Source organism: Mytilus californianus, unplaced genomic scaffold (assembly GCF_021869535.1).
Source record: "Mytilus californianus isolate M0D057914Y unplaced genomic scaffold, xbMytCali1.0.p SCAF_8, whole genome shotgun sequence".
NCBI lineage: Eukaryota > Metazoa > Mollusca > Bivalvia > Mytilida > Mytilidae > Mytilus > Mytilus californianus.
In genome coordinates this window covers 22,311,747-22,455,925 of record NW_026262734.1, presented here as the reverse complement: position 1 = coordinate 22,455,925, position 144,179 = coordinate 22,311,747, and the positions used below count along the sequence as shown (strand labels likewise).

The following is a 144,179-nucleotide window of genomic DNA, read 5'->3' as shown; positions in this document are numbered from 1 at the left end:
TGTATTATCATGTTGAAGAGGCTCTTTCTCTTTATGTACTGTGTATAATCATGTTGAGGGAGCTCTGTGTATTTATAATTTGTGTAGTATCATGTTGAGGAGGCTCTTTCTCTTTATATTCTGGGTATTATCATGTTGAAGAAGCTCTTTCTCTTTACGTTCTGTGTAATATCATGTTGAGGAGGCTCTTTCTCTTACTATTATGTGTATTATCATGTTGAAGAGGCTCTTTCTCTTTGTATACTCTGTATTATCATGTTGAGGGAGCTCTGTGTATTTATATTTTGTGTATTATCATGTTGAGGACGCTTCTTCTAACTATATTCTGTGTTTTATCATGTTGAGGAAGTATTATCATGTTGAAGAGGCTCTTTCTCTTTATATTCTGTGTATTATCATATTAAAGAGGTTCTTTCTATTTATATTCGATATATTATCATATTGAGGAGCCTCTTTCTATTCATATTCCATATATTATCATGTTCAGGAGGCTCTTTCTCTTACTATTCTGTGTATTATCATGTTGAAGAGGCTCTTTCTCTTTATATACTGTGTATTATCATGTTGAGGGAGCTCTGTGTATTTACATTTTGTGTATTATCATGTTGAAGAGGCTCTTTCTCTTTATATATTGTGTATTATCATGTTGAGGGAGCTCTGTGTATTTACATGATGTGTATTATCATGTTCAAGAGGCTCTTTCTCTTTATATTCTGTGTATCATAATGTTGAGAAAGCCCTTTCTATTGATGTTCTTTGTATTATCATGTTGCAGAGGCTCTTTTTCTTTATATTCCATGTATTATCATGTTCAGGAAGCTCTTTCTCGTTATGTTCCGTGTATTATCATGATGAGGAAGCTCTTTCTCTTTATATTCCGTGTATAATCATGTTGAGGAAGCTCTTTCTCTTCATATTCCGTGTATTATCATGTTAAGGTATCTCTTTCTTTTTTTTCTGTGTATTATCATGTTGAAGAGGCTCTTTCTCTTTATATTCTGTGTACTATCATGTTGAGGAGGCTCCTTCTCTTTATATTCTGTGTATTATCATGTTGAGGAGGCTCTCTCTCTTTATGTACTTTGCATTATCATGTTGCAGAAGCCCTTTTTCTTTATATTCCGTGTGTTATCATGTTGAAGAGGCTCTTTCTCTCTATGTTCTGTGTATTATCATGTTGAGGAGGCTCTTTCTCTTTATATTCTGTGTATTATCATGTTGAAGAGGCTCTTACTATTTATATTCCATGTATTTTCATTTTGAGGAAGCTCTTTCTCTTTATATTCCGTGTATTATGTTGAGGAATCTTTTTATCTTTATATTCTGTGTAATTTCATGTTGAAGAGGCTCTTTCTATTGATATTCTGTGTATTATCATGTTGAGGAAGCTTTTTCTATTTATATTCCGTGTGTTGTCATGTTAAAGAGGCTCTTTCTCTTTATGTTCTGTGTATTATCACGTTGAGGAAACTCTTTCTCTTTATATTCAATGTATTATCATGTCGAGGAGGCTTTTTTTCTATATTTTGTGTATTAGCATTTTAAGGAGGCTCTTTTGCTTTATGTTCTGTGTATTAGCATTTTGAGGAGGCTCTATCTCTTTATATACTGTTTATAATCATGTTGAGGAGTATCTTTCTGCTTATATACTGTGTATTATTATGTTGAGGAGGCTCTTTCTCTTTATAATCTGTGTACTATCATGTTGAGGAGGCTCTTTCTCTTTATATACTACGTATTATCATGTTTAGGAAGCTCTTTCTCTTTATATTCCGTGTATTATCATGTTGTGGAGGCTCATTCTCTTCTTATACTGTGTATTATCATGTTGAAGAGGCTCTCTCCCTTATATTCTGTGTATTATCATGTTGAAGAGGATGTTTCTCTTTATATTGTGTGTATTAGCATTTTGAGGAGGCTATTTCGCTTTATATTCCCTGTATTATTATGTTGGAAAAGGTAAAATCACAAAAATACTGAATTCCGAAAGGCTCTTTATCTTCATATTCCGTGTATTATCATGTTGGGGATGGTCTTTTTATTTGTAAATGAATAATTAATTTGATGCAAAAAACTGAGAACCAACTTATAAGTGATCATAATATATATATATAGAAATTTGTTTTGCATGCACACGTATAAAAATTGCGGTTGTTATCCAACGCATTCATAGGTTTGAACGTTGTTTTCAATTTAGACTTTCTTATATTTTTTCGTTTGGGCTTGTATTATATTTGCCTTCGGGTTTATATGATACGTTCATCCTATTTCGACTCTTTCAAAATTCAAGAGTCTATCCTAAATTGAGGTAAATTATATGGCCTTCAAAATACCGTTTCGATTCCTAACATCACTGAAGAGACATTAATTGTCGAAATCCGGATATGGTGTACAAATTTTTTTTGCACCTCATGTTTGCGGTATACCATCTTTTCCGCAGGTTTATTGTTTTCTGTTTAGTAATAAATTATTTATAAGATCCATTTTGTTACATCTTGTGATTTGTTTATTTGGCAATCGCCAATGGCAGTCAGCAGGGTTTAAGAACATCAGTTGTTCGACCTGCTAGTCAAATGCGTTTTGTTAAAATATACTTGTTCACCTTTTTGGTCTTTTGGAAAATGTTGTTTGTGCTGTATTTAGATCCCTCTACCAAGAAATTTGTTTTGCATGCACACGTATAAAAATTGCGGTTGTTATCCAACGCATTCATAGGTTTGAACGTTGTTTTCAATTTAGACTTTCTTATATTTTTTCGTTTGGGCTTGTATTATATTTGCCTTCGGGTTTATATGATCCGTTCATCCTATTTCGACTCTTTCAAAATTCAAGAGTCTATCCTAAATTGAGGTAAATTATATGGCCTTCAAAATACCGTTTCGATTCCTAACATCACTGAAGAGACATTAATTGTCGAAATCCGGATATGGTGTACAAATTTTTTTGCACCTCATGTTTGCGGTATACCATCTTTTCCGCAGGTTTATTGTTTTCTGTTTAGTAATAAATTATTTATAAGATCCATTTTGTTACATCTTGTGATTTGTTTATTTGGCAATCGCCAATGGCAGTCAGCAGGGTTTAAGAACATCAGTTGTTCGACCTGCTAGTCAAATGCGTTTTGTTAAAATATACTTTTTCACTTTTTTGGTCTTTTGGAAAATGTTGTTTGTGCTGTATTTAGATCCCTCTACCAAGAAATTTGTTTTGCATGCACACGTATAAAAATTTCGGTTGTTATCCAACGCATTCATAGGTTTGAACGTTGTTTTCAATTTAGACTTTCTTATATTTTTTCGTTTGGGCTTGTATTATATTTGCCTTCGGGTTTATATGATCCGTTCATCCTATTTCGACTCTTTCAAAATTCAAGAGTCTATCCTAAATTGAGGTAAATTATATGGCCTTCAAAATACCGTTTCGATTCCTAACATCACTGAAGAGACATTAATTGTCGAAATCCGGATATGGTGTACAAATTTTTTTTGCACCTCATGTTTGCGGTATACCATCTTTTCCGCAGGTTTATTGTTTTCTGTTTAGTAATAAATTATTTATAAGATCCATTTTGTTACATCTTGTGATTTGTTTATTTGGCAATCGCCAATGGCAGTCAGCAGGGTTTAAGAACATCAGTTGTTCGACCTGCTAGTCAAATGCGTTTTGTTAAAATATACTTTTTCACTTTTTTGGTCTTTTGGAAAATGTTGTTTGTGCTGTATTTAGATCCCTCTACCAAGAAATTTGTTTTGCATGCACACGTATAAAAATTGCGGTTGTTATCCAACGCATTCATAGGTTTGAACGTTGTTTTCAATTTAGACTTTCTTATATTTTTTCGTTTGGGCTTGTATTATATTTGCCTTCGGGTTTATATGATCCGTTCATCCTATTTCGACTCTTTCAAAATTCAAGAGTCTATCCTAAATTGAGGTAAATTATATGGCCTTCAAAATACCGTTTCGATTCCTAACATCACTGAAGAGACATTAATTGTCGAAATCCGGATATGGTGTACAAATTGTTTTTGCACCTCATGTTTGCGGTATACCATCTTTTCCGCAGGTTTATTGTTTTCTGTTTAGTAATAAATTATTTATAAGATCCATTTTGTTACATCTTGTGATTTGTTTATTTGGCAATCGCCAATGGCAGTCAGCAGGGTTTAAGAACATCAGTTGTTCGACCTGCTAGTCAAATGCGTTTTGTTAAAATATACTTTTTCACTTTTTTGGTCTTTTGGAAAATGTTGTTTGTGCTGTATTTAGATCCCTCTACCAAGAAATGTGTTTTGCATGCACACGTATAAAAATTGCGGTTGTTATCCAACGCGTCCATAGGTTTGAACGTTGTTTTCAATTTAGACTTTCTTATATTTTTTCGTTTGGGCTTGTATTATATTTGCCTTCGGGTTTATATGATCCGTTCATCCTATTTCGACTCTTTCAAAATTCAAGAGTCTATCCTAAATTGAGGTAAATTATATGGCCTTCAAAATACCGTTTCGATTCCTAACATCACTGAAGAGACATTAATTGTCGAAATCCGGATATGGTGTACAAATTGTTTTTGCACCTCATGTTTGCGGTATACCATCTTTTCCGCAGGTTTATTGTTTTCTGTTTAGTAATAAATTATTTATAAGATCCATTTTGTTACATCTTGTGATTTGTTTATTTGGCAATCGCCAATGGCAGTCAGCAGGGTTTAAGAACATCAGTTGTTCGACCTGCTAGTCAAATGCGTTTTGTTAAAATATACTTTTTCACTTTTTTGGTCTTTTGGAAAATGTTGTTTGTGCTGTATTTAGATCCCTCTACCAAGAAATTTGTTTTGCATGCACACGTATAAAAAATTGCGGTTGTTATCCAACGCATTCATAGGTTTGAACGTTGTTTTCAATTTAGACTTTCTTATATTTTTTCGTTTGGGCTTGTATTATATTTGCCTTCGGGTTTATATGATCCGTTCATCCTATTTCGACTCTTTCAAAATTCAAGAGTCTATCCTAAATTGAGGTAAATTATATGGCCTTCAAGTTACCGTTTCGATTCCTAACATCACTGAAGAGACATTAATTGTCGAAATCCGGATATGGTGTACAAATTTTTTTTGCACCTCATGTTTGCGGTATACCATCTTTTCCGCAGGTTTATTGTTTTCTGTTTAGTAATAAATTATTTATAAGATCCATTTTGTTACATCTTGTGATTTGTTTATTTGGCAATCGCCAATGGCAGTCAGCAGGGTTTAAGAACATCAGTTGTTCGACCTGCTAGTCAAATGCGTTTTGTTAAAATATACTTTTTCACTTTTTTGGTCTTTTGGAAAATGTTGTTTGTGCTGTATTTAGATCCCTCTACCAAGAAATTTGTTTTGCATGCACACGTATAAAAATTGCGGTTGTTATCCAACGCATTCATAGGTTTGAACGTTGTTTTCAATTTAGACTTTCTTATATTTTTTCGTTTGGGCTTGTATTATATTTGCCTTCGGGTTTATATGATCCGTTCATCCTATTTCGACTCTTTCAAAATTCAAGAGTCTATCCTAAATTGAGGTAAATTATATGGCCTTCAAAATACCGTTTCGATTCCTAACATCACTGAAGAGACATTAATTGTCGAAATCCGGATATGGTGTACAAATTGTTTTTGCACCTCATGTTTGCGGTATACCATCTTTTCCGCAGGTTTATTGTTTTCTGTTTAGTAATAAATTATTTATAAGATCCATTTTGTTACATCTTGTGATTTGTTTATTTGGCAATCGCCAATGGCAGTCAGCAGGGTTTAAGAACATCAGTTGTTCGACCTGCTAGTCAAATGCGTTTTGTTAAAATATACTTTTTCACTTTTTTGGTCTTTTGGAAAATGTTGTTTGTGCTGTATTTAGAACCCTCTACCAAGAAATTTGTTTTGCATGCACACGTATAAAAATTGCGGTTGTTATCCAACGCATTCATAGGTTTGAACGTTGTTTTCAATTTAGACTTTCTTATATTTTTTCGTTTGGGCTTGTATTATATTTGCCTTCGGGTTTATATGATCCGTTCATCCTATTTCGACTCTTTCAAAATTCAAGAGTCTATCCTAAATTGAGGTAAATTATATGGCCTTCAAAATACCGTTTCGATTCCTAACATCACTGAAGAGACATTAATTGTCGAAATCCGGATATGGTGTACAAATTGTTTTTGCACCTCATGTTTGCGGTATACCATCTTTTCCGCAGGTTTATTGTTTTCTGTTTAGTAATAAATTATTTATAAGATCCATTTTGTTACATCTTGTGATTTGTTTATTTGGCAATCGCCAATGGCAGTCAGCAGGGTTTAAGAACATCAGTTGTTCGACCTGCTAGTCAAATGCGTTTTGTTAAAATATACTTTTTCACTTTTTTGGTCTTTTGGAAAATGTTGTTTGTGCTGTATTTAGATCCCTCTACCAAGAAATTTGTTTTGCATGCACACGTATAAAAATTGCGGTTGTTATCCAACGCATTCATAGGTTTGAACGTTGTTTTCAATTTAGACTTTCTTATATTTTTTCGTTTGGGCTTGTATTATATTTGCCTTCGGGTTTATATGATCCGTTCATCCTATTTCGACTCTTTCAAAATTCAAGAGTCTATCCTAAATTGAGGTAAATTATATGGCCTTCAAAATACCGTTTCGATTCCTAACATCACTGAAGAGACATTAATTGTCGAAATCCGGATATGGTGTACAAATTTTTTTTGCACCTCATGTTTGCGGTATACCATCTTTTCCGCAGGTTTATTGTTTTCTGTTTAGTAATAAATTATTTATAAGATCCATTTTGTTACATCTTGTGATTTGTTTATTTGGCAATCGCCAATGGCAGTCAGCAGGGTTTAAGAACATCAGTTGTTCGACCTGCTAGTCAAATGCGTTTTGTTAAAATATACTTTTTCACTTTTTTGGTCTTTTGGAAAATGTTGTTTGTGCTGTATTTAGATCCCTCTACCAAGAAATTTGTTTTGCATGCACACGTATAAAAATTGCGGTTGTTATCCAACGCATTCATAGGTTTGAACGTTGTTTTCAATTTAGACTTTCTTATATTTTTTCGTTTGGGCTTGTATTATATTTGCCTTCGGGTTTATATGATCCGTTCATCCTATTTCGACTCTTTCAAAATTCAAGAGTCTATCCTAAATTGAGGTAAATTATATGGCCTTCAAAATACCGTTTCGATTCCTAACATCACTGAAGAGACATTAATTGTCGAAATCCGGATATGGTGTACAAATTGTTTTTGCACCTCATGTTTGCGGTATACCATCTTTTCCGCAGGTTTATTGTTTTCTGTTTAGTAATAAATTATTTATAAGATCCATTTTGTTACATCTTGTGATTTGTTTATTTGGCAATCGCCAATGGCAGTCAGCAGGGTTTAAGAACATCAGTTGTTCGACCTGCTAGTCAAATGCGTTTTGTTAAAATATACTTTTTCATTTTTTTGGTCTTTTGGAAAATGTTGTTTGTGCTGTATTTAGATCCCTCTACCAAGAAATTTGTTTTGCATGCACACGTATAAAAATTGCGGTTGTTATCCAACGCATTCATAGGTTTGAACGTTGTTTTCAATTTAGACTTTCTTATATTTTTTCGTTTGGGCTTGTATTATATTTGCCTTCGGGTTTATATGATCCGTTCATCCTATTTCGACTCTTTCAAAATTCAAGAGTCTATCCTAAATTGAGGTAAATTATATGGCCTTCAAAATACCGTTTCGATTCCTAACATCACTGAAGAGACATTAATTGTCGAAATCCGGATATGGTGTACAAATTTTTTTTGCACCTCATGTTTGCGGTATACCATCTTTTCCGCAGGTTTATTGTTTTCTGTTTAGTAATAAATTATTTATAAGATCCATTTTGTTACATCTTGTGATTTGTTTATTTGGCAATCGCCAATGGCAGTCAGCAGGGTTTAAGAACATCAGTTGTTCGACCTGCTAGTCAAATGCGTTTTGTTAAAATATACTTTTTCACTTTTTTGGTCTTTTGGGAAATGTTGTTTGTGCTGTATTTAGAACCCTCTACCAAGAAATTTGTTTTGCATGCACACGTATAAAAATTGCGGTTGTTATCCAACGCATTCATAGGTTTGAACGTTGTTTTCAATTTAGACTTTCTTATATTTTTTCGTTTGGGCTTGTATTATATTTGCCTTCGGATTTATATGATCCGTTCATCCTATTTCGACTCTTTCAAAATTCAAGAGTCTATCCTAAATTGAGGTAAATTATATGGCCTTCAAAATACCGTTTCGATTCCTAACATCACTGAAGAGACATTAATTGTCGAAATCCGGATATGGTGTACAAATTGTTTTTGCACCTCATGTTTGCGGTATACCATCTTTTCCGCAGGTTTATTGTTTTCTGTTTAGTAATAAATTATTTATAAGATCCATTTTGTTACATCTTGTGATTTGTTTATTTGGCAATCGCCAATGGCAGTCAGCAGGGTTTAAGAACATCAGTTGTTCGACCTGCTAGTCAAATGCGTTTTGTTAAAATATACTTTTTCACTTTTTTGGTCTTTTGGAAAATGTTGTTTGTGCTGTATTTAGATCCCTCTACCAAGAAATTTGTTTTGCATGCACACGTATAAAAATTGCGGTTGTTATCCAACGCATTCATAGGTTTGAACGTTGTTTTCAATTTAGACTTTCTTATATTTTTTCGTTTGGGCTTGTATTATATTTGCCTTCGGGTTTATATGATCCGTTCATCCTATTTCGACTCTTTCAAAATTCAAGAGTCTATCCTAAATTGAGGTAAATTATATGGCCTTCAAAATACCGTTTCGATTCCTAACATCACTGAAGAGACATTAATTGTCGAAATCCGGATATGGTGTACAAATTGTTTTTGCACCTCATGTTTGCGGTATACCATCTTTTCCGCAGGTTTATTGTTTTCTGTTTAGTAATAAATTATTTATAAGATCCATTTTGTTACATCTTGTGATTTGTTTATTTGGCAATCGCCAATGGCAGTCAGCAGGGTTTAAGAACATCAGTTGTTCGACCTGCTAGTCAAATGCGTTTTGTTAAAATATACTTTTTCACTTTTTTGGTCTTTTGGAAAATGTTGTTTGTGCTGTATTTAGATCCCTCTACCAAGAAATTTGTTTTGCATGCACACGTATAAAAATTGCGGTTGTTATCCAACGCATTCATAGGTTTGAACGTTGTTTTCAATTTAGACTTTCTTATATTTTTTCGTTTGGGCTTGTATTATATTTGCCTTCGGGTTTATATGATCCGTTCATCCTATTTCGACTCTTTCAAAATTCAAGAGTCTATCCTAAATTGAGGTAAATTATATGGCCTTCAAAATACCGTTTCGATTCCTAACATCACTGAAGAGACATTAATTGTCGAAATCCGGATATGGTGTACAAATTGTTTTTGCACCTCATGTTTGCGGTATACCATCTTTTCCGCAGGTTTATTGTTTTCTGTTTAGTAATAAATTATTTATAAGATCCATTTTGTTACATCTTGTGATTTGTTTATTTGGCAATCGCCAATGGCAGTCAGCAGGGTTTAAGAACATCAGTTGTTCGACCTGCTAGTCAAATGCGTTTTGTTAAAATATACTTTTTCATTTTTTTGGTCTTTTGGAAAATGTTGTTTGTGCTGTATTTAGATCCCTCTACCAAGAAATTTGTTTTGCATGCACACGTATAAAAATTGCGGTTGTTATCCAACGCATTCATAGGTTTGAACGTTGTTTTCAATTTAGACTTTCTTATATTTTTTCGTTTGGGCTTGTATTATATTTGCCTTCGGGTTTATATGATCCGTTCATCCTATTTCGACTCTTTCAAAATTCAAGAGTCTATCCTAAATTGAGGTAAATTATATGGCCTTCAAAATACCGTTTCGATTCCTAACATCACTGAAGAGACATTAATTGTCGAAATCCGGATATGGTGTACAAATTGTTTTTGCACCTCATGTTTGCGGTATACCATCTTTTCCGCAGGTTTATTGTTTTCTGTTTAGTAATAAATTATTTATAAGATCCATTTTGTTACATCTTGTGATTTGTTTATTTGGCAATCGCCAATGGCAGTCAGCAGGGTTTAAGAACATCAGTTGTTCGACCTGCTAGTCAAATGCGTTTTGTTAAAATATACTTTTTCATTTTTTTGGTCTTTTGGAAAATGTTGTTTGTGCTGTATTTAGATCCCTCTACCAAGAAATTTGTTTTGCATGCACACGTATAAAAATTGCGGTTGTTATCCAACGCATTCATAGGTTTGAACGTTGTTTTCAATTTAGACTTTCTTATATTTTTTCGTTTGGGCTTGTATTATATTTGCCTTCGGGTTTATATGATCCGTTCATCCTATTTCGACTCTTTCAAAATTCAAGAGTCTATCCTAAATTGAGGTAAATTATATGGCCTTCAAAATACCGTTTCGATTCCTAACATCACTGAAGAGACATTAATTGTCGAAATCCGGATATGGTGTACAAATTTTTTTTGCACCTCATGTTTGCGGTATACCATCTTTTCCGCAGGTTTATTGTTTTCTGTTTAGTAATAAATTATTTATAAGATCCATTTTGTTACATCTTGTGATTTGTTTATTTGGCAATCGCCAATGGCAGTCAGCAGGGTTTAAGAACATCAGTTGTTCGACCTGCTAGTCAAATGCGTTTTGTTAAAATATACTTTTTCACTTTTTTGGTCTTTTGGAAAATGTTGTTTGTGCTGTATTTAGAACCCTCTACCAAGAAATTTGTTTTGCATGCACACGTATAAAAATTGCGGTTGTTATCCAACGCATTCATAGGTTTGAACGTTGTTTTCAATTTAGACTTTCTTATATTTTTTCGTTTGGGCTTGTATTATATTTGCCTTCGGGTTTATATGATCCGTTCATCCTATTTCGACTCTTTCAAAATTCAAGAGTCTATCCTAAATTGAGGTAAATTATATGGCCTTCAAAATACCGTTTCGATTCCTAACATCACTGAAGAGACATTAATTGTCGAAATCCGGATATGGTGTACAATTTGTTTTTGCACCTCATGTTTGCGGTATACCATCTTTTCCGCAGGTTTATTGTTTTCTGTTTAGTAATAAATTATTTATAAGATCCATTTTGTTACATCTTGTGATTTGTTTATTTGGCAATCGCCAATGGCAGTCAGCAGGGTTTAAGAACATCAGTTGTTCGACCTGCTAGTCAAATGCGTTTTGTTAAAATATACTTTTTCACTTTTTTGGTCTTTTGGAAAATGTTGTTTGTGCTGTATTTAGATCCCTCTACCAAGAAATTTGTTTTGCATGCACACGTATAAAAATTGCGGTTGTTATCCAACGCATTCATAGGTTTGAACGTTGTTTTCAATTTAGACTTTCTTATATTTTTTCGTTTGGGCTTGTATTATATTTGCCTTCGGGTTTATATGATCCGTTCATCCTATTTCGACTCTTTCAAAATTCAAGAGTCTATCCTAAATTGAGGTAAATTATATGGCCTTCAAAATACCGTTTCGATTCCTAACATCACTGAAGAGACATTAATTGTCGAAATCCGGATATGGTGTACAAATTGTTTTTGCACCTCATGTTTGCGGTATACCATCTTTTCCGCAGGTTTATTGTTTTCTGTTTAGTAATAAATTATTTATAAGATCCATTTTGTTACATCTTGTGATTTGTTTATTTGGCAATCGCCAATGGCAGTCAGCAGGGTTTAAGAACATCAGTTGTTCGACCTGCTAGTCAAATGCGTTTTGTTAAAATATACTTTTTCACTTTTTTGGTCTTTTGGAAAATGTTGTTTGTGCTGTATTTAGATCCCTCTACCAAGAAATTTGTTTTGCATGCACACGTATAAAAATTGCGGTTGTTATCCAACGCATTCATAGGTTTGAACGTTGTTTTCAATTTAGACTTTCTTATATTTTTTCGTTTGGGCTTGTATTATATTTGCCTTCGGGTTTATATGATCCGTTCATCCTATTTCGACTCTTTCAAAATTCAAGAGTCTATCCTAAATTGAGGTAAATTATATGGCCTTCAAAATACCGTTTCGATTCCTAACATCACTGAAGAGACATTAATTGTCGAAATCCGGATATGGTGTACAAATTGTTTTTGCACCTCATGTTTGCGGTATACCATCTTTTCCGCAGGTTTATTGTTTTCTGTTTAGTAATAAATTATTTATAAGATCCATTTTGTTACATCTTGTGATTTGTTTATTTGGCAATCGCCAATGGCAGTCAGCAGGGTTTAAGAACATCAGTTGTTCGACCTGCTAGTCAAATGCGTTTTGTTAAAATATACTTTTTCATTTTTTTGGTCTTTTGGAAAATGTTGTTTGTGCTGTATTTAGATCCCTCTACCAAGAAATTTGTTTTGCATGCACACGTATAAAAATTGCGGTTGTTATCCAACGCATTCATAGGTTTGAACGTTGTTTTCAATTTAGACTTTCTTATATTTTTTCGTTTGGGCTTGTATTATATTTGCCTTCGGGTTTATATGATCCGTTCATCCTATTTCGACGCTTTCAAAATTCAAGAGTCTATCCTAAATTGAGGTAAATTATATGGCCTTCAAAATACCGTTTCGATTCCTAACATCACTGAAGAGACATTAATTGTCGAAATCCGGATATGGTGTACAAATTTTTTTTGCACCTCATGTTTGCGGTATACCATCTTTTCCGCAGGTTTATTGTTTTCTGTTTAGTAATAAATTATTTATAAGATCCATTTTGTTACATCTTGTGATTTGTTTATTTGGCAATCGCCAATGGCAGTCAGCAGGGTTTAAGAACATCAGTTGTTCGACCTGCTAGTCAAATGCGTTTTGTTAAAATATACTTTTTCACTTTTTTGGTCTTTTGGAAAATGTTGTTTGTGCTGTATTTAGAACCCTCTACCAAGAAATTTGTTTTGCATGCACACGTATAAAAATTGCGGTTGTTATCCAACGCATTCATAGGTTTGAACGTTGTTTTCAATTTAGACTTTCTTATATTTTTTCGTTTGGGCTTGTATTATATTTGCCTTCGGGTTTATATGATCCGTTCATCCTATTTCGACTCTTTCAAAATTCAAGAGTCTATCCTAAATTGAGGTAAATTATATGGCCTTCAAAATACCGTTTCGATTCCTAACATCACTGAAGAGACATTAATTGTCGAAATCCGGATATGGTGTACAAATTGTTTTTGCACCTCATGTTTGCGGTATACCATCTTTTCCGCAGGTTTATTGTTTTCTGTTTAGTAATAAATTATTTATAAGATCCATTTTGTTACATCTTGTGATTTGTTTATTTGGCAATCGCCAATGGCAGTCAGCAGGGTTTAAGAACATCAGTTGTTCGACTTGCTAGTCAAATGCGTTTTGTTAAAATATACTTTTTCACTTTTTTGGTCTTTTGGAAAATGTTGTTTGTGCTGTATTTAGATCCCTCTACCAAGAAATTTGTTTTGCATGCACACGTATAAAAATTGCGGTTGTTATCCAACGCATTCATAGGTTTGAACGTTGTTTTCAATTTAGACTTTCTTATATTTTTTCGTTTGGGCTTGTATTATATTTGCCTTCGGGTTTATATGATCCGTTCATCCTATTTCGACTCTTTCAAAATTCAAGAGTCTATCCTAAATTGAGGTAAATTATATGGCCTTCAAAATACCGTTTCGATTCCTAACATCACTGAAGAGACATTAATTGTCGAAATCCGGATATGGTGTACAAATTGTTTTTGCACCTCATGTTTGCGGTATACCATCTTTTCCGCAGGTTTATTGTTTTCTGTTTAGTAATAAATTATTTATAAGATCCATTTTGTTACATCTTGTGATTTGTTTATTTGGCAATCGCCAATGGCAGTCAGCAGGGTTTAAGAACATCAGTTGTTCGACCTGCTAGTCAAATGCGTTTTGTTAAAATATACTTTTTCACTTTTTTGGTCTTTTGGAAAATGTTGTTTGTGCTGTATTTAGATCCCTCTACCAAGAAATTTGTTTTGCATGCACACGTATAAAAATTGCGGTTGTTATCCAACGCATTCATAGGTTTGAACGTTGTTTTCAATTTAGACTTTCTTATATTTTTTCGTTTGGGCTTGTATTATATTTGCCTTCGGGTTTATATGATCCGTTCATCCTATTTCGACTCTTTCAAAATTCAAGAGTCTATCCTAAATTGAGGTAAATTATATGGCCTTCAAAATACCGTTTCGATTCCTAACATCACTGAAGAGACATTAATTGTCGAAATCCGGATATGGTGTACAAATTGTTTTTGCACCTCATGTTTGCGGTATACCATCTTTTCCGCAGGTTTATTGTTTTCTGTTTAGTAATAAATTATTTATAAGATCCATTTTGTTACATCTTGTGATTTGTTTATTTGGCAATCGCCAATGGCAGTCAGCAGGGTTTAAGAACATCAGTTGTTCGACCTGCTAGTCAAATGCGTTTTGTTAAAATATACTTTTTCACTTTTTTGGTCTTTTGGAAAATGTTGTTTGTGCTGTATTTAGATCCCTCTACCAAGAAATTTGTTTTGCATGCACACGTATAAAAATTGCGGTTGTTATCCAACGCATTCATAGGTTTGAACGTTGTTTTCAATTTAGACTTTCTTATATTTTTTCGTTTGGGCTTGTATTATATTTGCCTTCATGTTTATATGATCCGTTCATCCTATTTCGACTCTTTCAAAATTCAAGAGTCTATCCTAAATTGAGGTAAATTATATGGCCTTCAAAATACCGTTTCGATTCCTAACATCACTGAAGAGACATTAATTGTCGAAATCCGGATATGGTGTACAAATTTTTTTTGCACCTCATGTTTGCGGTATACCATCTTTTCCGCAGGTTTATTGTTTTCTGTTTAGTAATAAATTATTTATAAGATCCATTTTGTTACATCTTGTGATTTGTTTATTTGGCAATCGCCAATGGCAGTCAGCAGGGTTTAAGAACATCAGTTGTTCGACCTGCTAGTCAAATGCGTTTTGTTAAAATATACTTTTTCACTTTTTTGGTCTTTTGGAAAATGTTGTTTGTGCTGTATTTAGATCCCTCTACCACGAAATTTGTTTCGCATGCACACGTATAAAAATTGCGGTTGTTATCCAACGCATTCATAGGTTTGAACGTTGTTTTCAATTTAGACTTTCTTATATTGTTTCGTTTGGGCTTGTATTATATTTGCCTTCGGGTTTATATGATCCGTTCATCCTATTTCGACTCTTTCAAAATTCAAGAGTCTATCCTAAATTGAGGTAAATTATATGGCCTTCAAAATACCGTTTCGATTCCTAACATCACTGACGAGACATTAATTGTCGAAATCCGGATATGGTGTACAAATTTTTTTTGCACCTCATGTTTGCAGTATACCATCTTTTCCGCAGGTTTATTGTTTTCTGTTTAGTAATAAATTATTTATAAGATCCATTTTGTTACATCTTGTGATTTGTTTATTTGGCAATCGCCAATGGCAGTCAGCAGGGTTTAAGAACATCAGTTGTTCGACCTGCTAGTCAAATGCGTTTTGTTAAAATATACTTTTTCACTTTTTTGGTCTTTTGGAAAATGTTGTTTGTGCTGTATTTAGATCCCTCTACCAAGAAATTTGTTTTGCATGCACACGTATAAAAATTGCGGTTGTTATCCAACGCATTCATAGGTTTGAACGTTGTTTTCAATTTAGACTTTCTTATATTTTTTCGTTTGGGCTTGTATTATATTTGCCTTCGGGTTTATATGATCCGTTCATCCTATTTCGACTCTTTCAAAATTCAAGAGTCTATCCTAGATTGAGGTAAATTATATGGCCTTCAAAATACCGTTTCGATTCCTAACATCACTGAAGAGACATTAATTGTCGAAATCCGGATATGGTGTACAAATTGTTTTTGCACCTCATGTTTGCGGTATACCATCTTTTCCGCAGGTTTATTGTTTTCTGTTTAGTAATAAATTATTTATAAGATCCATTTTGTTACATCTTGTGATTTGTTTATTTGGCAATCGCCAATGGCAGTCAGCAGGGTTTAAGAACATCAGTTGTTCGACCTGCTAGTCAAATGCGTTTTGTTAAAATATACTTTTTCACTTTTTTGGTCTTTTGGAAAATGTTGTTTGTGCTGTATTTAGATCCCTCTACCAAGAAATTTGTTTTGCATGCACACGTATACAAATTGCGGTTGTTATCCAACGCATTCATAGGTTTGAACGTTGTTTTCAATTTAGACTTTCTTATATTTTTTCGTTTGGGCTTGTATTATATTTGCCTTCGGGTTTATATGATCCGTTCATCCTATTTCGACTCTTTCAAAATTCAAGAGTCTATCCTAAATTGAGGTAAATTATATGGCCTTCAAAATACCGTTTCGATTCCTAACATCACTGAAGAGACATTAATTGTCGAAATCCGGATATGGTGTACAAATTTTTTTTGCACCTCATGTTTGCGGTATACCATCTTTTCCGCAGGTTTATTGTTTTCTGTTTAGTAACAAATTATTTATAAGATCCATTTTGTTACATCTTGTGATTTGTTTATTTGGCAATCGCCAATGGCAGTCAGCAGGGTTTAAGAACATCAGTTGTTCGACCTGCTAGTCAAATGCGTTTTGTTAAAATATACTTTTTCACTTTTTTTGTCTTTTGGAAAATGTTGTTTGTGCTGTATTTAGATCCCTCTACCAAGAAATTTGTTTCGCATGCACACGTATAAACATTGCGGTTGTTATCCAACGCATTCATAGGTTTGAACGTTGTTTTCAATTTAGACTTTCTTATATTTTTTCGTTTGGGCTTGTATTATATTTGCCTTCGGGTTTATATGATCCGTTCATCCTATTTCGACTCTTTCAAAATTCAAGAGTCTATCCTAAATTGAGGTAAATTATATGGCCTTCAAAATACCGTTTCGATTCCTAACATCACTGACGAGATATTAATTGTCGAAATCCGGATATGGTGTACAAATTTTTTTTGCACCTCATGTTTGCAGTATACCATCTTTTCCGCAGGTTTATTGTTTTCTGTTTAGTAATAAATTATTTATAAGATCCATTTTGTTACATCTTGTGATTTGTTTATTTGGCAATCGCCAATGGCAGTCAGCAGGGTTTAAGAACATCAGTTGTTCGACCTGCTAGTCAAATGCGTTTTGTTAAAATATACTTTTTCACTTTTTTGGTCTTTTGGAAAATGTTGTTTGTGCTGTATTTAGATCCCTCTACCAAGAAATTTGTTTTGCATGCACACGTATAAAAATTGCGGTTGTTATCCAACGCATTCATAGGTTTGAACGTTGTTTTCAATTTAGACTTTCTTATATTTTTTCGTTTGGGCTTGTATTATATTTGCCTTCGGGTTTATATGATCCGTTCATCCTATTTCGACTCTTTCAAAATTCAAGAGTCTATCCTAAATTGAGGTAAATTATATGGCCTTCAAAATACCGTTTCGATTCCTAACATCACTGAAGAGACATTAATTGTCGAAATCCGGATATGGTGTACAATTTTTTTTTGCACCTCATGTTTGCGGTATACCATCTTTTCCGCAGGTTTATTGTTTTCTGTTTAGTAATAAATTATTTATAAGATCCATTTTGTTACATCTTGTGATTTGTTTATTTGGCAATCGCCAATGGCAGTCAGCAGGGTTTAAGAACATCAGTTGTTCGACCTGCTAGTCAAATGCGTTTTGTTAAAATATACTTTTTCACTTTTTTGGTCTTTTGGAAAATGTTGTTTGTGCTGTATTTAGATCCCTCTACCAAGAAATTTGTTTTGCATGCACACGTATAAAAATTGCGGTTGTTATCCAACGCATTCATAGGTTTGAACGTTGTTTTCAATTTAGACTTTCTTATATTTTTTCGTTTGGGCTTGTATTATATTTGCCTTCGGGTTTATATGATCCGTTCATCCTATTTCGACTCTTTCAAAATTCAAGAGTCTATCCTAAATTGAGGTAAATTATATGGCCTTCAAAATACCGTTTCGATTCCTAACATCACTGAAGAGACATTAATTGTCGAAATCCGGATATGGTGTACAAATTTTTTGTGCACCTCATGTTTGCGGTATACCATCTTTTCCGCAGGTTTATTGTTTTCTGTTTAGTAATAAATTATTTATAAGATCCATTTTGTTACATCTTGTGATTTGTTTATTTGGCAATCGCCAATGGCAGTCAGCAGGGTTTAAGAACATCAGTTGTTCGACCTGCTAGTCAAATGCGTTTTGTTAAAATATACTTTTTCACTTTTTTGGTCTTTTGGAAAATGTTGTTTGTGCTGTATTTAGATCCCTCTACCAAGAAATTTGTTTTGCATGCACACGTATAAAAATTGCGGTTGTTATCCAACGCATTCATAGGTTTGAACGTTGTTTTCAATTTAGACTTTCTTATATTTTTTCGTTTGGGCTTGTATTATATTTGCCTTCGGGTTTATATGATCCGTTCATCCTATTTCGACTCTTTCAAAATTCAAGAGTCTATCCTAAATTGAGGTAAATTATATGGCCTTCAAAATACCGTTTCGATTCCTAACATCACTGAAGAGACATTAATTGTCGAAATCCGGATATGGTGTACAAATTTTTTTTGCACCTCATGTTTGCGGTATACCATCTTTTCCGCAGGTTTATTGTTTTCTGTTTAGTAATAAATTATTTATAAGATCCATTTTGTTACATCTTGTGATTTGTTTATTTGGCAATCGCCAATGGCAGTCAGCAGGGTTTAAGAACATCAGTTGTTCGACCTGCTAGTCAAATGCGTTTTGTTAAAATATACTTTTTCACTTTTTTGGTCTTTTGGAAAATGTTGTTTGTGCTGTATTTAGATCCCTCTACCAAGAAATTTGTTTTGCATGCACACGTATAAAAATTGCGGTTGTTATCCAACGCATTCATAGGTTTGAACGTTGTTTTCAATTTAGACTTTCTTATATTTTTTCGTTTGGGCTTGTATTATATTTGCCTTCGGGTTTATATGATCCGTTCATCCTATTTCGACTCTTTCAAAATTCAAGAGTCTATCCTAAATTGAGGTAAATGATATGGCCTTTAAAATACCGTTTCGGTTCCTAACATCACTGACGAGACATTAATTGTCGAAATCCGGATATGGGGTACAAATTTTTTTTGCACCTCATGTTTGCAGTATACCATCTTTTCCGCAGGTTTATTGTTTTCTGTTTAGTAATAAATTATTTATAAGATCCATTTTGTTACATCTTGTGATTTGTTTATTTGGCAATCGCCAATGGCAGTCAGCAGGGTTTAAGAACATCAGTTGTTCGACCTGCTAGTCAAATGCGTTTTGTTAAAATATACTTTTTCACTTTTTTGGTCTTTTGGAAAATGTTGTTTGTGCTGTATTTAGATCCCTCTACCAAGAAATTTGTTTTGCATGCACACGTATAAAAATTGCGGTTGTTATCCAACGCATTCATAGGTTTGAACGTTGTTTTCAATTTAGACTTTCTTATATTTTTTCGTTTGGGCTTGTATTATATTTGCCTTCGGGTTTATATGATCCGTTCATCCTATTTCGACTCTTTCAAAATTCAAGAGTCTATCCTAAATTGAGGTAAATTATATGGCCTTCAAAATACCGTTTCGATTCCTAACATCACTGAAGAGACATTAATTGTCGAAATCCGGATATGGTGTACAAATTTTGTTTGCACCTCATGTTTGCGGTATACCATCTTTTCCGCAGGTTTATTGTTTTCTGTTTAGTAATAAATTATTGATAAGATCCATTTTGTTACATCTTGTGATTTGTTTATTTGGCAATCGCCAATGGCAGTCAGCAGGGTTTAAGAACATCAGTTGTTCGACCTGCTAGTCAAATGCGTTTTGTTAAAATATACTTTTTCACTTTTTTGGTCTTTTGGAAAATGTTGTTTGTGCTGTATTTAGATCCCTCTACCAAGAAATTTGTTTTGCATGCACACGTATAAAAATTGCGGTTGTTATCCAACGCATTCATAGGTTTGAACGTTGTTTTCAATTTAGACTTTCTTATATATTTTCGTTTGGGCTTGTATTATATTTGCCTTCGGGTTTATATGATCCGTTCATCCTATTTCGACTCTTTCAACATTCAAGAGTCTATCCTAAATTGAGGTAAATTATATGGCCTTCAAAATACCGTTTACATTCCTAACATCACTGAAGAGACATTAATTGTCGAAATCCGGATATGGTGTACAAATTTTTTTTTGCACCTCATGTTTGCGGTATACCATCTTTTCCGCAGGTTTATTGTTTTCTGTTTAGTAATAAATTATTTATAAGATCCATTTTGTTACATCTTGTGATTTGTTTATTTGGCAATCGCCAATGGCAGTCAGCAGGGTTTAAGAACATCAGTTGTTCGACCTGCTAGTCAAATGCGTTTTGTTAAAATATACTTTTTCACTTTTTTGGTCTTTTGGAAGATGTTGTTTGTGCTGTATTTAGATCCCTCTACCAAGAAATTTGTTTTGCATGCACACGTATAAAAATTGCGGTTGTTATCCAACGCATTCATAGGTTTGAACGTTGTTTTCAATTTAGACTTTCTTATATTTTTTCGTTTGGGCTTGTATTATATTTGCCTTCATGTTTATATGATCCGTTCATCCTATTTCGACTCTTTCAAAATTCAAGAGTCTATCCTAAATTGAGGTAAATTATATGGCCTTCAAAATACCGTTTCGATTCCTAACATTACTGAAGAGACATTAATTGTCGAAATCCGGATATGGTGTACAAATTTTTTTTGCACCTCATGTTTGCGGTATACCATCTTTTCCGCAGGTTTATTGTTTTCTGTTTAGTAATAAATTATTTATAAGATCCATTTTGTTACATCTTGTGATTTGTTTATTTGGCAATCGCCAATGGCAGTCAGCAGGGTTTAAGAACATCAGTTGTTCGACCTGCTAGTCAAATGCGTTTTGTTAAAATATACTTTTTCACTTTTTTGGTCTTTTGGAAAATGTTGTTTGTGCTGTATTTAGATCCCTCTACCAAGAAATTTGTTTTGCATGCACACGTATAAAAGTTGCGGTTGTTATCCAACGCATTCATAGGTTTGAACGTTGTTTTCAATTTAGACTTTCTTATATTTTTTCGTTTGGGCTTGTATTATATTTGCCTTCGGGTTTATATGATCCGTTCATCCTATTTCGACTCTTTCAAAATTCAAGAGTCTATCCTAAATTGAGGTAAATTATATGGCCTTCAAAATACCGTTTCGATTCCTAACATCACTGAAGAGACATTAATTGTCGAAATCCGGATATGGTGTACAAATTTTTTTTGCACCTCATGTTTGCGGTATACCATCTTTTCCGCAGGTTTATTGTTTTCTGTTTAGTAATAAATTATTTATAAGATCCATTTTGTTACATCTTGTGATTTGTTTATTTGGCAATCGCCAATGGCAGTCAGCAGGGTTTAAGAACATCAGTTGTTCGACCTGCTAGTCAAATGCGTTTTGTTAAAATATACTTTTTCACTTTTTTGGTCTTTTGGAAAATGTTGTTTGTGCTGTATTTAGATCCCTCTACCAAGAAATTTGTTTTGCATGCACACGTATAAAAATAGCGGTTGTTATCCAACGCATTCATAGGTTTGAACGTTGTTTTCAATTTAGACTTTCTTATATTTTTTCGTTTGGGCTTGTATTATATTTGCCTTCGGGTTTATATGATCCGTTCATCCTATTTCGACTCTTTCAAAATTCAAGAGTCTATCCTAAATTGAGGTAAATTATATGGCCTTCAAAATACCGTTTCGATTCCTAACATCACTGAAGAGACATTAATTGTCGAAATCCGGATATGGTGTACAAATTTTTTTTGCACCTCATGTTTGCGGTATACCATCTTTTCCGCAGGTTTATTGTTTTCTGTTTAGTAATAAATTATTTATAAGATCCATTTTGTTACATCTTGTGATTTGTTTATTTGGCAATCGCCAATGGCAGTCAGCAGGGTTTAAGAACATCAGTTGTTCGACCTGCTAGTCAAATGCGTTTTGTTAAAATATACTTTTTCACTTTTTTGGTCTTTTGGAAAATGTTGTTTGTGCTGTATTTAGATCCCTCTACCAAGAAATTTGTTTTGCATGCACAAGTATAAAAATTGCGGTTGTTATCCAACGCATTCATAGGTTTGAACGTTGTTTTCAATTTAGACTTTCTTATATTTTTTCGTTTGGGCTTGTATTATATTTGCCTTCATGTTTATATGATCCGTTCATCCTATTTCGACTCTTTCAAAATTCAAGAGTCTATCCTAAATTGAGGTAAATTATATGGCCTTCAAAATACCGTTTCGATTCCTAACATCACTGAAGAGACATTAATTGTCGAAATCCGGATATGGTGTACAAATTTTTTTTGCACCTCATGTTTGCGGTATACCATCTTTTCCGCAGGTTTATTGTTTTCTGTTTAGTAATAAATTATTTATAAGATCCATTTTGTTACATCTTGTGATTTGTTTATTTGGCAATCGCCAATGGCAGTCAGCAGGGTTTAAGAACATCAGTTGTTCGACCTGCTAGTCAAATGCGTTTTGTTAAAATATACTTTTTCACTTTTTTGGTCTTTTGGAAAATGTTGTTTGTGCTGTATTTAGATCCCTCTACCAAGAAATTTGTTTTGCATGCACACGTATAAAAATTGCGGTTGTTATCCAACGCATTCATAGGTTTGAACGTTGTTTTCAATTTAGACTTTCTTATATTTTTTCGTTTGGGCTTGTATTATATTTGCCTTCATGTTTATATGATCCGTTCATCCTATTTCGACTCTTTCAAAATTCAAGAGTCTATCCTAAATTGAGGTAAATTATATGGCCTTCAAAATACCGTTTCGATTCCTAACATCACTGAAGAGACATTAATTGTCGAAATCCGGATATGGTGTACAAATTTTTTTTGCACCTCATGTTTGCGGTATACCATCTTTTCCGCAGGTTTATTGTTTTCTGTTTAGTAATAAATTATTTATAAGATCCATTTTGTTACATCTTGTGATTTGTTTATTTGGCAATCGCCAATGGCAGTCAGCAGGGTTTAAGAACATCAGTTGTTCGACCTGCTAGTCAAATGCGTTTTGTTAAAATATACTTTTTCACTTTTTTGGTCTTTTGGAAAATGTTGTTTGTGCTGTATTTAGATCCCTCTACCAAGAAATTTGTTTTGCATGCACACGTATAAAAATTGCGGTTGTTATCCAACGCATTCATAGGTTTGAACGTTGTTTTCAATTTAGACTTTCTTATATTTTTTCGTTTGGGCTTGTATTATATTTGCTTTCGGGTTTATATGATCCGTTCATCCTATTTCGACTCTTTCAAAATTCAAGAGTCTATCCTAAATTGAGGTAAATTATATGGCCTTCAAAATACCGTTTCGATTCCTAACATCACTGAAGAGACATTAATTGTCGAAATCCGGATATGGTGTACAAATTTTTTTTGCACCTCATGTTTGCGGTATACCATCTTTTCCGCAGGTTTATTGTTTTCTGTTTAGTAATAAATTATTTATAAGATCCATTTTGTTACATCTTGTGATTTGTTTATTTGGCAATCGCCAATGGCAGTCAGCAGGGTTTAAGAACATCAGTTGTTCGACCTGCTAGTCAAATGCGTTTTGTTAAAATATACTTTTTCACTTTTTTGGTCTTTTGGAAAATGTTGTTTGTGCTGTATTTAGATCCCTCTACCAAGAAATTTGTTTTGCATGCACACGTATAAAAATTGCGGTTGTTATCCAACGCATTCATAGGTTTGAACGTTGTTTTCAATTTAGACTTTCTTATATTTTTTCGTTTGGGCTTGTATTATATTTGCCTTCATGTTTATATGATCCGTTCATCCTATTTCGACTCTTTCAAAATTCAAGAGTCTATCCTAAATTGAGGTAAATTATATGGCCTTCAAAATACCGTTTCGATTCCTAACATCACTGAAGAGACATTAATTGTCGAAATCCGGATATGGTGTACAAATTATTTTTGCACCTCATGTTTGCGGTATACCATCTTTTCCGCAGGTTTATTGTTTTCTGTTTAGTAATAAATTATTTATAAGATCCATTTTGTTACATCTTGTGATTTGTTTATTTGGCAATCGCCAATGGCAGTCAGCAGGGTTTAAGAACATCAGTTGTTCGACCTGCTAGTCAAATGCGTTTTGTTAAAATATACTTTTTCACTTTTTTGGTCTTTTGGAAAATGTTGTTTGTGCTGTATTTAGATCCCTCTACCAAGAAATTTGTTTTGCATGCACACGTATAAAAGTTGCGGTTGTTATCCAACGCATTCATAGGTTTGAACGTTGTTTTCAATTTAGACTTTCTTATATTTTTTCGTTTGGGCTTGTATTATATTTGCCTTCGGGTTTATATGATCCGTTCATCCTATTTCGACTCTTTCAAAATTCAAGAGTCTATCCTAAATTGAGGTAAATTATATGGCCTTCAAAATACCGTTTCGATTCCTAACATCACTGAAGAGACATTAATTGTCGAAATCCGGATATGGTGTACAAATTTTTTTTGCACCTCATGTTTGCGGTATACCATCTTTTTCGCAGGTTTATTATTTTCTGTTTAGTAATAAATTATTTATAAGATCCATTTTGTTACATCTTGTGATTTGTTTATTTGGCAATCGCCAATGGCAGTCAGCAGGGTTTAAGAACATCAGTTGTTCGACCTGCTAGTCAAATGCGTTTTGTTAAAATATACTTTTTCACTTTTTTGGTCTTTTGGAAAATGTTGTTTGTGCTGTATTTAGATCCCTCTACCAAGAAATTTGTTTTGCATGCACACGTATAAAAATTGCGGTTGCTATCCAACGCATTCATAGGTTTGAACGTTGTTTTCAATTTAGACTTTCTTATATTTTTTCGTTTGGGCTTGTATTATATTTGCCTTCGGGTTTATATGATCCGTTCATCCTATTTCGACTCTTTCAAAATTCAAGAGTCTATCCTAAATTGAGGTAAATTATATGGCCTTCAAAATACCGTTTCGATTCCTAACATCACTGAAGAGACATTAATTGTCGAAATCCGGATATGGTGTACAAATTTTTTTTGCACCTCATGTTTGCGGTATACCATCTTTTCCGCAGGTTTATTGTTTTCTGTTTAGTAATAAATTATTTATAAGATCCATTTTGTTACATCTTGTGATTTGTTTATTTGGCAATCGCCAATGGCAGTCAGCAGGGTTTAAGAACATCAGTTGTTCGACCTGCTAGTCAAATGCGTTTTGTTAAAATATACTTTTTCACTTTTTTGGTCTTTTGGAAAATGTTGTTTGTGCTGTATTTAGATCCCTCTACCAAGAAATTTGTTTTGCATGCACACGTATAAAAATTGCGGTTGTTATCCAACGCATTCATAGGTTTGAACGTTGTTTTCAATTTAGACTTTCTTATATTTTTTCGTTTGGGCTTGTATTATATTTGCCTTCATGTTTATATGATCCGTTCATCCTATTTCGACTCTTTCAAAATTCATGAGTCTATCCTAAATTGAGGTAAATTATATGGCCTTCAAAATACCGTTTCGATTCCTAACATCACTGAAGAGACATTAATTGTCGAAATCCGGATATGGTGTACAAATTTTTTTTGCACCTCATGTTTGCGGTATACCATCTTTTCCGCAGGTTTATTGTTTTCTGTTTAGTAATAAATTATTTATAAGATCCATTTTGTTACATCTTGTGATTTGTTTATTTGGCAATCGCCAATGGCAGTCAGCAGGGTTTAAGAACATCAGTTGTTCGACCTGCTAGTCAAATGCGTTTTGTTAAAATATACTTTTTCACTTTTTTGGTCTTTTGGAAAATGTTGTTTGTGCTGTATTTAGATCCCTCTACCAAGAAATTTGTTTTGCATGCACACGTATAAAAATTGCGGTTGTTATCCAACGCATTCATAGGTTTGAACGTTGTTTTCAATTTAGACTTTCTTATATTTTTTCGTTTGGGCTTGTATTATATTTGCTTTCGGGTTTATATGATCCGTTCATCCTATTTCGACTCTTTCAAAATTCAAGAGTCTATCCTAAATTGAGGTAAATTATATGGCCTTCAAAATACCGTTTCGATTCCTAACATCACTGAAGAGACATTAATTGTCGAAATCCGGATATGGTGTACAAATTTTTTTTGCACCTCATGTTTGCGGTATACCATCTTTTCCGCAGGTTTATTGTTTTCTGTTTAGTAATAAATTATTTATAAGATCCATTTTGTTACATCTTGTGATTTGTTTATTTGGCAATCGCCAATGGCAGTCAGCAGGGTTTAAGAACATCAGTTGTTCGACCTGCTAGTCAAATGCGTTTTGTTAAAATATACTTTTTCACTTTTTTGGTCTTTTGGAAAATGTTGTTTGTGCTGTATTTAGATCCCTCTACCAAGAAATTTGTTTTGCATGCACACGTATAAAAATTGCGGTTGTTATCCAACGCATTCATAGGTTTGAACGTTGTTTTCAATTTAGACTTTCTTATATTTTTTCGTTTGGGCTTGTATTATATTTGCCTTCGGGTTTATATGATCCGTTCATCCTATTTCGACTCTTTCAAAATTCAAGAGTCTATCCTAAATTGAGGTAAATTATATGGCCTTCAAAATACCGTTTCGATTCCTAACATCACTGAAGAGACATTAATTGTCGAAATCCGGATATGGTGTACAAATTTTTTTTGCACCTCATGTTTGCGGTATACCATCTTTTCCGCAGGTTTATTGTTTTCTGTTTAGTAATAAATTATTTATAAGATCCATTTTGTTACATCTTGTGATTTGTTTATTTGGCAATCGCCAATGGCAGTCAGCAGGGTTTAAGAACATCAGTTGTTCGACCTGCTAGTCAAATGCGTTTTGTTAAAATATACTTTTTCACTTTTTTGGTCTTTTGGAATATGTTGTTTGTGCTGTATTTAGATCCCTCTACCAAGAAATTTGTTTTGCATGCACACGTATAAAAATTGCGGTTGTTATCCAACGCATTCATAGGTTTGAACGTTGTTTTCAATTTAGACTTTCTTATATTTTTTCGTTTGGGCTTGTATTATATTTGCCTTCGGGTTTATATGATCCGTTCATCCTATTTCGACTCTTTCAAAATTCAAGAGTCTATCCTAAATTGAGGTAAATGATATGGCCTTCAAAATACCGTTTCGGTTCCTAACATCACTGAAGAGACATTAATTGTCGAAATCCGGATATGGTGTACAAATTTTTTTTGCACCTCATGTTTGCAGTATACCATCTTTTCCGCAGGTTTATTGTTTTCTGTTTAGTAATAAATTATTTATAAGATCCATTTTGTTACATCTTGTGATTTGTTTATTTGGCAATCGCCAATGGCAGTCAGCAGGGTTTAAGAACATCAGTTGTTCGACCTGCTAGTCAAATGCGTTTTGTTAAAATATACTTTTTCACTTTTTTGGTCTTTTGGAAAATGTTGTTTGTGCTGTATTTAGATCCCTCTACCAAGAAATTTGTTTTGCATGCACACGTATAAAAATTGCGGTTGTTATCCAACGCATTCATAGGTTTGAACGTTGTTTTCAATTTAGACTTTCTTATATTTTTTCGTTTGGGCTTGTATTATATTTGCCTTCGGGTTTATATGATCCGTTCATCCTATTTCGACTCTTTCAAAATTCAAGAGTCTATCCTAAATTGAGGTAAATTATATGGCCTTCAAAATACCGTTTCGATTCCTAACATCACTGAAGAGACATTAATTGTCGAAATCCGGATATGGTGTACAAATTTTTTTTGCACCTCATGTTTGCGGTATACCATCTTTTTCGCAGGTTTATTGTTTTCTGTTTAGTAATAAATTATTTATAAGATCCATTTTGTTACATCTTGTGATTTGTTTATTTGGCAATCGCCAATGGCAATCAGCAGTGTTTAAGAACATCAGTTGATCGACCTGCTAGTCAAATGCGTTTTGTAAAATATACTTTTTCACTTTTTTGGTCTTTTGGAAAATGTTGTTTGTGCTGTATTTAGATCCCTCTACCAAGAAATTTGTTTTGCATGCACACGTATAAAAATTGCGGTTGTTATCCAACGCATTCATAGGTTTGAACGTTGTTTTCAATTTAGACTTTCTTATATTTTTTCGTTTGGGCTTGTATTATATTTGCCTTCGGGTTTATATGATCCGTTCATCCTATTTCGACTCTTTCAAAATTCAAGAGTCTATCCTAAATTGAGGTAAATTATATGGCCTTCAAAATACCGTTTCGATTCCTAACATCACTGAAGAGACATTAATTGTCGAAATCCGGATATGGTGTACAAATTTTTTTTGCACCTCATGTTTGCGGTATACCATCTTTTCCGCAGGTTTATTGTTTTCTGTTTAGTAATAAATTATTTATAAGATCCATTTTGTTACATCTTGTGATTTGTTTATTTGGCAATCGCCAATGGCAATCAGCAGGGTTTAAGAACATCAGTTGTTCGACCTGCTAGTCAAATGCGTTTTGTAAAATATACTTTTTCACTTTTTTAGTCTTTTGGAAAATGTTGTTTGTGCTGTATTTAGATCCCTCTACAAAGAAATTTGTTTTGCATGCACACGTATAAAAATTGCGGTTGTTATCCAACGCATTCATAGGTTTGAACGTTGTTTTCAATTTAGACTTTCTTATATTTTTTCGTTTGGGCTTGTATTATATTTGCCTTCGGGTTTATATGATCCGTTCATCCTATTTCGACTCTTTCAAAATTCAAGAGTCTATCCTAAATTGAGGTAAATGATATGGCCTTCAAAATACCGTTTCGGTTCCTAACATCACTGACGAGACATTAATTGTCGAAATCCGGATATGGTGTACAAATTTTTTTTGCACCTCATGTTTGCAGTATACCATCTTTTCCGCAGGTTTATTGTTTTCTGTTTAGTAATAAATTATTTATAAGATCCATTTTGTTACATCTTGTGATTTGTTTATTTGGCAATCGCCAATGGCAGTCAGCAGGGTTTAAGAACATCAGTTGTTCGACCTGCTAGTCAAATGCGTTTTGTTAAAATATACTTTTTCACTTTTTTGGTCTTTTGGAAAATGTTGTTTGTGCTGTATTTAGATCCCTCTACCAAGAAATTTGTGTTGCATGCACACGTATAAAAATTGCGGTTGTTATCCAACGCATTCATAGGTTTGAACGTTGTTTTCAATTTAGACTTTCTTATATTTTTTCGTTTGGGCTTGTATTATATTTGCCTTCGGGTTTATATGATCCGTTCATCCTATTTCGACTCTTTCAAAATTCAAGAGTCTATCCTAAATTGAGGTAAATTATATGGCCTTCAAAATACCGTTTACATTCCTAACATCACTGAAGAGACATTAATTGTCGAAATCCGGATATGGTGTACAAATTTTTTTTGCACCTCATGTTTGCGGTATACCATCTTTTCCGCAGGTTTATTGTTTTCTGTTTAGTAATAAATTATTTATAAGATCCATTTTGTTACATCTTGTGATTTGTTTATTTGGCAATCGCCAATGGCAGTCAGCAGGGTTTAAGAACATCAGTTGTTCGACCTGCTAGTCAAATGCGTTTTGTTAAAATATACTTTTTCACTTTTTTGGTCTTTTGGAAAATGTTGTTTGTGCTGTATTTAGATCCCTCTACCAAGAAATTTGTTTTGCATGCACACGTATAAAAATTGCGGTTGTTATCCAACGCATTCATAGGTTTGAACGTTGTTTTCAATTTAGACTTTCTTATATTTTTTCGTTTGGGCTTGTATTATATTTGCCTTCATGTTTATATGATCCGTTCATCCTATTTCGACTCTTTCAAAATTCAAGAGTCTATCCTAAATTGAGGTAAATTATATGGCCTTCAAAATACCGTTTCGATTCCTAACATCACTGAAGAGACATTAATTGTCGAAATCCGGATATGGTGTACCAATTTTTTTTTGCACCTCATGTTTGCGGTATACCATCTTTTCCGCAGGTTTATTGTTTTCTGTTTAGTAATAAATTATTTATAAGATCCATTTTGTTACATCTTGTGATTTGTTTATTTGGCAATCGCCAATGGCAGTCAGCAGGGTTTAAGAACATCAGTTGTTCGACCTGCTAGTCAAATGCGTTTTGTTAAAATATACTTTTTCACTTTTTTGGTCTTTTGGAAAATGTTGTTTGTGCTGTATTTAGATCCCTCTACCAAGAAATTTGTTTTGCATGCACACGTATAACAATTGCTGTTGTTATCCAACGCATTCATAGGTTTGAACGTTGTTTTCAATTTAGACTTTCTTATATTTTTTCGTTTGGGCTTGTATTATATATGCCTTCGGGTTTATATGATCCGTTCATCCTATTTCGACTCTTTCAAAATTCAAGAGTCTCTCCTGAATTGAGGTAAATGATATGGCCTTCAAAATACCGTTTCGATTCCTAACATCACTGAAGAGACATTAATTGTCGAAATCCGGATATGGTGTACAAATTTTTTTTGCACCTCATGTTTGCGGTATACCATCTTTTCCGCAGGTTTATTGTTTTCTGTTTAGTAATAAATTATTTATAAGATCCATTTTGTTACATCTTGTGATTTGTTTATTTGGCAATCGCCAATGGCAGTCAGCAGGGTTTAAGAACATCAGTTGTTCGACCTGCTAGTCAAATGCGTTTTGTTAAAATATACTTTTTCACTTTTTTGGTCTTTTGGAAAATGTTGTTTGTGCTGTATTTAGATCCCTCTACCAAGAAATTTGTTTTGCATGCACACGTATAAAAATTGCGGTTGTTATCCAACGCATTCATAGGTTTGAACGTTGTTTTCAATTTAGACTTTCTTATATATATATATATATATATATATATAAATATATATATATATATATATATATATATGTAGGACTCTAAAGTGCGATGGTACTCTAAAGTGCGATGGTCACGCTGAAGTGCGATGGTCTACGCTAAAGTACGATGGTGTCTCACGCTAAAGTGCGATGGTTGTTTGTTTGCTAAAATACGATGGTATGTCACGCTAACGTGCAATGGACCAATAGGGTAAGGTTCGAGGGATTAAAACGATAAAATACATGGATTTTAAAAAAAAGTATTTTTGCAAAAGCTAGTATGCTAAGATATAACATATGTGATAGGCTTTATAATTCACCGGTAGGCTTAAGTGATTGTTTCTAAATCTAGAAGACCGACCACGTAATAATTGCTAAAAGGGTAATTTATTTAGGTGTCACAAAATACTCTATTTCCTGTTAAATGAATTTTTAACAATTCGGGCGTATTAAATATTTGGATAATTGGTGTAGCTTGCTGCTCACACAGTCTACCAATAATTTGAACACCCCCCTCCCCCCCCCCCCCCCCCCCCCCGTCCCCTCCCCCCTTTCCCTTTTACAGTCGTCATTGTAAATTACAAATACAAAAAGCGTTCATTGTCGGAATAAGTAACATTTATTTGTACAAGGAATGAAGCTTTAATTTAAATGCGAAACAAATGCGATATTCCCCTAGCTTTCTCCTATTTCGTAACGAGTACAAATACATGTTATAATTTCCCACACTGTACAAACTATGTTTTAGCCGACAATTTATAATTTACGCTTAAAAACATGTACCTTTATTTTACCGACGTTACTTTTCAATAGAATCGACAACATAAACAGGAACCGCAAAGTAAACTGCAACGTAAACAGTGATTTAAATGTATCCGTTCGCTTCCAATAGAAGCAGGATACAGGATACCTATGCGTATACTATTTTGTATCTATATAGTAAAATGGTCGACTACAGGACACAAGTCCTTCTTCCAGCACCCGAAAACAAAACACATTTGCTTCAGCCGACAAAGCACGGTTAGGTCTAAATTAAGTCAGGGACATTTGGTTTAAAAGTTGTCAATCAAATATTCTTAATTTATCTTCCGGCATATTCATTTGATTTGTAAAAACGAACCAAAGTCTAAATTAAAAAGAACGTTCAAACCTATGATTGCGTAGGATAAAAACCGCAATTTTTATACGTGTGCATGAAAACCAAATTTTATGTATATAACAAGTCTAAAATGGTACAACATTACCAAAAAAAAAATAAATAAATGAGCAAATATTAAATATTTCGGATAACAGATATCCTTCATCAGTATGATAATGATGTAAAATGAATAATATCAATCTATTCTGATTATAAAACTATAACAATCTTGAAATTTATACAATAACACAGTTTTACCCGAACATCATAGAGACGTTAGTACAATTCTAAAATTGTTTAACCATGACGTAGGTTATATAGCTTTTTACAATAGAGACTACAAAGATATGCTTCAAATAAAAATAGTAATGTGCGATATGAACTGGTACAACTCTAAAATGTCAAAGGTGACGACAGTTAAGGTGTTACAACAACGATTGCGTGAAAATACATTCCCAATAAACTGCACTGCACCGACCGATCTAAGCTGGTATAATATTTCAAATTTGACAACGGTAGAGTAATTAAAACAGAGACTGCGTATTTATACATCCCAAATATATAGCAGTTTGATAAGATTAAAAAAATAATAATACACTTTGACTAAAGTTAAATAATTGAACATGACTGCGTACTTGTACATCCCTCCCAAATGAATAGAACACTGTTATTTAAACTGGTATAATTAAAAAATTCCTTATAACTGTTAGAGTCCAGTTCGGAAGTCTGAGATACTGGAAACAAGTGATGGTAGAAAAATTAGTGCTGGTAGGGAAAAGGAGTGACTCATTCTATGTTTTTTCATTTATGCCCTCTGGGGAAACTGTCCTTAGTTTTCTTATCCAAAATCTTTCCCGAGCAAGTCTGTCGGCCCTGGACCAACCCTCGTTGTGGTCTTTGATTATGATGGTAAGGTTTTTTAGATCAGCTTGGGCGTGTCCAGGTGATCTCAAATGACGACTTACGGGGAGGTCGGGCTTGCAGGTCTAGTCACTTCGATGACCATTCATGCGTTTGTTGAATGGATGTTCTGTCTCGTCAACATACTGCATGCCTCGTCGACACTGAAGAAGGTATACAACATTCTGGGTTTTGCAAGTTTCTTGCAAAATATTGTGTACACAGACCTAGTGGAGTGGCATGTAAATGTTTGAGCATTCAGTATTTGTTGGCAAGTCAGACATCGTCTGTTACCACACGACTTGCACCATCCTGCAGTTGAACAGCTTTTATTAGAGGAGACGTCAGCTCTCACAAATAAGTCTTTCAGACTTGCTGGTCTCCGAAAAGCTAAGACAGGAGGTTTGGGAAAGATCTTGAATAATTTTGGGTGCTTGGCAATAATTTTCCAATTGGCACGGATCAAACGTGAAAGGTTAGTAAAGGCGGGATTGTATGTTAAAACAAACGGAACTATTTTGCTGTGCCTCTTCTCTTTGTACTGTAATAGGTCATTGCGGCTGTTATTGTTAGCACGCGCAAACCCCTTATCTATGTCCCATTTCTTATAACCTCGTTTGGTCAAAAATTCCGCGAAGTTCCTGTAACCGGTGACTCGCGCAATATTTTAGAACCACCTACCGAATGTTTAACTGTCGTCACCTTTGAAATTTTAGAGTTGTACCAGTTCATATCGCACATTACTATTTTTATTTGTAGCATATCTTTGAAGTTTCTGTTGTAAATAGCTATATAACTTCGTCATGGTTAAAAAAAAATTAGAATTGTACTAGCGTCTCTATGATGTTCGGGTAAAACTGTGTTATTGTATAAATTTCAAGATTGTTATAGTTTTATAATCAGAATAGATTGATATGATTCATTCTACATTATTATCATACTGATGAAGGATATCTGTTATCCAAAATGTTTAATATTTGTTCATTTTATTATTATTTTTTTGGTGATGTTGTAGCCTTTTAGACTTGATATATATTATATTTTGTAGTGTACTGTATCATAATTATATGAGCCATTGTCCCGTAAGATTTATCGTTGGCTATTATTCAGTCATTTAATGTTTACTTATTTTACTATTTTTTTTATGAATATATATATATATATAACGGAGAACTCAATTTATATATTAACATGTGACACATGTGGCATTCAGTATGTGGGAGAAACAATGGACAAATTTAATATTCGGCTCAATAACCATCGTTCATGGTACAAAACCAACAAAAACTGTCCTCTCACAAGATATCTTCGTTCAACGAAACATTCTTTTGATAATGTTACCTTCCAAATCATAGAAGTCAACACCGAGTGGGACACCACGGCGAGAAGGAGAAGAGAAAATTTTTGGATCCACCAACTCCACACTTTAGAACCTGATGGTCTTAACGAAAAAGATGAGAAAAGATACAGGAAGGATAAAGAATAATTTAGTACACAGCATCGTCCTTTTTATCCTGTAATATTGGCCAATGGACGTTGCTAACTTCAACTACCAATTTTGTAAAAATCTTGAACTTCATCCAAATTATGTATTATTTTCAAGGCAGCTAAATTCAAGTGCAACATATACATTGAGCTGCAAAAGTTTCTTATCATCTACATCCGATTTCACCTGGATAGATGCACGCTTGATGAAGCTAGTTAGTACTGCGAAATATTGCGTTTATTTTCATCATTTTGTAAATATTTTAAACATTCTTATATTTACATACTAAATAGTGTGTTAAAATTACATTGTTAGGCAATCTTTAATTTTATTTGTGTAATTAAATTAATCTCTGTACTGATTAATCCACACTCCCATAGATTTGTATGTCATGTGCTGCTATTTATAGGCACTTATATATATATATTATATATAAAGAAAAGTTAAGTAGAATCCGTATGCTGGTAACATATAAGAAAATTAATAAAAGATACTAACGGTTTCAATTCATCACTTTTACTAGCTCTTTCACTGCTTTTACAGATCTTCAGGTAATGTGACTTGTATACATAAGTGTTATACAAAATAATTGATTGGCGTTAACAATAGTATGACGTTAACAAATACAAGGGAGACTGCTAATGTCTTTTAAAAAATTAAGTAAAGTCTTTAAAGTGTTATTTAAGTAAAAATAAAATATTATTTATCATTTAATCCCGGGTTGAAAATGTTAATTAATAATTCTTCTTTCATCTTCCGGAGAAAATCATTTTGACGATTCACCATATACATTGGAAATATCTTAAATTGTTTATTAGAACAACGATGAAAATGGTCGTAAGACCGGATGATTGTTAAATCTTCATTGTTGGTTTGCTGCCTATGAACAGTCATTCTAGTACGCAGTTCATTTTTTGTCTCTCCAATATAGAATTCCTCACAATTTGAAGATATGAGAGAATAAATGACGTTTGAACTTTTACAAGACATGTTTTGTTTAACTGTGAAATGCTTTCCTATTTAAAATAAATTGAACTTTCTTCTATTAAATTAGGTTATGTCATACATCGTTTATCGGTACATTTTCTAACTATAGGCAAAGTTTCATTAAAGTCGAATTTTGAAGATGTTAAATATCGCTTTAGACTTTTTGACTGTCTTTTACTGTTGATAATCTTCTTTTTTTGTAAAACTTTGTCCATTTTTTCACTTTTGTGTAAATCGTTTTCAATTTGTCGCATAAAACTAAATATATCATAATCTCGTGGATTATATGTTGTTACAAACGGGATAATTTTATCTAAATTGTTTGATGATTCTTCGGTTGGTTCGGATCGCCGTGATTCTGTAATGATTGGTCCTTTTATCAGTGCCTTTTGAATTAACACTGAAAAAAGGACGCCGTCACGAGTTGATTGATCGTTATGGAATATCCGTTTCACAGATGATATCGGATATGTTCCCTATGCCGTAACTACAAATCTGTTCCCTTTTCACGAATGTGCCCTACCGAATTAGACTATTTACGGGGTTTGTAATAACATGAGCAACATGAAGGGTGCCACATGTGGAGCAGGATATGTCTACCCTTCCAGAGCACCTGGAATCACCCCCAGTTTTTAGTGGGGTTCGTGTTGCTTATTCTTGAGTTTTCTATGTTGTGTCTTGTGTACTATATTTTGTCTGTTTTTTTCTTTTTTAGCCATGGCGTTGTCGGTTTATTTTCAATCTATGAGTTTGAATGTACCTCTGGTATCTTTAGCCCCCTTTGCATTTGTATTTTTATTCGATGATTGGAAAAAACTCAGGACAAATTCTTAACAGCATAAAAGACCTTTTTGATTTGAAATCCTAATATTTTATTTAAAAAAAACTCATCATAGATACCTGAATTAATATTGTGTAAGCATGATGAACGAATAAAAAAAAATTAAAAAAGGCAAAATTAAATAAGAAGTTGCAGAGCATTGAAAACCAAATATTCTGAAAGGCTTCGCGCATCTGGCGCAAATACATATAATCCTGGTAGCTATGAAGAGTTAATTTAATTGTCAAATAAACCTAAGGTTATCTTTTCCTAAGGTAAACAATCTTTAGTATTCCTTTATGATGTAGACTCTTGATGTACATGTATAATGCATGATTTGGAGAAAAAGGCATTACCATCTATAAGTTAAGGTTTACTGAAATGCATGTCTTTAATTAGAATAAATCAATCTCTACACTCGCTAATTGTTTGATGCTTGAAAGCTTTATTTTCAAAATGATGAACGAATGCCACAGAATAGATTTTGATTAGATTGTATAGTAAGCAACATAAATATTCTTTTTAATGTCATTCTTATGTTACAGACACAAAAAATGGAAATAAAATAGCAGTAATCAAACAACGTGAGATTGATTCAGACATGTTGTCGTTTCAAATTAATTGTGAGTATTAAATTAAAACTGTATATCTTCTAAATTTCAGGCACCCAAAGCGCTCTTCTGGATTAACCTTTTCCAAAAAAGCTCAAACAAAACCATAGATAGATACGTTTTAACTTGAGGATCATTTCTTCACATCCGTATGAAATGCATAGAAATGTTACACTGGGGTTAAGAAAAAATAACAAAATAAGACTAAGATAAAACCTGGTCCAAACCACCATATTTTTCAATAACTGTCCTGTACCAAGTTAGGAATATGGCAGTTGTTATCAAATAGTTCGTTTTTATATAATGTTGACGTTTGTTTTTTTTTTGTTGCACTGCAAGGTTTCTTTTGTTCCGTTGTTTCCTTCTTATAGTTGATGTGTTTTAGTTTTAGTTTGGTACCCGGGTTTGTTTTTCTTAATCAATTTATGAGGTTTGAACAGCGGTATATTACGGTTATTTTTATTAAACTCATTTGTTCTGTTAGTAAAAGAGGAACGAAAGATAACAGAGGGACAGTCAAACTCATAGATCGAAATTAAAACGACAACGCCATGGCTAAAAAACGGGACAAACAATAGTACACAAGACACAACATAGAAAACTAAAGACTAAGCAACACAAACCTCACCATAAAATGGGGTTGATCGCAGGTGCTCCGGAAGGGTAAGCAGATCCTGCTCCACATGTGCCACCCGTCGTATAGCTGATTTAGTTACAAACCCGGTAAATAGACTCATTCGGTAGGTCACATTCGTGAAAAGGGAAGGGGATTGTAGTTACGACATATGGAACATATCCGAAATCATCTGTGAAACGGATATTCCATAACGTAGCATTTCGGGGTAATATTTTACCTGACTATATTGTATAGGTTTTTCTCATTGTTGAGGACCGTATTGTTTCTTGAAAATGCTTACACCCACTTCATTTGAACGTTGATTGGTAGTTGTCATAGAGGCCATGATACCACATCATGTTATTTTCACATTATTATTTTGCACTATAGATGGCACGCGTCGTGTTAAAATGAAAACTTATTTACACAAGAAAAAGCAATTTGAATAGTAAAATAATGGCTTAAATCAACAAGTCATGACGATCAGTCAAGGTGATTACAAAAAGAGGTAAACTCGCTAATTTATGTTGTCCCTTTTTTACACACTAACACCAACGATAGAGAAGAAAGTAGTTTACAAAACACCAAGAAGTATAAATTCCATTGTGACTTAACTAGATTCGTCAACAAAGTTACTATATCTTACCGTATATGCATCAGTGTTCATGCGATATCAAACTAATCGTGAGATATAACGTGTGTGTTGAAATCAAAAAATATATATATATATATCGCCCAGTTTAAACTATATTCCAATGCTTGCGTTTCTTGTCATGATTTCCATGATAGAGGTTTGCTGCTCACAAGGAAGCTTTTTAACTAAAAGTTACTAGTGGTGAAGTTGAAATCATTCATTCGAAACCTTACGAACATCATCACGAGCGTTATGCAATATCTGTTTCACAGATGACGAGGAAAATATTCCAATCGTCATAACCACAGTCCCTTGCTCCTTTGCTTATTATGTCTGCAAACTAGTTAAAATTGCTCAAAATAAAAGAGGTAAAATAACAAACATATTGAACTCCGAGGAAAATTCTAACGGAAAATCCCTGTTCAAATGACAAAATCAAAAGCTCAAACACATCAAACGAATGAATATAATCTGTCATATTCCTCACTTGGTACAGGCATTTTCCTTGTAGAAAATGGGGATCTGACAAGATTTTATAGCAAGATAAACCTCTCACTTATATGACAGTCGCATAAAAATTTCATAATAGTAAATTGATTTTTTTACTGCTATATACTAAACCCCTAAGAACGTTAAAGATTTATGAATTTCTTATATTAGACTAGTCTAACTGAAAGATCCTCATAGTTTAAAAACTTTTCAAGGCAAAACAATGTATGAAAAATCATAACTTAATGATTTATTAACGTTATTCTATCGACCTGAATAGAACATTTTCAAAAAACTGATACGACAATATTTGCAATTAAATACTGACGTACTGTAAATAATGAATTGCAACTATTGTTTGATTCGACCATTCATCCTACATTTAACAAACACAAAAAAAAACATATGTAAATAGTTATCAAAGGTACCAGGATTATAATTTAATACGTCAGACGCGCGTTTCGTCTACATAAGACTCATCAGTGACGCTCAGATCAAAATATTTATAAAGCCAAACAAGTACATATTTGAAGAGCATTGAGGACCCAAAATTCCAAAATGTTGTGCCAAATACGGCTAAGGTTATCTATGCCTGGGATAAGAAAATCCTTAGTTTTTCGAACAAATTCAAAGTTTTGTAAACAGGAAATTTATAAAAATGACCACATAGTTGATATTCATGTCAACACCGAAGTGCTGACTACTGGGCTGGTGACACCCTCGGGGACGACACGTCCACCAACAGTGGTAAAGAAGACGCGGTTAATAACTACAAAGTATTTGACACTTGACTAATATACTGTATAAGACAATACGAATGCGGATCAAACTGGAGGTAACTACTATAAAATAAAAACACATTTTTTGTTTTAATTGCATCTTAAATTGATTGCTTTCAGATACATCAGCAACAACCACGTTACAAAAAGTTTTAATTATGGTTGCAGGAATAAATGTAAGTCTACAGCAACAGGAAAATGAACAATGTTCCTTGGCAAGATATTTGTTAATACCCAAATTGTCTATTGTAGCCGTTATGTATATCACCATGGGGGTATTCAGTATTGTTGTATATATCGGGTTACTGATTGATGTTGTGTTTTCATATCAATCTTCATTCTAGTAAATCTATTTGCGAAAGGTAAGGACGAAAGTGTAAATAAATGCATGGACCAATGGGGAAAATGTATTGGATTCTCTATTTTTATTCCTTTTGAAATGTACACAAGCTTCAATAATTTATTTAATGTATGCCAGTAAATGTAATATAGATTGAAACAGCTCGTTTATTTCTGATAATTTGTAAAGATGTTTAAATGAATAAACTGTCCTTTTAGACTTTTTTTCATATACAAGAATGTAAAGTGTGGGCCAAAAAAAACCCCAAGTTTTATGATATAAATACTCATCTTTATTCTTTAATCATCAATTAAACAAGAAATAAGTATATATATTTGTAAAACTTTTCTCCTAGTAGATCTATAGAAAAAGAATACAATAACGGTTGTTACACGGACACTTTTTATGAATAAATTCAATCGTTTTTATGTACACACATCTCGTCGGTTTGCTTAGTGTTTTAGCTGACATCTTTTTAAATAGTCTAAATCGAACTTAATGGAGGATTTTTCATTTTCTCTTTAATTCTAAGGAATTTGCATAAGTCGAAGTGTGATAGCACAAAACCAGTCTCAACGTAAATTAACATCCACCCGTATGGTTATAGGGATGGAAAATGAACAAAATACTGTGTCATGGTTATCAATACCTGGATCTACTCGAATTTCACATAATTGTACTGAGCATGAAATTAAAAAATACACAAATTTGATTTTTAAAAATAAGTGAACAAAATATTTTAAACACTAAAAGAAAAAAAATTTCATTTAGTGTTATACACAATGAAACATAGAAACACCTTTTTTATATTTATATATTGTGTTCTTTATTTTATTGATTTTGATATATTTATAAATGTTGTAGTAACGCTTGTCTGATTGTCTTTCTTATTTCAGATGTATACGTCATTGAATTTTTAAATGACTTAAATCTGCTGTTCAGATTTCTGTTTGTTATTAAGTATTTTCTTTTTTTTTTCTTTTTTTTTTCGGGTTTGTTTTTGAGTGTTTATATTTCTTTTTTATGAGGAGAGGGGTGTAAGCCGGGGAAAAGCGCAATTCCCACGATAGTATACATGTCAATTTGTTATTCAAACAGCTGATATGCTAGGAGACCTCTTCCTTCTGCTACAAGTTTACAGAAACTCATATAGCCTGCTGTACTCTTCGTTTGCTATTTTAGGAGGAAAATAATAAGAGGGTGTGAGCCGGGCAAGGGAGTAATTCCCAATTTCAAAAAGCAATAATTCTATTTGGATACAGATAACTGAATTGAGAAGCGTTAGTGTTAACTCAAAATTCCTAATTCATAAAAACCTAAACATCTCCAAACATCATGGTACATAAACCGGTATGCAAATTTTTGTGTTCAATATCTTTAATTATGTTGCGGCTTAAGGAAGTTCGCTCCTCTTGTTTTTGATTTTTTGCCAAATATTCGGATTCCTCTGGTTTTATCGATGTAGTGCCCTTCAAAAAATTGCCATATTTGAAAATCCTATAAAATGTTTGAAAGAAAAAGACGCCAACGTTAAATATATGAAATTATATAAGAAATTATATGAGAGAATTATTCCCCGTCAAATTTCCAATGGCTTCTATCTCGAAAACAAGCACACAAACCCTTCATTTTTTTCTGCTTTTTTAATTTCTTTATTTACATACTACCAACGTATAACAGTCTTTTAAAAGGTTTGTTATTTTGAGATAGAGTAGCAAACATTATTAAATGTAAAATATTTTACTTTCTAATTATTAACGTCGTACAAGTCAGATACAAAACAAAAGTAACACTTAACGGGATGGTCACAACTAGCAGTATATTTTGTCTTCACTTGTAGTCAGATAAAATCCTCAGCTTTCTCCTCGGACTTGACCTGACTACTCGTGCAGAAAAACTGTACGGCAACGATTGTTACAGCCTGTTTTTGTTAACTTTGTTTTGTATCTGATAAATATCAACACAATTAGATTAGTATATTTTAAAAATATCGATCTTCCATCTATCATATTAGAAAACATATATATTTCTTCATATTTCGATAGTGCACATGTATAAATATAAAATCTACGACAGATCTCCTTTAAATCGTATGCCTCTAATAAAAATAATGTTTATATAGCAATGCATTGAAAAAACTATTACTTTGTCATTAGTTTGACAATTGGATAAAAGCTTGTTAACTCCCATTCTATGAAAAGGTACAATTGATGAATTATCAATCGATAGTCTTTAGTATGTGCATAGCAATAACCTATTAACATCTTAAAAGTCACACGTGAAGCTTACGTTTTTGATTCTCGAAACATCAAAACTACTTTGAGGAGACAATTACTGTAAATCATTCAAACATTAAGTACAGGTAGAAAGACAATGGTAATTTTCCCCATACTTAGGAACCTTCCTTATAGAATATGGTGAGTCAATAAATAACAAAAAAGCATATATTTCTGTACATTTTATATATTATTTTAGTACAGTGTAAAGTTTACCAAAAGCAACCTGATGCAATATACAAAAAAAATGTATATGTAACCATAGTTTATGTCATTCATCGTATAAAACTTGAAGTTTATGTACGTTTTACTTTATTATATTAAACACGTGAAAGATTAAAAAGAAATATGAGACAGAATAATTCGCATCCAAGGCGTGAAACACTTCGAGTTCTTTACTAATAAATTACTCTAACCTGTCTGTAATGCTCTGTTTGCCTTCTTGATTCCCACATTCAATACATGAACAGCACTACAAATATGTCCATTACAGTCAGAAAGAACGCCCTTAGAAGCGATCTTTGTTGCCACTTACTAAAGACAATATTGTGACTGATATTAAAATCCGTCAATCTGAAGATGCGTTATTTTCGCGGAAAAATGTAATTGGCGACATTTTCAGTTTTCTGGGTTTTTTTCCCGTTGGAGTCAGAAATTGACGTCAAAAGCAAACAAGTTTCCTTTAATCTCAAATTATGAAATATTACATTGAGATAGCTTCGAATATTATTTCTTTTAAATATACAGATATATAGAACATATTGCAATGGAATAATATTTATTTTATCCAGAGTAACTGCAAACCGAAATAGTGAACTTTTTTAGATATTATAAATAAAGACAACAGTACTTAAACCGAGGGAAAAACATTAAGTATAAATGGAAAACAAAGGAACGGCAGAAACACCGAAATGCTACAAAAACAAACGCCAACATACATAGAAACGGACTATTTGACAGCAACTGCCATATTCCTAATTTTTAACATGACATTTTTAGAAAAAAAATATTGGTTGAAGCCGGTTTAAAATAAAATATATTCACTAATTAAAATGTTTAACATATATCTACAGTATAAATATATAATCAATACTATTTAGTAAAAAAGGTTATTAATAATTGTAGTTATTTTTACTTGTATATAACAGCATATAGTGATGAAAAAATAAATGTTGTAATTTGTTTGACCTGTCAACAATGGGATTTATTTGTTAATTAATATCACAACCGCTTCTATATTAATATTGACAGATTGAAGTGTTGCAGCGTATTAAGTGGCACAGGCAAGTTCACAAGCAGTCTAATCACATAAAATAAATTCATCATTGGTTGCCCAGATTTTTTTTCGGAATGAAAATACCAATCACATCATTTTAAATATTCTGACATGAATATTCAATATCCTGGAGGGGGATCAGTTTCGGGATTACAATGGGATCGGAATAACGATGTACCTATTAATGTTCTATCTCCCGTTTTACCAACAGTTTTTTCACACACACCATCCCATTCATAGTAATATCCACGATAGTATTCATGTCAATTTGTTATTCAAACAGCTGATATGATAGGAGACCTCTTCCTTCTGCATCAATTTTACAGAAACTCATATAGCCTGCTGTACTTATCGTTTTGCTATTTTAGGAGGAAAATAATAACAATAAATGTACAATATGGTTTATTTCAATTAAATGTTATTGTTACCTTTTTATCAGGACGTTTGTTTGTCCTTGCTAAAAAAAAAAAGACAAACATTGAAAAGATTAGATTTCTGTATTTACAGGGTTGGTAATATCTAAATTTCTCCAAATGATTCATCTACTTGAATTGGTGTAAAAAGTTGTTATGCGAATAAATGCTTGGATTAGTAACTTCAATGCATTTTGACTGGCAGTTTGCCTCTCTGGTACATATCAATTATCTGTTTATGTATGCAGATAGATCAGCGAAGTTCAGTGAAAAGTCCAATGGATTCCATTAATATGCAGCAAAGATAAACACGTTTGGAATAAAGTTACTAAGCAAATTTAAAAGGCCCTTATCCCGAATAAACATTACATGTTAACAGATTGAGACGACTTCTTCTTGAATTTCATTCTTTTACCTGCACATACATGACTTTTACATTGTTATAATCACGAAAAGACAATATCTCTGTATTAAAAATTCGCATAGCAAGACCATGATTGTTTTTTCATCTTTTATCAATATGCAGCAAAGATTAACATTTCTTAAATTTCAGTTACACAAGCTTATAACGCAATTATTATTTTGACAAGTATTTTTTTTTAAAACGTACTATTATTGTTTATAATTACTATTGATAAGTATTGTCAAAGGCATTGTTTTACTATTGATTTTCCCAACTATTTCATAAAAGAGTGAATTTTCTATTGTTCACGATCTCAGAATAGACACTGAAGTTGATTCGGAGTTCTTCATACCATCATAAAAAAGTAAAAACTACAAAAATACAGAACTTCGAGGAAAATTCAAAAAGGAAAGTCCCTAATCAAATGGCAAAATCAAAAGCACAAACACATTAAACGAATGGATAACAACTGTCATATTCCTGACTTGAAAATGTTGGCATAAAATTGGTTTTAAAGCTAGCTTAACATCTCACTTGTAAGACAGTCGCATCAAATTCAATTATTTGACAACGATGTGTGAACAAAACTAACACGATCGGACAAAAGAATAAAACATACTAGTAATAGTAAGAGATTGTGACAGAAACACAAAGTGATCTTTAATAATATCCTGTAATTGAATTTGAACAAGAATAAAAGATGTATGAACAAGATTTAAAGTCGGGCGCACAATTATTGTATATTTTCTCTGTGGCGCTACAGGGACCTCAACCCGTACGAAATAAATTTCAGCTTTATTCATGAACATTTATATTGAAATTATATTGCGAATCTTACTTTCTTACATGTACGTCTTTCATTATACACGAGATGTACATATGTACAAACAAACCAAAGCTAACCTAACATGTTTAACCCCGCCACATTCAGTATGTATGTGCCTGTCCCAAGTCAAGAGCCTGTAATTCAGTGATTGTCGTTTGTTTATGTGTTACATATTTGTTATCCGTTCATTTTTTGTACATAAATTAGGCCGTTAGATTTCTGGTTTGAATTGTTTTACATTGTCATTTCGGGGCCTTTTATAGCTGACTGTGTGGTATGGGCTTTGTTCATTGTTGAAGGCCGTACGGTGACCTATAGTTGGTAATTTCTGTGTCATTTGGTCTCTTGTGGAGAATTGTCTCATTGGCAATCATACCACATCTTCTTTTTTTATAATAACCATGTAGCTTCGAACGAGACATACATATGCCTTTACCCTGTGTTCGACCTATCTGACAATTGCAGCCAATTACGGGAATTTGGTCGATTAGACAAATCCATCAGTTATATGTGTTCGGCGAAATAAGATAAATCTACTTCGACCATGCACTAAGTATTTGATCAGTTAGACAAATCAATAGAAACGAGGTTATCATATAAAATTTACACATCTTCAATAACGCAACCATACATCTTAAATGCAGCAGGTTAACAATCATATTGAATATACTATTATATTACTTCTTAATCATTTATCAATCAATTCTTTTGAAGAAAACTTATATCAATTATAAAAACACACTTTCAGTAATGATGCATATAAAATTGGCAATTCTGTTAAACAAACCAGTTCTTATGTTATTTAAATGTAGAATAACCTTAATCTAGATTTAAAACCAACCTGTATTACTAAGAATTCATTTAAAACTACGTGATTTATGCTAAGATACAGATCAATGTGGTGTAATAGTACTTTATCTCATCGATGTGTCTCTTTATGTCTCAGTAAATTAACAGAATAAGTGTATTTCATGATTACTAAGTACTGCATACGAGCTATTTTACTGCCACCTGTTGAGTGAACATTCATGATCAAGAAAACATTTTGTGTGTATAGTAAATTTAGAACAATTTGCAAGTCACTCAAATCCGGTAAGTACATGTGTTTACTTTAGGTTTTGCAAATTGAATAAAAGAACAATCATAAAAACCAAGACCGTTAGCAATTATGAATACAATACGTTTAAAACTATATGATTCACAAAGAAATTATATCATGTGATAGAAATGTAAATGTACGATACATTTACTGTAAACCAACTAATTTTCTCGAGCGATTTATTTTCGCGTCTTTCGCGAGAGAAAAAATAACGCGAATATAAATCGTTGCAAATTTTTAAAACTTGGATCATTCCTTGTCTTATTGCTTCAGGTGAATTTGAAAATCGCTATATTAAATTGCCGCGAATTCGGCAAGAAAGAGCTAAACGCGAATTAAAGTATCCGCGAAAATAAGTTGGTTTACAGTAAATGATTGGACCAAAAATGTAACAACATACTTACACGCTCTTGAATCAACCAAATCAAAACAAGTCTCGTTCCTTTTAAAGTGTATACGTTTCCACCATTTTATTTTCTTTATTTGTATTTTCTTACTGTATTCATTAGAATTGAACATTGCTGAATACTGTTGACTCTTTGTCTAAACATGCTAAATATACCATTTAACAAATATAAAAAATAATGGTTGAACAAACTTTTGTATGTTCATCTGTGATGTTCTCTAATATATCTGTGCAGATTCTGCATTTGTAAAAGTTTTTTCAATATATCGAAGCACCAAATTAAAGTAGTATTTCAGTACTGTAATAAAACGTTATTGATACATGAATAAACTGATATGAGAAAGAAAAAAACACAGTATAACAAGTTATTTTAAATGACAGGAAAAAATCATAGAATATAATAATATAGTTTCTAATTAATTTCGTTTTAGTCCCCTACCCTTTGTACTAACAAATATTTTGAAAAGGAACATTAATTTTGTTTCTACTTTTTTACATTATTAAATGCTTTTATTATCATTTATATCATTATTTTATCTTGATTGCGTTTAAAATAAAAGTGGGTTTACCGATTGTATCCCTGCTGTACAAACGGATATGTTTACTTTCTTTCAAAAGTAAACCAAAGAAACAAGCAAACATAATAGACAAAAAATGATAAAATATGGAAAAGACTTAAAGACAAAAAAAAAAAGAATACATAACACAAAATGAAACTGAAAACTAAACTACAAGAAAACCGCAAAATCCGGCGATCACAGGAGCTTCGGGGTATAGGCAGATCCTACTCCACATATTGCACCTGTCGTCTTGCTCATTTAAGTACAAACCTTTTGATAAGTCTAATTCGGTAGTTTACATCTCTACTTTATGCAACTGTCATACAAGTGAAATGTTTAGCAAGCTATAAAAAAGATAAATCCACCATTGCATTGTTTACATGAGAAAATGCCTGTACCAAGTCAGGAATATGACAGTTGTTATCCATTCGTTTGATGTGTTTTAACTTTTGATTTTGCCTTTTTGAATTATCCTCAGAGTTCGGTATTTTCGTGATTTTACTTTTTTTCGAGATAATGGGGGGGGGGGATTGTTGTTATGAAGACGGAAAAATATCCGTCGTCATCTATAAAACAGATTTTCCATAACTGTCAACCAATTCGTGATGACGTACGTACGATTTTCGAGGTAATTATTTCAACTTCAACACTTAGAACACTTCTACTATATTGCAGGACTGACATGAATGATTTTTCGTCAGAATTGTTCAGTGTTTTCCTTTTTTAATCAATACATTATTATCACTGAAATCTATGTTTAAGGTTGGTGATATAGCGTCTATTTCCAAATAGAATAGAAATCAATTTTTTTAACCTTAATAACATATTTCTTTTTTTATCATATTGTTTCAGTGTAAAGTAACGAACTTTTAAAATAATATTTTTACATTCTAATTCTTCCTCTATCTGCATTAAGTCTTCCTGCTGACACATTAAAACTTACACGTTCAAACCACACTGACATATTGATGAGCCAACATTTTTCCTTAGTATTCTTTATTCAATAGATGATCTTTAACAATTTAAAAGTCTTGTTATATAGTAGTCCTTTCACACTCTTGACTTGATGCATTGTTTTCATTCCTTAAATATTTTCACAAGATAAAGAAGACTTTTTGTAACCGGATTAAATAAAGATAGTTAATGTCTGTATGGAACACGTTTACTCCTGAACGACCCTGTATATAGATACATAATGTAGATACGATGTTTAAGCTTTGTGACTTTGAAACATTACCATGAACCCGAAGTGTTTTAACGAGCCAATACTTAACCATTGTGTCTATTATTTAAAGGCTTTTTGACAAGTTATTTTTCAACATTACAGTTTGTTTGTTATTTAGGTCGAATTATCACTGAAGTAATACATGCTTCTAATGATCATGAATGATTCAAAAAAAGATAATCCCAATTATGATGTATACAGGTAGTGGATTAAATCATAAACAAATATTTAAAAACAAATTATGTATTCAATATATTGTAAAATTAAAATATTATCAATCTAAAAAGTATCTGTAATTTACAAAATACGGCATATTCGAACTAATTGTTTAGTATATATAATTCAACGTATGTTAATACATTTTGTTTTAAAGAACCCTTATTTTAGGCACATCCCGATTAACTTTCGACGTAATTTGCCAATTTGAGATAAGAAAATGTGTATTAATATAGATGGAATTAAACTATTCTTATATAAAGAAATTAACAAATTGAGTGTTATCATTTTTTAAAGTGATATAGCCAATACTTTAAATGAACGGGAGAATTTGTTCATTTAAAAGTTATCACCAAAATTACAAAAAAGTACAAATAATGAAAATGGACCACAAAGGGAAAAAAAATGATTCGAAGCTAAACCTTCAAATCTATATTTTTAACTTTGACTCTACAACTCATTCATTCACAAATCGCCGCTTCTTAATTAAACTATGGACATGATGGATGGTCTTTTATTTTATCTCTACATATTAGATAAGGATTGATACGATATTTTTTTGTAAGACATTTGCCTTTTGACTAGTGGTCCTTTTTGTCCAAAAGTTTACCTTTTTTTTCCGATACTTTTAGTTTTTATTCGTTGCTTTTGGTTCGTTTTACGTTTTTTACAGATGATTAAGCTTTTTGTCTGATTTCAACATGAGTGTTATAGTGATAGAACCACTGATCTTCTGCAGTAATACTGACAACCCTAGTAAATTAGGATAAAGTCAAACACATCAGCATGAACTCACAACCTCAGTATATTTAATATTAATGTTGCTGATATTTAGAGTAGAAACGATCCTTTACGATAGAAATTTATCTAATCTGCAATCAATTTCATCTTTCTGTCTAATTTATCATGTAATGTGTTACAACTGTAGATTCTACCAACGAGAAAATGTAAAACTAAGCCATATAAAGCTGAATCTTAAGTTAAATCTAGATGGCCGAGTGGTCTATAGCGCTGGACACATTGCATGCGCATTGTCTCAATATCCCAATAGAATGAGTTCGAATCCCGATTAGGGAAGAACAAAATTTGGTTCCGAAAATTTTCAGATTTTAATTGTTGTGTTGATATTTTGTGTAGTTATGAATACAATATGTGTTTTCAGCCATGTATCACCTTTACTCACTAGTAGCACGATTTCAGTCTGAAACGGTCATTTTGGTCTGATCATATCTTAATCGACTGGATTTACCGCTAGAGAAAAACGTCAAGACTTTTAAGAACTTTTCAGACGCCGTTCCGATCGATAGTCGCATCAGGTAAATCAGTCCGTTAAGGCGTGTCAAGATAAACAAGACTGAATCTTCTAGCGAGCTGTTAAGATCCGTTACGACTGATTCAGTCGAAATCAGACCATGGATACAAAATTACGTCAAGATGTTGTCAGACCGTGTTCAGTCGTGTTCAGATTTTAATAATTTGGACACAAAACGATTGAAACTTTCCCAGTGTGTATCAGGGGTTGCTCCCCTTCAAGAGTAAAATACAAATTAGAAAGAAGACGGTTTATGTTACTTTGATAGTTTACCATGTCTACTTTATTAAAAATATAAAACAATTTCAATTCTTACTTTTTCCTATGTAAGTATTAAACATGTTTTATATTAAAAAAAATATATATTGTTGTTGTTGTTTATCTTATTATTTTGCGATCGTGTTTGACTTGTGCATTCGACTTTCCTAAAGGTATCTTTTGTTTTTTTATTCTGTCTATTTAAAGTATTTTATAACTTGTTTTACATACCAGAAGCCTTCGTTTAAACATAGAGTTTATATATTATTGGAGATGATGGTTTATGAATTCATAAATTCATATTTATTTGAAATATATTTGATAAATTATCATGATGATTATGCGGAAGTGAAAATGTTCCATCGGTGTATGTGAAGTAAATTTAAAGAATATGACTAAGTTACATATATATAATACAGCATAATAAAACTGGTTTAATTTGAATTACTATCCATTAGGGACATTTTCCGATAATAATTAATCAAATCTGTCAAGTTTTATTAAAAACGGAAAATAAGTCTTCACCCGTAAACGATTTAACGTTACTGTACCCTTATTTGTTGCATTCTGTCGGCGGAAAGCAGGTCGGCAAACTATAGTTTACGCAAAAAAAGGGAAACTTACAGTACAATATAAGCTGCTCTGAATATTGCAATCGGTGAGTAGAAATGAACAATATTTTAAAGCATGTCCATCAGAATTTAAGAATAATCATGGATCCAAGATTTTGAAGGTATGAATCAACGTTCTATATCATCGCACTTGTGCATAGTGGCATGTTCCAATGCAACGTTAGGATGTAGGATTGCAAAAAGTTTATGCATCGTTGAAATTCATGTATGACACCATTCCCCTCCCCTTTATCATGTTTATGAAATTATGTCATTTAAACCCTTACGACTTATGTACTTCAAATACATCCAAAGGGTGACCAATTGAAAGGAAAAGAAAAAAGGTTACTCTTGGTCTTCATCCAGCGGCGGGGCCAGGGGTTCCTGGGATTGGACCCCCCTTTTTTGGAGGAGCAATGCATTTGAAAGGGGACATATAGTTTGAACCCCCTTTATCCTGGGTCGGGACCCTCCCCCTTTTAAAAATGGCTGGATCCACCCCTGTTCATGGTCTTACTGTTAAACCCTAACATGTGGTGCATTGGTTTGGTTGTGCAGGATGGCCTATTACAGGACCTATACATATTGTATGATAATGTTAATGTATTGTTAACTGTCTCGTCCTAAATTTGCATGAATAATTTGTCACTGGATTTTTTATTAACAACAACCAACCAACCTTTACATGTCCATATTCATATAATAACTTTGCTAACGCTGGTTTATAAGTATGTCCCTTATTTTACTTAATTCCCTTGTGCCCGTTGTGGGCGATGCCGATGTACAATAATTACAATTATAAAATTATTTCATAGAATTTGAGATAATTCAAGTTGAATTTTACTACAAATCAAATATTTATATATAAAATGTTGTGAAACTTATTAATTTTATTGACTTATTTAGCAAAAATGCATGTTCAGTATATTTTTCAAATAATTCCTGAGTCATGGACAACATACATGAATAGATTTTATAATATAATAAAGCATTGAAAGTGAATATCTATTAGATGTTTCAAAATAAAATTAATCATCAAAATAAAACAATGTTATTAAATTAATATTCCTGAAACAATGCACAGAGTCATAACAGTTGCCTTTTAAAAACAGTTGATTAAACAAAATGAGTTAATTGTTTCATCATGTACATGATGTACAGTACCCCCGGGCGTGTACCTATAAGGATTCTTGTTGAACAAGTGTTGTGGAGGTTTCATCTTTTCTCAAAATGAATAATTACAATGAACACGATGAATAAAATATCTGTAAATATTTTATCATGTTATAGTGGAGGGATGACGCTCTGCACACGGCACACAGATTTGTCTTATATTATCATTCAATCCAAAGAACTATGAATCAAATTAGTGTGGCCTAAACTATATATTTTCATGTGAACTTTGTCAGTTATTACATAAATTTTGCCCTGTTAGCATGGTTAGTCGAAATTCATTGATGCCTTTTTACTTATCTTGGTTTTGGGACAGCTGTCTCTTTGGAATATACCCAACATCTCCTTTTAATCGTGTTTTGGAATTGGCATGAATGGTCGTCCACATGAAAAACATATAAAATATACATGATGATGTTCAAGAAGATTAATACAGGGTTGAAGAGTGGTGCAAAAGGAATAACATGTTCATTAATGCAAATAAAACAAAATGTTTGGTAACTGGAACAAAGCAGAAACTATCAATTCAGACTTATCAACCAAACTTGATAATAAATTCAAAAGTATTACAAAATTCTTCATGTGAAAAATTATTAGGTGTTAAAATTGACAGCACACTTAACTGGAGAAATCAAATTGACCAAGTTTGTGCTAATATATCATCCAGAATATACCTTCTTTCTAAAATAAAGAAATTTTTAGATATAAACGCATTTATTTCTGTATTAATTATTCATTCTTTAAACTTATCTTTGTAGTAATTTTATAAAATGATCAAAAGAAATATCAGCTGTTGTGTTTTAGAGAGAAATAACTATGTCAGACTTTAAAGAATTGATCAAAACAAATGTAAAGTGCTAGCCTCAATTAGACAGTAACCCTTCAATGAAGTACACACATAAGAAAACATTAATGTAGAAAGAGAGACAATATCTTTTTAAAAATAGAACCCCAAAGAAAGATTTTATTCTTCTTGTTATATGAGACTTATATATAAGTTCAATTGTATAAGTCATGAATACAGTTGTATTAGTCATAGAACTTTGTTATCAAGCAAATTAGACTCGCCGGTTTTTCTTCTAGATAAATACAAGTAAATATATACAATATAAGATTAGTTTCAGTACTTTATTCTTAATGTATTTTTTTTTTATTCGATGGCATACTTATCAGCCTTTGGTAGTTGTTAGTGTATAATGCTGGTTATAATCTTCCAAATTTCTTCTTTATATTTTATGCATCAAATAAAAAGTAGTACATGTTTGAACATTTAGATGATGAATTTTAAGGTAAAGTAGTGATTTAGTCCAAATAAAAAGGGTAAAACACTTGTATGACTGAAGCTTTCAAACTAAACTGTAGACCCCAACCCGCAACATAGAATGGTTCACATTTTGAGTTCGAGCTGTTATATACTGCTCTATAATTTGATATAATTTGTCTGAAAAGTAGAACACTGCACTGTGAGCATTTTTTTAAGATAGAGCACGTGCTATTTTATTATTTAAAAGAAACGCAATACGAAATAACTCAGATCAGTTCATTTTGTACTCGCTACACAAAAGGAGAAAAGATTGGTGCGCCTCTCTTTTTGTCCAGTTACCGAAGTTCGTTAAATAAAAATTACATTTTCCGAAAATGTACATATAGTGTATATTTATGTTATTCCAACACTTATATTTTTCGTATTCTTTTAATTGTGTCGCTCTTAAATGACCATCTTTATATAAAGCCTGGATTTGCGTCCTTCATTCTTAAGTACGTTTGAATTTCTACATAGATCACATTAAATAAAAGTTGTGTGTTAAACGTCAATGACAAAGCAACCAATCCACAAAAAAAACATCTAGAGGACACATATAGATCTTTCGTCTGGCAGAACGTATACACTACAGTTACCGTAAATTATATAAAAGTAAAAAATAAATCGAAATATAAAAAAAAATAAACATTAAAAAAATTTAAAAACAAAACAGAGAAAAGAACTGATAGGTCCGGGGGATCCATGCGTCTAGCTCCCGTTATGTTTCGATTTACTAGTATTCAAAATTCATATTAATTACATTTAAGTTACTTATAAATATTATACTACATGAAAACTACACTGGTGGGTTCCATGTCATAGTATAATGACAATACCTTACTTTCATTAAAAAAAAACGAAATCATCCCGCAAACCCACAATACACAACTTATAGTATATATATAAATAATTATGAAATACAAAATGTATATATAGTGATACAATTTTGCTAAGAAAATAGAATACAAATACACACCACTTTACATAACTGACACAATCTAAAGGAATACTCTCAAAACTCTATAAGTAAATAAGTGAAAAGTTTCTGTTGACTACTAATTTAAAACAAACTTCCGAACTGTACATGTTTTTTTTTAAATGGTTTTCGATGCAGGGCTCAAATATTTTTTATTATCTTTTGGTATAATGTTTAGAAAGAAGCCACTATATATAATATTGTAAGAATCTTAAACTACACATACTAAGCTATAATAGATTCAGATTCATTATTTTATTGAATATACAATATAGCATATATTAAAAATGACGGTCAAACATCAACAGCTTAAATACTAATACGTATACATAAATTCATTAATTCTTTATTAACCTTTAGCCTTACGGCACCTTTGAGTGTAATATGTTATATAGATATAATGGATAAGCGTGGATTCTTGAAAAAGAAACCATGAGCCCGGAGGGCGACTGGTTTGTTTTTCATGAATCTACGCTTATCCATTGTATCTATAACTTAAACTATTGTGTTAATTTCTTTTCAAAGTTAAAGCCTTTTCTTAATTAGAAGGTATTGTAAGTGAGTTTAAATAACCATGTTATCGTGTCATACGATGCATGGATAAATCTCAGATCACAATTAATTGGTTAACAAAATACAAATATAACACTTCTACCTTTAAAGATCTTTAAATTACCAGGCATGTGAATATTATCTGTTTATACAAAATATTCGAAATTATTTCTAATAAAACTGAAAATGGAAATGGGGAACGTATGAAAGAGACAACAACCCGACCAAAAAGCATATATAAAGTATATATAATAAGTATGTTATCGAAATTTTTCTAGCACTCTAGGCACATCACGATTTTCTCGCATAGGAATTTGCGAACAAACCTTTGTAAAATTATGTAGTAAAACAGATGAAATCATACTATATTTATAAAACAAAAATTGACAAATAGAATGTAATCATTTTTGTTTCAAACATGTGAAATAGCCAATAATAATTACAAAAAAACGGTAAAACTCGCTATTATTACAAAAATATCCACTATAACATGCAAAATTAGAAAAAAAACAGGATAACTTAAGAATTGGAACAACAGAGAGAATACAGGGATTCGAACCTAAACCGACAAATCCCTATCTTTAACTCATTGATTTTAACCATGCTAACCTCGCGGCTACCAACTCATACTATACGACTGCCTATTGTGTCTATATAAAGGTACAAGCCCTGTGTGTCCGATGAACCGATGTATATCAGATGTTCATTTAAATATATAAAATAGACATCTATAGTGTAACCCATTGGTAGCCGAGAGGTTTCGTCGATGTGTTGATGTCAGTCACACATAACAGATTTCAAGGAAGGGTTCGATTCCCAGTGAAGGCATATAAAAATTAAAAAAATTAAAGGTAAGTTTTTAAATTAATTCCATTAGTGAACAGAAATCAGTAAATTAGCCAATTCAAACTTAATGAAATTAGGTACACAAAGGAAACAATTGAATATAATTTGGTCAGTCCATTTCAGTTGCAGATTTAGGAAGCGTTGATTCTAGAAAAAGAATCCACGGTAAATGAATAGGCTGACGTCACCACAATGGTTTAATGTAAAATAGTCATGTACTTTGATACGTTTTGGATCATTGAATTTGTTACCTGTTGACCCGGTTGATTACTAGCACGTGCCATTGAACTCAATCATTATAACTAAAACGGAAAATTTCAAATGTATGCCATAACTACTATATATACATATGTAGGAAAATAATTATTAGGATACATTTTTTAATCAAAAACTTTATACGGTGGTAATTTATATATAGTTTTAACACTGTTTCGACACAGACTGAATGCAGTATCAGGAGCTTCATGTACTATGGCGACCTTGGTGGTTAGGCGTTTAGACGCATCACTGTGTAAAGTAAATCATTGTTTAATAATATCAAGGAATTGTATATTTAAATGTACAATTCCTTGATAATATATTGTACTACAAAGATATGGTAATAGAAGCTTTTCAAAGTTTAATAGAGTAACTCGTACGGAAATAAAAAAAAAAAAAAACAGCAACAACGGTAATAGTAAACTAGCACATATCAACAGAAAACGAATTAAAGCATCTGACATGAAAATAATACGCAAGTGTTAATTTGCCTCCGCTTCATTTCAGTGGATTGTCTCATTGGCAATTATACCACATCTCCTTTGTTTTTTTAGGTTACGTTTAAGATTTGCCGTAACTGATTTTCAAATACGAAAAACATTTTCACACCGGGTTCACAACATTTTAAGGTTAAATGTATAGCAAACATTTATGTGAGTATACAAATAACATACGTCCTTGCAGTTAATAAGTATATAAATAAATAAACTAAACTAACATTTGTTAAAAAAATAAGCAACATATATAGACGAATAATTTATCACTTTAGTTCCTCAACAAAACAACAACAGAAATAAAGAATCAACAGAATATTTAATCTTTAATTATTTTTTTTTATTTATTCGAGAGATACATTTTAAATTCTAATACATATATATATTAATCTAAAATGCATTATCAAGCAGAAGGAGCGTAACTCGTAGTATCATACCAACATACTGAACGATCTTAACATGGTCTGACAATTTTGAACGTTAATTTTGAGATTTGGTCTGATTTCGACTGAATCATCCGTAACGGATCTTAACAGCTCGCTAGAAGATTCAGTCTTGTTTATCTTGACATGCCTTAACGGACTGATTTACCTGATGCGACAATCGATCGGAACGGCGTCTGAAAAGTTCTTAAAAGTCTTGACATTTTTCTCTAGCGGTAAATCCAGTCGATTAAGATATGATCAGACCAAAATGACCGTTTCAGACTGAAATCGTGCTACTAGTGACTGTTAATCCAATGAATGGATCTGTTGTAGAGTTATCACTTGTTTAGACGTATAACTTTCTGTGATTGCATCTTACCATCCTTTCCGGCAGAAATTTATCTAATCTGCAATCAATTTCATCCGTATGCCTTATATATCATGTACTGTGTGACAACCCTAGATTCTACCGGTTACGAGCTGTTTGAGCAGATAATTTGTTGTTATTTCTTCCTAAGGTTTGTCGTGCTATTTTCGGAAAATGAAAAATGCGGATGTGCCAGTCTTGACATAACGTAGTTTGACGTTGCCTGCCACCTCGGGGACGGTCATTTGTCGTACCAGTATCTCATAGACGAGTTTGAAGCCTTGCAATAGTCATTCTAGAGATATTGAAATAATTTGCAACATGCATTTGATTCATTCCTGCTGCCCACATCCCAATATTTTGTTCTCTCTCGTTTTGGCGTAAACTGGGCATTGACTAACGTGTAACTTTTTCAATTACTGTGACCTTTAACTAACAAAAGTGTTTGACACATGGAAAAAAGGACAAATCGATTCCATCAATAATACAGATAAATTTCTGAACAAAATGCTTATTTGTTCGAAATCAATTTCATCTCCAAATGTTTTACAAATTAGTTAATTCGATAGAAAAATCATTCAGGTCATTAGTTTTAACCGTAAAAATTTAAAAGTATTATTTGTGTTATTTTTCTAATTAAAAACTTTTGTTACGTTTCTTTTTTTTTGCCTAGGAATAAAAAAACATATAATAGTTTAATATATCAAAATATACGCAGCAAATTGGTATAAATATTTGGTCAAGACATGCAAGATATTTAAAGTTTGAATACAGACAACATATTTCGTTCGTATTTCTTAAGAGAGAACAAGATGAAAATGTTTAGATGGAAACTGCTACATAATATTTTTGCTACGAAGCAATGGATATTTAAATTGATTTTTATTTAAGTAAATAAATGTAAAACATATGAGGACTATTATTTACATCTTTTTATTCCATAATCATTTTTTAAAAGATTATTTGGTAAATGTGGAACATCTTCTTACAAAATTCAACATAAAAACAAGATGTCAGTACAACATATAGTATTTGAATACATTGATTGATTAGTTGCTTAACGTCCAGTGGCAAATATTTCATATTTGAATACAAAATATAAGGTCAGGGATATTATGGTTTAAACAATTTTGTTGACAGTTTTCAGATTTAACATTCACAAGTCATACTATGATGCAGAGCATTATAGTAATTCGAAGGTTATTGTTTATAAAGGAATTACGCAGGTTTATGAATAAAAGACAAATGTTTTCATACATATCAAGAAATTAGTTCAATAGAATATTATATTTTATATTGTCATAGTTTATGGCCGTTTAGAAATAATTTTACAGGATTTACTCACAGGAGCTTGGACAGTGAAGTATTATTGTAACAGGAAATTTGAAAAATAAGGAATTACATTTTTGTTGTTAAAAATCGAGACTCGACTTCGATATAATGTAGTAGAATATACTAGACTAGAATATACTAGAAAAAGATAGACTTCTCTTGAATATGTTAGATAAGCATTTACTGGATAAGACTGGATTAGGAATAGATTACCTAAGCTGTATTTAACATAACTTTTATGAATTTTTAGTCCTCCATGTTCTTCAACTTCGTACTTTATTTTGCCTTTTTAATCTTTTTTTCATTGGAGCGTCACTGGTGAGTCTTTTGTAGACGAATCGCGCGCCTACAATCCGTGTATCTAGACTGCTCTAATATAGAATAGACTAGAACATACTAGACTAGAATACAAAAGAATAATTCATCTTCCAATTTAAGGAACTAGAAGGCATAAACATTAAAACATCAATGATTTGCGAGTACAAGAATTTGTTTTTGATTTCTTAAGAAATACGGTAAATCTGGATAAAAACTTATGATTATTTAATATATGATACAAGCGTGGTTGATATAATATAAGATTAGACTAAAGACACATATATGATGCACTAGAACATTCCGTATCAGTAAATAAGACAGCATCTGGGTTTCCTAAAAGCTGTTGAGACCAGGAATTATATATTATGGACCACTTCTATGCCAAAAATGTGTAAATGTCTTATTCATACCTGTGTCAAAAAGAAGGCACTATTACTGGAACCTTAAATGAAGTTGATAACAGGGGATGACGCCTTCTGGATAAACGAAAATACTTTATAAATATACATGACATATTGGTAAAAATTTAACTATTTTTTTTTTCAACAGCTAATGAACAATATCGATAGCTTTGTTTGTATTTGATAATTATGACTTCGGTCCATACACAATACTAAGTTGTTTATTCTATGTTAATATGTCATTCTATTTTGCAGGCACCTTGTAGATATGACAAATATCCTACAATTGCTGATTCTATTTTACTGTCATATGATACAAGGTAAATAATCAAAGACTACATTATAATGAATATATTATCAAGTCAAATCCGATTAAAGCAAGCTTGAGAACAAAATCAATTGATGGTGAGAAATATTGTAACATTGAATTGTCAAATCTTGACTTTGGACACAAACAAATACAATGAAATCAAGGAGCAGTATAATGTATTGTCACAGCCTTCAGTGATAAACTTCATGTAAACTAAATATAATTAAAGCATGTGTTTCCTTTGCTATCTCATAGTACATTTTGTTTTCTTATCTGTGTGTTGTTATGATGATTATTATTAATCAGAATCTACTCAACATAGAAACGGTTGATGATCAAATGTTGATTAACCAAAGCCGAGACAAAACAATAACAACTTATCAATATTGTCGCATTATATCTGCTATACTCATTCTTCGTGTTGATATTTTGACATGCATTTGTTTTCATATAAAAAGGTCAAATTAAGATGAAAAGAAATCAGGTAAAAATACAATACAAAATTATAAATGAACTTATCTGTTAAGGAAATTGTACAATGTGTTGTACAAAAGCATGAAAACAGTGGTTTTTAATTATTTCTGGATAGATCTTGAGACACAACAGTGGTTGAAATACATGTAGTAATAAAACAAAACGAACTCAAAGGTAAATTCAAAAAGGGGAATTCAATGGAAGATGACAAAACCAAACCCTCAATAATAAGAGGCAGTAGAACGACAGGAAAACTACTGTCCTATTCCTGACTTGGCACAGACATTTTTCGAAGAAAATGGTGAGTTAATCTTTGATTTATATATAGCTGACTAAACCTCCAACTTGTATGAAAGTTGTAAATAGTCATATCATATGTGCATGATAGAATGGTGTTGCATTTCTCTTTTCTGTTAACTAGGATTTCTACCCATAATCAAACCACAGTATATTAGTATACATTAAAATACATTAGTGATTTTCACATTCAAGTTCCCGAATGAGATTAAACAATAATGAAAAGAAGCAATATGAAGTATCAGGTAATGTATCAAAATACAAACATGAGGTAAAGGAACAATGCCTAAAGAAATTTATCCTGTTGAACTTACTTTAAATAAAGCTAATACTAACAATGACCACTGTCCTTTCCTCGATCTTGATATCTATATCATTAACGGGAAGCTTAATACAAAAATTTATGATAAAAGAGATGATTTTTCATTTCCTATCGTTAATTATCCATTTTTAGATGGTGACGTTCCCTTGTCACCATCTTATGGTGTTTATATATCACAACTTGTACGATTCGCTCGTGTATGTAACAACGTATTAGATTTTAGCGAGAGCAATTTATATATTACTGAAAAATTATTACACCAGGGTTTTCGATATCATAAACTAATCAAAACATTTACTAAATTTTATCATCGGTATAAGGACATCATTCGTAAATATAACTCAACATGCAGACATCTTATACGTTCGGGTATTTCACATCCAATTTTTTATGGTAATATTCTTTACAAAGCACAAATATGTCAGTATTCACCTCAAAAGCTAACAAAACCTTTAAACAGACTTATTAAGAAGGGATATAGTTACGATACTAGGTCATTAAAGATTGCATATTTTGGCTTTAATATTGATTCACTTATAGGGTCTTTGCATCGGAATTAAACATATTTATTCTAAAACCAGTTGTTGGCATGACACGGGTTATGTTCTTCTCATATATTTTATGACGGTATAATACTAAACCCCCTAACAGGAGGGATTGTGCCTGATATTCATATGATGAAGACATAATCTTTCAATCAGTTTAATTGAGGTCTGGAGCTGGCATGTCAGTAACTGCTAGTAGTCTGTTGTTATTTATGTATTATTGTCATTTTGTTTATTTTCTTTTGTTTCCTATTCTGACATCGGACTCGGACTTCTCTTAAATTGAGTTTTACTGTGCGTACTGTTGTACGTTTGTTTTTTTCTACATTGGCTAGAGGTATAGGGGGAGGGTTGAGATCTCAAAAAACATGTTTAACCCCGCCGCATTTTTGCGCCTGTCCCAAGTCAGGAGCCTCTGGCCTTTCTTAGTCTTGTCTCATTTTAAATTTAGTTTCTTGTGTATAATTTGGAGTTTAGTATGACGTCCATTATCACTGAACTAGTATACATATTTGTTCAGGGGCCAGCTGAAGGACGCCTCCGGGTGCGGGAGTTTCTCGCTGCATTGAAGACCCATTGGTGGCCTTCGGCTGTTGTCTGCTCTATGGTCGTGTTGTTGTCTCTTTGACACATTCCCCATTTCCATTCTCAATTTTATGTATTACTATTTTAAATTTAAATCCAAAGTAACAGTACAGTTCTCAACATTGTGGATATGTAGATACCAATAAGGTATGTATGACATTCTCCCAAATAGCATTAAGGATGTTCGCTCCTCTTGTTTTTGAATTTTTGTCAGATATTCAGAATCCTCTGGTTTTATCCATGTGGTGCCAATAAACATGTTGTCCACCAAGTCCTACTTTTCTTTTCATCATTACATATTGTTTAAACAATCATATTTGAAAATCTTATAAAATCCTTGTTATTTTTTCATAATTTTTGAAAGAACAAAGGTACCAATGTCAGTTTATGAAAAATCTAGAGAGAATATTCACGTAAAATTTTTAATAGCTAATATCTCGAAAGCAAGCACACGGACCCTGAATTTTGTTCTGCTTTTTTTGTTCCGTTATCTATAAACTTTCAATCTGTAATGATCTTTTAAAAAGCGTGTTATTTTGAAACAGAGTAGCAAACATCCTTAAGTTTAATACGTTTTTTTTTTTTATTTGTATGCATAATGCGTAATGTAAAGTGAAACCCTTACTTAACAGTTATAGGTGTTTTGAAATGGACAGTTGTTGGAAAGGTTACAGACTATGGACAAAATGTGACATTATTTTGCCATGTTCCAAACTGCTGTCCAGAAGATTCAGGATGGGATAGGTGGACTCCAGAACAACGCACACTGTTTATAGATGTAAAGACAGGAAGACCTAACAAAAAGTATGATGGACGGATTTTCAAGAATGGATATACATTAATTATACAAAACCTAACTAAAGATGATCTTAATGTTTCATATTCATGTTTGTATGGCGTAACGTTAGGTGACAGAAAATTTCTACTAGAAGAAGATGTTTTCACATGTAAGTTTATTTACTAAATATGTATGATTAGGAAAATTATCTTTAAGTATATGATGAGAAACAAAAGTGGAAATATTTTTTATTGAGACGGCATTATGCTGACCAATACTATATTTTGTTTTTGTTGAATTTTGTTTCAAATACATGCATATGCTTAGAACAAAACGAGACAATAACAAAGAAAACTAACATTGAGCAACACGAACCCATTTAAAAGTCGGGGTTGATTTCAGGTGCTCCAGAAGGGGCAACAAATGATGATCCACATATGTCGCATTTGTATTGCTTATCTAAAGTACCTATTTGGTAAACTGTATCATTCCGTAATGTCGCAAAAAAAAAAAGTGGCGTGACTTTTCTCATAAGACCCTAAAACTAACAACATTCTGAATACAAGGAAGGTACATGAAGGAAGTTAAAGATTCATGGTTCTCGATTATCATCGAGATTGTCTACTAAAAACTTCACTTGTATAACATGAATAAGGGTGTGGCCGCAAGGCAGTTCAGGTTTGAGTCAGAATTTTCCTTCTAGATTGGCTACCCTCAAAGGTTAACAAACATCATTTGTCCGAGGCAATCTGGTTTTGAGGCGCCAGTGGCCACTTCTCCAATCTTTTTATACAGACCCACCAGGTTTACAGATGACTAACCATTTTTTTATCAGAAAATAAATAATCAAACTTTGTATTCAAATTTTCCATAACATAAGAATATTCTAACATACTTGTAAATAAAGGCAACAGTAGTATACCACTATTTAACAGTCGTTTATCTATTAAGCAAAAACACATCTGGTTCATAGCCAAAACCGAAGAAAACACATCAACTTCATATTGGTGATTTTATATAATTCAGCATGACAATAATAGTATAAGTAGCTTAGTTTTATTCTATTGAATCCCATTTAAAGTTTTGAAACGTAAAAACTGCTCCAACAAAGTTATGAGGAGGACAGATTAAAAATGACACTCTGTAAATTTTATGGACACCATCACGAATTGGTTGATTCATACGATGTGTCTTTGTCCAAACTAACAATGGACAATTTTACCACGTATTAGTTTGTGATTTGCCATTACGTCGTCTGATCTTTTAAATACCGAACGTGACTTATTCCCAATTGTTACTGTTTTGCTGAGTGTGAATTCGCATTGCTATAAGACGTGTCACGGTATTTCTCTATCCAAAATCCATGTATTTAGTTTTGATGTTATATTTGTTATTCTCATCTGATTTTGTCAAATGTCTTATCGTTTGTAGTTTTAAATCTTATTTTTTTCTGTTCTATTCGTGTGTTACGGTAAAGATAATTAATCACCCAGTTCATTTATAAGATTTTAGTTTGGGTCAACTAAATTTATACAATGTATTTGGTTTACAGTTTGATTTAGAAGAAATACCGACATAGCTTGATAATATAATTAATTATCTAATTACTACCACAATTGTATATTAATAAGTATTGCAATGTTCATTGTTATTAATACATGTTATACCAGTATTACAAACCTAATCTTGAACTCTATCCTATTTTTTGGAAATATATAGAAATTTATATGTGATGTCACATTGTGCGTCGATCTCTTCGGCTAACATATAATACGTTGTTCGGCTGTGCGTTTTTTGTGTGCTGATTAAGGAAGTTTTACGTATTCGTTTTTATTCTGTAGTTAGTCACCACTTCGATGTTAACATGTATATCTATTATATAGTCATTTTTATAAATTTACTGCTTGCAAAAGTATGAATTATTCTAAATACTAAGGATATTCTTATCCCAGGCATACAACCTTAGCCGTATTTGGCACAACTTTTGGGAACTTTTGGTCCTCAATGCTCTTCAACTTTGTACTTGTTTTGGCTTTCGAACTTTTTTTATCTGAGCGTCACTGATGGGTCTTATGTAGACGAAACGCGCGTCTGGCGTATTAAATGATAAGCCTGGTACCTTTTGATAGCTATAAGTTGTGTGTGTCTCTGTCCTGTATGTTCTCCCATTTATTTGTATTGTAGTCCTGTCATGTAATATTGTCATTTTAATGTTATATTTAACATTGCCATAAAAGCGGGAGGTTTGGCTAGCCACAAAACCAGGTTCAACCCACCATTTTTCTTAAAATGTCCTGTTACAAGTCAGGAAAATGGCCATTGTTATAGTTTAGTTCGTTTTTGTGTGTGTTGCATTTTAGTGTTGTGTTTCTGTTGTGTCGTTGTTCTCCTCTTATATTTGATGTGTTTCCCTCAGTTTTAGTTTGTAACCCGGATTTGTTTTTTTCTCAATCGATTTATGAATTATGAATAGCGGTATACTACTGTTGCCTTTATTTGACCATCTTGGTTTTTGGTCATGTTGTAGTTTACTTGTCCATTCTCTAGGTTAAATGTCAAATTGAACTTGCTCACGAAAGCCTGTTTGTTGAAAATATAGAAGCAAATTATCTTGAGTTATGAATTATTATACCTTAACTCGTAGAAGACATTGAATTGTCTTGTGTAAATTAACGTAACATATTAACAATGGAGAATCCCATACAAGGATTTTTTTGTCGATTTAAATTTTTGTTAGTATTAATCACATTCTAATTAATTGTAATTTCAGATACAGGTTTTGCAAGTAGATTTTCCGAAGGTGAAATGTAAGTAAGAAATTGTTATTCGTGTTATGCATATCATAGTTTTGTTTCTTAATGTTATATTTATTTCCTCCAAAAACAAAGATTTGGATGGATTTGAATTAGTAAGTAATAGTACAAGATCAATGATAAGTTAATATTGATATTAAAACAACTCCGAACAAAAAGGGATGTTCAGATCCCCGAGCCCGAAGGGCGAGGGGATATGAACATCCCTTTTGGTTCGGAGGTCTTTTAAGGTCAATATTAACTTAATCATTGAACTTTTACTGACTTACAAACCGTCAAAAACATAAGAAAAGTACACAAAAAGCACTCGCAGAAACCAAATTCCCCTGAATTGGACGAGTCTAAATATTTTCACCTTAAATAATAGTTAAATAGTACTCAGACTGATATATACAATTAACAGTTACCAAATTGCAACGGAAACGAACCGATTAAATGGCAGTACATCATTCAATTATTCATTTATTATATTTTGTTTAGCATTAAAATAACACCAAATGATAGTTTTACAAAATTAGGGGGTACATTTATATTTTTGAATCCAACTTTTCAAAATAACGATTTCTTATTTAATAAATGAGGCATTCAAAACCCTATACATACCTCATTTATAACTGACCAATGAATATTCTGCACAACAACTTCTTATTATATCTATATATTTGATGTTTTTAATCTGTCAGTAATCATGAAACAGACCAGACCTAAGAAAACAGTAAGTTAATTCTTCCATCAATTAGCTTTTTAAACAGCTTGTTTCAGAACTTTTAATCGAACAGACCTAGATGCATAAGGTCCTTCACAATATTCATCCGGTAAATGTTCATTCCTTTATTATTCTGTAATTTTCCTACACTACGTTACATGCGAATGCAAAATAATTAGTGTTGTCTGTTTAGTCCAATTAATTAATAGATCTTGCTTTGTTTTTTTTTAAATAAAATAAAATCGTATTAAAAAGCATAAATGTGACATCTATAGCATCAACTATGTTTCACTGACCCGATCAAAACATGTTTAGGTGACATATATTCCTAGGTTCGATGTATTATATGAAAACAAACCTCTTTTATTTTAGTCGTCCGTTATTCCCATTTTATGTCCAACTGGCGCAAAACACCTGAAAAGCCTTTCTTAGTTTTATCCTTGCCTGACAAAACATCATATTATAAATCGTATTAAAACAGTAGATAAGAACCATAGTAAAAAAATATTAAAAACTTTTTTATAAGCAGTCAGTTATGTAATAAATTCAAGGAAAAAAAAAAACACAAAAAAAAAAAATTAAATGGAAATAGTACATTATAGCAATTTACAAGATCTTGTCCTTGAGTGCTAAGTACATGGAACAATCTATGAAGTTTTACTTCCAGTGGCAAATATTTCATGCATGTTCATGCATGTTCATGACTATAACACATAAAGTCTTTAAATACAATACTCAATAGGTAGGTCGTGCAATAGGAGGTCGACAGTGAGATTGGACGTGAAACTTTAAAATACCACTGGAAAATGAGGGTATATTGAATTAGGACAGAAATTTAGACTTGCAACAGCTGGCCACATTCGGACCACTCAAATAATTTGAGCAAGAGTTTTTAATTTGCCGAGAGTATTGATCCATGAAATCTACACTAAAGTCGATCATCGATGTTTACGTGTAGTTTACAATATCATTTCATGCATTTAATTAAGGTTAGATACTTTAAGCTCGCTTTAGTAACTGTGAGACGTCTGTGAAACTGTATTGTTTATTGTACTTGAGGTTTTGGTATATTATGTACTACCGCTCTACTGGTTGGTCTCATGTGAAGGTGTTCCCGTCGAGAGCGGGAGGTAATTTGTTCGAATCCCGACCGGGCCAAACAAAGACGTTAAATTAGTATTGGCTATTTCAACGCTTAACACGTGACATCATAGACTAGGAGCACAGACTGGTCGGCTCAGGGTCGGAAATGTGTCCGGGTCGGGTGACTTTTCTTCCTGCGAACTAATATCTTGGGAACTTATGTGTAAAAACACCGACTCAGCGTGTCAGTCTAGTAAAAAGCGGGGTTAATACTCGTATTGTATTTACATGTTATCGTCCTGAATATTCTTTTTATTTGCCGCTGGTCGTCATCCATTATCATCATTTATTTTACCGTTTTTTTTTATATAGTGAAGTGTTTTTCTTCAGTTCTACTGGTTTATATTACAACTTCTTAAATTTTCACCGATCAAAATTAAATAGGGCAAGTGAAATTTTTCAACCAGAGACTAGTGATTGTTGGGATATCTTTGACGGTAAATAGTATTAAATCAGATGTGACTTTTGGGATATATAATATTTGACGGTAATTATTATTGAGTTAACTCCGTATAACTATTATTAAGTCATTAGGCGGTTTTCACTGAATTTTTTTTTCTGTATATGGATCTTCCTATAAAAAAAAGACTGAAAGTTGACTATTAATGTTTTGATATGTGTGTGTATTTGTGTTGCTCTTGCATTAATGTACAGAATATCTTTATCACCTTTTATTCAAAATCAAATAATTCACTTGGGTATAGAAATATTGACATCTCGAGACCTCTCCCGTCCCACAATATACCCTTGCTAAATGGGTGCGTTCGTTTGGCTTATCGGATATATAAATACGAAGTTTTGTCCCATCGAAATAGGAATGTATATTCGATTCCTGGTGTAGTGAGAATTTCACGCTATCTATACGTTAAAAAACATTAGGGGGAAAAACGATCTATGCACGAGTTGAATGATCGAAATGTGTAATCAACAAGAAAGGTCAGCTAAATCTTTTCAATTAAGTTGCATGGCTGATTTTAACACATTTTTTGCGACTCTTGCTAGGACAATTGTAGATGAAAAAAAAAGATAACGAAACCGATTAGCAAAACAATATCTATTTTCATAAATAAATGAAACACCCAAAATAAGTTGAATCCTTTAATAAATTGTTGTCAACATTTTTTTATCCATTTTTGCTTTTATGGCAACTATTATACCAGTCTGAGATATAAATAAACTTGAAACAGCAAATGTTGACACGTAGACGGGACAGCCGTCATTGTTCGCTTCAATATATGAGTTATTGGCACTCAATGAAGATCGTTTTTCTGTTCTTATCCCCTCTCCTATTAGTTTTGCCAAAGGATACAATGTAACCCCTGATGTGTACCACGACAACGTTTTTGTAATGTTTAAAAAAAAAACGATTAAATGCAAAGAGAAAAATGATGGAAGAAAGATTTACTCTTAAAAATTTATACTTAAATAAAAATGAAATATAAAAAGTGGAAAACTGTTTGAGACGATTATTTATTGATTTATTGATTGTTGGTTGCTTAACGTCCAGTGGCAAATATTTCATGAATGTTCAGGAAGAAAAACAAGTTAACAACAAATACAATAGGTAGGTTTTGTAATAATAGAGGCCATCTGGGATGATGGTCGGGGAAATGTGGACTGCCACTGGACAATGAGGATATATTGGAAAGGGACAGAAATTTTGCCTTGCAACAGGCCACCTATAGACCCCTCAAAGAGTTGTTGCAAGGGTTCTTTACGTGCAAAGTGCGTGGCACTTTCTGTACACGAGGCATCGGATTTAACGTCCCCAATCTGACCGGACATGGCTGCAAACTTGATACATCCCGCACAGCCAAACGGACGCTCCACTTTGGCAAGCGTTTTACTGCCGGTCGGAAAAAGACCAAGTGACCATATTTCTATTCCCTAATCACCCTTGGTGACGATTATTTACTGAAACCAAATGATTATACGTCACTAAATGAAGTTAATTAATTAATTGCACCTTTTATGTCCAGTGGCAAATATGTCATGCATATTAACGACGAGATGCAAAGTGGATCAACCTGAGGCGAATGATTACAATTTTAAAGTGGCACTTTTTACAATAAGGCAGAGCGTTCGCTAGAAGTAAAACGTATGCCGTAATAGAATACAGCTGAATCATGATCAAAGTCGTAAGCTAAGCAATTAGCCCTCCTTCCCTCTTTTTTCTCCACGGTAGATGAATGCCAAAAAACAAAACGTCATGAATTTACAAACAATAACGTCCACTATAAGTAAATGAGATATGGATTTTTTTATTTAAATAAATTCCTATTGCAGCCAACATCTCTCGGTTCGGGACAGGTTAGTATTTCCACCGATTGATTATTGACTGGAGATATTAAAGTCACAGATTAAAGCAATCAAATGCACTTTGAATTAGAAATTTTCTAAAATTGTAAATTATGGTATTTTGCTGGGTGTTATTTCCCGAACCTATTTCGGACCCCTTGATTTTAAGAGGGCGTATCTAATTAGTCATGCCCGATTAACTTTTAGTAAATTGAACCTCAACTTAAAGACCTACACCGGGTATTTAAGTTCGAGGTACAATAAGTAGACAATAGAAATCCTTTGTGAAATGAGATCGTCCCAGGTATCTTAGATAATTATTTTGCGTTGAATAGCAATGAAAAATGCACGAGCAGGTTTGTAAGTTTGCTAAATATCCGTCGGTCGGAACTAACGTGTGATGCTTTGTCCAATGATGTCCAAACCGCCTACAGTTTAGGCATGTGACATTTGTCATAAAGATTCTTAGTTAACGACTTCAAGGCACACCTAGGTACGGTTATATCATATAGCATTTGAAAAATAATTTTCTCAGCGTGTTTTTGTCCCGGACGCACAACATCCGTACGTGTAATCATATAAAATAAGGTAAAGCATTAAAAAGTAAAGGCTTAAACAAAATTGCATGTTCTGCCACTTATATAAAAAATAAAACAGCAAACAAACAAACAAATAAAAAAAAAAAAATACGCCATCGTTCGCAGTAAACAAAATTTAAAAGACTTGTGTTATTTGTTCAATAAATATCTAGTGTAAATAAATCTAGCAGGTATTACTTTGGAAATCAATAGATATATACAAGGCTCTGTGTTGAAGGCCGTACTTTGAACTATTATGGTTTACTTTTACAGATTGTGACTTGGATAGAGAGTTGTCTCATTGGCACTCATAGCACGTTTTCTTGTATCTACTTAGATGGATTTGGCTATGTTTATGTCATATACTACTGTTGCCTTTATATGGCTCTTTAACTCTTCGGTTATCATACATTATCAGCTTTAAAATTTTCGGCTTTGAGCGTTCCTGATGAATATAAATCCAGAACAGCGCTTCGGGCGCATGAAATTATTAAGCGTGTTGTTTTCATTTTTTATATCTTTCATGAGGTTTTACATGTTAGACTAACAAATCTACTGAACTGACCTACAACTTCGTGCATCATGTTTTATGTTCAGTTTTACGGAGAACTGTACGTAGTAAGACCCTGACCTCAAACAATTGCAACAAATATATATATATAGATGGACCTCTGCCTTATTTATCATTATCTTTAAAACCAACAAAATGGATTAACGGACCTTTGTTATGCAATATTTTGGAGAAAATGTGAGAGTGTGGGGGGGGGGATGGGTGGGGAGGGTGATTTTTTATTTTATATTTATTCCTGTAGCAAAGAGCCAAAGTATCAAGAAGTATTAACATATTCATTATATTTTTACAAATATAAAGGTATAACGATTTTAATTGATTTCAGTGCTGGTATTATAGTTGGAGTTCTAGTGGTAGTGACAATTGGTTGTTTTACAGGTATACTTTCGGAAACACATAAATTACAGCCATGGAGGTAATTATGCCACACAATTTGAGCGTTTAAATGGTTTTGGCAAACAATATCAGTTTGTCAAGACGATAAGAAGTATAATTGCAAAAGTGTTTTGTTTTGTAAATGCATACTTTTTGATATGTTTGAAAAATAACAATAATGGATGCTTTCAAATGATGTTTAAATTTTGGGAAGCAAAACGAGTATTTTATGACAGATTGTGCTTTACTGAAATACAAATTTATTTTAAAAGGAGGACTACACCAAAAAGACAGTAACATTCCGTCAGTTGAACAAAAACTGGCACCACCATGACAAAAACTCAACAAAAACAACGGTCTATAACACACTACATAGAAATTGAAATACCAAGCAACACGAATTTCTCAAAAAAAAAATCCTGCTCCAAATATAGCGACCGTTGTGTTCAAACTTGAATATGTCACAACGGGATTGTGCTTGTGGCAATTGTAATCTTATATTTGGTCTTCTTTGTAGTTTTGACCTTTACTTCTTCGACTGCCTTGGTTAATAAGTATAGCGTTATCCATATGGTAATGTAAAAAAAAGTTGGTTAATAACGAAAAAGCTGACGTGAAAAACATAATTATAATCTTACTAATTCAGTACCTTTAACTGTAAATTTAGAAATTAATGCGAGGCTTTTATTAATGCGAATAATGCGACTGGTTTAGTATTGCAAAAATAAGAACTCGCATTCTGATATCTGCTGCATATACTGAAATCGCACATTTTTTCTCGCATTATTCTTAATTCTAAAAAAAAACATCGCAATAATGAATGCACGCAACAATATCTAAATTAACAGTATCTCCTATTCTAGTTGCTAAAGAATATGGAGTGGTGAATTCTGACGATCCTGAGGTCGAGGCATTGTCGAGACCTGATTGTGGTAAGTGTTGAATCCTGATCCTTTAAACTTCACTTCATTGTAAATATAGTGTAGTTGATCACGTGCTATTACGGAGTAGTTTCATGAATATTTCTTATTTGTTAAGAGTGATGATCTTAGTCGCTTTTTTTTCAAAATGTTCAAAAAACTTATTTTGTGTAAATCACTTCTCTAACAGTTCACAAACCAAATCATGAGAAAAGTTAGAATCTCCTCTTATAAATATTTCCCTAATATCACATGCTATATATTCTCTATCTAAATGTTTATTATTATTTCAGAAATTAACACAAGATTTTTATTAATGCGAATATTAGACATAGGAAGATGTGGTATGAGTGCCAATGAGACAACTCTCCATCCAAGTAACAATTTATAAAAGTAAACCATTATAGGTCAAGGTACGGCCTTCAACACGGAGCACTGGCTCACACCGAACAGCAAGCTATAAAGGGCCCCAAAAATTACTAGTGTAAAACCATTCAAACGGGAAAACCAACGGTCTAATCTATATAAAAACGAGAAACGAGAAACACGTATGAACTACATAAACAGACGACAACTACTGTACATCAGATTCCTTTTTAGCTTGTTTAGTAACGCGATCATAGAACTCGCATTCTAATATCTGAATTATATTTATGTATGCAGATTTTTCTGAAAATACAAAAGTTCTTCACGCAGTTTTGTTGATTCTTTTAATAATCGCAATAATAAATACGTGCAATAATTTTGAATTAACAGTACCTCCTGTTCTAAGTGATGGAAGAAGAGGATCGGCTTATAGTGAGTTGACGTCTGAAGTTCCTGCGGTCGGGGCAGAGTCGGAACCTGATTGTGGTAAGTGTTGAATCCAGATCCTTTAAACTTTATTACCAATATCCCTTGAACTTCTTTGAAATTTTATGATCTCTCATTATAAGAAAATCCCCAATATAATATGTTATATTTTATTTAAATGATTATTATTTTGTCAGAAATTAACGGGAGGATTGTATTAATGCGAATAATGCGACTGGTTCAGTATAGCAGTATTAAGAACTCGCATTCCAATACATGTATCTGCTGCATATTTATGTATGCAGATTTTTTCTGAAATCGTAAAAAATATTCACGCACTTTTGTTAATTCTTCAAAAAAACGTATTAGTTGATGTTAGTTATAATTTCTGAATTTACAGTACCTCCTGCTGAACGAAAAGGATCTGCTTATAATAACGAGACGTCTAACGATCATAAGGACAAGGCAATGTCGGAAGCTGCTCGTAGTAAGTGATGAATCCAGATCCTTGAATCTTCCCATCATTGTACATATAGTGTATTTGTTCCGTGTATATTCCTCATTTGTTTACACTAGGGATATTAGTCGTTTTCTTTAAAACTTACAAATAACGGACTTATTTTGTGTAACTTACTTCTCTTACAGTTTACAATTACATGAATTACTATCAATATACTTTTTAAAAAGGTTATGACCTCGCATTATCAAAAATTGTTTTACCTATTTTTTCTATACTCTCCAATATATTATTGTATCAGAAACTGTCTATGCAAACCGGACATTTATGTCGTTGTTTCGGTTTCCATGATAATTACAAAAAAGTGGATACATGTCTAAATCTTTCAAAAAAAGGTTAATATGAAAAAGGAGATTTGATATAATTGCCAATGAGACAACTCTCCACAAGCGCCCAAATGACACGGAAATTAACAACTATAGGTCACCGTACGACCTTCAACAATGAGCAAAGCCAACACCGCATAGTCAGCTATAAAAGGCCCCGACATGACAAATGTAAAACAATTCAAACGAGAAAACTTACTAAGAAAACAGTTCTTGGTATGTATTTTACTTAGAACTGTACACATCAATGATACCTGAAACGGAGTGCATTGAAAATTATTTTCTTTAAATGAGTTAAGATCAATCATATTGTGGTAATAGATTAAGATATGCTTATCATTATTCCAAATTAAAAACAAGAAGTATTCTATTTTCTACAGCAGACAGTAATTATTAATTTGTTTCTCAAAAGATTGATACCTCAAATTCTCCATTTAATAATACAAAAAATTTTAAGTTAAAGTTAACCTCAGATGGATTTCGATATTCTTTTAATGTCTCAATTGGTCTTACAGCTCTTAACGTGATGAGTAATCTCACATATTTGTCTATCATCTATTTGGGTTTTAGCGATCCTGATGAAATTGAATCTTTAAAAGCGATTCGAATTCATCACATATATTAACTAAGCGTTATTTTTATTGTCTAGCTCTTTTTCATAATACCTGCTTGGGGACCTTTGATCCATAGATATCATCAGCTCAGTAGTCAGTACTTCGGTTTGCCATTCACCATTAATAAACAGAAAATAATTTGCCATTTGATTAGGGACATTCCGTTTTGAATTTTCCTCGGAGTTCAGTATTTTTGTGATTTCACTTTTTAGGTGGATTTTGCTTTTCGTTTAAGGTACCTAAAGATACACATTCTTTATGTGTTTACCATGTTCAATTATAAACGCAGCCGTAAATTTCAAATGTTTTGTTATAAACGTCCCTATTGACGAAGGTAATTTCGTAATCCCTAATTTGAAATCGTAAAAAATAAGCAAAGTCTTATTACCTGATATTTACGCTAACTGCCAGACTCGGAATCTGAATACCAGTATGACCACAAATTATATAAGTAAGCTATGAGGGTCATCTTAAAATAATGTACGCTTAAAGATTTTATAGTATTCAATATTTGAACGTTGAAATAATAATAATGAAGGAAAGAAAGTGCGCTTCATCGTAAATTTGAGATCACCCCAGTCGTTTAAACTATATTTCTGTGACTCGTATTCGGACTCGGGTCGGAATCCTTGGCTTATTGTAAAACTGTACTATGAATGCATGATTACGATAAGATGACAGACTTGCCCAGCAGTTTTCGAGTGTAATTAACACCTGTCGTGATATTACCTGTGCAATACCAGTGGAAAGTCGTAAATCAATCTGTACCAGGTTATTTCGAATGAGATGTGTTACCTAAACAGATATTTTAATATTTATGTAAGATAGATACATGTAATAATATTGTATTGTATGAAGAAAATTACAGTCAATTTCTCGAAAAACTAATATGGGATCAATTTTTTTTTAACTCGTTAAATGACCGCATACAATTGGAAAATAGGCGATGTTTAACAATGTATTGTTAGCCATAAATATTACATAATATTCAATATAAAAACATTGAATGTAAGTACTTTGAGAAAATTGTTCATTTGAATCAGGATAACATGATTTTCATTGGTTTTTTTAAAGTTTCTTTATATTCATATATAGACCTATTTGCATAATGTTGTGCCTTTATACATGGAAATTGTTCATTCCAATTAAGACGTTGGTTTCAAATTTTTAAACATCAATCCCGTGTATTGGTCGTACGGTTCATGTCCTCTTTTTACCGTCCTGTTCCTTTATGCTATTAATAGAAACTTAATACAAACTGATGATTGTCAATATCAGGCCAACATATCGTGTTCCTAAACATTTTCAAATTTCTATTTTTTTCCGTCACCATGATCCCCGTCGAAGCCTTAACATCTATTCATACTAGTGAATCATTACTCGCAAGTTTAACATTTTGGTCAACCAGATCACGCGTGCTTACTAAAATGACATAGATCTTTCTCGTCAATCGCGGCTAGTGCATTTCAGAAGGTTTTTTTTCTAAATTGATATCAGTGTGTTTTACGATTTCATAATAACAAAAATCAAGTGTTTATAACGTTACTTTAAGAATTTCATAACCGAGAGGTTACTTAACTTTTTAGAAAATATAATAACCTTTTACTTGACACTATTCGAACGGTAATTCTGAATTTGAAATACTTAAGGGTTTTATTTGTGAGTTTGAATTCGTATTCTATAACTAAATTTAATATATCAAGCTTTATTTCAAGAAGTAAACAAACATTTACAAAGATACCATTTCTGATTTCACTCTCAAGAACACCGTTCGTTCGGTCTGTCGGAAAATAAAAAACAACAAAAATACAATGAAAAGCAAATTAAACCTTGTATGCTGAATACCTAAGATATTTTCAAAACCATGTACAATGAAAGACGCTCGTTCGTGTATAGACGTTTCTTATTTCTCTTTCTCTCTTAAAAAGCTCTTGGTTAATTTAAATTTTAAAGAAAATGGAATAAATTGTTATTTAAACCTGTTAATCAATTTACGAAGATCAACATTTCACCCTAGTCAACCGTGTTTACCTTTGCATCCTATTTTTATCCATTCTAAATCTCGTGCATTCAGAAGGATTTTGTTAATCAATGTCAACAGTTTAAATATTATTAATTTTTAGGCGTTTACAAAGTTGCTGTTAATCTTAGAACATTGCGGTACTTAAATTGTGATAGCGCTAATTTGTGTAAATTGTGCATCTTCATTTGGAACTTTTTAAAAAGTTTTCATTTTCTTATAACGAAAGTTGGCTGAGGAATGATGTAACTTATAAAATATGATAAAGATACATCAATATTTTATGAAGATATAACGTAGTTTGATAATTTTGAAATGAAATCATATAAAATTTTATGCTGATACACAGATATTATTAGACCAATGACAAAAGGGAATAGTATGTGCAAGTTGGAAAATCTTTCAAAGAGTCGGCATTCACATTAATAGTATTGAAGATTTTAAGAAACTTTAACATTGATGACATCTTTATTGTGTAGTATTTGTGGTGGAAAGTGTCGTCAGCTTACTACTTTTATTACATATTTTGGTTTAAAACGCTTCCTGAAAGAAAAAAATTAACCAATGCAATACCTATCAAAATATCATTAAAAAATCTTTGGCCTATTGAAAAAAACACTTAATGTTATGATCATCGTTCAATGGTCTGATATCAAATCAGTCATTTAATCATCCCCGTCTCCACCAAACAGTTTATTTGGAGGTTTTGATTATATTAAAGGAGACGTGACACGATTTTTTTTTTTTTTTTTTTTATTAGATTAATAAATATTAGTCTTTGTTTTGTACAATTTTGCTGATCAAAACCTGACCAATCGGCATTTTTCTGGTCAAAGAATCCAGCGCTTGTCATAATGAATGATTTTTAATTAGATAACGATCGTGATCGTGCTTACGTCAGTGGTTACAAGCTGGGAAAATGTCTCTAACTGGACGATGTCGATACACTATGGACGGTATTGACAGCACTTTTCCCGATTACTGACAAACTATAAGGACAATTGACCTCATCAATTTGAGCCATTGTGTGTGTGGAAAATAACCAAGAAAAGGATATTAATTCTTCATGCGAAGAGTCCAACAACGACGATTTTTCAGACAATACCGATAGGATTGTTACCATACATATTTGGTTTGTCTGATGAATAAATTTAATAAACCGCTTTCTGCATTTTTTTATTTATTTAAATAAAACTACTTTTAATCATGATTAAAAATATAAATTTCAAATTATTGATGATCAAAGTGTTATTTTCTCTCTGTTACGGTAATGTTATAATTTTGTGTGCGCCAGAAGCAGAAAAAAACGATAGTTAAAGTCAATTTATAGGCGTTCGCAAAGAGTACGTTTTTTTTTTTTTTTGGTTACGTAGAGACTTTTAATAGGTATAAATTATCACCAAAAGTTATTCTTATAATTTTTTTGGTTTGAAACCTTACATCACACAAAGGATTTGTATAGTGAAAAATCCTTTATCACACTATTTCTGCATTAAGATATTCAATTAACAATTTTATTACTTTCCCCCTTTTATACAAACAATTCAATTCAATATCTTTTTTACGTCTCACCTTATGTATACAATACAAAACATTTATTGGAGGCTGTTGTTTTAGTAATTAAATTTTGACACCTATAGCATACTTGACCAGATGAAAGGTAAGAAGGCACCTGTAGTGTGATTTAGTCACAAAAGTAGGCGAGACACTGGGTTCTGCGGAACCAAGGATTTGACAAATCCTTGGTTGAAATAATTAATATAGTTATACTACACTTCTAAAGTATGCTATTCCATCCAGACCTTTACAAATCTAACTTCAAATTTAAGGAATTACACAAAGTAAATTCAAATTCACTTATTTTCACCCCTCTTTTTTAAATATCGTTTAGCAATCAATTTGTTTATTGCTACCAGCAAAACGCTTGAGTCCAGGAAAATATTCGCAACACATAATGTTCTTTTTCAAAATATTTCTTCTAAAAGGGGTCATTTGAATAAATGTTAGATTTTTAGGAAAATGTTTACATGTAACATACTCAGTGGCGGATCCAGAACTTTTCATAGGGGGAGCCCGCTGACTGACCTAAGGGGGGGCCGCTCCGGTCATGCTTCAGTGATTCTCTATATAAGCAACCAAATTTTTCCCACGAAAGGGGGGCCCGGGCCCCCAAGCCCCCCCCTGGATCCGCCTATGATACTTCAGTCTTCGAGAACATGAGTTATGTATTAGCTGTACTTGGCTTTGATCTAGCTAACAGTATTTTTGCGTTGTCTCTATTGTTTTAACGTTAGTGGTTTCTCTACTTCGTACCGATCTTTTGAGTTGGAATAGGCGCTCACAAATATATACCACCGACACATTTTGAATGTGCCGGTCTTAAGTCAGGAGCATATAGATCAGTGGTTGTCGTTGGTTCATGTCTGTCAAATTTTTTCTGCGGAAATCATTTTGTTATAAATAAGTTAGTTTTCTCGTTAAAATTGTTTCACATTTTCATGTTGAGAACTTTTATAGCCGAATATACGTTTTAGGATTTTCTCATTGTTGGAGGCCTTACGGTTAACGACACTTTCTTCATTTATTATAAAGTTTCCATTTTAAAAAGAAATGTTTTTCATCATCTGAATCTTTACCAACTAAATAGTTGTCCATTATTATATTCGATGTTCAATATAAGAATGTAAAAGACTTATGATTCACATTGTCTTATCATTTCCTTGATTGCTTTTTATGCTTTTAGCCTAACAATTTCTTATGAAGTTATAGACTTGCAAGCATACAGAAATATTACTTTTCATCTCAAGAAGTCAATTAAAAAAATGCATCTGATATAAACCTTTTTATGTCTGCATATTCTTAAAAGCAATAAAAATAAGATCTATATATACAGGTTGTCTATTAGTTATCAACACTGGTTAGGGTATTTAATTGGTGGTGCATAGGGTATTGTATGGTCGTACAACAGGTATTCATTAAACATATGACCAGGTAGTTGTACCTGTATTACTGTAACAATAATATATTCCAATCTCACCTGTGCCCTCGGCAAAACCAACATCCAGGATGTACACAAAGAGCTTATGAAGTAATATTGCGTAATATCTATGTCTTATCAATCCCCAATGTGGCGTGACACCTGAAGCTTGCAACTTCAAACGAGACCTGAAATTGCGAAACTCAATCACCTGTACCGTACACCTATGACCTATGATGAACTCATGGCATGTCACCTGAGACCCCAACTCTGGATTCCGTATGAAAGTGGGCGGAAAGAAGAGTAGTTTGGGCTTGTTAAAAAGTCCCATCTTTACACCTAAGTCTGCGTGTCATTCGAAAAACAGAAAATATCAAGTCAATATTCTTCTTAATTATATTGTTGAATCCATCGGCATCACACATAATCATTGTTTATCACTGTCATGCGTTTTGTTGGATTATAATCGAAACTAAATTTGTGCTATACCCATATGTCAATATGAATGAATGTAACCACTGACGTAGTAGCCTCGTTCTGAGTCTTCCGGGATGGAAATATGCATATTTGACAGGTCGATAAATCGTTGCATTAAAATCTCATTAAAATACATATTTTACCAAATATTTGACACTTATATTGCTATCGATGTATTTTTGGGGAAAGTTAAGTATAAATAAACATTTTGAAACACAAATTGAAAATCGTGTCATGTCTCCTTTAATAAAGATGTAACATATATTTCACATATATGAATAATGTCAAGCTTATTCTAGAAATCAAGTGAATACAAGTTAACAAACATTTCGGCTCTATTTACATCTTGCTGTGTGGTATGGAATTTTTTCATTTGTGAAGGTCATATGAGAATTTTTAACTGTTAATTTTACCTAAGTGAGTCCTTGTTTGAATGTTGTCTTGTTGACAATCATACCACATCTTCTCATTTTTATATTTACTATGACATAATTTACAATTATTATGTAATTATATAAGGATAATCAATAAACAATACACTTAATAGATTTCGTTTGTCCGAAAAGCTTCTAATTTCCGTCAGTCAACAAGAACTTTCAAGTGTAAACATTTGTAAGCAAGCTTATATACATCTTTTAAAACTTTATCAGATATATGACAAAAAGGGAATTGAAATAAAAGTACTCTTTATCTGAGTAAGTAAGAACTTAATTGTTAGATTGTTTAATGTGAAAACTTTCATTAGAAAAGAATTTCAATCTAAAATGAAACTTTGTCTTTTTGTCAAACAAGCTGAAGCATTTAAAAAACTACAATTTTAAAGCTAATATGTGAATATTTATTTGATGACATTTGTTATTTGTTAGAAATTCCAAGAGAAAATGATAGAAAAAGGTTTATGAAGGCAATCCAATCTGGAAATGAGGTCAGAAAATATGTGAGAATTCAGGTTATTGGAAAAGAAGGTGTTGGAAAAACAAGTCTTGTACGTAGATTACTGAATCAAGATCTTAAGGGTGTAGAGAGCACTGATGGAATTGACATTAATAGAATTTGTCATATTAAAGAAAATGATGGTACATGGATGTTTGATAATGGTGAGTTACATTATTTTATTCCTGCTTCCATATCACATCGAAATAAGGTAACTTTTACGGCCTTCTGCTATTCAGTTTGCAGGGTCATTTTATAACAATGAGTAATGCATGGGGATTTTTGCAGCAAATTAGAAGATATTTGTGTTGAAATTTTGAAACAAATAAAAGGAAAGTTTCCTCTTGATTTTTATAATTCTTTATGCAATAGAATTTCTTTGATTTGACTATCATTTGCCAATTCAAAATGATTTCTTACATATCAACATATTTGAGGTTCTGAATACAGCAGACTTATACTTTTTCCCAAGGCTATTTACATGTATTTGACAGTTAGATACTGTATAATTAGTGTCCGGTGTAAAATTTACAAACCTTCAAAGAGTAACAGTTTCCTTGTTGTGTAATTTATCCTGGAAGAAAATAATTGTAGAATATATTCAGTGTTGTTTTACATGGCATATGTGTGCATTTTTGTTATCCTTTTAGTTCTGTTGTCGGCGAGAGTAATCATCGTACATCTCAGAAAATATTAAAAAAGCTTCTTCAATCCCACAAACATTATTGAACTAAAATGGTAATAAAAGTCAATTAATGATCCCTGTTTTAGATTTGTTTTTTTAGTCTGCCTTTACTCAAATAAGAAAATAAGGATAAAGTACATACCAGTAATAACGATATCATGAAAACCATTATATGTATTAAACATAAAATGTCTGATTGACTTCATATTTGAGTGATTTCACTATGATTTTGCATTTATTAAATTAAATTTAGTTTATATTTTTTCTTTGTTTACTCATAAATATTCGACATACGTTTTTGAAATTTCTTAAAGCCTTCTCAAAATAGATATAAGAAGATGTGATATGAGTGCCAATGAGACAACTCTCCATCCAAGTCACAATTTATAAAAGTAAACCATTATAGGTCAAAGTACGGTATTAAACACGGAGCCTTGGCTTACACCGAACAGTAAGTTATAACGGGCCCCAACAATTACTAGTATAAAACCATTCAAACTGGAAAACCAACGGTAAAACCTATATAAAAAACGAGAAACACTTACGAACCACATCAACAAACGACAACTACTGAACATCAGATTCCTGCCTTAGGTCTGGTGCAAACAATAACAGCGGGTTAAAACGTTTTAATGGTTCCAAATCTTCACCCTTATCTGAAACAATAGTGTAACATCACAACATAGAAAGATACACTATAAAATATCAATTGAAATGGCTTACATAAAAACCTAAAACAAAAACCACCTAGGACGAATACAGTTAAAAACAATTCTTTGAAACTGACATTTGCATGGTGCATTATTTCTTGGTTGACAACATATTTGTTACGTTTGCCAGACCTGTTTTTTAACAAACAATCAGCATTCCCATGCAAACCAACAGTACCTGTCTGCTTACTTACGATGATATCATACAGGTACTTCATAGGAAGAAAGAAAAAAAATAGCAGTATCCTTTAACTTTACTTTCCTTTATAAAGATGATGTTCTCTAACTAAATGATTCTAAGTTCGGTGACTAGCTTAAACGCATCCATCCCATCGAACGAACTTGAGATAAAACAGATACAGTTGTGTCTGCATAATATCGTGACTAACGTCTAATTTTGATAAAAACGGTTGAAGACATAACTTTACGACAAAAGAGATAACTGCTGCTTTTCATTTCTATACAGCAACATTCCAGCAGCGCCTGGATAAGGAAAATATATCTACCAGTTGATACAGTCTCGTTATTCCTATCATGATTTCCTTGATAGAGGGTTTCTGCTCACAAAAAAGTAATTGAACCAAGAGTTCCATATAATGAAGTTAAAAATATCCCTTCGTCGTACATTTTACGGACGCAATCACGAATTGTTTGACCGTCATGGAATACTCGTTTCACAGACGATAGCGGATATGTTCCAAATAACGTCACCTTCCTAATAAAACTAATTACTGCGTGTTTACTGGACATCATAAAGTGTGCAACATGTGGCACAGGATCTGCATACTCTTCGTCAGCGATCAATTGAAGATATTTCATTACACGTAACGTTCCAATTTTGGTAACAATAAACATGTAAGACTTGCTACAAGTCCATTTCTTGCTGATTTCAATATTTGTGACAAATATTAAGATTTTCACTGCGTCTGGAATTCTTTTTTTTTATTCAATACAATTGTATGTATCGTTTATAATCCATTGTGGTACTTTTCTGACCCTCTCTGCAATTACTAAATCGCTTTTTTTTGTTACTCAGTAACTCTTGTGGTCTCCAGGATTATATCTGCATTGATGTCCTGGGATAACAGTGTTGATTTTTTCGTTGTCCTTGGACTTCAACAACATCCAAATGTTTTAATTAAGTCCCTTACGAGGTCCATATACATTATTGGAATGTAAGCGCTAGATATGTTGAACGTCTCAAAGGGGACACGTTTCATCTGATAGAAAATTGTGAACACATTTGGGAAAAGAGATGGGGAAGTGAGACCCGTATTCGGCAAATTTAAAAGTAACCATTCCCAAATGTTACTTTGCCGAAACTACACTCAGGTAAAGGGTTTTCAGAATATAAAAACAAATTTCAGTTAACGAGTTACCATGGCAACAAACTATGACGAAATGTGTATTTTTTGTAACATACATGTATCTTGATTTTTTTCTTGGTTTACGTCAACTTTGAAGTATATATTAGTATATGATAGATTGGAAAAGTATGTGCACACCCAAGAAACAATATATTTGGTTTAAATATGTCAATGGTTATAATAAAGTTTTTTCAACTTTCATTTTCTGGGGTAACCAGGTCAAATGCCCCTATGATCAGACATGTTTGAGCTAGGAATAATAAAAGGACGACGAAGTTGAAGGTTTAATTTCATTAAAGGTCATGATTACATACAAACGGAATGAGTAATTTTTTATACCATCTTTCTTTTGGCATGTTTTGGAATTCAATTATTGTATGTTTTCTGCTTTTGTGGTGCGGCTTTCAATGAGTCTTAACGGGTACATCTGTTAACGTTCTTGTAGAAAGCCTTTTATTTGTTTTAGTCTTTGTTTCTGGGGATTTTCATTGTGTAAGAAAATGAAATTATTTTTGAAGCAGTAACAACAACTTTTTCACTTATGGGGAAGCTTTTTATGTCCCTCTCTGTAACGCAGCGTAAATTAACGTTTTACGTACTAAGGACTTACCGAAACCTCCATGTAGTCAGTACACTTTAATATAGATAGTTCATTCAGCTTAAATACTTCAATCACTCATTAATTATCACATTTCTTTCATAAATTTCATAAAGTTACCCAAATATTTTGATATATTGGTCCAAGAAGTTAAAATGTTTAGGAACTGAGAGGTAGAAATAGACCAAAAGGGACCTTATAATGAAGACAAAGAGGTCCATTATCATAAAGAGTATTTATAATATGAGGGGTCATGTTTTGTATCATATTCAACTGTTGGTAGGCAGATGAGATAATAAATATTTGACCATTTATTGGTCCACACTATATTCTAACAAAATGCAGCTTACTTTGGATTTTTCGAACAATTTTGCTCTAACCGCTGTAGGGATCGTGAGATTTTTCTCAGACTATTGAACCGATTATGTAAAAACTTGACAGTAATGACTGACATAACGAGTATTAAAAAAGTAAAAAATCTCTTTCAGTTTATTCAACAAAAAAGTCTTCTTTAGATGTAATACCACTAAGTCATAATACGGTCACATCCGTTTGCATACAAAAAGGAGTCGCAAAAAAATATTTCCTTGAATGTGACAGTTGTGGAGAAATAAACCTTCATTGCATTGCATGCAGTAAAACATTTCTTAGTCATAAACGTATATATTGGGATTTTCAAAGGCCAATTCTTTTATTCTTAAGTGTTTGTTTAGAATATTTAAAAAAAAACTTGAGGTTACAAGCATATGGTAACTTAACCTTGTACATAGGGAGAACATTAAAGGGGTGAAAATTTGATTGGTTAACATTCAGTGATGATTATTATCTAATATGTAATGAAGTTGTATGTGACATTTTGTAGTACTGCACAGGATAAAACTCATGCAAAGTATTTCTTGTTTTGAAACAAAGATAAATCTGCACATGTTTTTGAAAAATGATAATTTAACAAAGACCAATAGGGGAAAACAATTATTGTAATACACCTTTATGGTTTCTGGATAATTTGAGTAACCATGGCTAGAATTGAATGAAACTTAAACAGATTAATGATTTTTAGGGGGAAAGAAACGTGTGAATGTGTGGTTCCAAAATCAAGTTAACTTTTACTAAAGATATGAAAACATGTAAAATTAGTTTCCCCTTGTAATTTGTGTATTTTAGCTTAATGCGACGAAAGTAATATAGATTGGGAAAATAGAGAAGTTTCCGGATTGTCACATCAATTTTCTTTTTTGGTTTATAATGAAGCCTGCATATATGGTGTACATGTGACGGTCATGTGTCATCTTTATTGCAAATAAAGAAAAATGCCAAAAATGTTTCACGGAAACAATGTCTTATAGTATGTTAAGTTACCGTATTCATCAGTATACACATTTTTGTTAAATAACAAATATATGTATACAGCATAGATATATAAGAATATATAAAAAAATCCGTATACGCTTGATTAAAACTGTATTAAAATAGACACTTAAATAAATCCGTAGATCAAAAAAGACAGATATATTTACATGATTAATTTCACATTCAAATATACTGATGATGTTCTTTCCATTCACAATCCAACGTTTCTGATTGGGTTTTATTAATATATTCTCTGATCCAGAACTAGAAATAAACGATATAACAAAAAACACGGCTTCTTCTGCTTATTTTAACATAATATGTCTGTTTGTTTTGCTCACACATTGATGTCAATATAATGAAATTCAATGCGACTGTCATAAAAGTGAAAGATTAGGTTAGCTATAAAACAAGTTGTTATCCACCACTTTATATATTAGGAAGTGCGTATACCAAACCTGTGTCATGAATATGACAGTTGTTTTCTATTCGTTTGATTTGTTAGAGCTTTTAATTTTGACATTTGATTCGGGACCTTCCGTTTTGAATTTCCCTGGAGTTCTTTTTTTTTTTTACTTTTCATTGAAACAAGTAAAACCGGAAACAGATTTGTATAGCTGTTTAATAAATTATCAATGCTAAAAATATTATAACGCAGTTGTTGATTTTTAATCTATTTAAAAAAGAGTAAATACCCTTTTAGCCGTTTTATCTGACTTATGGTTACGAATGTGTGAGCCTTTCTATGTCAAAATATACAGTTTGCAAATCACTGTATTGTAGATGAAACAGAAATGGAGAAAATTGTAAGGAGGATACTGCATGCAGTTGAACTAACAGAAACAGAAAACCATCCAGAGTATGATGAACGACGTTTCGCTGAGCATAATTTGTTTAGAACCAATGACACTAAAACACTGAATCCTTTTGAAGATCAAATAAAGCTTGCAGAAGTCGACGAAAATAGAGATCATCCATCTAATCGGCTCACAGATGAAGCAGAAACATTAGATAGAAATGAGACAGTCAGGATAAATGATAATGATCCAGTGAAAATATCTATAACAAACATCCCAGGTACTTCAAACAACAACCCTGACGACAACCAATTACATGTAGTAAACACTATAAATTCATATGCAGACAAACCAATGACAAATACATATACAAATAACGATTCTGACCAGATAACCGAAGCAATGGTTAATAAAATGGATGAGATTACATTTTATCTAAAAAATAAAAAAGAAACTATGACAGACGAAGGTTTGATAGAATGTGGAATATGGGATTTTGCTGGCCAAAAGGAGTACTATGCCACACACCAGACATTCCTTACTCCCCATGCAATCTATCTTCTTGTTGCAGATATTACAGACGATATAAAAAAAGTTCAGTATGATGATCAGTTTAATTTTGATTCTAGTGGAGGTAATATTTTTAAATATTTGATAATAAATCGAAACAATAACCTTATTTACAACTATTTTGTTGTTGTGGAATAATACTTTAAAACTAAAGCATTCTTTAAAAACATATTTTCCGAACTTTTTATGATTTCACTGTATTGAATAACTACTGAAGTAAAGTTGTTAGTTTTTGTGGGTAGGATTGCACAATAATAATTTATATAAGCGGAGTAAGATTTTTACTATTGTAGATATGTATTTGTCAAAACGGTTCAGCTTGTGGTTGTGTGTCTATCATACAATAGTGCAGAGTAAAAGAATGTTCTTTAACTGATTTCCATTTTTTATTCTTCGATGAACGCATTCATTTATTTCACTGGTAGATGTTTTGAGACCGCATTGCATGTTTTCGTGTATATCCAAAGTCAGGACATTAATCATGGGTTGTTTAAGTTTTGATTTAGTTATCTTAATATTTTGTTTTCGACAGGACATTTTCTCTGGTTGAGAGATGTGTGTTATTCACTAAATTGATTTAACAATATTGTCGCATATAGGCGTGCCATTAAATTGAAAGTTTTGTATATTTTTGACATTCCAAAATTGATGTCTGTTGATTAAAGCGTTGTTTGTTTACATAGTAGTCGATATCTTTTGCCAAATTTGTGATTAAAAAAACCAGGAGTGACGTGAATATTTAAGTTTTAGCACTGAACACAAATAGGTCTTTAAATTGGGACCATATTATATGGCCGTTGACTGTGTTCTGATGCTTATTTGAGGAAAAATTTACAAAATTATGTTCTAGTAAAACTCAAAAGTGGAATAAGTATGTAATCAGATTACTATAAACGACCTCTGTATAGAGAGAGTATATTTTGTCAGTTTGAAGTTGCTAGTGTAATCTAAAAATAATGTTCAACGTATTTTGCTTTCCCTGTACATAATACATGATTGTTTATTTTGGAAACAAATTGAAGTTTATTTAAATTTTGAATGTGAATTGAGATAAGATTTTCATATTAGATTCCCAAATTTTGAAAAATAGACGGATGAATGTTCAAATGTGTATATGAACTTAATTTATTTTTTCAAACAGAAGCAAATGTGTTATTTAAAGACATATCATAAGAAGATGTGTCTCCAATAAACTTGAATACATTTAATTTCGACTCAACTGCAAGTCTATTTAAGAAATAAGACCATATAGATATAGGAAGATGTGGTATGAGTGCCAATGAGACATCTCTCCATCCAAGTCACAACTTATAAAAGTAAACCATTATAGGTCAAGGTATGGTCTTCAACACGGAGCCTTGGCTTACACCAAACAGCAAGCTATAAAGGGCCCCCAAAAATTACTAGTGTAAAACCATTCAAACGGGAAAACCAACGGTCTAATCTATATAAAAAACGAGAAACGAGAAACACTTATGAACCACATCAACAAACGACAACTACTGAACATCAGATTCCTGACTTAGGACAGGTGTAAACAAATGCAGCGGGTTTAAACGTTTTAATGGTACCAAACCTTCACCCTTATCTGAAACAATAGTGTTACATCACAACATAGAAAGACACACTATAAAATATCAATTGGGATGTCTTAACTCAATCAAAAAACGTAGTAACACAAATAAATACACAATGAACGAATAAATTTGCATATTCATATATATTAAATATTAAGATTAGTTGAATCAAAATATTATTGTAATGAATCGTCTATGCATTGTTTATGGAAATCAAGCTTGTATTCACAACCAGTGTAATATAATCCACTTATGATGTCGTTTATGAACATGCCTAGCCACATACTTTGCCGAAAAGTGTTTGTTATGGGATCGTGAAATATCAATCCGTATGTACAAAAGCAGTTGACAATCTTGCATCTCATATATCCCAGCGAACTAGAAAATAAGGATACTACTGATTCAAGAAGGACTACTTTATACCTTGATCTTTCCCTCAATATTGACACAAAAGGACGACTTTCACTTAAATCTATGACAGACAGGACGATTTCAACTTCCCAATTATCATTTTCCCATTTTTCAGCATTAACATACTATCTAATCCGTCGTATGGTGTTTACATATCTAAATTGATACGTTATGCTCGTGCATGTTCACACTTTATGGACCTCATATACAGGAGTGTGCTCCTTACGCAGAAACTGCTCCTACAGAGTTTTGAGGAGGAAAGATTAAAAATGACACTCCATAAATTTTATGGACACCATCACAAATTGGTTGATTTAACGATGTGTTTGTGTCTTAACTAACGAATGAAATTTTTATCACGTCTTTTTTTTTTTTTTTTTTTTTTTTGGTGTTTTAACCCCACTTTTAAGCACCGCCTTTGGGCTATTTTGTGGCGGCCAGTTTTTATTGGTGGAGGAAGCCGGAGTGCCCGGAGAAAACCTTATCACGTCTTAGATTGTGGTTTAACATCTATGTCGTCTGTTTGCTAAGTACCGAACGTAACCTACTCTCGGGTACGACTATTTTACTAAGTGTGAATTTGCATTGCTATACGACATGTCTTGGTATTTTATACATCCGACATTCGTGTATTTATTTTTGGTATTTCCGTTGTGGTTCTGTTAGATAATGTGTTAAAATGTCTCATCGTTTGTAGTCCAAATAATTATAAAAACACCTTTCATACCGTCATTGTCATGATATTGTTTTTTATTCTAGATTCCACATTCCTTGCATAAACGCGCAGCTGTTTTTGATGTCGTTTGCTGTCTGTCGTTGATGAAAGATGTTCGTTGTTGTTTTGCGATTGCATTTTGATTCGACTTTTATATTATTTGTGGGTGCGTTTCTCTGTGATTAATGTTCTTGCGTGTGTTTGTATTTCTATCACGTATTGTTGTCATTTTAGTGATCATTTTAACATTGTCATATAAACGGGAGGTTTGGGTAGCCATAAAACAAGGTTCAAACCACCACCTTTTGTTAAGATGTCCTGTACCAAGTCAAGAGTATGGCAGTAGTTCGTTTGTATGTATGTTTGCGTTTGTATTTGTTCACTTCAGTGTTACTGTTGTTCCTTTGTTTTCCTCTGATAGTTCATATGTTTCTCTCGGTTTTAGTTTGTAACCTGGATTTGTTCTCTCTCAATCGATTTATGACTTTTGGACAGCGGTATACTACTGTTGCCTTAAGCTTTATAAATGAATTCAGATTCAGGAACAAATAATCTCCATGGAAATTTGAAATATAAATGCTTACAAAAATTGCATAACAAAAACTAAATACCATAGACTTATCACAAGTGTTTCCCTAAACACAAACCTAAACAACAACTTAAACTTGTAAACAATGTAAAAAGTTCAGTCAATGGACCTTGATAGAATGTGGGGCATAGATCTTTGGACCTTTTAAAAATCCACATTTGATAGACACAGTTTGTTGAATATATCTCATAACATGTTTCCGACGGCCATCATTTTAAATAGAAAGAGTGGTTGTAGGAATTTGAAAACAAAGTTTTGATGTCCCAGCTATATATCGTTCGTCATACTGATGTTTATACAGTTAAGCCATCCAGTATTTAAAGTGATGATTTTTTTTAATCCGTAAAACGTTCCAAATATTGATTTTTGCATTTAAAACCGATATTGTGTGAGGTTTTAGCAATTTCTGGCATATATCTTAATTGTATCCAATAATAAACTGAAAATGTTTTCAGTTAATAGTTTGGAAAATTATGTATTTTTGACATTTGTCTAGTTACTCTCTAAGTTGTTCATTGACTACTAAGTCTTGTTGACAAGTGGCCCGCGATTGATTAGTAAACATGTCTAAATTAATGTATAAAATCTACGACAAGGTCTTGACATGAACAGCAGGACTTTATTTTCCTAGGGACGATGTATTAGAACCGAGAAGTTCGACGTATACATCCCTGGGGATAAAGGTATAGTAAAGCCTCTGGATGCAATAGCTCTGATGTTGGTTAAATGAACAATATTTGTAGTTTTATTTTTCAGCAATCAGGATCCGCTTCCTGTATAGTTTTTTGGGTGGAAAATATGTTTGCTATTGTTTGCAACAAAACCCTTATCAGCTAATTCTAATTGACTCCTATTGCGATGCTGTAGACTTATGTCAAACAGAGATTTTAGACTTATGTAGTGAAGAGTTTCTGTCGTTTTTCTTCATAATCGTCAACAACATGGTGTGAATTGCTTGTGATGTTAATTTTTGATGAATTGGGAGTTACGGCGAACAGAGATGTAGGACTGATGAAGTGAAGAGGTTCTGTTTTTGTTTTTCTTATATTCATCTCTATAAACGGTGTGAATTGATAATGGTGTAAATGTTTGATGACCCTGACTCCTTTTGCGAGTCTAATGTCAAACTTATGTAGAGACGAGTTTCTTTCTTTCTTTCACATAATTCTGTTGAAGCTGTTTTTGTTAGAATCACAAACTTGTTAATCATTGTTAATAATGTCCTTTTCCTGTGAATATGTCAAGACTTACAATTGGGATATGTAAAAAGGTCATACCATGGGACAGAAGATACGTTTCTGGTCAGCAATGGAACGTTGACAATCTGAGAGCTAAAATCGTCAATTCAAATCAAGATTTGAAAAATATCTTATTCCGGAGGAAGGGAAGTGGCATTCTATTTTGGGAATATGTAGATTTTGTTCATAGTTTTTTTAATTTTATTTTTACTTCATAATTAAGTATATAGCAAATTATTGCCAAATGAGCAATCCAAGCACCTTGTAGCCTTTAGTAAATTTCTAATTTTAGTTCACCTGACCCAACAGGTCGAGTGAACTTTCTTCACTACTTGGCGTCTGTTGTCCGTTGTCCGTCTGCGTCTGCGTCTGTTAACTTTAACAAAAATCTTCTCCTCTGAATCTAGTACTACTGTGCCAAATAAACCAAACTTGGCATAAATCATTCTTAGGGTATTTAGATCAAAATATGTATCCGATGACCCCGCCCATCAACCAAGATGGTCGTCATGGCTAAAAATAGAACATGGGGATAAATGCAGATTTTTTGCTTATATCTCTTAAACTAAAGCATTAACAGCAAATCTGACATAGATAAAAATGTTTATCAGGTCAAGATCTATCTTCCCTGAAATTTTCAGATGAATCAGACAACCCATTGTTCGGTTGCTTCCCCTGAGTTAGTAATTTTAAGGAAATTTTGCAGTTTTGGGTTATTATTCATAATATTATTATAGATAAATATAAACTGAAAACAACCATTATGTTCAGCAAATAAGTCAAATGATTGAAATTGTCAATTGACTCCTAAAGACGTTTTTGCCCTTATCATCTATTTTTAACTATTTTACGTAAATTTTTGTAACCTTTTACAAAAATCTTTTTGCTCTGAAACAATTTAGACAAATTAAACCAAAAATGGCCACATTTATTATTAGGTTATATAGTTTTATATTTGTGTCCGATGACTCCGCTTGCAAACCAACATGGCCGTCATGGCTATAAATAGAACATTTGGGGTAAAATGCAGTTTGTGGCTTATATCTCTGACACTAATGTATTTAGAGCAAATTTGACATAGGTAAACATGTTTATCAGGGTCAGATCTATATGCCCTGAAATTTTCAGAAGTATCAGACAACATGTTGTTGGGTTGCCTTCCCTGAATTGGTAATTTAAAGGAAATTTTGCAGTTTTTAGTTATTATCTTTAATATTATTATAGATAGATAGATATAAACTGTAAACAGCAAAGTAAGATCTACAAATAAGTCAACATGAAAAAAATTGTTAATAATACCGTTGAGGAGTTATTGCCCTTTAAAGTAAATTTGTAACCAATTTTTCGTAAATTTTTGAAATTTTTACAAAAATATTTTCCTCTGAAACTCCTGAGACAAATTTAGCTTGACTACAATTATCATTAGGATATATAGTTTCCAAATTGTGTCCGATGACTCCGCCTACGAAAATCAATTACAAATGGTCACAACTTGAAAACAAATTTTAATAATGATACATGTAAGGGGTCAAGAGGTCTTCAGTAACTATTGTACGACTACAATGGGATGACTGGATTTTTTTCCATAGGAGGGTGCAATTTTTTCAAAAGGAGGGTGCTTATAATTTCTGAATTATATTTTCCATTTTCAGAAATATTCAGGATCTTTTCTAAAAACCATTCTAATATGACGTGCTTCTTTCGCTTTGTAAACAACACCGTGATCAAATTCTCGATCTATCTATAGTTAGCGCAGACTCAGAGATATACATAATAATGGATGTTACAATATACCTCCCACATAAATCCACATGTATTGAAACCTATTTGCAAACGTTTTGCCGATTTTATTGTTTTAAAAATTGCAATTAAAAAAAGACAAAAGAACTTTTATTCTTATTCGGATGCATGATAAAAAGAATTAATGCACAAGAAATCGGAGAAATCAACAAAATCAAAATAAAATAAAATTCCGCGAAAGTCTATCAATGTTTTTGGCGCATTTAAGTCATTTCAAAACATGACGTCATACAAATGAAAACGCTAGAGTTGAAGGTTTTCCGTTACGTTAACCATCGAAATTCGTATAATAATGTATTAAAATGGATTTGAGGTAGGTTTTGTTTTATTTTCTATTCTATTGCATTATTCGCATATATACTGATTTCAGCAAGTCAACATGGCGGCTCCTTAGTTGCGAAATGTCTACTTTGGATTAACGGTAGCTTACAAGAAAAATATGTAAAATTAAAAATGGCAAATGTTTGGTTTGAGAATTAAAAGAATTGAACAGATTTATTCTAGCGGTTATTCACGAAATAATCCATGCAACTACAGATTTATTAGAATATTTGAACTTTATTTAACAGGTAGTAAAAAATAACAGCCACACACACGGCATACCCTACCTCGCTTCAGTTTTTTAATGACAGTATTTGTCCTACTAGAATCGAAATAATTCATGGAAGCCATAGATTTGTTGGAAATTTACACATGGCCTGGACCGTGATATTCGTTAATTTTATCCCTCGCTAACGCTTAGGATAAAATTAGAATATCACGGCCCAGGCCATGTGTAAATTTCCAACAAATCTATGGTTTCCATGAATTATTTCTTAATTATTATATCGTCTCTTTCAGCATACTTATATTGGATGAATGCACCTCTGCCAAGTTTTTTAAGGTCGTTCCCAAAATATATTTTAAGGCATTTTCGCCATTATAAAGTCCCTGGGTGAAATAAATATTTAAGAGGAGGGGTACCCAATTAGGATTCGTTTTGGAGAATTTCATGACAGCATCCTTTTACAATTTTTTGTTAATTATCTTGAATATTATTATAGATTATAGATTGAGATATACTGTATGAAGCAAAATTATCAAGCAAAGAAAGATCTACAAATAAGTCAACATGATCAAAATCTTTAATTGACATTTTATTGGAGTTAATGTCTTATTTTGGTAATTTTTGTAAACCTTTTTTCAAAAATAATCTGCTTTTAATTTAATAACTGGGCCAAATTAAACCGAACTTGGCCTTAATTATTATTTGGGTAACTTATACTATTTATTATGATTTTAACCTTATTTTACATGATTTCCAAAACCACACTAGATACAGGTGAGCGACACAGACTCTTGAGAGCCTCTAGTTAAAATCTTAAGTGTAGAAAATCAAAAATGTACACAAATGCCTTTTGGAATTTAAATGATGTTTATCTAGGAAGTCGTATTTTCTTTTGAGCTTTCGTTTTACATTGTTGAGTCGTCTTTTAAAATGTGTAATTTCTAGTTGATAAATATGGAGTAAGAAAAGTTAACAGTGTAAAATAATTCTATTTCAGATTACATTGACTTTTGGTTGGACAGTATTCACTGTTATTGTGAAGATATCAAAAATAGTATAGCTAACGAAAAATACCCATCTGTAATCATGGTTTGCGCTGGTATTGACAAGCTTAAGGTTTCAGATGAAGATCTAAAGGTATGATATAACATGGATGCCTATCTTTTGGAAAAAACTGTAATTAATATTACTTTGTTTTGCTTACTTGAACCTTTTAAAAAATTTTATTTTGGTATTCGCATCGACGAATGTCATCGATTGCAGTGTAAAGTATACCAATCCAGCGGTGACAGAAATTGTTCAAACTACCGTAAATCTTGGTATTTGTGAGTGTTAAACCAAAATAATAGTGGTCAAATTTAAAATTTTGAAACGATCACGATTTTTTTTTTTCTATTACGGAATTCATTGTTCAATTGCTTAAATTCAGTGTATAAAACATACTGTGGATGCATTTTTGTTCTTGGGTACCTATTTTCCTGGATTGACACAAAAACAAGCATTTTCGTGCATATTTGATTTCGTGGTTCACCTGGAACCACAAAATCCACAAAAATTAGTATCTAACGAATAATTATGAATCTACGGTATATTGTTTTGACATTTGATATTAAATAAAACACAGAATAAGAAGATGAGGAGTTTAATTTTATAAAGGTAATCTAAAGTTTAAATCGTACCTATTGATTTTATTTGACATTAGAACTGAGGTAAGAACAACTTAAGTTATATTTCATTGATTCTCCTTTGGTTTCTATTATCTATTTGTTTTGGCAATTATAATACTTTTTATTCTCGGTCTATAAAACAAAATTACATAGTCACATGATGATTTGTTTGACTGCTCATTATCATTGCTTATAATGATCTACTCATCTCTATAGTAAATTTTTCATTGGGCAATTTGATAAATGCTTTATTTTTGTGTGTTTAATTTTAGCACATTTAATTTAGGCACCAAATTAAGCAAAATATGATTTTGCCAAACTATCCAAATTTACGGAATTTGTATTAAACATAATTTTGTATAAGGTTGGCGACATAAATACTTCGTATCTTGTTAATTCATTATGTATGTCCAGAAATTTTCCCAAGACATATGTAATTGCTAAGCGACTGATTATAAAAACTGTATAGGTTTGAAATTGTGATCTATGTTAGTTATCTTTAGTATAAGGACATCTATATTCGGTTTAAAGAACCATTAAAGGTTTTCATGTCCCTTAGAAAAAGTCACAGATCATTTATCAATGCAAAGTTTTCTTGATTATATCCTTTTTTCAAGGATTAACTGAAAAGTTTTATAAGTTTACGGACACACTTAATCTGGCCAGGTTCGTTTGACCTAAGCCTTATTTGCATGGATCGTGGATAGTATATTTTTGCAGTTAAATCTGTATTTAAATAGTTTGTAATGAACAACATAAACACAACGCATTGTATATGTATTGAACTAAAAAGAGGACCGGCTATTGTCATTTGTTTTTTTCAACACATGGCTTTGTAGACAATATTGTACTCTTTAATAAGATATACTGCTCTTTCCTCAGACATATTTATAATCGCTTTGCAATAAGTTTGGTAATAAAAGACTAAGATCGAGTCAATGTGGAGTTTCTAGGTTTCATTTCTAATTTTGAAGATGTTGTACGCTTTTTAAATATAACCTCCAAAGAAATTATCCATACCGAATTCAAATTATGACGATACAAAACTATCAATACCCTATTGAGAAAACATCACCAGATGTTTAGACCTGGTACCATTACATCCTCCGGTTGGATGATCAGTAGCGGTGGCCAAACCGCTAATCATCAACACTCGGCTGCCAGCTCACATCATCTCGGCGATGCCATAACAAGCAAAAATGAACGCTCTACTGCTTCCCATAAACCTCTTACTTATTCATACATATTCCGTTTCAACTTCACAAATAATACACGATGGTCTTGAAGTATAGATTCTAGGTACTATCATCATAATAACTTGTTATAGTATTCTTTTATTTAATTTGTCTTTATGAATATTACTTTGACTGGTTAGTATTTGGTGATATCCATTTGAAATGGCCCTGTACCTATACATCCCGTAATTGTGTTTTGTTCTATCATGGTACAATTTTTGTATTCTTGTCTTTCATTTTTGCTAATGTGCTTTGTCTATATGCCTTTTTGTGCTTCTTTGTTACATATTTGTTTGTTTTTATAATCATTAAAATTATTACACAATTTCGACTGCTGCACCCCTATTTTTGACATTTTTACCTATTATGTTTGTTTGTTTTGTTCATAGATCTTTGTCAATAAAATGGAATTGTATGCGACTGTCATACATATGAGAGGTTTAGCTAGCTATAAAACCAGGTTTAATCCACCATTTTCTACATAAGAAAATACCGGAACCAAGTCAGGAATATGACAGTTTTTATCAATTTGTTTGATGTGTTTAAGCTTTTGATTTTACCATTTGATAAGGAACTTTCCGTTTTGAATTTTCCTCGGAGTATTTTTGTGATTTTACTTTATCTTATTGTTGATTTCCTTGCTTTTCTAACTGTTCCAAGTGCCTGTAGTATTCTCTATACTGACTGTGCAGAAAATCCTCTGCAGCCTATTTCGTCTTGGAACAGCTACGCTTTCCACATTTTCTCTCTCTACATGTTGTTATCAGCTTGGAACATGTATATTTTTCCCTCTTCCGCAGGTATGCCTCTTCACATCTTTATTTCCAAGGAATAGTCAGTTTTACTGCTTCTATCATCTTTGACTTATGTGACCAAATTACAATGTCTTGGTGTAGGGTTGTCTGTACATGATAAAAGAAAAAAAGCTTCTTGCCAATGTCAGCCTTCATGTTGCATTCACTGCCCTTGTCCAAGATGAAGTACTGTTTTGGCTTATTTGTATGACCAGTATCTCTCTCTGTCTCTCTGTAACGAATCTGCTATGTTTTGTCTCTGTTGTTGAATGTCTTTTCTTCCTAATCTCAACATCAGATATTTTCGAACCTTGTCGTGTCGCCATCGATATCTTCCCTCTGTCAGTGCAACTTTACAGCCTACAAATATGTGTGCCATTGCCATTCTTTCTCCACATAACTTGCAGCCTTGTTCTTCTATCACGCCCCACTGATGTAAGTTTGAAGCGTAAGGAAGTGTATCGTAGATTGACTTAAGCATGAATGAAATTCTGAATGGTTCCATCCTCCATAGCTCTGCCAATGGGATCTTTCTTTCTGGCAATCTTAACAATTATACCACATCTTCTCTTTCTTATATTATGTGTATTATACATCTGTCAAATGATTCTTGAAAAAAATCAAAAACACATTATTTGTGTATTTTATCTTGCCTTTTCAATGTAAGTGTTGACTAATGACCTCATCTTGTGATATCTATTGTTTTTAATTAAAGTTACAATGCAAATAAATCAAGAAACTTAAACGGAGACAAATCTTCCCTGGCATGGTAATAGTAAGATTATTCATGATTAATTCCTGCGATCTATGCATAGTAATTCGTATTCGTTAATTAAAGTATTTCATAGTTATCAGTGTAAGACAAGCATTTTCTTTTCCAGATTAAGAAAAATGAATATCAAAAACAATTTCTTGATATATTTGGATGTCAAGAAAAGGGCAGCCACATACGAGGCATGATTAACTTTATTTCTAATATAAATTCACCTGAAGAGGATTTTACAAATTTGAGGGATCAAATTTCAGATATTGCAAAGGAAATGCGGTATTTTGCTGAGGAACTTCCTACAAAGTGGATCCAACTAGAAAATACACTTGCAATATTGAAAGATTTGAAGAAAAGGGGAAAAATGGGTTATTGTGAAAAATTGGAGAATATTGAGAAATTAGCTAAGGCGATATTGATAGAAAAAGACGAATTGCTTATTTTCCTGAAATTCCAGCATAAAATTGGGAACATTATTTTTTTTGATGATAAAAAGGATTATATCATTCTACAACCAAATTGGTTAGTTGACTGTTTCAGATGCCTAATATGTGATAATGCAAAGAAATCCTGTACCGCGACTGAATTGTACAACCTAAACTATAGAGGAATATTATCAGATCATTTGATTGATAAGTTATTTAGTAAAGTGCCTGAATTAATGTTTGGACAACACAAAACACATATACTTGAAGTCATGGAAAAATTTGACATAGTAGTAAAACCAAAATCTATGAATGAATACTATATACCATGTATGATTACAGAAGTATCGTCTTTAGAAAACATTAAGGCAGCATTTAAAGTCGGAAATCAACTTTGTACACCTTGGTTGGTACTTGCATTCAAATTTCTTCCAATTGCTTATTATAATCACATTTTGTTCATGTACATTAGAGAAAAAAAAGTCTGTAAAGAAATGTCAGATACAAGAAAAGGACGTCCAGCTATATATGCAGGAAAAGCAGTTGTATATCTAGATACAACCAAACAAAGTAAGTTAGTCATTTGTTTTTCAAGGAACGCTATATCACTGCAGATATGGAACAATTATGATATGGGCGACAATACATATCGAAAAATTGTAGCAGAGCTTTGCAATAAAATTGAAGATTTAGAGACAAAAGTAGGCCATAAATTACAGTACAAAATAAAATCAAAATGCAGAACTGGAGATTATTCTAACAGTGTCGGCAGAATCAGCCATGGAGATCTTAATACACTATGTGTAGGAGGACAATACTATTGTGAAGAACATGAATGTATGCACAACAAGGAAGACATAGAGAACATCTGGTCTAGACATAATGTTGTAAGTATTGACATTTCTTTTACATGTTTTAGATAAATCGAATTTAGGAATAATTAAATGATCACAATAATCCATAGGTTTAAAAGTATTAAATTTCTCATGTATGTTTAAAAGTTGTTGAACCACTTTACATGAATATGGGAATGCCTTCTTCAGCTTTTATATGCATTGTAGCCATCCCAAATTGCAAAAGTTGGAATATTTTATACAATTTATTGTTAGATATTATTTATAGTAACCTATAGCTATGATCTCATAAAGTTTCTTTCGAATGTTAAGATATAATTTTTCAAAAACTGTCAACATATAACACAATGCATAGTCATTGATACATTTATCTACATTTAATGACTGCATGCTGTTTTATAGTGCGCATTTGCTGTATTATCATTGGAGCACAATGCGGTGACAGATGGATAAAAAATCGTCTACATTTCGAGTTGAATTTTTCCAAACAACAAACGTCTACTATTATTTCTCTATTTTCCGTCCTGTCGCCAGAATTTCGTATGGTTAGTTGTTCCCTTCAACATTGTTTTGATAAGTTTATTTTAATTTTGCAAAATGTAAATTTGAATATATATGCTTACATTTACATCTTGTATTTTTTTTTATATTTTAGTTCATTTATATGTTGTGGAGTTAAGTGTGACGTCCATATTCACTGAACTAGTACACATTTTGTTTAGGGGCCAGCTGAAGCCCACCTCCGGGTGCGGGATTTTACTCGCTATGTTCAAGACCCATTGGTGACCTTCGACTGTTTTCTGTCCTTTGGTCGGGTTGTTGTCCCTTGACACATTCCCCATTTCCCATTTTATTTGGTAAATAATATTTCATTATATCCATTATCATCTTGCTAATTGTTTTATTCAGTATTTTATTCAAGAGTAATCTATAAAATGTGCATGTTTTGAATTTCAAAAGTTTCGTGAGCTTTATTGCTAATTCAGACACAAACTTTAGTTTCTTGTTCATATTTGTAGGTTGTTTTACCTAATAGTGTGTTATATAATGAGTACGTCTTATAACTTGTTACTTGTCAAAATAACAGAATGCAAATACTGAAAATGTTTAATGACAATACAAATAGAATAAGGCGAAAACAGGCAATTTCATCACGAAACATGATCACTCCCTTATCATCACATTTTGGGTATTATTTAACCTAATGATTCATAATAAGGACTCAACTAGTATGTAAAATTACTACCGTTTCCGCTATTATATATAAGGGTCTTGGTGGGGTCTTTAAATTCTCTATTCTTTATTAGTTTTGCCTATTTCTCTGTATTCTTTTGTTTAAGCACTGTCTCCTCTTTTCTGTATCATTTTTTTTTATTTTTGTTTTTAAATTTTTTACCTTTTATTTTGCAGATTTTGCCCATTATTCTCTATTCTGTATATTCACGTATGTTTGTATATATAAAAAAGAAAATGTAGTATGATTGCCAATGAGACAACTCTTCACAAGAGACCAAATGACACAGAAATTAACAACAACAATTCATTGTACGACCTTCAAAAATGAACACAGCCCATTCTGCATAGTCAGCTATAAGAGGCCCCGAAATCACAAATGTAAAACAATAAAAAAAACGAGAAAACATACGGTCTAATTAATGTTAAATTTTTTTTTTTAAAGAAAAACAAATATGTAACACAGCAACAAACGAATACCACTGAGTTACAGGCTCCTAACTTGGGACAGGCACATACATAAAAAATGTAGCGGGGTTAAACATGTAAGCGGGATCCCAACCCTCCCCATAATCTGGAACAGTAGTGTAACAGTACAACAAAAGAAAGAAAGATAAAAATCAGTTGAAAAAAGGCTTAACCCATCAGATGGATACAAATAGAAATAAATCAAACAAAATCACAGAGATGGAGGGGGCCAGGTACTTGTACATTCCACCAACAAAATGACATATGTTTATATTTTTTTTAATTTTTGTGTTGTAATCCGTCAAATACAACTTTGTCCAAAAACATGCATTGTGTAAAAAATTACGGATAAATATTTACGTTTTAAATTTCGTCACATGTACCATTCGTCAATATACAAAAAATACGAAGATGTGGTATTTTTGCCAATGTCATTATTCAGTCTCCTCCGGAGAATAACTGACGTAGAAGGTTAACAACCATAGGTCACCATACGGCCTTTATCAATGAACAAAACAAATACTGCATAGCAACCCATATTGCATGGATACCTATGAAAGGCTCCAAAATGTTCAAATTGACAAATGTACAACAAATCAAACAAGAAAACTAGTGGCCTGATTTATGTACAAGACATTAATTTAAAAAAAAAACACATATATAGAGTTACAAACGAGAACAACTAATTAAATAAAGAAGTACTAGGAAATGGAATTTGACGTTTTGTATCTGTAAGAAATAAAAAGTTGGATGAGATGACATTCGACGTATTACAGTCAGTGAACCATCGATCAGGCTACAACCGTTACATCATTACAAAAACATGGTTCCCCTTTTAAATTCTCTCCAACTTAGTTTTGGATTTTGGCAACAAACTGTTTTCAATCAAGCGCCACTTGGGAGTCTTATGACGAGGGAACGCGCATCAGGCGTCTCAATTTTACACAGGGTTTCTTTGATAAGTTTTAATTGAAAAAAATATATAAAACTAGTGTCTCAATTATTTTTAAAACAATTGAAAGGCCTTTGCCTTTAAATTCTGATATTTGTAATCCAATTCATTTTTTTTAGGTCAGGAGTATTTGAAATATACACATTATGAAATATACTTATACGTCTTTTGATTGAGTAAAGCCATTTCAATTGATATTTTATAGTGTGTCTTTCTATGTTGTGATGTTACACTATTGTTTCAGATAAAGGTGAAGGTTTGGTACCATTAAAACGTTTAAACCCGCTGCAATTGTTTGCACCAGTTCTAAGTCAGGAATCTGATGTTTAGCAGTTGTCGCTTGTTGATGTAGTTCATAAGTGGTTCTCGTTTCTCGTTTTTTATATAGATAAGACCGTTGGTTTTCCCGTTTGAATGGTTTTACACTAGTAATGTTTTGGGGCCCTTTATAGCTTGCTGTTCGGTGTAAGCTAATGCTCCGTGTTGAATAAAGTACTTTGACCTATAATGGTTTACCTTTATAATTTGTAACTTTGATGGAGAGTTGTCTCATTGGCACGCATACCTTATCTTCCTGTATCTATACATTATGACCACTTGATGTACAACAACTTTATCTTAAACAGGCAATTTATTTTTTACACTCAATAACCTCACCCAACCCCTTTTTTATGGACGTAAATTTGATATTTGAAATGTACGCTTTATGGACTTTTATTTAATACGAGACAACCTAATCATCTATAAAGTTTTAATGTTTTGCACTAAATGACCCCACCCTTCTTACTGAGACGAAAAGGAAATTTAAAAAATGATGAAATATCAATTGTATAAATAGACCTTATGAAACTTACAAAGTAATGGCAAAACATGAAAATTTCAAATTGCTCTTTTCTGCCTTTTTTCATTGAATGTGTTTGTAATTAGTCAAACAAATAACAATGTAACACTCTTCAATTTCTGATCACAATGGATAATCAAATATTTGATGCAATACCCAACTTGAGAACAGGAAGTCGTAGAGACATGGAACTACCACCATTTAACTAAGAACCACTTGATCTTTCAAATGTCACAAAGTCAAATTCATAGTACAATTTTAAGGTTATGGTTAAATTTGAAAATACTGATCATTTTGTAATTTAAAGTAAGATGATATCTGGCACCTTTTCAAAGATATACACAAAATACTATACTTTTAAGAATTATCCTTTAAACGGATGGTCGTTTTGAGACAGCTTTGAATTTAGAGCTCGTCGAGGAACATTTTATACACTTTATGTTTGCAGTAATTTCATATCGTTTCTTAATATATAAGCTTCAAACTTGTTTGCACTCGGTGACCATTGACCTAAATGCAAATGAAAATTTGCTTAAACTTAAGATTATTGATGAAGTTCCGAAGTCTCCACGACTTCCGTTTCTCCAAATAAACATTTCAAAAAAATTGTGTTAAATAGTTTAAGGGAAATAACTCAAATAATGGTTGATAACAAAATAATGTAACATTACCATCTGTTCCTGCTCATGTTGCCATTTTCAAATCGATTCTACCTGTAGTAGTTTAAACACAAAATGAAATGAAAGAAATTGTTTCAAGGGGATATAACTCTTAAAGGGGCTGATGAGATCTATCTTTTGTCCAAATAAGGTCTTGATTATTTTTTTAAAACAACGAAATGGAGGATGTCGAAAATAAAACAATAAAAGGGAGAAAAATTCTATGGCGGATGATGATATCCTACACAGAGTCATCTGCTAATGCTTTTATTAATGGTCCATATTTGGTCATGACAACTTGTAAGCAACAGTCCAGATTTACTCGCGTATATTTCACATGTTTGATAAACTATATATATATATATAAGAAGATGTGGTATGAGTGTCAATGAGACAACTCTCCATCCAAGTCACAATTTGTAAAAGTAAACCATTATAGGTCAAAGTACGGTATTTAACACGGAGCCTTTACTCACACCAAACAGCCAGGGCCCAAACAAATGACTATTGTAAAACCATTCAAACTGGAAAAGCAACGGTCTAATCTATATAAAAAACGAGACTTAGAACAGGTGCAAACAAATGCAGCGGGTATATTATATTCATGGTCATTACGAAATACAGACTTATTTCTTTTATGTAAACAAAAGGAGATATGGTATGATTCCCATTGAGACAACTATACACCAAAGCTCATATAAAGAGGGGGAAAGCAATTCTAGGGATGATTATAACGCCGACGACGGAATCGAGGATTGCTATGTCTCGCTATGCGAAATAAATTCCGCAGGCTAGACAAAAAGAGCCAGAAATTACATATGTTAAACAATTCTTGAAAACAAGAATACTAAAGGCCTGATGTATGTAAAGAACAATGATCGAAATCAAATATGATAAACCGAAACAAAGGACAACCACTGAATAAAAGGCCCTTGAATTGTTTGATCAAAATAAAATTTGTGCACAGCTCAAACGTTTACTATTTCTGTACAGTTTTCAACAATAAGCTAATTTCATAGTCCAGTATAAAAGGCCCTGATATTACAAATTTTAAAATATTTGAAGAAAAATACGAAAAATGACAACCACTGAATTACAGGCTTCTGACTTGTCAGATCTGAAAAAAAAAATATTTGTGCACAACAGTTTATTGTATAATGTTTCGTCAAATTTATGATGCAACGAGATTTTTATTTTTTAATTTTTTATAACATACAGTTAAAATCAAGTAGTTCTTGCATTATACTGAGTACGTTTAAAACATTTCAAACAAATATACTTTACTGTGGGTAGCATTCGTTAGCAGTCACTATCCTATTGATCACCAACTGTTGGTGGTACTGATATTTTAGAATCTTCATTGAAGTTGGAACACAGTTTGAAATTAAAAGAAAACCAGCCTTTGTTAACTGATCTGTAGACTTAAAAAATATGTATATTGTTTTTACATCAGTCGTCAAAACATATTTTCTGGTACATGTATTACCTTTAGCCTAGTTCGTGCAAGAAAAATCTGTATCTTGTTAAGGATGTTCGCTTGTCATGTTTTGGAATTTTTGTCAGATTTTCGGAATCCTCTGGTTTTATCCATTTGAATGCCTCAAAAGAAATTTGCCCATTGACCCCCATTTTTCTTTTTAGAAATCTTTTACATGTATAATTATAAACCATCTAAAAGTCTATAAAATCTTTATCATTTTTAATAGTTTTTGAGAACTTGAAATTGTCAATGATAAAGCTATGAAGAATCAAGAGAAAACATTTTGCCGGCAAAAATTTCAATGGCTAATATCTCGAAAACAAGCACATTGACCTATTTTTTTTTAATTTTTTTTTTTGCTCTTTTGGTTCCTTTATTAATCCCCTATCAATATATACTATTATTATGAAAAGGTTGTTATTTTGAAACTGAGTAGCGAACCTCCTTAAGTAAGATTTAGGTTGTAAATTGGGTCAGCTTGAAAACATCATGTTTCGATAATAAAAGCAGTATTATAGATTCCTAACTTTTTTAATTCGGTAAAACTAGTTCATTTATATGTTTTGGCGTTTAATATGACGTCCATTTTAACTGAACTAGTACACATTTTCATTTAGAGGCCAGCTGATGCCCGCTTCCCGGACGGAATTTTTCTAGGTGTGGTAATCTATTGGTGTCCTTCGGCTGTTTTCTGCTCTTTGGTCGAGTTGTTGTCTCTTCGACACATTCCCCATTTCCATTCTCAGTTTTATTTAATACAGTTTTTGTCGAGCCTGCGACTTTTGTCGCAGAAAGCTCGACATAGGGATAGTGATCCGGCGGCGGCGGCGGCGTTAGCTAACTTCTTAAAAGCTTTATATTTTAGAAAATGAAAGACCTGGAGGCTTCATACTTTGTATATGGATGCCTCATGTTACGAAGTTTCCGTCAGTCACATGTCCAATGTCCTTGACCTCATTTTCATGGTTCAGTGACTACTTGAAAAAAAAGTTCAGATTTTTTGTAATGATAAATTCTCTCTTATTATAAGTAATAGGATAACTATATTTGGTATGTGCGTACCTTGCAAGATCTTCATGCCCGTCAGACAGTTTTCACTTGACCTCGACCTCATTTCGTGGATCAGTGAACAAGGTTAAGTTTTCGTGGTCAAGTCCATATCTCAGATACTATAAGCAATAGGTCTAGTATATTCGGTGTATGGAAGGACTGTAAGGTGTACATGTCTAACTGTCAGGTGTCATCTGACCTTGACCTCATTTTCATGGTTCAGTGGTTATAGTTAAGTTTTTGTGTTTTGGTCTGTTTTTCTTATACTGTATGCATTAGGTCTACTATATTTGGCGTATGGAATGATTGTAAGGTGTACATGTCTAGCTGGCAGGTGTCATCTGACCTTGACCTCATTTTCATGGTTCAGTGGTAAAAGTTAAGTTTTTGAGTTTTGGTCTTTTTTCTAATACTGCATGCAATAGGTCAGCTATATTTGGTGTATGGAATGATTGTAAGGTGTGCATGTCTAGCTGGCAGGTGTCATCTTACCTTGACCTCATTTTCATGGTTCAGTGGTCAAAGTTAAGTTTTTGAGTTTTGGTCTTTTTTTCTAATACTATATCCAATAGTTCAACTATATTTGGTGTATGGAAATATTTTATGATCTATATTTCAGTCACGCAGGTTTTATTTGACCTTGACCTCATTTTCAAGGTTCATTGCTCAGTGTAAAGTTTTTGTGTTTTCGTCTGTTTTTCTTATACTATAAGCAATAGGTCAACTATATTTGTTGTATGGAAGAATTGTTAGCTGTACATGCCTGCCTAGCATGGTTCGTCTGACCTTGACCTCATTTTCATGGTTCATTGGTCAATGTTTAGTTTACTTGGTTAATGTTAAGTTTATGTGACAGTTGTAATAAAGCTTTATATTTAGGACTATCAACATAATATCAATGATTAGTAAAGAAGGCGAGACATTTCCGCGTGTGCACTCTTGTTAAACTGTATTCAGATAAAGATCAAGCAGTACAACACACAGCTCTTTTGAGACCTTTTAAAGTGCTTCATCACCCGTATCAAAGGCTTTTGCAAGTTCAAGCAGTACAACACATAACTCTTTTGAGAAATTTTTACAGTGCTTCATCACCCGTTGGATGAGCATGGAGTTCTCGCTACAGCCAGGTGCTGATATAAAGCCTCGTTGACGGGGGTTCATTGGAATTGCTCCCAGTACTCTTGATGCCAGTAGGTTGGTGTAAGCCACAACATAACACTTGAGATCGTTATTGATCTCCAGTTGTGTTTGTCGTATTATTCAGATGCGGATTCCGGAACAAAATTAAATGCAGTTAGTTGCTGATAGAAGTTGCTTTATGTCGTGAAGTTGCGAATGAATTTGACTGTTTGAAATTAAAAGAAAACCGGCCATTGTTAACTAACTGGTCTGTAGACTTTTGAAAAAATATGTATTTTGCTTTTACATTAGTCATCTAAACATATTTCCTGGTATTACCCTTAGCCTAGTTCATGTAGTTCATGCATTTTTGTCTCGTCTGCACCGAAAGTCGCTAAAAGCGAGACACTGGGATAGCTTCTCTAGCGACGTTGACAATGGAGTGTAGAATTTTTAAGTTTTCCGCTCAAGTTAGTTTGTAAGGAACTACTTTTTGTAAATCATTGACACTTGATATGAAGTTACATTACTATCAGTACATAGCTGTTTGACAACTATTTTGAGGCCTTGGTTAAAAATTTGGTTAGGACAAAAGTCCATTGTTTATGGTATGACATCATCCTTTCACTTATGATATATATATACATAACAATTTAAGCTTTTTTAATAAAGAGTCCTACTGCCAAACCTTAAGTCAACAAATCTATTCATTAAGGATGTTCGTCCTCTTGTTTTAGACTTTTTGCCAGATATTCGGAACCCTTTAGTTTTATCCATATAGTTCAATTAAAAAAAATGCCCATTAACCCCTACTTTTCTTTCCAGAATTTGATTTCATATAGTTTAAAATGTTATCTTCGAAAATCTAATAAAATCCTTGTTATTTTTTCATCGTTTTTGAAGCAAAAGAGGTGCCAATGTTAAATGTATGAAAAATCAAGAGAGAATTATTTCCGCAAAATTTTCAATGTCTTACATCTCGAAAACAAGCACATTGACCCTTCATTTTTTTCTGCTTTTTTAGTTTCTTTACTTATATACTATCTATTTATAACAGTCTTTTAAAATGTTTGTTATTTTGAAACAGAGAAGCGAACTCCCTTAAAACACTTGGTATAAGTTCGGTTTCCTAAAATATTGATTAAGTGCCATTTGATAGTCAAAAACAAAATATATATCTTCAGTAGAAAGTAACTTAGAATCAGCTTGAAAACTTCATTTTTCGATAATGAAAGTAGCAAGATCAGTTCTTAAGTTTTTTTTTTATTTCGGTAAAATCAATCCAGTTTTAACACTGTTGCATTCAGATGCGGATCCAGGAACAAAATTAAATGCAGTTAGTTGCTGATAGAAGTTTTTTTATATCGTGAAATTAGGAATGAATTTGACAGTTTGAAATTAAAAGAAAACCAGCCTTAAGCTTTGTTATCTGATCCGTAGGTTTAAAATATATATATATGGTTTTTACATCAGATATCAAAACATGTTTTCTGATAATACCTTTAGCCTAGGTTATGCTTTTTTGTCTAGACTGCGACGAAAGTCGCCGAAAGCGAATCATTGGTATGACTTTTCCAGCGATGTTGACAATGGCGTCAAGTATTGTTAAGTTTTCTGCTAAAGTAAGTTTTATAGGAACTACTTTTTGATAACTCAATGTCATTAAAATCTAATAAAAGTTGCATTACTATCAGAACATAGCAGTTTGACAACTATATTGAGGCCCTGACTCCTATGTCATGGTCCAGTGACTTTGAATTAATTAACAATTTTATAAGCTTATGTTAGTTTAATAGGAATCTACTTGTGATATATCAATAATATTTATGTGAAGTTTATCTCAGTTTGGTGACTATTTTGCGGCACTGCCCCCGTTGACATGGTCCAGTGACTTTGAATACATAAGCACTTTTCATTGTTCATTTTTCTACTAAAGTCATTTGAGTAGGAACTACTTACAATGGACAACGATATTGTCTATAAACTTACATAACATTCTGTACATCTCCGTTGGTCAATCGTATTCAAGCCATGCTCACAAGATCATGGTCCGGTGACCGAATTAATAAGCAATGTTGCTGTCCATCAGATAGCCTTTTTCTAAATTTTATGCTGATATCTCTATGTCAACAGTTTATTTTTAAGTAGTTGCACATTACATAATTACGTGTAAAGGTCAATAAGATGTAAGTCAAATACATCAAAATGGATAGATAATGACCTCTATATATCGAGAAAGTTTGAATGTTGATGTTTTTTTTTAGGATACTGTTAATTCAGATCACAACACCTCTAGTGAAGCTGCCGACGTTCAAGAGGAACAAGCTAATTCTCTAGAATTTGCAGTTTTACCAGACCAGCCTATTGAGATCAAGGTATCATAATGTTTTAATATACTCGGACTAGATTTGTATGTCCAAGCCAAAACCAAATATCCATTCTTCGCTTGTCACATCAGAATATATGCAAGGCAACAAATGGTACCATTTTTATCTTTTCAAAATTTTTATATGTATTTTTTCTATCATGTAATAACAAAAAAGTTGAAATAAAATGATTTTAGTTCTAAAGAAAAGAGAAAAATCCAAAACTTTCTAATATTAACAACAACCTATAAATGTTTTAAGCTTAACTCATTTAGATTGTTCCGCTTCACCTTTAGTGAAAGTATGAAAAAGTTCAATTGTGATAGCCAAATAGTAAAATATGATGAGAATGGGGAACTTCCAAAAGGCCGTGGCATAAAACAAGTACACTACCATATGACTTTTTTTAATTAATTACTTTCTTACATTCATATAAACCTATAAATCAGGTTAAGAGAAAAAGTTTAATTCTAGAATTTGTTTTGCGTCTTTGAGGTGTACATCCTAAAATGAATTGTTTTTAATTGATAGGTAAAATTATAAATGAGTTATTGATTATGGTATATAAACCTAGATAATAATGGAGAAGGTTTGACTTCCATTAGACATCAACCCACAAAGTATTGAATGTGTATACTTCTGTTTTTTCCGGTACGGTTTAATAAAAAAAAAAGTACTACATAAATTATTCTTCACAGAGCTGACATCCCAGTTCAGTTAACAGTTTGGTAGAATGTTTACAAATAGATTAAAAAGCATAGGGCTTAAAACATTCCCTTTTCTAACCCCTATATAAGAGTTGAAGCATGGACCTAGTAAGTTTATATACATGTGTTTAATTAAATGGTAGAATTTCCCCCCAATGTCTGACTTGATCATTTTGATAAGTATTCCTGGTTGTATCACAGCATCAAAAGCTCGTTTAAAGTCATTAAAACGAGCATAAAATGTACTTCCCTTAGTATATTTATCCATTAAGCATTTCAGGATAAACATCTGGTCTGTTGTATTTGACATATTTCTGAAGTCAGCTTAGCAGTCAGTCAATATATTTTTCTTATCGATATGGTTATCTTATTATGTAAGGACTTAAAGTAAGCCAAATCTACTTATTTTATATAGTCATTTTATGAATTTTTGTGACAGTAGATCAATCTGCCCATTTATAGGTAAAATGGAGCATGACATTAATTCTCAAAATACATACGGGTTCGTAGATAGACTTTCCGTATAATAATATTACGATAAACAATAAACTCATGACAAGAACAAAATAAAGATAAATGTTAATGCAGAATTATGTCCACATGTAGACAGTTTTTTAATTCGGTAAAACCAATACTGTTTTTAAACTTTATCATTCGTTTGCGGATCCAGGAAAAGAATGCAATACAGTTAGTTGCTGATAAAAGTTCCTTTATATTTTGTGAAGTTTGGCAGTTTGAAATTAAAAAAAAATCAGCCTTTGTTAACTGATCTGTAAACTAAAAAAAAAGGTATAATAATGTTTGAATATACTCGGACTAGATTTGTACGTCCAAGCAAAAACCAAATTTATTCTTGCTTGTCACATCACAACATGTGCAAGGCAACAAATGATATCATTTTTTTCTTTTCAAAATTTCTAGATATGTATTTTTTTAATCATTAATAACAAAAAAGTTGAAATAATATGATTTAAGTTCTAAAGAAAAGAGAAAAATCTCAAATTTACAAAATTTACAGCATAGGTTTTTGACGAGAAAAAGCATTTTATAAACTGTCTTAATATTAAAACCAACTTATAATTTTTTAAGCTTAACTCATTCAAATTGTTCCGCTTCTTCTTTAATGAAAGTATGAATAAGTTCAATTGTGAACTTAGATTTTTTTTTAATAATGATAGCCCAAAAATGGATAAAATTTTATGAAACTGGGTAACTTTTAAAAGGCCGTAGCAAAAAACAAGTACAGTACCATATGACTTTTTGTAATAAATTACTTACTCACAGTCACATAAACATAAACATAAGATAGGTTAAGAGAAAAGGGTTAAATCTGGAATTTTTTCTGCGCCTTTGAGGGGTACATCCTAAAATGAATTGGTTTTAATTAATAAGTAGAATTATAAATGAGATTTTGATTATGGTATGTAGCCTAAATAATAATAGAGAGGGTTCGACTTCCATTAGACAACAGCCGACAACGTATTAAATGTTTATACTTGTGTTCAAATTGGTAGATTTTCAATTTCGATTTCATTACAGTTCGAAATTATAAAAAAAAACAGCCTTTGTTAACTGATCTGTAGATTTAAAAATAAATAAGTAAATATTGTTTTATATTGTTTTTTTTTTTTCATCTCAGTTTTATGACTATTTTGAGACCCTGCCCCCTTTGAAATTGTCAAGTTACATTTAATTATTAAGCACTGTTCAATGTTAATGTTTTGCTTCAGAAAGTTTGATAAAAACTACTTACAGTGAAAAACGATATTTTTATATAAAGTTACATTACATTCTGTTCATCTCAATTTGTCGATTATTGTCAGGCTCTGTTCATAGAATAATGGTCCTGCGACTGAATTAATAAGCAATGGTGCTGTCCATCAGCTAGTCTTTTTCTGAATGTTATGCCAATAGTCGAGACATATCTCTGTGTAAACATTTTATTTATAAGAAGTTGCAAATAACATAATTACGTGTAAAAGTCAATGAGATGTAAGCCAAAAACATTAAAATGGATAAAATTTGAAGTTATGTTCTGTTCTAGCTTGTTTAGAGCTAATGACCTTCATATATCAAGACAGTATTAATGTTGATGTCTTTTTTTAGGATACTATTAATTCAGTTCACAACACCTCTGGTGAAGCTGCCGACGTTCAAGAGGAACAAGCTAATTCTCCAGAAATTGCAAGTTTACCAGACCTGCCTATTGAGATCAAGGTATAATAATGTTTGAATATACTCGGACTAGATTTGTATGTCCAAAGCCAAAACCAAATATTCATTCTTGCTTGTCATATCAGAATATATGCATGGCAACAAATGGTATAACTTTTTTCTTTTCAAAATTTTTAGATATGTATTTTTTCAATCTATTATAACATGTATAACAAAAAAGTTGAATTTATATGATTTGAGTTCTAAAGAAAAAGAAAATTCCAAAATTTACAGCATAGGTTTTTTGACGCGAAAAAGCATTTTATAAACTTTCTAATGTTTTAAACACCAACCTATAATTTTTTTGAAGCTTAACTCATTTAGATTGTTCCGCTTCATCTTTAGTGAAAGTATGAAAAAGTTCAATTGTGAAACTTAGATTTTTTTTTTATGATGATAGCCCAAAAATGGGTACAATTTTATGAAAATGGGTAACTTTCAAAAGTCCGTAGCAAAAAACAAGTACACTACCAAATGACTTTTTGTAATCAATCACTTTCTTACTGTCACATAAACATACACATAAGATAGGTAAAGAGAACAAGTTTAATTCTAGAATCTTTTCTGCGCCTTTGAGGTGTACATCCTAAAATGAATTGTCTTTGATTAATAGGTAAAATTATACATAAGTTATTGATTATGGTATATAAACCTTAATAATAATGAGAGGGTTTGACTTCCATTAGACAACAGCCGACAAAGTATTAAATGTGTATACTTTTGTTCCAATTTGTAGATTTTCTTCCGGTACGGTTTGATAAAATCAACAAGTACTACAAAATTATTCTTCACAGAGCTGACATCCCAGTTAGGTAACAAGTTTGGTAGAATGTTTATAAATAGGTTAAAAAAGGCAAGGCTTAAAACATTCAATTTTCTTATCCCAATATAAGAGTTGAAACATGGACCTAGTACATTTGTACACATTTGGTAGACTTTTCCCCCAATGTCTGACTTGAACATTTTGATAAGTATTCCTGGTTGTATCACAGTATCAAGAGCTCTTTCAAAATAAAAAAAAAAACACAAGCATAAAATGTACTTCCCTTTGTATATTTATCCATTAAGCATTTCAGGATAAACATGTGGTCTGTTTTTTATGACATATTTATGAAGCCAGCTTAGCAATCAGTCAATATATTTCTTTAATCTTAATTGTTATCTTATTTTTAGGACTTACAGGTCCCCAAATCTACTTATTTCATATGATAATTTTATGAATTTGTGTGACAGTAGATAAGCATGCCACTTTATAGGTAAAATGGAGCGTGACATTAATTCTCAAAATACATACGGGTTCATAGATAGACTTTCCGTATAATAATATTACGATAAACAATGAACTCATGACAGGAACAAAATAAAGATAAAATGTTAATTATGTCCACATTCAGACAGTTTTTTAATTCGGTAAAACCTATACAGTTTTTAAACTTTATCATTCACTTGCGGATCCAGGAAAAGAATGTACTGCATTTAATTGCTAATATAAGTTGATTTATATTATAAGTTTGGAATGAACTTGACAGTTTGTAATTTAAAAAAAAACAGCCTTTGTTAACTGATCTGTAAATTTAAAAAAAAATAAGTAAATATTGTTTCATATCGTTTTTTTTTTTGTTCATCTCAGTTTTATGACTATTTTGAGACCCTGCCCCCTTTGAAATGGTCGAGTCACATTGAATTATTAAGCACTGTTCAATGTAAATGTTTTGCTTCAGAAAGTTTGATAAAAACTACTTACAGTACAAAACGATATTTTTCTATCAAGTTACATTACATTTTGTTCATCTTAATTTGTCGACTATTGTCAGGCCCTGTTCATAGAATTATGGTCCGGTGACTGAATTAATAAGCAATGTTGTTGTCCATCAGCTAGTCTTTTTCTGAATGTAATGCCAATAGTCGAGACATATCTCTGTGTCAACATTTTATTTATAAGTAGTTGCACATTACATAATTACGTTTAAATGTCAATGAGATGTAAGCCAAAAACACTAAAATGAATAAAATTTGAAGCTATGTTCTGTTCTAACTTGTTTAGAGCTAATGACCTCCATATATCAAGACAGTATTAATGTTGATGTCTTATTTTTAGGATACTATTAATTTAGTTCACAACACCTCTGACGAAGCTGCCGACGTTCAAGAGGAACAAGCTAATTCTCCAGAAATTTCAATTTTACCAGACCAGCCTATTGAGATCAAGGTATAATAATGTTAAAATATACTCGGATTAGATTTGTATGTCCAAGCCAAAATTAAATATTCATTCTTGCTTGTCACATCAGAATATGTGCAAGGCAACAAATGATATCATTTTTTCTTTTAAATGTTTTTAGATATGTATTTTTTCAATCATGTATAACAAAAAAAGTTGAAATAATATGATTTCAGTTCTAAAGAAAAAGAGAAAAATCCCAAATTTATAAAATTTACAGCATGGTCTATTTGGCGCGTAAAAGCATTTTATAAACTTTCTAATATTAACACCAACCTATAATTTTTTTCAAGCTAAATTAATTTAGATTGTTCCGCTTCATCTTTAGTGAAAGTATGAAAAAGTTCGATTTAGAATCTGTGATTTTTCTTCATGATGATAGCCCACAAATTGATAAAATATGATGATTATGGGAAACTTCCTAAAGGCCGTGACATAAAACAAGTACACTACCATATGACGTTTTTTAATTAATCACTTTCTTACAGTCATATACACAGGTTAAAAGAAAAAGTATAATTCTAGAATTCGTTTTGCGCCTTTGAGGTGTACATCCTGAAATGAATTGTTTTTAATTGATAGGTAAAATTATAAATGAGTTATTGATTATGGTATATAAACCTAGATAATAATGGAGAGGGTTTGACTTCCATTAGACAACAACCGACAAAGTATTAAATGTGTATACTTGTGTTTCAATTTTGTAGTTTTTTTTTCGATACGGTTTAATAAAATCAACAAGTACTACATAAATTATTCTTCACAGAGCTGACATCCCAGTTAAGTAAACAGTTTGGTAGAATGTTAACAAATAGATTAAAAAGGGCAGGGCTTAAAACATTCCCTTTTCTAACCCCAATATAAGAGTTGAAACATTGAACAAGTATGTTTGTAAACATGTTTTTAATTAACTGGTAGAATTTTCCCCCAATGTCTGACTTGAGCATTTTGATAAGGATACCTGGTTTATCACAGTATCAAAAGCTCGTTTAAAGTCATTAAAACAAGCATGAAATTTACTTCCCTTAGTATATCTATCCATTAAGCATTTGAGGATAGACATGTGGTCTGTTGTATCTGACACATTTCTGAAGCCAGTTTAGCAATCATTCAATATATATTTCTCTTGTCTAAATGATTACCTTATAGGACAAATAGTTAGCAAAATCTACTTATTTTATATAATAATTTTATGAATCTGTGTGACAGAAGATAAGCATGCCACTTTATAGGTTAAATGGAGCGTGACATTAATTCTCAAAATACATACGGGTTCATAGATCGACTTTCCGTATAATAATAATACGGTAAACAAGGAACTCATGACAGGAACAAAATAATGATAAAATGTTAATGCAGAATTTTTTTCTACATGTAGAAATCTAAGTTGACAATCTCTCATTTAGTATGCAAATTAAATGTTATTAGGGACAAACATATAAAATGATGAATTTAAATCTATTGACCTACTATTTTAAAAAAAAACAATCTCTTAATAAATGCATATCTGCAGATTTTAATCTAGCCATCATGCGTCAAATAGACCATCGCAATTCAGCAAACGGACCATTGCACTTCGGCGTAGACCATCGCACTTCAGCGTCCCTATCGCAACTCCGAGTCCTTCAAATATTCCATTCATATTACTTGTTCAGAAATAGCACTGGACTCTTACATAAGGGCATTTTTGTAAATATGTACAGACAACAATAACATGAACAAGAAAAAACAAACGTAAATTACTACTTTTTCTGTATCGAAGAATGCGTGGTAAAGTTACTGAAAGTACACTTTAGCTAAATCGGTGACGTAGACATTTTACTATTCATAATTGATGGCAGTACCTTAGCAAAAATGTGTAAAGTGTCAAGCTGAGACCGTTGTCTACCATAATAACGCTCCAGTTAACATAAAAAAGATTAGATATTTGAAGTGATTCGAAATAATTTGCCGTTTATAAAATTAAAACATGTTTACTTTATATTTGCAGGAATCTACAGCTGAGTATAAAGATGAAATAGCTTCTGAAATTAAATCAATTAATTCACCCCAAGAAATTGTCACAGAACCAAATCATCCTGAGATTGAGGTATAGAACTTATATTGAGTGATGACTTATGCCTTATAAAACCAGTTGTGTTTCTGCTAACCCTAATTTTAAGTACATACCCAAAAGATTTTGTATTCAATTTAAACAAGTGCTATTGAACTCAGATTGACAAGTCAAAAGCTTTTGTTTTAAATATAATTATTCGACAACTACCATACCCTGATTGTTTCCTACATCTAACAAGAAGTGTTTTATTTTATTTGGCCTTATTCATAGTCATGAATGTTTTCAGTAAGCAAGTAAAACCTTATTGGTTAAAAAAATTGTCTAAGACAAAAGTCCCTTGTGAATATGGTATGACATCATCCTTTCACTAATGATATATATATATATATATATGTACTAGAGAAGATTTACACATGTCATGATTTACACATGTCATGATTTACACATGTCATGTCATGATTTACACATGTGTTAGGCTCCCTTTATAAATCTGCAGATTTTAATCTAGCATTCGTGCGTCAAATAGACCATCGCACATCAGCGAACGGACCATCGCACTTCGGTGTAGACCATCACACTTCAGTGTCCCCATCGCATCAGCGAACGGACCATCGCACTTCGCCGTAGACCTTAGCACTTCAGCGTCCCCATCGCATCTCCGAGTCCTACAACTATTCCATTCATATTACTTGTTCAGAAATAGTCACTGGACTCTTACATAAGGTTATTTGTCTAAAAAGTGGTATTTGTGTAAATAACGGATCTTCCTACATGCTTATATATAAGCCTTCTCCTGATCTCTCATTCCTATGTTTCCTTATCCCTTCCACCCTTCTTATCTAGTCTCTAGAGCCTAGGTGGTATAGTGGTACAGTGCGTCGGGCACTGTGCAAGGCGATTTTGTGTCACGATATCTCAGTAGCATGAGTTCGAATCCCGGCCAGGGAAATACAAAAAATTTGCTTTCGCAAATTTACAGATCTAACATTATTGGGCTGATGTTTAGATGAATGTTGCTTATTTTAGTCAAATAGTGTGGAATGGGGGTCCCTACATGTGTATATTCCTTCCATCCTTTTTCTCTAGTTTCTTGTGTACATTTACAAAAATATACAATGTAACAGGCACGCACAAAATTTGAAAAAAAAAATCTTGAAATACTTGGAATAAGTAGAATAGTATGTTTTACACAAAAATGTCATACTGTAAAATCCAAAACTATTGCAATTTTTGAAAAAATAACCATAATGCATGTTTAATTATTTCAATCAGAGGTAAAGCGTCTTACATATACTTCACATCAATAATACCTTACAATTAATTTCTGATTTTACAGAAATAATATTCTAGTTGTCTGATAAAGAACTCCTTTCAGATAGCATTTTAAACTACAAAGTTGAAGCATGACAAAGTTGATCAGTTTGTAAATATTGTTTTGCACACAACATGCACAATGGCAAATGTAGCATGATAAGCATACTTTTTAAATCTTTAAAATTGTTTCAATACCCATAGCCAGTGTTGTGGAGCTTGTCTAGTAGATGTCTTTAGAAGTGGTAATCAAAGGGTTTCGACCATCAAAATTTGGAAAAGACGGACACAATTTTTGTATTTTGTAGTAACAATGAGAACCATCAAAAATAGATTTTTAGAACTCTCCTCTGCAAAAAATATAATATAATAAAAAAGACAATTAAAATTCATGACTAAGATTACAGTATTACAATAAACCCGATAAAAGTAAAGGTGTTATCCTACAAATTCGATTGGCTTTAAGTTTTTTGGTGTTATATTTCTGTAAAATTGGGAATGGAAATGGGGATTGGTCAAAGAGACAACAACCCGACCAAAGAACATAAAACAACCCAATGGGTCTTCAACACAGCACGTAAATCCCGCACCCGGAAGCGGGCTTCAGTTGGTCAAAAATGTGAACTAGTTCAGTGTCAGAATAGGTAACAGAAGAAACTGAACAAAAGGAAAATCATACATAAATTAACAAAGGACTACTGGCAGTTACTTACATGCCAGGTTCAGACTTCGGCCGTATTTTGACCTGTAATAGTTTACTTTTACAAATTGTGATTTTTATGGAGAGTTGTCTCATTGGCACCCATACCACATCTTCGTATATCTATTAAGTTAAACTGATTGAAAGATATGAGAAGGACATAACCCGTATTATGCCAACCAACTGGTTTTAGAATAAATGTGTTTATTTCCGATGCAAAGACCCTACCATCGAATCAATATTGATTCCAAATATGCCATCTTTGAGATTAAATTACCTGACAACAGTATCGCAACTATATCCCTTCTGAATATATCTGTTTAAAGGTTTTGTTACCTCTTGAGGTGAATGACGACATTTTTGTGCTTTGTATAGAATATTAACATGAATGAGTGGATGTGAAATACGAACGTATTAGATGTCTGCATGTTGATTTATCTTTACGAATGATATCCTCGTACCAATGATAACATTAAGTAAATCCTTTGACAATTTGATTTTATTTTTTATGTGTGTTTCATACTCTATTGTTAATTTTGACATTTGTTATTTGTATTAAAAAATACTGGTACCTTATCCCGGCCTCGTTAACCATGGGTAGTATATAACAGATTGATTAGTACTTATTAGTTTACTTTTTATGAAATACATACATTTATCAATTATAATATATCAAAATAATACATATATCAAAATAGAATTATCCGTATATTTGAAAAATAATAGAAAATACATTAATTGATAAAAATCACAGAAATTTTGAATTTTGGCAAAAGCAAAAACGAAAAAAATGTCTTTCTAACAGCATTCATTACAGCTCACAAGTATTTTTTTCTTTTTGATTATATTTGTACAAGCAATAACTAAGAGGAACATAACTGTAGTTATAAACATAAACAAAACTTCAAGCATACATATCAACCAACATATAACAATATTAAATCATAACATAAGTTGTATGGTGATGTATATAGTATAAAAAAGTTCAGGTATAAAAAGTACCTATTATTTTATAATAAAAAAATATTTTAGTATTGGAAGCCAGGGATGCCAGCAATTATTGGCCATGTGAAAATGATTACTTTTAAAAAATATATTCTTTTCTAGAGTAAGGCATTCTTTCAGGTAATTTTTGAGTCCTGTAAAATTACCTGATTTTCACAAAGTTTTGTTCTACAAATATAAACTTTTGTAACCCTAAAAGAGGGTCGTCAAGTTGGTTACGTATTCCTTATTCCTTATTCGTTACCTATTCGTTACTTATTCCTTATTTGTTACCTATTCGTTACTTATTCCTTATTAGTTACATATTCGTTACTTATTCCTTATACCTTATTCGTTACCTATTCAATACTTATTCCTTATTCCTTTTTCGTTACTTTCGTTTTTTTTTCCCATTTTAACGCTTTGTTTTCTTATCTCTGGTAATAGTTCATGGTTTGCTGAGTTGAAATTACCCTTTTAACGAGTATGTATCCGTTTTTGTGCTCGACTGATACCCTGTTACTGTATATTCGATTTTAATACGTTGTACCTTTTGACAGCTTTATTTTCGTAGCTCTGTTCTTGGTTCGAAGAGGTAAAACAAAAACCTATTAGCGCGTGTGCACCGTTTCAACGCTCGACTAATATCTTGTTACTTAATCGTTCCTTATTCGCTTATAATACGTGTGTTATAAGTTGCACCTTTTACAAAAATATTTTCGATTGTTTCTTGTCTATGGTGTAAGCTATGGGTTCTTGGAGGTGCAATAACCCTATTAGTATGTATGTACCCGTTTCAGCGCTCGACTGATACCCTGTTACTTATTCGTTCCTTATTCGCTTATAATACATAATGTACGTGTGTTAAACGTTGCATCTTTTAAAAAAAATCTTTTCGATTTTTTTCTTGTCTCTGGTGTAAGCTATATTGGTTCGTAGGAGTGAATTAACCGTATAACCCTATTAGCTCGTATGTAATCGTTTCAGCGCTCGACTGATACCCTGTTACTTATTCGTTCCTTATTCACTTATAATACGTGTGTTATGCGTTGCACCTTTAAAAAAAAAATTTGAATTTTTTTCTTGTCTCTGGTGTTAGCGATGGGTTCTTAGAGGTGCAATAACACTATTAGCGCATATGTACCCGTTTCAGCGCTCGACTGATTCCCTGTTACTTAATCGTTCCTTATTCGCTTATAACACGTGTGTTATACGTTGCACCATTTAAAAAAAACATCCTTTCGAATTTTTTTCTTGTCTCTGGTGTTAGCTATGGGTTTTTAGAGGTGACATCACAATTTTAGCGCGTATGTACTTGTTTCAGTGCTCGACTGATACCCTGTTACTTAATCGTTACTTATTCGCTTGTTATAACTGTTTTATACGTTGCACCTTTAAAAAAAAAAATTTCGATTTTTTTTCTTGTCTCTTGTGTTAGCTATGGGTTCTTATAGGTGAAATAACCCTATTAGCGCGTATGTACCCTTTTCAGCGCTCGACTGATACCCTGATTATGTTCATATATTTGAAGTTGAAATGTTTGTTTCAAGGTAGTTCTATAAAACCAAATCTATAGGTCTTACTAGTATTGAATTGTATCATGTCATTTGACACAATATAAAAGTAAAATTTAGAAATACGTGTATTAAGCATTTTATTCGTGAAACGTACTACAATAAAAAATCAATCCCCTACACTACATCTCCATCAACTCATTGTCATTCAAGCAGCATTAACGACGATCTTTTATTTTTCTATCTTGAAATATAAATTGTGTCAATTTGAAAAGAATCTGTAATAAAATAGAAAGTAATTGGGGTATACACCAATAACACAAAATCAGTTCAAAATTTATACACATAGCAAAATACACATAAAGCAAGGGAACATCGCTTTCATTGCTGTTCTTTATCTCAAAGCCACAGCGATACCTTCAACACGAAAAAAAAACTCACACCTCACAGCAATTTTAAGACGACCCCTAGGAACTGCAAATTGACGATCACGACACAACTGTGAGATGAAGAAATCCACCCATCTCATATATCTATAAGCACCACACAAAAATATATTAAGCACCATGGACTGCAGCTATCTTCAAAAAGGTTTAAAAATCAAGCCTCAGGGTCTAAACCACGTGTTTTATGGTCTTATCTGATAAACACAATCCATTGGTCCAAAAGAATTGGTTGTCCAGTCTGCAAGTTGGAGATGACCCCCTTCTCATATGCTGATAAGCACCACAAAAAAATCATCAAGCAACACGGGCTGCAGCTATCTTCCAATACATCCAACAAGCAATGTTTCTGGGTCTAAATCACCCTGTTGTGGTCTTATCTGGTTTCTATGACTCATTTGTACACCAGTTTCAGTGGTCCGGACTATAAGGCTAAGATGTCAAGTCCTATAATGGTGCCTATGATGATGCATATTTATTAGCACTACCAAAAATGTACAAAGCACCATGTTATGTAACTATCATCCAGTAGGTCCAACAGACAAGGCCAAGAGTCTTTATTACTCTTTTGTGGTCTTATCTGGTTTCTATGGCCAATTTGTCCACCAGACTAAGTTGTTCGGTCTACAAGTCCTATAATGGTGCCTATCATGAAGCATATTTATGAGCATCACCCACAAAAAATAAAGAAATGACCACCACGGCAGCCAACTTCCTTCCATAGCGCGGTTCGGGGTCTAAATCCCTATGTTGTGGTTTTTAAAGCGTGAAAGAACTGGAACTTCAAAGCAATATAAGTACTTGGCATAAAACCAGGTCGACTGAATTTATTTCCGCTTATTTTGGGCATGTCTGATCATATGGCTTTAAAAATGGCAACTTGTGAAGAGCAAGTAAAGAACAAAAAGGTATTAAATAATTAACAAGGTATTAGTCGAGCGCAAAAACGAGAACCAACTCACTTAAATGGTACTCTCATCTCTTCCAACTAAGAAATATCACAATACACAAAAAAAAGAAAAGAAAAGAAAGCATTTAAAAGGTGCAACTTATTAAAAGCAAATAAGGAACGAATAGGAAACATGTTATCAGTCCAGCGCAAAAACGGTAATATGCGCGCTTTAAGGGTAATGTCACCTCTACGATACACGAAGTACCACCCGGGACAAAAACAAAAGTAAAAGAAAAGAAAACTGTAAAAACATAGAACGTAAAGCAAGCAAATTAGGAAGGAACGAATAAGGAACTAAAAGGTAACAGGGTGTTCAGTGCAAAAACGGTAAATGCTCGCTTTAAGGGTAATTTCACCTCCACGATCCACGAACTATTTACAAAGACAAACAATAAAAAGAAAACAAGGCATCAAAAAGAGGCAACGTATAAAAAACGAATAGGAACAATTAAGAAACAGAGTATCAGTCCAGCGCCAAAACGGGTACACATGCGCCAATAGGTTAATTTCACTTCTACAAACAAAGAACCAACAATAAAGACACAAAATGAAAGCGGTTAAATGGTGCTACGTATAATAAATCGAACCAATAACAGCAACAGGGTATCAGTCGAGCACTTGAACGGAAACATACGCGCTAATAAGGTTATTGCACCTCTAAGAACCCATAGCTAACACAAGAGACAAGAAAAAAGTAAAACAGATTTTTTAAGGTGCCACGTATGACTAACATATTACAAACGAATAAGGAACGAATCAGTAACAGGGTATCAGTCGAGCGCTGGAACGGGTAAATACGCGCTAATAGGGTTATTGCACCTCTAAGAACCCATAGTTAACACCAGAGACAGGAAAAAATTCAAAAAGACTTTTTATAAAGGGTGCAATGCATAACACACGTATTATAAGCGAATAAAGAACGAATAAGTAACAGAGTATCAGTCGAGCGCTTATAGGTTTATTTCACCTCTAAGAACCCATGATACACGCCTGGTGAACTATCTTATCTCAACCAAATGGTTGAGACGGAAAGAAGTTTTCTGGCACTTCCTGTTGAGCTTTTCTGGTTCAAAATATCCAAAATAAACACAGGGTCGGTCGACTTTTCATCAATTTACTGAAAATCAATGAGTTTTTTGTAAAATAGGAGAATGTCATGCAAAGATAAATGATAATTGTAACTAATATGTCTCTTCTTGGTTCAAAATATCTGAAATTGAAGTCACAATAACTTTTCTCCTATGGATTATCGTGTTAACTTTCTTTGAATCCAATAGAACTGCTATGATATTAATGACTTAGCAAGAAAATATGTCAATTATTTGTGCTTTTTTATGCTTTACGATAACCACGTTTGTAAAGTGCAAAAATATTTGTTTGGAATGCCTTTTCTTAGCAGAAAAATAAAAAATTCTAAATTGTTGAGATATAAAGTGATTGATTGAGTCTTTTTGTCATTATGTTGAGACTTTCTAGTTACTTTGTGTCCTAAAAAATATTATGGTTAAAAAACATGGGCGCTGAGGTTTCAAAGTTCAACTTAACTACGACTAGCAATCCAATACACGTGCAATAATACTAAAAATAAAAAATATTTACATAGCTATGTAATAGTTTATTTCAACTAATTTAAGGAGAGGAATTTGTAAAAGTGACTTTTGTTTTCAAATCCAAGTATTGTATTGATGTACGTATTTATTTATCTGTTTCTAAATAAAATATTGTTTACACTTACTAATTTCAATGTAATGTGTATTGTAAAAATAAAGTTATTTCACAAATGAACAAAGAAACTATATCAGCGCGTGGTACTATTCGAGTCTACCTTTTTCACGGTTAACCTGATTTAGAAAAAGTTTCTGTCTGTTGTAAGTTAAAATCTAAATACATGTACAATTTTAAGAATTGCCGATAGCAAAATACATGCTTTACCAGTATAAATAAGATGTATTTTAAATGCTTTATTTGTAAATATGATTGGGATGAATTCGATTCCTAACAGACATTATTTAATGCCGAAAATACGTACATTTATAAACTAATAAAATTATTAAAAACCAAACAATCGAACAGGACCTGTTTTCTAGGTTTATTTTTTCATACAGATTATTTCAGGAAGAGTTCAAAAAGGTGGTGATCATTTGTTTGGTCATTTTTTTATTGTAATAGTTATCAGAAAAAAGTGATACGATTTTAAAAGTCCTTTGCAAGTATTATGAGTGACGTCCAACTTAGTGTGATCACACGTGTAGTATTGAAATAATTATAACTTAGATTGTTTGTGTACAACTTCTTTCAGGGCACATCAATAATATTTGGTAATATTCAGCAACATTTATATTATATCCCGGGCCCTGTTACACTAGGCCACGATCGCACTACAATCTTTGAAAAAAATACAAATTTTGACGATCGTAGTGCGATCGTGTAGATCGCAGTAAGGTCGTGGTACGGTCGTGATGAGGTCTTCATGATCGTGATGAGAATGGACAACTTTTAACATGTTCAAAACAATCGGGGTGTGGTCGTAGCGAAATCAGGTCGTAGTAGGAGCGCAGTAAGGTCGTAGTTAGATCACAAAGATCGCTGTGCAATCGTAACGAGAGCGCGATTCTAGTCGCAAATACTGCGTTACGATCTCACAGCGACGTTACTCCGACCTATCCACGACCACTACCTTCTCATCGCGACCCAACCACGCTTATACTACGACTATTCTACATTAATGCAGAATAAAGAGACACACAGTAATACGCATTACCAACTTATTAAAAAAAAATGTCAGAGTCATAGGTTACAATGTATGTACATCTCCTTTACACATATCTATTTTAAATGAGGATAACTTTTGATGAAATGTATGAATTTATGAAACATTAAGATTATCCGTATTTAAATAGTAATTCGGTGTCTTTTTTAATATTTTAAAACTGGTCTCGACGTAGCGTACTCGTCTAAAGTGTTGGAGATGGTTAGCTTGAACTCCGGACAGGTCAACCCAAATTCTAAACAAAATGTTATTTTGTATGTCTATGATAAGCATGCGCTATCTGTTAGTGAGGAGTAAACACTTCTAGGCTTGGAGTCAGAATAATGCGTTTTTATAAAGTGAAAAATCCGCTTTACTGCGGGTAATATCTTGTGAACTAGCACGTCAAAAGCACACTCGGCGTGTCGATCTAATACAAACGATGGTTTATATTCAACATGTAACATTATCATGTACTCGTCCTGAATATGCATTTTGTTAGACAATGGACGTTAATGATTCATTCAAACATCAATACTTCAATCTGTGCAGTTTTAGTCCTGTTCATGTTGATTTCAAACATAGAGATGTAAAAGTAACACTTAAGGTATTCTTAATCAGTCAGACTTTAATTGCTTCTCAGTAAAGGAATTGTTTATTGTAAACCTTTCATATATTCCTCGATTTTCATATGTTCAATTTTTGACATCTAATTTTATATATAAAACATCATTGATATAAAAATGTAATCGAAAAATAACTGACCCATTGACATTTAACCTTGATGAAATTGCTGCTCGTTGATATAATTATGGTCCGAGTACACAGTTATTTCGTAATGCATTTCTTTTAGACAATAAATGAAAATAAAATAAATCCGACCTGCGCTTTCTCAATAATGTTTTTACCGTGTGTTGTTTTGGGACAAATTATATCAAAATTATAGAACACTTCATCGGCTCTAACTCAACATATGGACAATTCTATGTTAAGGGGGTCTTGAAATCTAGCTTCCGAAGTGCTAATTTTTAACCTTTTTTCAGCTGGACCAAATCACTACTTTACTTTAAAATTCATGACCCAAATTTTTTTACAGTGTAATTTGATCCCACTACTTGCTATTTGAGGCATAAAATATGAGGAAATACATTTGGAAGGGGTATAAATAAAATTGGCAAGCGCACTAGGGACTAAATTGACAACGAAAATCGGACAAGGAAAATTAAGGGACGATAACTGTGTTCCTGCGGCACGTCTATGTATTTCTTTATATAGAAGGAAACCCTACCATGGTATGAAGCTGTCAGAATAAAGGTCGAGTGCTAAAGATTCAAAGTGTTGCACTGATAATGTAAATATAGCTTCTATGCTGAACTTTGCATCTCAATCGCAAGACTATTAATCTTCAGCGCTAGACCTTTAATCTAGACTTAAAAAAACCCAGCTATTTAGAATCTGTATTACAACTAAAGGTCTCTTTACAAGCTGCTGTCATAACTACAGACAAGGTCAAAATGACAGTTGAAATGTCAAACAATATACGACAAGTTTATGAATTTTGACGGTTGTATGTGATTGACACTTAGCTAGTTGAAAGTTTCATTCAACAGAAGATCTCAACATTTTCCCAGAATATCACAACCGATACCAGACAATCTCAACATGACATACTTTATAACATATTTAGCGTAATGAAATTATATATAGTTTATACTTTTTTTTTGCTTTAAAAAAAACCCAAAACTTAAATAAATCAAATTTAAAGTTGAGAGAATAAAAAAACAAAAAAAAACATGAGTCTTAGCAATATGATCCACAATAAAAGGAAAATTGACTCAAGAAGTCCACAACAAGGGGAATCACCTGATTCCAAGTGTACATACAAAGTGAAGGCAATACGCCACAAATACAATATGCAAAAAGGCAAGGGTTAAGCCCAAATAAAACTAAAACCAAAAGCCCCGAGTCATTCAATGAAAAGGGCAAACAAATATTTCCTCCGAGTGAAACACTGATTATCACCTCAAGAGCAAAACAGTTCCTCTTACTGACCCATAATTCATTACATTATCTTGTAATAACTATGATAGGAAGTGTCAATGACCAAGCCATAGAGATCAAACCACTTAAGAACAGTGTGCTGGTTTACGCTCCATCCGAATCAATAAGGCGCAAAATACTAAGCTTGAATAAACTTGGTAAATTTCAAATAAAAGTGACTAAATTTGATACGGACCACAAAAAGAAAATAACCATTGAAGCAGCTGCTACAAAAGAAAAAAAACAAAAATAAGGTTACTAAAAATAGAGTCTATAAAGTTATACCTAAACCTGTTGTTACTGAAATCCTAAATATTAAAAAGCAGGAAATATGTTATTTATGTTATACACGAGACAAACTCTAATTCAATTATCTAAGGCATGACATTCTCCTATTTTACAAAACACTCTCATTGATTTTCATTAAATTGACGAAAAGTCGACCTATCCTGTGTTTATTTTGGATATTTTGAACCAGAAAAGCTCAACAGGAAGTGCGAGAAAACTTTTTTCCGTCTCAACCATTTGGTTGAGATTAGATGGTTTACCAGGCGTGTGATTGCTAACACCAGAGACAAAAAATATATATATTTGTTTTAAAAGGTGCAACGTATATCACACGTTTTATAGGCAAATAAGGAACAACAAAAAGTAACAGGATATCAGTCAAGCGCTCAAACGGGTACTTACGCGCTAATAGGGTTATTGCACCTCTAAGAACCCATAGCTAACACCAGAGACAAGAAAAAAATCGATTTTTTTTTTTTTAAAGGTGCAAGTTATAACGCTTATATGTTTATTGCTCGTTTAAGAACCCATAGCTAATACCAGAGACTAGAAAACAATTGAAAAGATTTTTTTTAAAAGGTGCAACGCATAACACACATATTTTGAGCGAATAAGGAACGAATAAGTAACAGAGTTTCAGTCGAGCGCTAAAATGTTTATTCGACCTCTAAGAAACCATGATAGCTAACACCAGAGAGACAAAAAAAATATATATTTGTTTTAAAAGATGCAACGTATATCACACGTATTATAAGCGAATAAGGAACAACAACAAGTGACAGGGTATCTGTCGAGCGCTGAAATGGGTACATACGCACTAATAGGGTTAATTCACCTCTAAGAAGCCATGATAACTAACACCGGAGACCAAAAAAAACTGTATATTTTCTTAAAAGGTGCAACGTATAACACACGTATTATACGCGAATAAGGGACGAATAAGTAACAGGGTATCAGTCGAGCGCTGAAACGGTACATACACGTTAATAGGGTTATTGCACTTCTAAGAAACCATAGCTAAAACCAGAGACAAGAATAAAATCAATTTTTAAAAGGTGCAACGTATAACGCTTATAGGGTTTTTTGCACGTTTAAGAACCCATAGCTAATACCAGAGATAAGAAAACAATTGAAAAGATTTTATTTAAAGGTGCAACGTATTACAAACGTATTATAAGCGACAAAGGAATGAATAAGTAACAGTGTATCAGTCAAGCGCTGAAACGGTGCACACGCGCTAATAGTTTTTTTTTGCCTCTTCGAACCAAGAACAGAGACACGAAAATTAAGCTGTTAAAAGGTACAACGCATTAAAATCGAACATAAAGTAACAGGGTATCAGTCAAGCACAAAACCGAATACATACGTTTTTAAAAGGGTAATTTCACCTAAAACAAACCAAGAGTTATTACCAGAGATATGAAAATAATGCATCAAAAGGGGAAAACATGTTAAAAATCGAATAAGTAACGAATAAGGAATAAGGAATAAGTATCGAATAGGTAACAAATAAGGAGTAACGAATAAGTAACGAATAAGGAATAAGGAGTAAGGATCGAATAGGTAACGAATAAGGAATCAGGAATAAGGATCGAATAGGTAACGAATAAGGAATAAGGAATAAGGAACGAATAAGGAATAAGGAATAAGTAACCAACTTGACGACCATTTTGTAAGGAGCATTATTCAGTTGTTTGTCTTATTATTTCTTTTGCTGCCTACATTACCAAATAAAATCATATCCATATTAAATTGAATTATTATTTGTGTTTGGTTATAAATGCAATCACTGAGTTTAATCCATAAATCTGATATTTTATAGCATGTTCAAAATATGTGATCAATATCTTCAATAGCTTCATTAAAGAAAGTACATTTATCTGTTTGTTTTTTCTTGATTTTGAATAAAAATTGATTTGTGCCTATGATTCTGGATTCTGTGTACTATTCTGTATTATAACCAACCCAGTTTTGAGCTGTTTGTGGTGTAAAAAGACATAATATGCATTTTTTTCCAATCCAAATTCATTTAATCCTAGAGACCATTTATCTTCACAGTTAAGCCTTATATTATTTTTTTTTTTCTATTAAAACATTATACATATCTTTTGAGCCTTTATTCGATAAAAAAATGTGTTCTTACATTATTTGGAAGAATTGGTCCATGAATCCTATAAAGACTGTCTAGAGAGATATTTTGTTTGAGAGAGTTTTGATATGGTTTTATTGACGATATAACCCCATTATAAACAAGAAAGTTAGATTTAATTTCATAAATATTTTGGCATTGCTCAAAAGACATTAATTTACCCTTATTATTCAACAGATCATTTATCAACAAAATACCTTTACCAGCCCAGTCTTTATAGAAAACAAATGTGTTTTCTATTTCAATATTATCATTATTTACAAGTGAGTCTGTTAAAAATATTTTCATTTTTTGGTATAAGTTTATTTTGCATTTCTGTCCATGCTTTAAAAACCCCTTTAAAAAAAATGGTTTTTACATTTGTTTGAAGGCCCTAAAATTACAAGTTTTCAATATTAATATTTTCTGTGCTTTCTACTAGCTTTATGAGTTTTGTATTGTATTTTAACAACCGTTGAACCACGTTAGTTTTAGCCCTGTAATATATTTTTAATATCTAGCATTTTCAGCCCCCCCCCCCCCCCCAATTTATGATCCAGACATAATAGTTCTCTTTTAATCTTGTCAGGCTTGTTTCCCAAATTAATGAATAAGTTGTACGAATAAGTTGTTTAAGAGTAGTATAGTATGGTGCTTGTAATGTTAAAAAACAGATTTAATTTTGAAATAAATAGTGTCTTGATAACTGTTATCTTTCCTACTGGAGTAAGTGTTTCTTTAGCATGTTTAGACCAAATTTTAATTATATTTTCAATTTCTTTTATATTTAGATAATAATTCACTAAGTCTTGCAAGTTGACCGTCAAGTGAAAACCTAGTAGTGCAAACCTACTGGAACCCCATTCCAATTCTCACTTTACACACATTGTGTCTTGACTATATTTTTTCGTCATTTGACACGTTTGTGATATCAAAAACCCCTGTATAATATTTTTTCCGTAATACAGGAGAGATTATTTTCGTAAAGATCAAATACGTTGTTACATACAGAGCGGATCGAACAATTTGAGATATACATGTACAAGTACCATAAAATGTAAATGTATGAACCCTCAACTTATTTGGGGTCTTCATATACACTCACAATATAGTATAACAAATTATTGCCACGTGCTTGTGTGTTTCAAACCACACAAATGAACTCAATTAAAGTTTTTTCTATGTGTATTATAAAAAGGGGGAATCGGGTGGAAAATGCTTCAGTGCAAGATATAAAGGAAATAACTCCCGGAATAGATTGAAAAAAAAGTGTGAATTGAAAATTCAGAAACTACGTTTAACACTGAGGGGCCCGATCATTAATTTATATTTCTTTTTTAAAATAGTAAAAAAAAAACAACTGTTATTTGTCTCTTATATTTTTAAAATAAATTTCTTTTTATCCTCTGACAACTAAAATACCAATTCCCTCACACAAAAATAGGGCAACGACTATTTATTTTAAAAAAAGGGGGTCGTAAAATTTAAATGTTTGATTCAAAATTTCTTCAAAGACGATGAGATAAAAGATTTCTTCTGCTGAAAATTACGAGGAAAAACTAATTTAAGCAGAAATTTAACGAAGACATGACTAAAACTGGCCAAACCATAGATTAAGATCGATGAAGAGTCGGTGCTTAAGTATAATTTTGATTTTAGGTATCGGGTAATAGTACATACTCATGTGAGCCTTAAAATCGTATATTTTATTACGATTTTAAAATGGCAAAGTTTTGTTTTGAACCAGATATCATTTAAATACTTTTGAAAAGCTAAAGCGATTTGCAAATTATGCCCGCTTCCATATAAAGCAATGACAACAGAATATGATTTGAGAATTTTATGACCCCGTAATATGTTTGATAAAAACGGGCTAGGTGTACAGTGGTATTATATAATCATTAAAGTCTCTGAGACTCTATTAAATTCAGCTGTCTATGATTGCCTTTGAGACAACTATTTACAAGAGATCAAATGCCACACAGATTAACATTTTTAGGTCGTGGTTTCAATAATGAGCAAAATTATAGCACATAGTCAGCTATAATCCCTGAAATGACAAAAGTAACATAATTCAAATGAGAAAACTAACGGCATGATTTTGTACAAAATAATGAACTAAAAACAAATATATAACACAACAACAAACGACAACCATGCACTGAATTACAGGCTCCAAGATCTTATTAACTACAATACAATGTGATATTATCAATTTTTTGGCTTGGTGGTACTCTTAACGTAAAATCTTAAGTTGTTTCCTAGCGATGATGGTATGAAATATCAAAATTTTGAATTACATATGTTATTCCTTCGTATAAGGTAGTTGAAACTATTTCTGTTTGAACATGACTCCAAATGTCACGGTATTTGTTTATCCAACATTCATGTATTTGGTTATGATGTTGTATTTGTAATTCTGATCGGACACTGTTAAATGTCTTATCGTTTGTAGTTGTAATTCTAATTTTGTTTATTATTTTTTTCTATTCGTATGTAAAAGTACAGATAATTAATCACCCAGATTATTTGTAACATGTGGAGCAGGATCTGCTTACCCTTCCGTAGCACCTGAGTTCACCCCCAGTTTTTGGTGGGGTTCGTGTTGCTCAGTCTTTAGTTTTCTATGTTGTTTCTTGTGTACTATTATTTGTCTGTTTGTCTTTTTCATTTTAAGCCATGGCGTTGTCAGTTTATTTTCGATTTATGAGTTTGACTGTTCCTCTGGTATCTTTTGCCCCTCTTTTCTAAAATTTTAGTTTAAAGCAACTAAACGTACACGATTTATTTGTTTTATAGTTTGATTCAAAAATATTACCGACATAGCTAGATAATACATTAAATCAGTTAATTACTAACACAGTTATAGATTAATAGTCTTGTAATTGTTATACAATACATCTTATACTATAATTTCAAACCTAATCTTGAACTACATTTTGGATATCAAATTTTTAGAAATTTACTGGTGACGTCATTTTGTAGCGTCAATCTAGTCGTGTGAAAGACAATTCGTTGTAATGTTTTGCTGTTTTTATGTGCTGCCCGAGGTTGTTTTACGTGTTCGTTTTTATTCTGTTGTTAGTCAGCGTTTCGGTGTTGACATGAATATCAATTATATGGTCATTTTTTTTTTATTATAAATTTACTGTTTGCAAAAGTATAAATTGTTCTAAATACTAAGGATTTTCTTATCCCGGGCATAGATAACCTTAGCCGTATTTGGCAAAACTTTTTGGAATTTTGCGTCATCAATGCTCTTTAACTTTATACTTATTTGGCTTTCTGGCTATTTTGATTTGAGCGTCACTGATGAGTCTTATGTAGATGAAACGCGCGTCTGGCGTATTAAATGATAAGCCTGATAACTTTGATAACTATTAGCTTATCGAAATGTATTATTGTATTGTTTATTTGTGTATTTCTCTGTCCTGAATGTTCTTGCATTTATTTGTTTTGTAGTTCTGTCATGTAATGTTGCCCTTTTAGTGTTATATTTAACATTGCCATTAAAGGTTTATCTAGCCACAAAACCAGGTTCAACCCACCATGTTTTCCTAAAATTCCTAAAATTTCCTGTACCAAGTCAGGAAAATATCAGTTGTTATCTTATAGTTCGTTTCTGTGTGTGTTACATTGTCGTTTGGTTTTTTGTTGCTCTTTAGTTTTTCTGTTGTTTCGTTGTTTTGCTCTTATAGTTGATGTGTTTCCCTCGGTTTTAATTTGTAACCCGGATTTGTTTTATCTCAATCAATTTATCACTTTCGAATTGCGGTATACTACTGTTGCCTTTATTTATGCTTTAAACGCACATTTTGATTATTTAAAGATGTCTTATCTGCTCTGAAAAAGGTTTAAACTAACTCTGAAAAATGTCAAAGGGATTTTTTACAAGTTACATGTATTTCATGTGAGGGAAGAATTTATTTGGTTCAAATCTTTTATCAAAGTTGATGCACGAGTATTTTTTTATAGAAATTGATACATAAAATACATAAGGTTCACCAAGGAAATTGTAGACGACAAGGGGAATTATTTGTCTTATGATGCCTTTAATCCGAAATATAACCTAAATGTTACTTTTGTAGACATTCTATCTATCAAAATTGATGCACCACGTGACTGGAAAGAGTTGTTAATATATAGCAACACATATTTAGAAGTGCATGCGAGTCATTTAATGAACATAAAGTACTGTGTAAGGGATATACACGATTATTGTTTTTAATAAAAGGCTTGCACGTGTAGTATTTAGATTCGCCGAATTATGTCTTGCACTAAATATATAACTCCGTGAGCTTAAGATAGCATGTTTATCTATTGTCACCAAATTTCATTGCTTTAACGTTAATTAAGCTCAAATTAAAAATTGTTTGCTAGCCCCTCTTTTTGATTTATGTAAAATAACTCTGGTTAATTTTCCCATCATTTGAACATTATGGGGAGATAATTTTCATATATAGTCTTTTTCATAAAAGTTTAAATGCTTTTTACAGGTTTCAATCATAATTTCTCACTAAAGTATTTGACCTAAGTTTGAAGTTTCTTGAATAAAGTGGTGGTGATGGTGCTCTGTTTTTGTGTTTGTGCTTATGTGTATCTTATGTGTGTTTGTGTTACTAAACTAAGTAATTTGTAATTGAAGGTGGGTAAGAACAATTATCGTGCATGGTCGGTTTGTTTATTGAAAACGTATCTGAATAGTATTTAGAAATATATGAAAGGTTCTTTATATTTATATATAAAAATTTTAAACATTTCAAAACAAATTAATAAAATCATATTTATACATGAATGCCTTTAATAAACCAAAAACAGAAAGTTTAACTGAAATCTATTGAATTGATAAATTTTGTAATTATTCTAAATCAAATAACTATACGTTACTATAAAATTATGAACCTGTTCAAGGGAGATAATACACGCACAGGTTCAATTGACTTTTTCGAATTGGAACATAGTACAAAGGAATGTCACTCTTACATACAAATGACACATCAATATAATTCATTAACACAGTATACGCTCTCCACCTTCAACCAAGTTTCTAAATTATAACCAAAAGTTGTTAATCTATGGGATAGTGACAGCTAACGAATGCTTACTCACAGAATATTTGTTTGAAATTTTTAAAACTTACTCAGAAAAATGCCCGAACTAATTGACTTTCATAGCTCATAATTAACGTGTTTACCCAGTACTATTAAATAGTTGTTAAATATTATTTGCCTCTAAAAGTATAGGACGCAATACAGATCGTTTGCCTTCATCATCTTACCCAAATACAGATTTAATTAAAGCCTGAACACTTTGACTATGTTTACAATTTTTATCTGTGTCGGTTTTTTGATATTATCTTCCTGTTAAAATCTGATTTAATACCCATATTCTGATATAGTCAGGTATATACGCTACTTAAAATAGCAAAAAATGGCGTTTATGATTAAGATTTGAAATCGTCAACGGTGAGAAATATTTTTGGGAGTATTACACTTGGCTTTCAGTAATATTTGTATTCTTTTGGGTTCCAATCTAGAGCTTGAAAACCTATGATAACCACATAATATTGTAAAACTAAATGTAAATCTTATTTATAATATTTTATACGTGTTTTAGGGGGATTCACTTGATGCGAGATGCAATACTCAAGGTGCAGCAAAAAACAGCAATACCGAACAGATCACTGCCCAAGTGGTTGTAAGTACTGACCTTCAACAAAAGCTTCCGCGGTATTCTCAATATGAAAGCATGGAAAAAAGATTGAAATCATTCAAAAGTTGGACAAGTACTATAAAGCAAACACCTGAAGATTTGGCTATGGCTGGATTTTTCTATTCAGGTAATATAATTTAAAAACATTGTTCAAAAATTTCATAAGTAAATACATATTTAAAATAATATAAAAAATTTCAAAGACAGTGAATATGATTTAAATAAAATTTCAAGGATTGTGAGAGGGTTATAAAAGATTTTTGTTTTTGGTTTTATGCAATTTTATCTAATTTGACTCTTTGCATGTGTATCCTTGTTACATTTGTTTTAACTGGTACCAGAATGTTTACTTCTGAGTTTTCTGCAAAATAAATTATGTTCTTGTAATGCATTAATTGACATAGTATAGCAATGTTGAAATTGGACTTTCTTGTATGAAGTCACAAATCAGTCTTCCTTTTGCTAAATATAAAGCTTTGGAAAGAAATCGTGAAAAGTGAATAAATTCATCATAGATACCAGGATTGAAAAAAAAAGAAAATCACAAAAATACTGAAGTCCGAGGAAAATTCAAAACGGAAAGTCCCTAACAATTGGCAAAATCAATTGATAAAACTTATCAAACAACTGTCATATTCCTGACTTTGTACAGGCATTTTCAAATGTAGAAAATGGTGCATTAAACCTGGTTTTAAAGCGCTAAACCTCTCACTTGTACGACAGTTGCATCAATCCTCAAATTTGACAGCAAAACACCAAACTACATAACGACCTGGGATTCAGTAAGATCAATATATAACTGAAATTTTGTATTGGCGCCAGACACGCGTTTCGTCTACAAACGACTCATCAGTGACGCTCGAATCAAAAAAATTTAAACGATACAGTTCTACGAATCTTGCATATAATACCTGTATTTAAGAATATATTTTACTTAATCTGACTGTTCAAGGCCAATTCGAAAAATTACTATGATATGCACTTTTCTGTGTGCTGATAGTACAATATATGTGTATCATTCTGACTTTCTTTTCTATTTAAAATTGGATATATTTTGAATTATGTAACACTAACAAAAGATGTTGAACCATTATCTAATAGTAAGATCAATATATAACTGAGATAGCTGTATAGTTTTATAAAAATCCAAGTTGATTTGAAAAAGTTATAAAAAAAATTAATGTGAACTATCTGAATTACGTTCGAACTACAAATTCTAGCTTTTTTGACCTAGACTAATTCAATCCTTAAATTTGACAGAAATACACCAAACTGCATAACGACCTGGGATTCAGTAAGATCAATATATAACTGAGATAGCTGTATAGGAAATCCAAGTTGATTTGAAAAAGATTTAAAAAGATTAAAGTGTAATATCTGAATTAAGTCCGAACTGCAAATTCAAGCTTTTTTTTTACCTAGATTAATTTAATTCTTAAATTTGACAGCAATACACCAAACTACATAACGACCTGGGATTCAGTAAGTTCAATATATAACTGAGATAGCTGTATAGTTTTATAAAAATCCAAGTTGATTTGAAAAAGTTATAAAAAAATTTAATGTGAACTATCTGAATTACGTTCGAACTGCAAATTCTAGCTTTTTTGACCTAGACTAATTTAATCCTTAAATTTGACAGAAATATACCAAACTGCATTACGACCTGGGATTCAGTAAGAAGATCAAGAATAGTTGAGACAGGTCGAGACAGGTCAAGACTGATCGAGACTGTTCGAGACTGTTCGACACTTGCCAAGACAGGTCGAGACTAGTCGAGACAGGTCGTGACTGGTCGAGCCTTGGTCGAGACTATTTCAGACTACACCAAGATCATGAAATGCTGAATTAGACTTAATAAGTAAAGTCGAGACCAAAGTCGAGTACAGTCAAGTACAGTTAAGTACTGTCGAGATAATGTCGAGACTAGTCGAGTAAAATCTGTGCTCGATTTTACTGGACGAGCACAAAATATGGTCTTTTCAGACTCTTGGCAGTCTGTAGTGTAATGAACGAAAAACAGCAAAACAGAAAAAAAATGACAATTCATGAATTACAGGTTCCTGACTTTGGACAGACATCCTTCCATAACGTGGTGTAACAGTACAACAAAACAACAAACTTTAAAAAAAACAGTTGACAAATGCATATTTTAAGGTTTTTCTTTTCTCAGAACACACCGAGAAGTGTCAGGATTGAACAAACGAAAGACATACTGGTCGTAGGGAGGTCTTTGTGAGGGCTTTCCTGACACCCAATGTGTGTTATAAGATACGAAAAACCACAATATATGTATAAACAATACCGTAAAAACAATTTAAAATAAGTAAATTTTGCAGGATTTGTATCCTATTTTACAAACGACATTACAGTGGGATATTCTTTTTATTTCTAAGTGGTAGGTTTTTATACGCCCTTCGGATCAATTACTAGTATATCGTGATAAAAACTACCTCATAAATTAATCTAGATATAGATTGAAATTATCGCTGTCCATTTACAATACAAATATTAGTTACATTGCATGAAGCAAGACACAAATGAATTTTTATGGTGTATGAAAAATACAATAATATGTTTTTTCTCTTATTTCTTGATAGTTTTACTGCGAAAAAGACGATTATTTATTCTACTATTCAAAATAAGTGTTTTCTCTCTTTTATTTGGAAGTAGCACTTTCAGGATGAAATATTATAACCATCTCCCATTATAAAGTACGTGAATTTTATCTTCTAGGAAATTAGAATATTTGGTCATCTGATAGAGTAAATGATATAATTTTATAAAAATGTAAAAAAAAAAAAAAAAAAAAAAAGAGAACAATAACAAAAAATGTACATAATTAAAGTTTGTAGCACGAAAAACATCGAAGTACGATATCCAAAACAGTTTGAATCGATAAGATTGTGTCCTTTTGTATTTTAACAATCCTACTCACAAAATGTGATAACCTTTGGCTTGTTTTAAATTTAGCGCAGCGATAAATTAAGAAAACTTCGCATTATTTTTTAGAAAGTTGAATGCAAGTTAACGACGTTTTTTCGTATATCAGTCTAGTAAACGGAAGAAATAATTGTTTCTTCCTTAAACCTATTTAAGATGGCAAATTGATAAGTAAACCGCCATTTGCTACATGTGCAAAGAACACGCGATTACTGTAAAATGAATTACATGTTTTAGTTAACTGTTGTTTGTATTTTAATAAAGGAAAATAATTACCTTGCACGGATCACTATTTATGTTTTGAAGCAAAGTTCAATACAACTTTGTATCGTCCGAGTTTTTTCTTCAAAAGAAACCATATCGTTCATAAGGAAATTAATTCCATATAGGTATATAAGGAATACTTCAGCCCTCTCCAAATTCATCGTCGATAAAAAAAAATGTTTATCAAACTAAGGTTCCAGCTCTCTCAAGCAAAAGCAACCTTAGATAAATTTGACTTTTCTTTTCATATCCCTTTTTGTATTTTTGTTCCTAGTATATGTACGTATGTTTACATCCCTGGCTTTCAAATGTTAACGTTAGAGCGTTCCTGGTGAGGGTATATCGGGAAAGTCGCGTCCGGGCTCACACAATTTATAATTAAAGTTATTATTGTCATTTATAGACTGAGAGATGTGTGAGTCTATTTTGCAGCCAGTGTGTTTTTAGAGATGAATATGATCGGTTCTGATCTAGCAGAAAAGGTTCTTAAAATCTTCTTCATGACATCACATAATGTTGCAACGGTCAAAGTGTGACATTGTACCTTAGCTACAAACAAATGTAAGTTTGTAGTTTGTATACCAATTAACGAAAGTCTAGATAAAATTATATACCTTTTTGGTAGATTTGCAGAGCCTCATAAGAATCAAATTTATTTTTCTCTTTAGTCCGTAGATGTTGTTTACGTACAATACTATTGATATTTACTTATGCTTTGACTACGAATTTATTATTTATTTTTTCTCCTAGGAAAGCGAGATATAGTGCAATGTTTCTTTTGTGCTGGAATACTGAGTGAGTGGAACGATTCCGATGTACCATTAAAGGAACATAAACGTATTTATCCAGCTTGTCCTTTCATTACGAAAATTGGTGAGTGAAGTCATCAAACTATAGAGAACAGCAAAATATCGGACTAAAGCAAGGGAAAATCATATACTGTAGAGATACTGAATATTACAAACAAAACGGAAGAAAGAAAATAAAGGATGTCAGCCTAAGTGAATTAACTCATCATTTATTCCAGGATAAAACATTTGTATGCCAGACAAGCGTTTCGTGTACACAAGACTAATAAGTAACGTTCGACTAGAAATTTTCAAAGGCCAAAAAAAGTAAAGTTGAAAATCAATGAGAACCCAAAATGACTTTTGGGAGTTTCGACTTCATTTTACCAGAAATCAGATAGTAGTAACTTCCATAGTCCGCCCAAATTTTTGAAAATATATCTCTGAGATAATGTCACTATCTACCATTATGCATTTAATCGTCAATTTGATTTTGGTGTCACTTTTTTAGTGATTTTAATGTTATTATATATATTTTTACATTATAATAGTGAAATAACAGATCATTTATTATGCAAATTTCGATCAATCTTTTTTTCATTTTCATTACATCACCATCCATAGCCATTACTTATGATGCAGCACAATACAGCAATACCGAACAGATCACTGCTCAAAAGGTTGTTAGTTCTAACCTTCAACAAAAGCTTCCACGCTATTCTACATATAAAAGCATGGGAAAAAGATTGAAATCATTCAAAGGTTGGACAAGTATTGTAAAACAAACACCTGAAGATTTGGCTAATGCTGGTTTTTTCTATTCAGGTAATATAGTTTTTTTTAGTTTAGAATTTAAAAACGTGTTTAAAATGATGTAAAAAAAATAAATATTATTTAAATAAAATTTCAAAGATTATGAATATGATTCAAATAAAACTTCAAAGATTATGAATATGATTCAAATGAAATTTAAAAGATTATGAATATGATTCAAATAAAAATTTTTGAGAGGGTTATAAAAAGATTTTTGTTTGTTGTTTTATTGCAATGTTATCTAATTGGACTCTTTGCATGTGTATCCTGTTATTAACTGGTACCAGAATGTTTATTTCTGAGTTTTTTACAAAATAAATTATGTTCTTGTAATGCATTAAATGACATAGTATAGCAATGTTGAAATTGGACTCTCTTGTATGAAGTCACAAGTCAGTCTTCCTTTTAAACCTGCTAAATATAAAGCTATTGGAGAATTCATGAAAAGTGAACAAACTCATCATATATACTAGGAATGAAAGTTTGTATTAGCGCCCGACGCGCGTTTCGTCTTCAAAAGACTCATCAGTGACGCTCGAATCAAAAAGGTTAAATGATACAGTTCTACGAACCTTGCATATAATATTTCAGAATATGTTTTACTTAATTTGACTGTTTAAGGCAAATTCGATAAATTACTATGATATGCACTTTTCTGTGTGCTGATAGTACAATATATGTATATCATTCTTTCTTTCTTTTCTATTAAAAAATGCATATACCATTCTTGAATTATTTAACACTAACAAAAGAGGTTGAACCGTTATCTAAAATTCATTTGCTTTATTATAAAACACTCTAAAAAGTATTGCAAACCGATAGATCTTTAGATCTTACTAAATTATTCAGTGGCACATTTTCACACATGTTTAGAACAAGAGTAAACTAAAATTGAATATGAAAAATTAGTCAACAAGGATAGATGAATTATGTCCTTGATGAAACCCACATATAAAACCATTTGCAGGGAGTTTAACACTCTCAACACATGGTAATACATTTAAAGCCTAAACAGGTTGTATACTTGATAAATATTGTTCATTTGATTCAATTTTCCATCCAATTGTACATTATAAACAACATGGAAAAATAGTCTACGTACATTAACGAACAATATTGTACCTACAATCGAATGCAATCTTTAAATAATTTTCCAAAACTTCCTTTTATTGTAAAGTAGTAGCCACGAAATTACGTTAAAGTAATGCTACAGATAATATAAAAAGAAGATGTTGCATGATTGCCAATGAGACAACTCTCCATAATAGATCAAATGACACAGACATTAACAACCATATAGGTCACCGTACGGCTTTGAAAAAATGAGCTATTCCCATACCTCGTAGTCATCTGTAAAATGCCCCGAAATGACAAATGTAAAACAATTTCAACGAGAAAAAAGTAGCGGCCTAATTTATGTACAAAAAAATGAACGAAAAACAAATATGTAACACAGCAAAAACGACAACCAATGAATAACAGGTTCTTGACTTGGGACAGGCACATACAGAATGTGACAGGGTTGAACTTGTTTGAAGGCGCCAACCCTCCCATAACCTTGGAAAGTGGTGTAACAGTACAACAAAAGAACAAACTATAAAAATCAGTTGACGAATGCATTTTGTAAGGGTTTCTTGTCTCAGAACACACCGAGGAAAGTCGAGATTGATCAAATGGAAGACATACCGATCGTAGGGAGGTCTTTTTGTGGCTCTCCTGACACCCAAGATGTGTTATGCGATACAAAAAAGCTAAAAATATGTATAATCTGACTTATATACCGTAAAACAATTGAAAATAAGTAAATTTTGCAGGATTTGTATGCATTTTACAAATCACATTACAGTGGGATATTCTTTCTATTGTGGTAGGTTTTTATACGCCCTTCGAATCTATTATATCGTCACAAAAACTACCTTATCAATTAATCTAGATAAAGATTGAAAAATCGCTGTCTAGTTACAATACAAATATTAGTTGCATTGCATGAAGCAAGAAACAAATGCATTGTTATTGTGTATGAACAATACAGGTCACTTTGTAAGTCATTTTAAGTTACCTAATTCACTTTATAAAGGGAGATTATATGTTTTTTCTCTTATATTTCGATAGTTTTAATGCGGAAAAGGCGATTGTTAATTCTACTATTCACAATAAGTGTTTTCTCTCTTTCGTTGGCAATTGGAAGTACCACTATCAGGATGAAATAGTATAACCATCTCCGATTATAAAGTATACGTGGAGGTTCCCTTCTACTAGAAAATTAGAATATTTGGTCATTTGATAGAGTAAATGATATAATTTTATATAAATGTTAAAAAAAAAAAACTGATTTGTAAAGAGAACAATTACAAAAATTGTAAACAATTAAAGTCATGTAAAAACAATCGAAGTACGATATCCAAAACAGTGTGAATCGGTAACATTGTGTCCTTTTCTTTTTAACAATCCTACTCATAAAATCTGATAACATTTGGCTCGTTTTAAATTTAGCGTAGCGATGAATTAAGAAAACTTCACATTAAGTTTTCGAAAATTATGATGCGAGTTAACGACGTTTTTTCGTATATCAGTATAGTAAACGCAACAAATGATTGTTTTGATTACGAATTTATTATTTATTTTTCACTTAGGAAAGGATGATACCGTGCAATGTTTCTTTTGTGCTGGAATAATATGGCAGTGGAACGATTCCGATGTACCAATAGAGGAACATAAACGTTTGTTCCCAGCTTGTCCTTTCATTACGAAAATATATGAGCGAAGTCATCAAACTACAGAGAACAGCAAAATATCGGACTGAAGCAAGGAAAAATATTATACTGTAGACATACTGAACATTCAAAATGAACATAATAAACAAAACTGAAGATAGAAAATGATGTAGTCAAGTCTAAGTGAATAACTCATCATAAATACCAGTATAACACATTTTTATGATAGACCATCGTTTCGTGTAAAAGGATATATAAGTAACGTTGACTAGAAATTTTCAAAGGCCAAATACAGTAAAGTTGAAAAGCATTGATGACCCAAAATGACATTTTTGAGTTTCGAATTTAAATCAGAAATCAGATAGTAGTAACTTCCATAGTCTTTTTGAAAAGATATCTCTAAGATAATGTCACTATCTATCATTATGAATTTAATCGTCAATTTGATTTTGGTTTCACTTGTTTGGTGATAATGAATTCGGCATATGTATATCTTTGGCATTGGAATAGTGAATGAACAGATCTTTCAGTTTGCAAATTTCGATCAATCTTTTTTTTATTCATTTGCATTGCATCACCATCAATAGCCCATGATGAAATCCCTATATATAGCATTGCTTTGCTTGCTTTTGTAGCAAACTCCTATTATTTTTTTTCAAAAACGTCATTGCTAAAAGTAATAACATTTGACAATACTGTTCGCTTTAGACAGCTTATGTAAATATAAGTTAGTGTCACATGCTTGCTAAATTGAACTGTTGTTATATACGAGAATGAAACCATGAGTCAATGAATGACAATCGGATCCTTTATTTATATTCCCGTGAGTATAAAGCGTCTGTTAAGCATGTTTAGTTCTAAATTTCTATGCAAGTTTTCATTTGTAAACTCCAGATATGTTTTTTAATCAGATCTAAACAGTTTAATTTTTTTTACAAACACATTTATCATCGTGACCTAAATACATTGATGGTCTCGTTTTAAATATGTTGAATATGAATTCGTAAATAGAGTAGTATATTATATGTAAATAAAAGTAATAAAATATAAAAAAAAATCCGTTAACAGAAATATTATGATAATACCGTTTTTGCATATGCTTTTACTTTTCATATACACGTGTATATATTATGATAGGTTAATATAGAATTATGAGTTATTCTCAAATGTTTAACAATAATAATCTTATGATCTCCACCTTAAACATTAATGGGTAAAACTACAAAGGTATAAACAAATTTAGACAGGCAGATTAATAAAATGTTTAGTTCACTAGGAAATATTTGTATAGGCTAGACAATACTTGGTTGCGGTTTTCAATGTTCATAGAACATGACCAAGCA

At 32.2% G+C, this 144,179-nt stretch overlaps 1 protein-coding gene across 4 annotated transcripts; it reads left to right on the top strand.

Moving 5' to 3' along the window:
- The first annotated feature begins 45,911 nt into the window (after positions 1-45,911).
- LOC127710457 (uncharacterized) lies at positions 45,912-143,278 on the top strand. 4 transcript variants are annotated; one of them, XM_052216309.1, is made up of 20 exons: positions 45,912-46,021; positions 59,317-59,381; positions 62,227-62,541; positions 65,143-65,179; positions 70,807-70,896; positions 71,720-71,788; positions 72,533-72,628; positions 72,969-73,055; positions 80,366-80,596; positions 85,926-86,573; positions 94,384-94,523; positions 97,964-99,160; positions 109,194-109,304; positions 112,109-112,219; positions 114,315-114,425; positions 116,428-116,526; positions 135,219-135,441; positions 139,272-139,394; positions 139,934-140,134; positions 142,756-143,278. In XM_052216309.1, the coding sequence occupies exons 8-20, from the start codon at positions 73,037-73,039 to the stop codon at positions 142,923-142,925; spliced, it is 3,384 nt and encodes a 1,127-aa protein (XP_052072269.1). In that variant the 5' UTR covers positions 45,912-46,021; positions 59,317-59,381; positions 62,227-62,541; positions 65,143-65,179; positions 70,807-70,896; positions 71,720-71,788; positions 72,533-72,628; positions 72,969-73,036; the 3' UTR covers positions 142,926-143,278. The 4 variants fall into 4 exon arrangements, with proteins under 4 accessions (XP_052072269.1, XP_052072268.1, XP_052072270.1 ...); XM_052216308.1 differs by lacking the exon at positions 45,912-46,021 and adding an exon at positions 50,563-50,663; XM_052216310.1 differs by lacking the exons at positions 45,912-46,021; positions 112,109-112,219; positions 114,315-114,425 and adding an exon at positions 50,563-50,663.
- Positions 143,279-144,179: the final 901 nt, after the last annotated feature.

Excerpts from the sequence above, each read along its gene's own strand:
- LOC127710457 (XM_052216309.1), top strand. Across the intron at positions 99,161-109,193 it reads TCTGGTCTAGACATAATGTT|GATACTGTTAATTCAGATCA; the intron begins GTAAGTATTGAC and ends GTTTTTTTTTAG. Across the intron at positions 116,527-135,218 it reads CAAATCATCCTGAGATTGAG|GGGGATTCACTTGATGCGAG; the intron begins GTATAGAACTTA and ends TACGTGTTTTAG.